We start from the raw sequence: 144,179 nt of genomic DNA, 5'->3' as shown, positions 1-144,179 counted from the left end.
CTGGCATATGGCTTTGGGGAGCACACTTGGGGTTGTGTTTGACAATTGTAGCCCTGAAGCTGGAGGCTGCAGACATAATGCTGGTGAGAAGCACCCAGACGGGCTCCCTTACAATGTTAAAATCCAACTGTATGTCACCCTTGGCAATTACAGCCTGCTTGCTATTCCCCAGTCATCACTAATTCTTACAGCTTTTGCAACTGATTTTAAAGCAGCTCTGCAGCCTGCAGGGCTGAGCATGGTTCATCTGAGAACTGGGGCATGCAGTGTTACTCTGGTTGTGTTCTTAAGCCTCTGATGACAAAAATGCCAGGAGAAGCTGAGATTTGGCACTGGCTTTAGGTAAAGCAGGCTTTGTTTGGGTTCCCCCCTCACTTCCATTTCAATTTTGTACCTTCAGTTCCAGGTAGAGTGGTGAGGATAGGTCCCAGAGGCTGGCCATGCTACTCCTAATACCCACAAATAGGAAAGTTAAATTTCCCTTCCTTCTAAACAGAGGTAGAAAAAGGGACATTAGAAGGAGCACAGTCAGTCTCAAGGTAGCTGATGTTTTCTATGGTTTTATGCTCAGTTTTGGGGTGATGATATTCAGTACTGCTCTGGCTGTTGTGAGCCATTCCCATACACAAGGCAGCACACTGCCAGTTGTTGCACAGGGAGAAGACCCAGCCAACCTCTGTGGCCAGTGGAGCCCCAAAGCTCAGCTGGAGCCACCTCAGCCAAGATGCCACAAAACAAGTTCACTTTTCACTTAGGAGACCTCTTGCATCCAAAAGGCTCTGATCCAATCTTTGAGACATGTCAAACTGTCTGTGGCTCAAGTCAGAGAGTCATTTTACATTTCTTGTCTTGTATGTCAGCAATTGCTCTTTCAAAGCAAACAAATATTGCCTTTGTTTCTGTGACAGACACCATTCTGCCCACACCTCTCAGCACTCTTGGTGTGATTTCTGTGATTATTTTTCTGCTGGAACTTCCTGCCACATCTGTTCCCAAACAGAAACCCAAAAGGAAATCAGCTTTCACCTGTCAACTGCTGTGTGCAAATGATTTCCCTTTTTCCATCACTTTCCATTAATGTCTTTCATCATTTTGAAGTCTTTTACATGTTTAGTTCTTTCTCTCTCCTCTCCTTGGGGAAGTCCCATTTTCCTTTTCAGCTTCAACCCCTTTACCATGTTTACTGTATCGACCCTACGCACAGCAGCTCCTGTTTGTCCTTGGGATGTGCATTGTCTGACAGGGCTCTGACTGCCCAGCTGCATTCCAGTGGTTGCCTTCCAATGAGGACAGTCACCTTTGGCATCTACTGCTGCTCCCCAGCTCTGCTCTGTGGCACACTGCTTTGTGCAGCAGCTGCTTGGCTTGCAGACCTTGAATTTCCTCTACCCTACTGATCCAGTGCTGCAAAACAGCCCCAACTTGCAAAAACCAGATGGATGAAGTAGAGTGGAGATGTGACTGTTTTGGTTTTGTTGTTGTTTTTTTTAATGTGACATCAAAGACTACAGCAAGAAGAATCCCAAAATGCAAATGCAGGCAGAGTATTTCAGATGGGAGAAGCTTAACCAGAAATTGTGTGTACTCATTGCATAACAGTTGTTCCACATTCCTTAGCTCAGATTTACATGCTTCCCAAAACTTCCCAGTGTAAATAAACTGTAAGTCTATACTACTTACGAACATGGAAACACATAGCACATAAAAGCAGCCAATGCATCTACCATAAATACACAAAGAATTAAGTAACCATGTCATCAGAGGCCAATTGCTAATGCGGATCAATATTACTAGAATTTATGAGTCACTCAAATTTGATCCTTCTCAAACTTACCTCAAGTTGCTATTATTATTACCAGAACTTAGTGAAGTACTAATTTAATTTAAGCAATGCATTTTTACATACCTAAAAGTACAGAAAGAAATCTTGCCCCACAGAACTTTATAAAACATTGTCCATTAGCTTCAGTATAATTAAACACTGTCTTTCCTTTTGTGATCTTCAATCTCCAGGGTTTAATAAAAGACTAAGGAGCTCAGAAAATAGCCAATTTATTTCCAGCTTCTCTGAGGGGTCAGTTCCATGGGAATTGGGAAGCTTGAGGTTCTGGGAGCAGTGTTTTCTGGGTGCTGCCCTCAGACTGCTCACAACGACAACAGCATACTTTTGCAAAGGCTTTCTGTGGAGGTTCTTGAAAGTGCATCTTGGGATTAAATGCTTTGCTAGGTACTTTCCAGTCATGGCCTGACTTGGAAAACATTTCTTAGATGCAGTATTGGTTTCCAGTGAGGTTCTGCTAGCTCATTTTGGTTTCCATGAAACACAAAGAGGCCACGCGGCAGGCTCGAGGTGACTCAGACCCTCAGCTGGTATTGGATGCTGGCAGCCTCCTGGCCCCCAAACCTTCCATCTGACCTCATAACCACATGTCCTCGGAAGTAAAAAGCTCTCAGAACTGTTCTGCTTTGCTCTTTTTTCTAATGCATGGGCCAGGTCTTTCATGTTGTGTTACATCAGTGCACATCGTCTGTGTGTTCCATGCCTGCTTCCTGTGTCATCTTTTTCCTAAGTAAAACCTGCCTCTCTTTAAATTCAACAGAATCTTTTTCTGTATGCAAAAAGCATCAAGATTTGGCTTAATGCATTTTGATTGTTTATCTATCAACTAAAGTACCTCATATAATCCTCTCTATATTCATATCCCTTATATGTCCATTTCCCACCAGCTGCATGATTTAACTGTCAACGAAGCACTAGTTTTGTGAGGACATGAAAAGGACTTTTTATTATTTTAGTCAACATTTCAGTGCTTTACATTCAACTGGCCCTTATCAACTTCCATCCAGAAATTTTACTTCTGCATAGTTAAATATATAAACACACACCCACACACTTATCTCTGTGTTCATGTACATCCACACAAACTAACACTTACAAACATTTTCAGGTGATGTCTCTGAAAAACAGGTGTATGGATAGCAAATGACAAGGAGCTCCATACGCTTCCCAGAGGAGAGTATTGACTCTTGGACATTCTGAACTGAAGAAACTGCTCCAAGGATGACAGCAACCTAGAGTAGGGATAATTTAAAGGGCAGCGTTATATTTAGCCAGGCTATGAGCAGCTGATTGAGCTGTTCATTGCAGGGGAATTGGACCAGGTGGCCTTTAAATGTCCCTTCCAACTCAAACGGTTCTATGATTCTGTGAGAAAGCTCTATTTCTTTAAATAGGAATCTGGCCTTTTTGGCAAACTTTATAAAGAGAGTGGTAATCACCATGCTTTCCGATGAGCAGATTCATGTATCAGGATATGATCTGGGAATGTTTCCCTTCTGGAGGCCTCATGGGGAGAAGGGGGAACCTCTACCTTCAGAGACCCGCTGGAGTGGACAACGCACCCAGCTACTTGGCAGGGCCAGGGCTGAGGCAATCCTGGCTCCAAAAAGGGTCCAAAACCAGGGAAAATTTTTAAAGTCAAAAAGTGACAGTGTACGTAGTTCAGAGGTCTCTGAGATGAGGCCATAAATGATGAGTGGTTTCCATGACCTCAACTTTTGACTTAACTTCTGCGACTGTTTCCATGGAGCTAGCCCTTAGAAACTTGCTTGATGTGAGGCAAGGAGTGTTTGCCCTGGATAAGAACAGGCCTTTCACGACTTCTTTTAATGCTCCTGAGGCCATGTCTGAACTTCCTCTCTTCTGTATTTAGCAGTAGACTATATCTGCCAAAGGGTATCTCAGGAAAGCCACCAGCCCTGAAGGAAAGGATATTTTCCCTTAATCTTCTGTTTTTACTAGAACTTCCAAGTATTCATTCTGAGCAGCACACACTGAAAATCTTGCTGGAACGAGCCTGGTGGAAATTCTGGGTTTGCCATATTCATAGCAGGGATTTACTGCTTCAGATACCTTCAAAACATTTGCAGTTGTCTACATTTTCTATGTTTTGGAGTTTCTACCACTGAAGTTTGCAAACTGCCAACAACTCTACTCCTGCACATAGAGTCTGAGCTTCAGCATCACTGAGAAGTGTGCTCAGCCTGCAGTCATAACATAGTATTCCCTGCCTGTAAGCTCTCTGAAGATTTGTTCAAACTTACCCTTTCTTAGAGAAAAGAAGATGCGCCCTTTTCAGGTGCAGTCAAATATAAATATAGGCCAGCTGAAAGCAGGATGTCACACTGTCATTTCAGGGAAAAATGTTAGCACTTCCCAGAGGAATGTAATGAGTCAAGTCCCTAAATAAAACAAAACCAAATAAATAATAATGGTAACAAAGACAGGACACCTACATTCCAAAGCAGCAACTCAAAATGTGTGTTTCAGCCATTTCCCATGGACTACTGATTAAAGCACTTACCTGTAATGCAAAACCCCTGGAATATCTTTTCCTTTGGTTGAGATGACTCAATACTTACCTCCCACAGACACGCTCTAACCGTAACCACTAAAATGTATGGTTTTCTGAAGTGGGGAATTTCTCATCTTAGAGGTATTTTGCTTTGCATGGAACAACTAAATAGTCTCTGGGCAAGTGAGAGTATCTGAACAGTACTCTTTAGCCTATGCTTCAGGATATTAAACTTGCTTGATGTGAGGGTTGCTTGTCCCACTTGGAATAGACTAGGAGGTTGGTTGAAGGTGTTGCCAACAGTGAAGGTGAAGAAAGGGCCTTTTTTATTTCTTAAGCAAGTACTGGAACCACAATCCCCATACTGTTCTTTTTTCAATTGATAATTAAGAAAACCCATTTAGAAAAAGCTGGGATTAAGTGAGCTGCCCCAGTCCACTTGTGAGAAGAGTTTGCTCAGGCTTAATCTGGATACAGGGCCAGCTGCTTCCCAGGCTCCATTCACATCTCTGAGTGGTTTCTACCAACCACCTGGACCATTTGGCCTCTTTGGGTTTGTGGCTGCCAGCAGTGTCTTATTTCCATCACAAGTCATGCCCTGGCCCTATCCTTGATGCTGTCAATACTCTGCTCAACTGTGACACCACCTGGCATGACAACATGCCTCACAATTGCACATCTCAGGCAGTTTTCCTAGGTCTCATTAGTATGCATTTGACAAAGCCCTACCTTGTATACACGTGAGAGTCTACAACACATTATCTGTCTCTAGGTTTCCATGGGCTACTCACTGAAGGGCCCTGCCTGTGGGGTGATGCAGATGATGACTTTTTTATGGAGTGAAAGTTGCCACGACTTCCAAATTGAGTGTGGTGCGGTCATGTGTATAACACCCAGCCTGAGTTCATCTAACTACCGAGGAACCTAGATTCATGGTTGTTTTAGTTTATGAATTTCTAATGGGTTGAAAGATGTGGATGTGCTGTTTGCTCTGAGCAGGTAGAGGGGAGTGTCTCAGGGAATCCACAGGAGCAGGACACTAAGTACCAGTTTTCTAGCAAAAATCAGTTGCCTCAGGCCTCAGAGATGCCAAGATGGATTACATGACCTTTATTTTTATTTATGTTTTTTTTTTTCAAGTGAGTATCAAGGTAGTGTTAAGAGCTGAACTAAAAATGTGAAGTTGTAATGAGAACTACTTGTCAAAGATTTTGACCAAGTCCGCTCTAGGATTTCCTGTTTTCCCAAAGGCTTCTACATTATCCTTCTCAATACACCTTGCTTATAAACCCCTGTGGTATTCTCCAGTATCACTTGTCTGAGCAGGACTGTTAGCGGAGAGAATCTAAATGCTCTTTTTGATATTTTTCTTGGCCAAGCTCATACACACAGTTGCCCACACATTTGCCAGTGCGAGCAGATGCTTTGCAAATATCTTTGAGGGGAAGGTCAGTTCTCTCCACCAAATGTTCGTCATGCTGTGCCGAAAGGCCTCTTTAACCTCAACCTTAAGCATCCCCAGCATATCATTAGGAAGATTATCAAGGCCTCTGGAACACCACTGGATTTCCTTGTGTACCGAAAGGCCTGGCAGATCAAAGGAAACATAACTTCAAATAGCTTGTTGCTTATCTGGAGCTTGCCCTAGCACCACTGACCCCTCAATCATCATAATTTTTTCCAGTAGGAATTGCTTTTAAGGACAACAGTTTTTACTTCAGATCCTTGTTTTGACCTTTCAGGCTTCCGCAGTATTCCTTACTAGAATGTGTAAATATCTCACCCCGTACTCAGCAAGTAAAATGTAGTTAAAAAAACTGAACTATTGCAAGTAAAAAAAACTGCTTGGATTTGCTAATGAAGTGACTATGAGCAGTTCTGTGTTTGTTGTTTGTAGATTTGTCTCGTACTTGGCTGAACATTTTCACAAACACTGAGGTCAGTGATATTTGACCTTGTTTGGCATTATCCAGTTGGGCTGAAACGTTAGTCCTTGTTCTGCAGTTGCATCCGTATGTGGGTGTGTGTGAACCTTTGCACCCACGCAGGGACCAAGAGGCATCAGCTAAGTTTTTTCCAGCTGCAAGGCCCACCCACATGGATGGGTGCAGGGAGCGCTTATTCACAAGCCCACTTTTTATAAAACCTTATTATTCATCAGTGTGGAGTATTAATCACTTTGCTCAATATTTAAATTTCCTTCAGGGGCTTGTTATTTATTCTATAGGTGTGTTTTAGCATGTTTTAATATTAAATGCACTTTAATCACCCCTGAAATATTTTCAGGTTCATTACTTACACGTAAAGCTGGCTGGAGATATATGTGCAATAACCAAGGAACATGTAAATAAGATATTTGACCTTTACCTCATTAAAATTATAGAGCTGCAAATTCCTGCCTGAACAACTCATTTGAAGAATTAAAATCAGGTACATAGTTGTTACTCCAACATATCTATTTCAGTTGGGCATCAGCTGCCTTTTCCATTGGAAGTCCCATTTTCATGGCTATAAAATTTGATGTGTTCAATTATACGGAGCTTAAACTCTGCTTGGTAGTCTTGACTTATCAAATAAGCATGGCAATTCAAAGCTAAACCACTGGTTCGAGAAGTGCCATTTAACAACACTAGGATAAGATTTATATTCTAAGGTTTTCAGACAGATGGTGAAAAGAAACATGATAAAATTATGTTTTAGATAGGTTCAGTTCATGTTTAATGACTGTGACATTTTAACTGCATTTTAAACTACTTATTTTGCTACATCAATTCCTTTTATTTTTTAATTAATTTCTAAACCCTGCACATTCCAGCAGCTGGAATACGTATCATCTACCAGATAGCATCAGTCTCTCATCCTTAAACTTGGTATGTAAACAGTCTAATACTAATTAGCTGCAATTAAAATCAGTATCAGGCAAAGAAAACATGCAGTTTTTATATGGTTGTCCAGAGAGAGTTAGTCAGACCCAGAGATATTAAAAAAAAAAAAAAAGTGAGCAATTTAATCCCAAATTCTGTCTCTTTTCAGTCAGTGGTATCTGTCTCCTAACGCCGACTTTAGCAGACAGAAACACAGTCCTCGTTCTCAGCTGTCATCCCTGCTAACAGGATGTCATACCCTGTATCAGTCCTGCTGCTTGCTGTCACAGCATCGCAGCATTTGGGACAGGATTCATAATACAGCACTGAAGTAGTGACAGCTGACAGAAGAGTTTAAAAATGTCCTCTGTACACAAACATATAAATATGTCTGCTGTGAAGCTCTATTTATGCTCTCATCTTACACATGTGGTGGTGTAAGTTGGTGCAAAGGCAGGCTGCAGATTTGATCCTTTTTTAAAGGATCAAATATTTGTCACAACTGGGCCAGTGGGTCTGAGAACCATGCCATCACTGGCTTAGAGCTGAGGAGCAAGTTCAAGGTCATAAATCAAAAGATGATGCACAGAAATCACTAAAAGGCAAAATATCTAGGAACAAAAGCATGAATACTAGTGTGAAATGTAACATCTCTGAGCTTAGCCCAACCTCCATCCCAAACTTTCTACTCTCCAAAATACAAAACCTTTTATCTTCACCTGTTTCTTTAGCAATGATAATTTCAGTCCCAGGAGGCCCACAGATTGGTGATCCTAAGGCAAGAAATACAGAATTTGGGGCTTTCTTTAAAGCCCATGGGGCAAAAGGGAGAAGGAGACATGATGGTGGCACAGAGCTGCTGAGCTGTCCTCCACGGTGAAGGGAAAAGAGCTATGCATTGCGGTCCAACCATCCATCATCACCACCCATAAAAATCATTTCCTGCAGGAAATAGCCACTGAGCACTGAAAGAAATCAAAATTTCACAGTAGATTGCCGTGCGAGTGGAAATAAATCCCTGTGGCTGTGCATCACATGCCTTGTGCTGCTGTGCTGCATGCAGCCCCAGGAAGGCCTCTGAAGGAGATGCTGAACTGTGTTAAATGAGCATTTTCAAAGATATACCTCGTTTTCTTTCCATATATGTAAATATATGTAAATGTGCTTCTATGAGAAGTGGTGAAGTACCCTGGGAAATCTAATTCCTGGGAATGGTAGCTATTATTACAAAGGAATAGGAGATTCTCTGCACCATGAGGATCTAGCACCATTTAAAAGCTGAGACTGCATTTTTCTTATCTCTAATGGCTTCAGACAGAAAATTAGTAAAGGTTCCCCGATACTGAGCAACTGAAAGTGTTTACTAAATTTGACCCTCAGCAACACAGAATTCTGGGTTTGATTCTATTGAAAATGACCCTAAGGTCTTCCTTATAACTTACTTCATACCTTGCCCATGCACTTATTTCTTACAGTAAGTATTCAAAAATATCTTACCATAGTAAGATATGGTCTTGCCATAGTATTTTGAGCAGATATGCTATTACCTTACTGAGAACTGCATTTTGCTGAGTCAGGTCTTTCCCTGCACTCAATTATAGTGAAGAACAGTCCCTCCCAGCAATAAGCAGCTGGCTCTTTAAAATAATAGTGAAAGCTTGACATTTTTATGTTTTTACTTTTCAGTTTTCTGTCAGATTCCGAACAAGAAGTAGCATTCCCAAATAATGTTTGTACAAAGTTTCTGTGCTCAGTGTGCTTCATAAATACACTTTGCTTGCTGAGAAACAGCACTATGCGGCAGTTTGATTAATACACTGAAAACGACAATAAAATAAAATAACAACCAATAACGTGAAGTAATTACTGGGAAGGTGGATGCATTTCAGTTGTAATAGCCAGGAATACCTTCTGCCTGCTCTGAACAAGTGATCAGTGATTGTAATTTTGTACAGAACCAAACTCAAAATACATTCACAAAATTACCTGGTCTAGAAAGATTTTGGCCAGTGTTAATGGACACAGCCTCTGGTACCACCGTGTAGTACTGTTCTAAATCAGCACTAAACCATGTGTTTGGAATGAAAGCTCTTGAGCTGCTCTGTTTTTTTCAACTCCTTGTATTTTCACATATGTACCTTGAGTTGCGATAGCGAAGAGCTGATCTCACCAAACCTGATGTGTCCCAATTCAACTTTCTGTTGAACTTGAATGGCACATCTTTGCACATACCTGTGTCTGAAAGCTGAGGTCAAGCATTGATTTCTGTATTTTTCCAGTCTGGTAATAACAAGTATAGCCCACTGCTATATGTCAAAAGACATGGTGTTCTTTTTAAAAATAATTTATTTTTAATATGCTTGATTTTTGTTTCTTAATTTAATTTTTCAGTCTATTTTTTCTGTTATGCAATGCATTTCAGTGACATTAACTGCAAACCTGGATGCTTGTTCTTTCAGCTATCCAACCTGCAAGCACAACTGGGGCGTACAGATGAATTACTGATGTGAAAACAGGATTGTGGAGTTGTGAGCTTGTGCTGTAAAAGTAGCAGGTGCATTGCATGACTCCAAAGGGGAACTGCTCTGTTTGGTAAGTCTGCCATAAACACAACGGCCTGAACACTGAGGGTTACAGTGAGATCATATTTACTTTAATATTGTTTGCCTCTCTGCTTAAACGACTCCCTGAATTATTTTGACCTCGAGAGTTCATTCCAAAAAAGGTGCTTAGCTGTAAACACCACCTGCACAGTAGAGCATATTGGGAGCCACCTCTGCCACTGTATTGCTCTCTTATCATTCATAATGTAAAAATATGACTGCCCGTGCAGCCAGCCTGCATGCTGCCCATGCTGCAGATGGCAGGCACATGTGTGCACAACATTTGCATTTTATAGCTCTAACAAGAACAGTCAATAAAATGAGGGCTTTTCCACCTCTGTTACTATCTTGGTACGAATGATCTCATGTTAGTAGTTGTTTTATCTCAGTCCCTGTAATTTCCAGATGATTTTGTTTTCAAATATTTGTACTTGATTTTGGCATTGGTAAGCATTTGGCCCACCCACTGGATTTTCCTGGAGCCAACATTTTCTTGGTGCTATCTAGAGTTTCAGTTCATTTGTTTCCCTCCTGAGCAAAGGATTAACTTTAATTGTGTCCTATCCGCAATTGTATTTGAAGTGAAAGTAACTTCTGCAATGTAATTCCTCATTGGCTTGGCTTGTGTGAGCAGCTGGTAAAGTTGGAGGTTAAATTGGCTCTTCTCTTGGCTGCAGTGCCACAGGGGTATGCAGTGACCTCACCTTGTTGAGGCACTGCACTGAGACACTGATGTGCATCTCCAAAGGTGACAATTTCATCGTCACCAGTCGTGGTAAGAGCAGGAGGAAGCCTGCACTTCATTCCTTGTTCCTCTAGGAATACTAGCTAATGATACCAACACCACAGCTTACTGCTGCAAAGGCAGACCTGCACTTCTGTTTATCTCTTTTGGCTCTTCAAAAGCAGTTCCAATGAAATTGCAGCATTACAAAACAACAGCTTTGCCTATTTGCTTTTTTGTTTGAATACCCATTCTGTTATGATATGTCAAATACAAGAACTTTTTAAATTTCCCTTTCTGTACAGAAGAGTCATACCACTCAGGAAGGCTTGAACTGGTGGCAGTTTCCACAAATTTTGTTGCAAAAAAAATGTAAGGAGAGTGGTTACACTGAAGGTCTGACTTTCCTCATGCACTCTCTTAAGACGTCTAAAGGAAAAGAGCAAGGACAGGATAAGCACAGATGATTTCTCCACTCAAACTCCCCCAGTTTCTGACCGCTCTCAGCTTCAGATGTGGTTTCAATGATTTAATAACCCTCAGTGGATTTCTCTTCCCTGAGCTCGTCCAATTTCCTCTTAAACCAGTGTAAACCTTAGCATCTACAATAGCATCATTCATGATTTTATAGACCTTGTCATAACTCCCATCGGCTGCTTTTTTTCTAGAAAAATCCTAGCAGATTTGATGGCTTCCCACATGGGAACTGAGAATGATTGCCATATGATTGCCACTTCATCATGCTTCAGATCTTTTCCATTTACTGTAAAGGAAAAATGTCTCATGGGATCGGGATTGCACATCACCTAGCAATTTTCCCATGTGGATTACTCTTTGAATTACTGTTTTGGGTTCAAACTAGAACAGGGGAGATCGTTGTTTACAATAAGGTTGGTGAGGCACCAGCACAGGCTGCCCAGAGAGGTGGTGGTGCCCATCCCTGCAGACACTCAAGGTCAGGGGGTGGGCTCTGAGCACTCGATGGGGCTGTGGGTGTCCCTGTGCATTGCAAAGGGGGGTGGAGACCAGATGGCCTTTAAAGATCCCTTCCAACTCACACAATTTACAGAATTGACAAAACATAAGTCCTGGAAAAATATTGAGTTATGGATTGGTGGAGTGGATAATCCCCTTTGGACACACACAGTTCTGTAGAGATACAGGGAAGGTAATTGCCAAAGTCCTCATTTATGTGCTGCATAACCATCTTCATAGTAGAGAGCTATGAAAAAAAACCAAAGGCTGTAAATCTGATGGCACCACAAATAGTATATCCAATATACATGTTCTGCTCAAAGTGAGTCTACACAAACTGATGTAGAAGCCATGGTTTCACCTGTCTTCTGGCCTAGTTGGTTTAAACCACATATACTCTGGAAACTATGTAGATGCACTGGGATAACTCCAGGATTTATAACAGCTCTAATGTGGCTACCCCCACTTCTGGACCAAAGCTGGTTCATGTCTACCCAGTTTATTCTCAGGCTAGAACAAACATGATGGTCTACCCGTGTTTAGATGTGCCTGCATGTTTTCACAAGGGTATGACTGGGTCAGACCCAGAATTCTAGTTCTTCATACCCAGAAGCCTTTAAGGTAAATAAAATCAAATTAGCTTTTTGCGGTCAGGCCCATTTACATTAAAAAAAGTAGAAACTGGCTAAGTCGAGATGTCTGACCACAGTTAATTCTTTGGCTCTTATTCCAGTTCTTTTTCACATTCTGTGACATTTTTGTTTTCAAAATAAACACAGTCAAGAAAGTAAAGTTAGGAGGAAGGGAATGTGTGTATTTTTTGCATTGCCATAATAAATGCAACATGATAGTTCTAACATCCACTAGAATGGCATTGGATTTGGACAGTACGATCACCCATTTTTATGGGAGAAAACCAGCTGCTTTTCCCTATGTTGAATTCCCATTCTCTTAATCTTATTTGCTGGTTGGTACCAGACTCCACAAATTGGACATTATACTTTTCAAACCATGCATGTGTGTACATTCTGATTCTACCATTAAACTTAATGGAAAAAATTGGACCCAACCACGTCAGTACATTTTTATGAGTAAAGCCCCAGAGTCTCTTATTCAAACTCTTGGTAGCTTGTGAGTTTATATGCAGCTTTGGTACAAGCATTTAAAAACGTGAATGTATTTTTAAAAAGCATTTGTCCGAATTCAACGTTATTCTATTATTATGTTTTTCCAATTCTGTTGATTTATATGTAATCTTCTAATTTCCTCCCTGTGGTCTGTAAAAATGATCCTTGCTGCTATGCTACTCATATAACAAAAACTGGCCAGCGTTACTTCAAATAAGCTATTTGACTGACTTTATTCTGAGTGTCCACATGCCAAAAATTTACTAGATAATTATTTGTCTCCTAAACTTTCTTTCCATTTTTTTCCACTCCATTGAAAACCCTTTCTTGACCTACAGATATGGGTTTTAATTTAACCCTGTTTCCTTGTAGACTGCAGTTGCTCTTGACCATGCATACCCTATTTCTTCATCTGCATGACAGGTAGATAATTTACATACAGTACACTGAGAATTATCTCTTTGACTTGCTTTTCTACAAAATAAACAACAAAGAATGCCCTGACTGAGTCCTGTAGTATAGAACTGCTCTCAGCCCTTACCTAGAGCAATTGTCTTAGTGCTTTGAGAATCTGCAGGTGACACGAGTAAAATTAGAGTGGGTACAGCTTCTTTTCTGTGAATTACCTAGGTAAACAAGGCTCTTCTGTGCACATTAAAACATGCAGATTCATTTTTAAAATAACTGGCACGCAGTATTGTTTATTATGATATGATCTTCATACATTTTCAATTTCCTTCCTTAGTTGAACACTTTCTGCTTCCTTTCCAGGAGCAGATATCTTGAGTTCCCAGAGAGCATGTGGGCCCCGTAATTAACAATAACACTTACTTAGGTCACTGCAGCCCCTGCCCCAGTGTGCTTCAAGTGTGTAACAGTACAACATTAAACAGTGACTCCTCAGTCCTACAAAGCTGTGGCTTTGCATGACCCTAAATGAATGACACTGTACGCTTAGATGACTTCCATTAACTGAGGGGCATCTTTCAAGGAGCAGAAGATTCCCTGTTCATTGAACAGTCATTTGGCAGCTAACCTATGGGCAGTGTCTTCAAATTTTCATTTAATTTCTGTCTGGGTCCATGGGAAACATAGCTTTGTTCAAACAGCTTTATTCACACTCAATCTGGTGCTACATGATGACCTCGTTCTAATTGGGTGTGTTGCTAGCTTTTTGGCTGATGACTCTAGTTATCATTTCACAGCCTTCCTGAAAAAAGGGACAAGAACATCCTAATGAACACTTTGTCTAGGCTTCCTGTCTCTCCTGTCACCAAATGACTAATTACTAATTTCCAGCTATGAATAATTTACATTACATCCTACTTTTTAACCCTGGGGATATTTCCTTTCGTTTACATGTTTTAGATTTCTGCAGATCCCTTCATGCTCCTGCAAAGGCTTCACTGAACACCTATGTGAAGAGCCGTTTTCCAAATAACTATTTCTAAACGTTTGACATCAGTCATAGAAATTAAGATCTCTTTTTTTCTACCTGTGTGCTATTATGTTCTTCTTCTTCTTTCAAAATTTCTGGTGTCCCAAATAATTAAGTAGCTGCATTTGCCCACACTTCAGTTCTTCTCCCACAGCCTCTCTTCAGAGCTTGGATTAGGAATATTGCCATAGACGTTCTGGATGATACCAACCAACCTGGTTATACCATTATATCTATTATCACAACAATTTTGAGCCATCTCAGCTGACTGTGAATGCCCAAGGGGATGTTTTTCCAAACTTGCAATTATTCTCAGTGTACCACTTCAATTGCCAGGACTAATCCCTGGCTCGTCTCTTGATTAGTTAGAATTAGAGCCTGTGGGTTGGTACTGTTGATCTCGTTTGCCTGACTGACCTAAATTCCATTGTGCACCTGCCATTATGCATTTGAATAAATCTGGAACAAATTCTGGTACTTGATGTGCTGCCAGTCTTGGTCTGAATTTGGGATGTGACTGGGTGAGGCAATGCATCTCTTCATCAACATGCAGAATTGCTATAGAAGCAAAATGCTGCTGAGTCACGGAAGGAGGACACATGAGGAAGCAACGTTGCCATTCAAGGCTGGCAACAGCCCCTGTTCTTGCCACCTACAGGTGAAGCCTTAGATTTTTTTACCTTTTTTTTTTTTTACTTCAGTAACTCAAATAGATATGATGACTTGAGGGTAGTTGCTCAGGAAGCTGACGTATGCTAAAATTAGTGAATGCTTGATCATTTTTTTTCTGAAGAATTTGATCAGAGCCATAACTTGGAGTTAGGCTGGAAAAGTCCACAGCAGTCCTCTCCAGAACAGCGTTTGATACTGGTGTACACAGTGAGATCTTTTGGGATGACCCTGTAGTTCTGTCATAGCTGACTGTGCTCCTCTGTTCCCAAGGAGGGCAGAGCTCTGCTCTTCATTTTCACAAAAAAACAGGGACAAAATGGCAGACCAATTGCCAAAGTGAAACATTGGTCTTGGACACCTAGAGGTCCATGTAAGTGCTGAGGCATCCTATTCCTGGAAATAGACGTATAAGTTCTGACACAGTATGAGCAAGGTGATGTAATAATGCAGAAGTCAAGTAGGAAAAGGCTTTCTATATTTTTAGAATGTATAAAAGTGCGAAATAGCCTTTGTTTATTTGTTTGTTGCTATTTTTGTAAGAGATAATCCAATTGTCTCCAATAATTTTATTTTAATTAAAAATCTGTAGAAATATAGGAGCAGGAATTGCTTAATTAAAATCAGGAAAGTGAGAAGAATTACCACGTGGAGAGGAATTTTCCTGTCTCACGCTGCATGGAATATATGCTGATTAATTATTGCAAAGAATATTTTCAAATAATGGCACACTAAAAAAAAACCTAACCTATTGACAGGAAAAAGAGAGAAAAGTTGTCAGGACAGATAGCAAAGTGAATTACTTCTGTCAATGTCAATGTGTCATCAGTAGTTTTCAGGTAACTGTAAGTCTAAAATGTTTCCTTGTCACATGTAGTAGGAACTACACTGAAATGTATTTATAAAGCATAGTTAACATTAGAGACTGGAATTAAATCTTTGCTGTCTACATTCGAAACTTGCATTGCTGTCAAGAAATAAAAAGACAAAGAGAGAAATACTTTACAGTTGTTTGCTATTTGGGCAGGGAGTTTGTCTTTCTACATATGCGTACAGTGCAAAGCTCATTTGGGGTGTGACTGTCCTTTTAAATCTACCATAAACTGTATTGTCAGTAAGTCATTGCCTATGTTCTTAAGCAATTCCGCCCTGAATTCTTGTTTTTGTTTCTTTACTTCAAAGGCATTACATCGATAAGACATTTTATATGGTCTCCTTCTTTAGCTTATTTCATCTGACCTCTTTGCACATAAAGAATTAGAAGTACACGGGCCCCATCTCCACTGTACTCTTTGTAGGATTTCCATGAGGATGCAGTCATGAAGGTAATGCACATCTGCAGGAATTAAATTACTGTTGTAAATAACATGGGTTCCATTCACAAATATGATGCCCATGCCACTATAGCTTCCTTCCAGACCCATAGAAATACACATTTCTGCTAACTCTAAAGAGGAGTAGGATTTCCACATTGCTCTTATCTTTCCAGTCAAGCTCCCCACTCCTCTATGGCCTTTTAGCTTTGTGGCCTTGGAAACAACTAAAATATTTACGGAATGTGTGCCAAGTGGGAAAACAAGACAAACAGTCTTCTAAGACCACAGAAAACAAAGATGGGACAGGAAAAAATAAACTAGGAGAGTGATAAGCTTATTTTGTTCCAAAGTGGGGCTTAAATAAAATAAATGGTGGCAAAATTGCTTTCCAAATGGAACACAGGAGGCAGAGAAAGAAAGAATATTTATACATAAGATGTCTAGTGTTAACACTTCCAGTTATGCTGGAAACTATGGAGTTTCCAAGGCATCTTGCAGGAGATTACTCAAATGCCTAAGAAAAAGTAAAGGTGTCTTGGATCAGGCAGCACCCAATATGTTTATGCTTTCTTGATGGGAAGGGATGTGCCAAAATTACATGTGCTAATGGCTGTTAAGGAAGGGCAAGGGTTATTATTTGTAACAGTGCAGCATTATGTGTGAAATAAAATAATAATAAATAAAACAACAACCACCAGCATAAAAACAAAGCAAAACAAAAACCACATTAGAAAAAAGGATTTTAAGAAATTTCAAGCCAGGCTTTCACAAATTGGAGAAGGAATGGGAGAGATGTAAAGCAGACTGTGGGTAGGAGAAGGCTTAAGTGTGACTCTTCATAGAAACTCTGCCGTGATTCTATGTGACCTAGCAACTTTGTAGTAGTCATGGAAAATAATATCTGTATCTTGCTGTAAGTACACGGTATCCCATTGTTAAAACTGAAAAATCTCGGATCTCATATGTTTGAAAAGTGGCAAAGCAGTACTGCTGAGTCATGCAGTGAGCCACAAGGATGCACTTTCTGGCCCAGGAGTCTGCCAGCTCCAGTCATTACAGCTGTGTCTCCTTGCAAGATTGAGTTGCATTTCATTATTGAAGTGCAACTCACATGTAAAGGGCCCATATAATCTGCCTCAAAGAATTATTTCTGCGTGTAAAGCCAATTGTTTTTCAGGCATTGCTTTGGGCTTTTAGTTTTGCAGTAAATCCAGAGATTCTTTGTCTTGCTTTATTTAAAATCCATTCACTGTCTTCATCCAGCTCTGTGGAAAGGTAATGGCGATGCAAGCAAAAGGGTTCGACTTGCTCTTAAACTGATGGAGGTGATACCATATGAAATTAAAAGGTTATTCAGCAGATGTCAGAAATATGAAGAAGAAAGGATTGTGATGCAAGCTATGTTTAGATGTTTAGCTGCAGCATGGAATGCGTTGTTTCACATGATACTTTGCACTATACCATGTGGGGGCAGAAATCTTTGTTATTTTCTTAGGCAGATGATATCTTGCTTTACTGCTCTCCAGATAGCAGTTACTCCCACTAGAAAAGCCCAAGACCCTCAGCTCTAATTCTCATGCTCTAACCACTTGATTTCACTGAACAAATGTATTTGTTTGGTGTCATAATTTAGTAAAAATAGAAACTACAAGAAAATCTTTGAAACATTTAATAGAGTGGACCCAGGAAACATTTAATAGAGTGGACCCAGGAAATCTTGGGAGACCTTTTCCCTGTAGCCTTATTGAAGTAATTTGCATCTGAACAAGATAAGAGCCAAATCTATGAAAGGATTTTGTTTTTCATGATTCAAACATAGTTTTAAGGTGCACTTAGCATGTACTAGTTTTGTACTTTGTGTATGTTTAGCAACGGTTGCCGATATTGTTTAATCTGTATCTACATTACCTCGTGTTTGCCATCTGTTCTTTGAATGGAACCTCTGTTTAACATTAATTTAATGAAGAAAAATGGTCCTGTAATTAAGTTTTCTAGTAAACTGTTGTGTCAGCTCAATCTTTAGTGTCATTTACAGCAGGTGGGAAATGGCAAGGGATTTTGTGATAGTGCCTCTGCAACCAAAGTGGGTCACAGAGCAGCCCTCGGGAAGGTCACCTTCTGAACCTGTCAGGACGATGTAGTGCACAGCTGGGGCAAGCTGGTCCTGTATCTAATGCAAGGGGAAATTTGGTAGAAAAGGCATATCGGAATTCCTGAATGATGACATGTAAATAATGCATTGCTAATAGCTCCGTGACATGGGACGTGTTTGTAATGAACACATCCCTTAATTCAGAGTAGTTTGCTTGATGAATTTGAAGTTAAACACAACTGAGTTTTATTTCCATCTATTGGATTATCCTGTAAATTGCTTCTGTTAAGTTCTTCAAATACACTCAGCTGTGGGAAGGTTCTGCAGCCAGTTGAGTTCTGCGTATACCAGTGATTCTGTTCTGTGGTTCTATGATATCTAGTTTTTTTTTTCTTCCCAGCTGTGGGCAGAAGTGGAAGATAGCCAAAAGGTGCTATCTTACCATTCAACTCAGGTATCAGTGCACCATAGTCTCTGGCTATGGTGTTGTTAATCTACGGCCCAATGTGCAGAGACACCTGATGTGATACAAAGCTAGAGCAGGGCTCTCCTGACTTATGCCTGTTTGCTCACAAATCAGGAGCCAGCTACAATTGCTAGAATCTCCTCTGTGAAGCCCTGGATGACCATCAGTCGTGCTGATGGATGATTTCATTTACCCTGGAAAAGCTGAATTGGCTGTTTCATAAATGAGGAGTCCGGTTTCAAAAAATTAAACTGGGTTGAATGTCACAGATCTTAAAGGGCTTCCAATATTTTAATATGCTATATTCTACTTGGCATGGCATGCGTTCTAAGGATTAGCTCATCTAATTTCAGTCCAAAGTCTTCACTTGTAAAAGAATTCGAGGAGAACATTTATATCCATATTCCAAGTGGAATTGCTTTACAGAACCCTGCAGTATCTTCCTGTTACAAAGGATCCAAATCCCTTCCATGCCTCTTTATAGATGAGCTGGGAGCCTCGGGAAAACTTTAATACCACATGCATATCATGTATACTGCTATGAAGTGTTGTGTTTGTATCACCATATTCAAGTAGGAATAGAACAGCCAATAAGAACTCCCTCACCAGGCGTTTTGTGGATGCTTGGGAGGGCTCCTGTAAGTTTTATAAGTTATCATCAGAAAACAGAAACACAGAACTACCATAAGACTACATCAAAATAACTGACAAATTTACTACTTGAAACTGCTTCTACTACTCAGGTTTTGGACAAATTGCAGCTGAAAAGACAAAAGTATACTCTCAAATGTTATCAAATGTTAGGACTTTTCAGTTCAAATAGTTGACTGCAGGAGGTTTCAGCAAACAAAATGCCTAGGACATGATAATCACTGTGTGATCATCTGATAATTCAACATATCTGAGTCAAATGCGACGCCTAAAACTCAGGAACTCTGCATCCATAACCATTTTTAAAGCATTGTAGCTTAGCACTAAAGTCCCAAGTGCACATAAATGAGAGTCTCTTGAATAATAGTATGTCATATTAAAAAGGAAAAGACATTGTTTTGAATTTTTTTTTCTGTTCTGTTTCTGCCTCAGACAGAACATACAAACAATAAGAAAGAAAAAATAAATGAATCTTCAAAAAGAAAAAAAAGTTACAAAGACAGAAAACAGCAAAGAATTTCCTCTGTTTAGAATAGTAAATAGAAAAACAATCTTTACAAATAAGTACTTTCAGTAATGAAATGAGTTGAGTTCACAATCTAGGTCATGAGATCCTGAACAGCTACTTCCTTTTCTGGAGGAATTACTGGCAGAAATTCCTCATAACCCGGTGAAATCTCTTGTATTTGATGATAGGGAAGTATTTAGGTCATGAGTTAAACTATAGCACAAGAACCTCAGCCAGATCTGATAGCTGGGTCACTGCCCCTTTTCTGACACATCCATCAACCTGCAGCAGCAGGAGCTTCAGCACACAGCTGTGTGTGCACAACGCTGTGGATGCCCCATCCCTGGAGGTGTTCAAGGCCAGGTTGGACAGGGTTGTGGGCAATCTGATCTAGTACTTGATCTAGTGGTTGGCAACCTTGCCTGCAGCAGGTGTGTTGGAACGTGATGATCCTTGAAGTCCTTTCCAACACAAGCTATTCAATGATTCTGTGAAGGTCAACCCCACATGGAAGCTTGCTTTTTGCCCATGGTATGTTCTTCCTCTGCTTCAGTATCCCATAGGTCACTGATGTGACCTTGGGATTCATCCAAGCACCATAATTATTAAAGAGTGTATTCTTGAATTTGTCCTAGCGGAATTAAAAAAGAAAAAAAAGAAAAAAAAATTAAAGCTGAGCTAGATAGTTCCCTACCAACTATTTATCTGTCTGTAGTTGCCAACTATAGCCAAATATAGTTGATAACTAGAGGCACAATGTATGTGAATAGGAACTTTTCAAGTATGCCCATCACTGCTGCAATGCCTGTGCCAACATTATAAGTTATATGTCATGTGAGTGCAGCACATCTATGAATTTTTATCCTGTTCTGTATTTCTAGGGTTAGCTGAAAAATAAACCAAAACATAACAAAGAAACAAACATCTCCCAAACGAAAACCAAAAACCTGAACTAACGTAAGAAGTTTGATGTTGTACCAGGGGACATGGGAAATCTTGGTGGTAGCTGAATGGATGTACTGGGTGATCTGGGAGGTCTTTTCCAACATTGCTGATTCTATGATTCTATAAGTACACAATCAGAATTTTCAGTACCTTCTGTGCAAAGGTGTCTAAACAATGATTTGTTCATTTTTCTTAAGAAGTTTAATTGAAAGTTCTTTGTTTTTCTTCATCGCAGTTCTATTCTTGAAGTTCTATTTCTTCTGCTATAGCTGCTATTCCACTGTAGCACTTGGAGTCTGACAGTAAACCCATGGAATACGTGGTAAATATCAGAACAAGGATTAAGCTGTTAAAAAATGCTTGCTTTCTTTTTTTGTTTCTTTTTTTTTAAATTATTTTTAAAGAGATTAAGGAAGATCCAAAACCAAAACAATTGGAAGTAAGATATGAAGAGCTCTTTAAACGTGGCACTTTTTAATCTTCATATGTTGTTATATGAACATTGTTGGAGCGTTCTTTCATTTGATTTTCTCTACCACGCATACTGTGAACATTTCTTCCTAATCAGAAGAGATGGGAATCATAAAATGTATTTAAAAAATTGTTTTAGAAACAGTTTCTAATAGCGTCAAATTCTGGGCTTGCTAGCCAAGAACATGGATGCTTTTTGAATACAGTGGAAAATATCTAATTTTAACAGATGAAATAAATGGAACTAAGCATGTAATAAGGGTACAATTCAGTATAAATGCAGCAGAGATGACCCAATAAAGATTACCTAATGAGTATTAGATTACCTCCTCTAGTTACAAAGTAAAAACAAACAGCTCCTAACATTATGTATTGGTAGCAACATGTCAGGAAATGCTCAAACCCAAACATTAAAACACCAATCTCCAGTGTAGAAAATGTAATATTTTATTCACTATCAATGATGCTACTAGGTATTCCTGGTACGAATATCAAGAAATCACACAGCCCAGTTTTTCACTGTCTTGTGAAAAGCCCCGAGAGTACTTCCAGATGTTAAGTCAACTTGCCACATTTCACAGATTCAGAGTTCTCTTTTTAAAGCCATTTATAGAACTTTGGAAAGAGCACAGGCTATAGTGTTATTAAAAGGTAGGGAGGAGTGTTTTATTTTTAAAGCAAATTAAAAGGCATGACAGGTTTTTGCAATCACTGTTAACTTCTGTAGTCCAAAAAGGAAACAGCTCTAGGTACCTATAGCTAAATAATTTCCTATTATTATATTAGTGGATTTTCACCTAAGAACATATCCTAAACTTGGATGTACCAAACTGTGAGACATCCAGACATTCAGCTGGGTCTGTTACTCTTGCAAAGTTCACAGAATTTATGAAGATTTAGGCTGTCCCATTCATTGGAAATGAATTTTCTGATTCCTTAGGTAGTAATTCCCACACAGCAGTGATAGAGAATGACTTGTCAGAGGTGTCACAGAGAAGGAATATCTTTGTGCAGTGGTCAGGAAACATGTTAAGATCATGCAACTGTTATGGTGCAAAGCAGGAGCAGTAGCCAATATATTCTGTTATGGAGCTTCATACAGCATTTACTGTTTGAAGAAAAATGGAAGAATGTCTGCAAATTATTAAAAAAGGAGAAAGGAAGATTAGGAATCACCACAAATTAAAATAGGAGAATTGCCATTTAAAATGTAGTTGAATTCATTCCTTTAATATAAAGTTGTATTAAGTTTGAAGGGAATTGGAAAGAATGACCAGCATATTTAACAATTAACATGGTCTGCATTTTACTTTAACTGTCTGTCAATACACCAGGTCAGTTTGGGAACAATAGCACGCCTTGTTCTGATTAATTTGTATCATCTTCTATGAAAACATTAACTCCTGGAATGCATTGTTCCTGCAAATACTAATCATGGCATTATCACAGATGAGATGAACATTAACAGATTTAACATATCACGTTCTCCTAAATATTGTAGGTGTGCAGTCAACAGCATTGTGCTGGCCAGAAGGTAAGAAAACAAGGAAAATAATAATGTACAAAACAAACTCTCAGCCTCTTAGTTACACGGCACATAGTCCTCCTGTATGACAAAGAACTTTTATGGCAACTGGCAAATGACCAGGAATTTTAATTATCATTCTGTGAGACGTCTCCACGGGATGATGGTGCTTATTCAAAGCAGGTTCTGCTTCATGAAGCTGGTGACTATATAATAAAGTCATCTGCATGCCCTAATCTATCAATTATTCTTGTGAGATGATGAAAGTAGTGGCATTTTTAGTGCACATATGAGTTCTGTCATACAGGAGGAAAAGTTACTGCAGGCTCATACAATGAGAGCAGTAAATCATACTTTTTAAGCCTCCTACGCAGTGGGTAGAAGTCACATCTAGCTGAGCTTCAGCTCTTTTCCTTTCTCCCTGTTTACCCATGACAACTTTAAAAAAGATTGCCATCTGGTATCCCATCTGCCTGCATGCCCAATCTTATGCTTTCTGCAGTTGCTTTTATTTGTCCCCAGTGCCGCCTTCATGGAAGAGACAGCAGTCCCTCCTGAAACTCTGTGTAATTTGGGACCTTTCAGAAGCTCTGAAAGAAGTCAGAATCCAAGGATGAAAATCTTCCATTCTAGTTATTAATAACACTGGGGGAAAAAAAAAAAAAAATGTGCTGAAGAAAAATGACAACACCTGTTCTTGCCTTCCAGGTGCTTGAAACAAAACTTCGTTGCTGAGCTTCAGGGATTAAGGGAAGGGATTGTATTTGCCTGCTGCAGTTAGATGCAGCGTCCTCAAGGACCCCAGAACCTGCATGGAGACATGGAGGAGAGAGGAAATAACCTTTACAGAAAGAAAATCAGTCAAATCATCTTTAGCATTCAAACAAAAGATGATATGTATAAGGCCGTCTGTGTTATTTTTTTCCCCATTAAGAATGTTATTAATGAAGGTAACTTTCCATCAAGTATTGGTCTTGTTACAGGAGATAGAAATGAGCATGATAGATAAAGCCCATGAGCCTTTCCTGTATAGCTTCTACATGTAGAATAGCACAGGTGCTGGGAAAGACACTATGGGACTCAAAGGAACCTATCACTCCTTCCCAAAAGCTGTACTAACTGTGCATTGATTTCAATGAAAGAAGTCCTGATGACATGTGAGAGCAGAATCAGGTCAATAAATATCACGTGTAAATACATCAACAGAGCCTATACTGGAATTATTTAGAGTGAAACTCTTTAGCCAAATCACAAAAATCCTTCTCGATTTGGAAAAGTTACTTTCCCACCTACTTCAGTTCAGTGCAGTGGGAATTTGGCATCATAATCCCTTAAATAACAGTAAAAAATCTCAACTTGAAGTGAACTAGTGAACTCTGACATCAATCTAACAAGCAACCAAAGAAGTCACACGATGGAGAGCCTTTAAATCACAGCATGAACAGGAGCAGAGGAAGCAGAGGGACCAATAGCATAACCAGTCAATGATATGGGTACAGATGTCCTGCAGTTATACACTGCCTAATGAAGAGACGTTATACTCCACCAATGATGCACAGAGAAGTGCTCTGTGTTTTCATTTTATAACAAGGGAAACTAACTCTGGTATTAAATAGATGGACTTAGGCTTGCAGCCACAGTAAATCTGTCTCAAATCCTTTCACCTTGCTCCAAGGATGGGAGTAGGAGGTGCAGTAGGGTTAGCCCAGACTTCAGTTTCTCCCAGGAGGACTTGGATTACTTCAGCTCCTGGGATGAATAGCGTGGTTGGAATAGCACTTATATTAAGTAATACACATGAATACAAAATATAGTTTTCTATTTTATCTGACATGGCTATGCCATCACTGTAGTGTAAAAACCCAGGCACTTTAAGTTGTTCAAGATAAGTTTGTGTGAAATTTCTGCATAGAAAGAGTATGATGGTTTCATCTGAGGACCCTGGCATTTCCTGAGGTTATACGGCACCTAGATAGGAGACAATGGAGATTTGCTGATTTACATCAGCTGTGAATTCATGCAGGCATTTAGTGGAGATACCACCTGCTTCCTGAAATGGAAAAAAATAAACTCGGTGTTGAAATTGATCTTGTGTTATCCAGGAAATCTGCATGTATATACAGTAACATGCTGTCCTGTTCTTTATGGTTTTAGGAAATGAACGAGGACTTCAAGGACAAAAAAAATACTCTTCTGCCAATTCAAGAAAAGATAATGGATGAGGTGTTACAGAACCTGTAGGTGAGTTCAAGTTTGCATTATAACCATCTTTATGTAAGTCAGGTTATTTATATCATGTTTAATATAGCTGCCATTTCAATCACTGTTACTTTAACTTATTTATTTAAAAATTAATGAATGCCTCAGGTTGCCTGCCAGCTGTATCATAGCCACACAGGCTGTCGTGCAAGAGATCAGTCATTCAAAATCAATGCGTGACAAAGCAGAAGAAAAAGAAATATCCCCACAAATGCAAACATTATGAGGGAAGTGCTTTATGTCTTGTAAGCCACATCGTCAGCTGGCCGTCTTAACTGAGACAGTCACTTTTCTCTCTGTGGTTTTAAATAGCAGTGTGATGGATGTGTTATGTTCTCTAAACTGCCCCAAGAAAATAATTTTAATTTTCCATAATTCATATATTCATTTACACGTGCTGAGAGAATGAAATGTTAGCATTTGGATTTAGAAGCCTGTGGAACCCATACTGTCCTGATGGAAACAATTATGTTGAAAGAAAAGCAGCAGCAAAGCTGACTTCCAAAACTCTGGGTGACACCAGAAGTCACTGAGCTCCACCAAACACCAAAGCACTGACTTTTACCTCGCTCACTTAACTTGCTCAGGAAAATCACTAGTGTGAAAAATGAACTCATGTTTAGTTTTGGTTTAATACTGCAGGGAGGGGAGTCATCTTTCAGTCTGAAAAAGATAGGGAGAGAAGAAGTAGACACAGTGCTACCCATCAGTGAGGAGGTGATGTCAAAGGCATGTTTCAATTAGTGCAAGAGTAGCTGTGGCCATGTTGGCCTAAGGCAAATACTCTGAATCTAACAGCAGTGGGAATTCCTTTGGGAATTCTGAATAGAGGGATATTATTTTACCATTTTGGGTCTTATCTCTCCCAGCAATGTTGCTGGTAAGTTTAATTGATATATCTTTTCTCATTTATTGTTATGTGAAGGCACAACAGTGAACAATCCTTCCAGCCAAAAAACCCTCACATGCTGCTATTATAAACAACGTCTCCTTAATCCAAACAGCTACAATAATTTTATTAGCAGTCACAGCCTAGAAGAGATGGAACAATTAGCCTGTTTTACTGGGATAGAGTTTTATAACCCCATAAAATCAACTTGTTTAGCCTGAGGCTTTTAGCCATTCAAATGAAGAAGCCCAGCTGAGAAGTGGCAAATGATAACACTTACCTACAGGTCCTCCAGCAGACCAACTGTAAGCTCAGCTGCAGTGATGCTACGTAGGTGACAGAATGGCTCCTTTGGTCTATTTCACCTTTATTAAGTGACAAAAAGCATAGCAAGTAAAACATCCATTAGGAAAACCAACAGCTTCTGGAGAGAGGATCATTTAAATCCAAAGATGAAGCTGGAAGTTTGTATGACCAGCAGAAATCAAGGTACCTTCTCAAAAAAGGGAAAGAGCTGCACACCCGAGGGTTTGTCAAGTTGGGAAAATAAGGAAGTTTTTTTAAGTGATATCTTTCATTCAGTTAATGTTGCTATGAGCAGAAGAGTTAAAATTGGTAGACGATGATTCTGTCTTGTGTGGTCAATAGATGATGCATCTTTGGCTTATGAAAACAGTCTTTTTCATCAGTTTCTGTTCGGTTGAAATGTAATTGTACAGAGAGGCTCTCATCATGTCATCTCTTTCTATGCAGTGGTATGCTTTGTATTTGTGATGTAATGCACTGAAATCTATTTCCAGATTCTGTTTTCTCCTTAAAAGTGACTTAATGTAGAGTGAACTCTTTCCTCCTTACAATTTCTCTTTATGAATGTGATCTACTGAGAGAAAAGAGTGAAATTACTCTTCTGCTTCTATTAAGAGAGGTTCTCTTTTTGTTTCAGTGAGGTCTTGATTTTAGAGTTCTAAATACTCCACAACAATTAAGAAAATTAAGTAGGGGTAGCAGTAAAGTGAAGCAAATCAGGATTAACCCTGATGTAAAGGAGGAGTTAAGCACAATGACATCAAGCAGCAGGAAACTCTGAGGAGCAATGAGTGAATATAGTCTGCTTAATTTATGAGAAGGAGCACAGAGTAAATGCTTGAAGAGAGCACACAGAATAGAGCAGGTACTTTTCACTATGGAATAATTATGCAGTGTAAGGCAAGAACATCCTCTGCATACTCTTCTTTCTGCAAAGCACTCTTCTCTAGCCATAGAAAACTTGGAAAACTAAAAATTATTGGTGTTTTAAAAATTTTTCCCCATTACATCATAATGAAAAATTCAGCCCTGCCAATAAATCACTTCAGCCTGCCCCTTTTGTACAACATCATGTTCTCTTGTTCCCCTCTTTATTATTAACTTTAACTCCATGGGGCATTACCATAGTTAACATCAAGGGCTCACTCACAACCTGTACTCCATCACCCGCAGAGCTGACAAAGTTGTGATGAAAGCTTTGCATTGCTGCTGTTGTGCCTTAGTGATTTTCCTCTGCATGGTTAAAGCTGTAACTAGTGATCGATGTGATCCAGCCTGACCTTTTTCTAACCTGTCTTAGCAACACCCCTCTTTGCTTGGCCCCTCTGACACTTCTTGATTTAAATCCATAATGTGCAGCTCAATGGTTTTCTTGTTCCTCTTCCTCAAAAAATAAAAGCTTGAATCGGGGGAGAACAGTCAATTCATGGGCATCTTGGACTTGAAGGCAGGGCACATCTGTGATGTTTCAGAGCACAGAAAATCATCAGGAATTTGAGATTATCACTATAGAGCTTGCTATATTCAGGAATTTCCCAGGAACCCACAAGAATGCTGCAAGAAGCTACCGAGCAGACATACACACATCTTAATTTTGGGGGGGAGCAAAGCAGTATCCACATTTGAGACACAAACTGTTTCCAGAAACCGCCCAAAGGATGTTGGAGATTCTGATCTGAGCTTTCTGTAGCTGCTGTTATGAAGTTCTAATGGCAGAAAGAACTGCGTCTTGACATCCCTGTGGCTGTAGTTGTCTCCAAACTGGGCTTAATATTTCATATGAGAAAATGAAAAGCATCACAGAAATTCTTTGCCTTGATCAAAAATGAAGATGATAGCTGCTTCTTTGCTTTTATTCTGGCAGTGTTGTATTAAAAACACATTTCTCTTTATTAATTACAAAGGGACATTCTTCTTTTTTTTTTTTTTTTGGATACTCCTGAGGGATTCTTTTGGGAGTTCTTCAAGGAAAGAAGGAAAATCAAATTTTCCATTTATTCATATCATCTTTCAATTCTCAGCAACACATTCAGAACACAAAGCAAAATGTTTTTCTTGACCACATCAAATTCACACACTCTGATATACCACATTCTCAAAACAGTATATGTAGAAATGTCCTTAAAAGAAGGAAAAACCACAGCAAGAGGGAAAAAAAAAAAAAAAAAGAGGAGAGGGAAGGATAAGAAAGAAATGACATACTAGCAATGAAAGATATTGCTAAGAAGAAATATATTTTTTGCTTGGCAAAAATAAGAGGCATCTTTGTCATTGCCAAAGTGAAGTCAGATTACTTTTCAGAGTTATGCAAACCTCAAAGTTTTGCCTGGAGGAGATCCTGAAAGAGAATTTGAGGAAGGTTCATTCCAATTCCTGCTATTTGATCCATAAAGGAGAAATACTGCTGGCACGAGTTCAGTACACTCTGGGATGATATTGGCCTGTCATCCTTGAAAGAAGAGAGCTATTGCTGGTAGGGAAAAAGGCAAGCACCTCCATGCATGACTTCCAGTGGTATCCAGACACTATTAGAAGTAAGAACTCCACCAAGTGGGAACAAAGCCCATTGTGAAGTTAGTTAGCTGTTTCACATTGGTGGTACTTTTATTTCAGTACTTTTGAATGTCAGCTCTAGTTATGGATCAGGATCCTTTTGTTCTTTAGATAAACATGAAAACTTCACTTTCTGTGCAAAGAAATAGAAATGATGTTTGTGTTTTATTGTTTAGTTCTCAGTGTCAGCACGACAGGCTTTTGATGGCAGTGAGCCTTGATATGGTTGCTTGGTATTTCATCACTTTGCTGGGTGACACCAATCATGATAGAAGAGATGCTTTTGGCACTTGCATACCTTCGTCGTGCTGTAACTTGCCAGTAGGGAAGGAGCAGAACCTTAGCCTGCAGGGGTATCCTGTATAACGATCCATTAATCCAAGAAGATGTATCAGTTACCTGTCAGACAAAAAGAATTTTGAAAACTTTTAAAGTATTTTCTCTACCAATAGCATAATGAACCCAAGCCTGTCATTTTCTTCAGGCCAAAGTCCATTCTGCTTAAAGCAATACAACTATTAAACTTTCAGGAATGGTGCTCCTTAAGCAAAGCAAAACTTTCATGTAACTCTTCCTTCTCCCTGACAGCAAAGATCTTTATCATGCTACAGTCTACATTTTGAGAACAATGCCTGAAATAAAGAGGGAAAGAAATTGTTTAATACTGTTATTTCCTCTAAATAAGATCACAGAATCACTGGATCATAAAAGGTTGGAAGAGACCTCTAAGATCATCCATTCAGCCATCAGCCATCACCACCATGCCCACTTTGGAGGATGCCAAAGCAGACATAGAACTGAACAGCAGTCTCAGGACACATCATGCTTTTAGAATTATTATTCTCTCCTGATGCACCTTGTTGCAATTGTAACGTTAGTCTCAGAAGTGAGAGCAAGAAGAAATCATTACAGTTGGAACATTTATTTCCTCTCTGCCATCAAAGAGACAAGCCTCTGGACAGCAAATTTAGTGGTATTTTACTGGATACAGATGCGTAGCACTGCACATCTCTTCTTTCTGTAATATAACAGCAGTGGAGAGTTTAGCTGTGAGAACAAACTTTAAGAAGATATCTCAGTCCTGTAGGACAGTGAAATAGTTGTCCAAATCACAATGTGGGACTCAGAGCCATGCCCTAGAACAAGTCTTTTCTTATTCTTACAAGGAAAGATCAAGATAGATCCATATGTGACTTTTGACAATTCAAGGAAAAAAACTTCAAATGCTTAGGTATTTGATCATTATTTTTTTTATAACCTATCAAAACCATAGGATTTGTAAGCATTCCTTCAGCCCTAGGGGGTCTCTTTCTCTTCTCTATTTTTTATATTATCCCAATAAAGGAGGAGGCCTTACTTTTGTTGAGAAAACTAATTTAATAGAATAGAAGATTTTTACAAGAAGCAAACTTGTAAAAATGGCATCCTGGGGTTCCCCATTTATTACATTACAATTGTTTCTAGATCAAACCTGTTCGGTTCAGCGTTGAAAGGATGGGTTTGCTGCTGTCCATCACTGAAAGCCCTACAAAAGTAACAGATATTTTCTGGGTCATACCCTCTAAAAATAAGTCACAATAGGAATGTTAAACTAACTTACAATGTGTGAATCAGAACTCCAGTTGCCTTGTACTTCTACAGGATTAAGAAAAACCCCTCAAGTGCAGCAATAGGTTATTTAAAGACCAAAGTAAATAGATCTGACTGCAGGCAGACACAGGAAACAGATCAGTGTCTCATGACGATGAAATCTGTGTAAGTTTTGACAAGAGCCACATGCTGGGGCTCATCCAATAGAGATCTTTCCACCAGGTATTTGATGAAGCCTATGAAGATGCAGATTACCTTCAGTTGATGCAGGGAAGTGAAGGTGCATGAATGCATAGTATTTTTGCAGGCAGATATAGCCTTATTCCAATCCGACCTCAGACTCTCAACCTTTTATCTCTTAGACTTATTCCAGTACCAGTCGTGGTTACATGACTTCCAGTTTGCTTGGATCAGGGCAGAGATGGGCTATGTGTGCTTGTCTGACACAAATACATGCTAGAGCCTGCAGCTAGAGTCCAGGAAAAGGTCTTTGACATAACAAACATACTGTGTAGTCCAAGACCTCCACAGCTCCAAGCTGTACTGCTGCCATGACTTCAAGTTCTTGCTGTGATGCTTTTTATAGGAATATGATGACATTAGCTAGCACTAATGTGATGTTTTCCTAAGAAAATGTAGTACAGGTAGATGTGTTAAGTCAAAACTTCTCATAGCACCGGGCCCACTTGGTGGTACAAGGGTCCCTCAGAGCAATGCTATTTGTACTTTGAGCTGTGTTTATGAGGACCAAGGCACACAGGAGTCCATGGAGAGGGGCTGCCCTGGTTTCCTTCTATTCTTCTTTGGTGTCACCATACTCACCATCTTTGCTGCTTCTCACAAAAACTCATCAGCTGGAAACACATCCAGAAATAAAACATAGCTCTGAAAGCAGCACTACTGCATGCAGGACTGAGTGGCAGCTCCCAGTTTCTACAAGTTTTTGGTTCTACTCATGTTAGAACCATGTTAGAACCAAGGGGCAAATTTGTAAAGAAATGTAGAGGAAATGAGAAATTAAAAGGTCAAATCTGGAAAAAAATTGTGTCTTCCACTTCTGTTACGTAGACACTGGAGAGAAGCCAAAAGGCAAATGCAGTAATAATAAGACTTCTGGAAAACATGGAATAATAATAGAAGCTAAATCAATCTGAATCTCCAAAGGTGGAGACTACCCAGACCCTAACCTAGAGCAAAAGGGATTAGGAAAAAACACACTCTGATATTTGAGAATTTTTTTTAACACATCAGACAAAACCACTGTGAGATTGAGAATGGAAACTGGAGCTACACAAAGTCAAACTGGAAGAAAGTTGACAGCCTTAATTTGATAACAGCCCATCACTGCAGGAATTTCTCATGCGTGGTTTCCCCAGCACTTAATTTTTTTGATTTTTATAATTTGATTTCTTTATAAAAGATAGACTTCTACTTACTATTTTAGTCTAGCCTGTAATATGTAGAAAGCCAGATTAAATCATCATCATATTCCCTTGTAACCTTAATCTACATATGATTAAAAACACATTATGTAGTTACCTGTTCCTATAGAGATGATCATCTCCTCCCCATTAAGTTGATATTTTCAAGCCATCAAATCAAACTAGCCAAGACAAAGTGTGCTTGATGAAATTATGCTGCCAGTGTGACATCTGCGAATTACAGCTGTGCCTTTAGAGATGTCAGTAAGTAAAAATCTTGAGGCTGAAGTCCTAAAACACAATAGATACACAGCCAGCATGGTGTCCCACAGGTGTGTGCAGGTGTGCCATGCTCTGGAGGGGACAGCCAACCCTTCAGGCCCTTCTTGTATTCCACCATCCTCCATGAATATAGGAGATGGAATTTTTTTACACATTAATAGTAGCAATCACATGAACCCAAGCTCATTTTCACAACCAAAGCATGCCCAATCAACAGTCTCATTTTTTTCCCTGCCTTATGGATATTAATGCAACAATTTTGCAGAAAAGGTACAGGTGGGTTTCACACTCCTTCTGGGCCCCATGGTAGAGACTCATACAACAAAGGCTTGCAGGTGTTTCCTATATCTTTGTGGTTATTTCTTTCAAACAGCATCTGTTGAAATGCATCTTGCCTCCTGCTTAAAATAACCCCGTTGCTTGGCAATGCAGGGTGTTTGCCTTAGCTTTAACTGCCCACCCACACTGAACATTTTATGTTATTTAGATCGACCAGGGGGCACAATGAGAGCCTTTGACCAGCAAGGCTTCCCTCCAGAGTGGGAGGCTCTGAAGGGGGAAAGGTGACCCAGGGATGTGGTAACATTTTTCACCTCCACTTCTCTTTCCAGTCGGGCAGCCCCGTCATAGTTGGCACCAACCACACTACCACCTGCTGCCTCCTCAGCGTCCCAGCAGAAATACACACAAAACCTGGCTTGTCTTTGGGTAATTGCACTTGTAAAGTAGAAGCAGCTCACTTAGGCATTGCACATGGCATCTTATTAAGCACCTCGTGATACGTAAAATTAAGACAACTGAAAGAAAATTACTGAAAATGCTTCTATACACTTTGTGACCACAGCTGACTTGTATCTGGTGAGGTTTCCTGGGTGATAAGTCCATAGTTCCCATAACCTTTTGGAAAATGTCTGATTTAACTTTATTTTGCTTCAGTAATAACTACTAATTTTGTGTTAACCAATCAAAAGAAAACAAGTGATCAAAGCAAGACCTAGAAAAACAGACCCAGGACACATCTAGCCTGAAGTAGATGTGGATTGAACATGATTTGGTTCTGAATTCTCAGCATGAGCTATAACTAATCATAACTAAAATCCCCTGGGCAAACTGATCTAGATGTGGTGTCCCTGTTCATTGCAGGGGAGTGGGACTAAATGGCCCTCAGAGGTCCCTTCCAACTCTACAGGCTCTATGATTCCATGATTATGTGATTCTAATTCAGACATGCAAAGTGGTCTGGGAGGGAACTGGAAGTCAGGTGGTAACGCTAGGCAGTACAAATTTACCTTGATCTGTGAATTTCACTGTAGGAAGAGCATTAGGTTGTTTTGGTGTATTTTTTTTCCTTTTTTTTTTTTTATTTCTTTTTAGTTGTTTGTTTGTTTCCTTTAAGATATGATTTAGAAACCACTTGGGAGTTACTTGGATGCTACCTTCCAAATGTAATGCTTTTATTTTTTAATATTGCAGTTGAAATGCTGAATCACAGCTTGAAGCAGTGATTGAGCACCTGGTGGAAGGCAGGGCCAACCCAGGGAGCTCAGGTGCATTCAATGCAGCTGAGTGACCAGAAGGGCTGGACCCAGGATCCACCCCTTCCCAGCCCTCATTTAAGGGTTGGCAGTGGAGGCAAGGATATATCCCTGGAGATTTGTGCTTACCTGAGGCTTTCTGAAGGTAAGAAGAATTTATTTTTTCTTTCTGTTTGTTTTTGTGTCTATGTCTGCTGCATTTGGGCTTGTTCTGTATTTTCTGTAGTCAAAGTCATTACCACTCTGCTATTACTGCTGTACTTTCCGTCATGTTATAGCATTACAAATGTCATCATGCATTGGATAGGCCAGCACTTGCCAAACTAGCCAGTTCCTTCAGAAGCAGTGCCCAAAATCAGGCAGGACCTCACTCGCACTTAATTGCTCTTGGAAAATAAACATTTTACCTCATATTTTCTACGCTCTGCCTAACAGCATGGTAACTTCTGCTTCTCATGCATGGAGAGAGATTAACGAGTACTTCAGTACCCACCCTGTCTTCAGACTTCCCTCTATAAATAGGTGGGAAGAATTGCTGCTTGGTGTCTACCTCTTTGCCTAGGATAGGTAGTTTGTTTGAAATAGATTTCTAACTTTTAAATAGCTAATGTTTGATGAAGCAAATTCCATCTTTACTGAGTAATTTTAAAAGTTTAATCCGTTTAAACAGCCCAGAGGAAAGAGTGCTGGTAACTATTGACATCTACCAGCATGCTCCTGACCTAGAAGAACAATACTACAAAACTTCCCTAGAAGAGTAATCCACTTTTCTATAATATTCAGAATGGTAGTGCAAATAATAGAACTTCAATAAGAGTTGGTGTAGGCAGCTACCATGCTATCAGGTGCTTATAACCTCTGTGTCCATACTCATAAAGCTAGGCTACTAATTAAGTGCAATTAATGCATCGTGCGTCAGAAGGGTAAACTTTGGTATTTTGTGTATCTTCAGATATTGTTTCTTAATAAAAACTAAAATAATTGGAATAGATGTATCATGATCAATTAATGAATAGCACTACTCTTTTCCTCATAACTACCTTGGTCTTCACGAAACACATTTTGAAGATTTCGGTTTTCTCTCTTTTTTAACGTCTTAGGCCTAAGTATTTTAATGATTGTATTTGTTGTACTTTCGTAATACAAAACACTTAGTAGCTTTTTAAAATGTGATTTCATTCACAACGTACAAGTCAACTGCATTTAAATAACTGCTAGATAAACTGCCCCCAACTTGAAATGAATACTGGATGAAAAACACAGCATGTTCTACTCCCTTAAATTTGTTCTGCGTAACTTTTAACCAAATTTTGGATGGAAGAGGTGAATTATTGCACTGCATACAACTTTGGGCCACACACTCAATGCTGCCACCCATAAACGCCTTACCTCATATTGAAGGACTGGTGACACAAGGCTGTACCCGACATCATGCAGGGCTGTGTGATGACTGATTCCAGTGGATGAAAGGTAATGTTCATAACCACAGGCTCTTGACCTGGTGGTGACCCACTCAATCTCCTTTTAAGAGGCTTCTATGAGGGGGGAAAAAAAACCCACACCAGAGCACTTGTTTGGGTAGTTTTCTGAGAGGCTGGGGAATTTCATTAGCCTTGAAAGAGATTACTGAATCTAAGTAAGGTTCCTACATTTTTTGGATTCATTATACCTTTGTAGTTAAATTAACCAGAGTGGCTTTCAGATGCCTATGTAGTCATTTAGGAACAATAGTGGCCATTCTGTCCTGAGATGCACTAAAAACATGGAACAGCTCTTTCTGTAGCATGAAAGCAAATGTAGTGGTGGAGTGGTCTGAACACAGAAACACTTGGAACAATATAACCTAGGGGTTACCTCAGTCATCTTAAACTGCAAGTGTCTCCTGGATGGCTGTAATTGGGAAAACAGCAAAGACAAAGGAACTAAAGAACTATCAGTGGGAAAGTTAACTCAGGTAAAAAATAAATCCAGTAAGAGATTATGGAACTGAATTGACTGTAAAGTCAGATGGCTTAAACTTCACAGATCTCGCTGATGGAACAACAAAGAGAAGACAACAACAGTATGGGAAATATACAAATTAACACTGCTGGAGTATGAAGTGAAAGGTACCTAAAGGTGGTAGAAGTCACTGAAAGGGCATTTTTACACACATTCCCCTCAGAGGAAATCCTATTGTTATTTCTGAGTGAGTCAGCCTGGGCTTATTCCACAGAATGAGCACATGTGTTTCAGAAAGCCTTTCCAGTGAGATGCAATGAAGATGGAGCAAAAGGGCTGATGGGCACCAGCTGGAGTCTGGGCACTGCCTTGGTTCTGCCATGCAAGGTTCCTGCCACCCAGTAGCTGCATGGGCAAGGTGTTTGTCTCTGGGATTTATGCTTTGATTGATGTGTGCTAAGAACAGAAGGTCTGTATTGGGGAGAGTGGGAGACAGAAAAGGAATTAAGTGAAAGTGTAAGGAATCAGGGGCTTACAATACAGGTTTAGAGGCGAGAAAAGAAAACACAGAAAGACAAGAAAATTCCTCAACACGTTAAAACGTACCAAAAGATCTATATGAAAAGGATACAGAGCCATTGCATGGTTCGAGTCAGCTGATTTGTTCAGACTTTGATAAGAACAGTGCTGCTTCAGTCATATAAAAAGCATGTTGTCAACTGCCATCGAAACTGGCCTACCTGAAAGTTCATGCTCAGATCTGAGAAACTGTGGCTATGTTTTTTTGAAAGCATTGTCGAGTGTAATGGTGGCAACCACCTTGTATCTTCCCTTCCGGATAGGAGGTATCAAAGATGCTCAAGAAGGAATGTACCAGTTGTCTGCAGCTCAGGAAGCATTAAGTGACCGCTTGGTGGTCCGCAGTATGATCTCAATGGTTTCAAGCTGGGCCAGGGAAGATTCAGGCTGGATATTAGGAAATACTACTTCTCTGAAAGAGTGGTCAGGCACTGGAATGGGCTGCCCAGGGAGGTGGTGGAGTCACCGACCCTGGAGGTGTTCAAGGAACGTTTGGATGTTGTGTTGAGGGATATGGTTTAGCGAGAACCATTGGTGATAGGTGGATGGTTGGACTGGATGATCTTGTAGGTCTTTTCCAACCTTGGTGATTCTGTGATCTGGGACAGAGGAGCCATGCAGAACCCTTGAACATCCCCCAGTGACAAAAAAACAAGTGAAATATTGTTACAACATTCTTCTGTATTAGTTGGGACAGAGAGAAGATGGTTTGTAAAGAGATGCAGCATGAATATAAATATATGTTTTCACAGATAGCATTACACGCTTTCCCAAATTGTTTTTAATTTGCTTTCAATTAATTATGTCTAATCTACCACCTGTCAGCTATGAAGACCAACTTACTCCATCAAAGTCCTTTAACTTTGAGAAGAACACTTTCTGAGCAAGTCCTCTCTATAACAGTGTTGCATTTATGCTGTGTGGCACCTGGAGCAATGCTTTGTGCTTTCTCCATTTTGGGGCTTTGTGAACAGAATGTTTGGACATGCAGATGTTCACCCTCCCACGAGTGCTGGCCTCCACTGCAAATTCTTGTTGCTGTCTTGTCCTCAGGAAAAGCCTTAGATATACAGGCTTATCTTAGTGATTTAAACGCAGATACCTACGGATGTGATGGATTTCTTTTATTTGCAGTCTCCCAGTTAGGACTAGATGGATATCTGAGACATGTTAAAGCTCAAACAGAGAGGGGTGCTTGATGCAGAAATTACAGGGTTGGATTCAAAGGCTGGTGTTATGTGGGAGGTCAGGCAAGGTGAGTGTGTACTTCCAACTGCTTCATCTACACTATAAATTTCAAAGCTGTCTGTAAAACTAGGAAATGCACAAGGAATTTCATGCAAAGTGTTTACCTTTCCTTTTGTCTGAGGTGTAACCCAACGTTTTGCCTTTCCACCACATTGTTGTGAAAGGAAATTAATTTCCCTGCTCACTAGTTATACTGAAATTATTTAAAGCCAATTCTCAGCTACCACGTACTTGATCATAGAAACTTTCTTAACCCCAAAGCTCTCTTGTTTCAACGCTTTTCTCCAACAAGAAATCCACCAGAAACAAAAATAATTTCTTTCTAACCTCTCAACCCAGGACTCCCTGTTCAGACCTAAATGGAATTCCAGGGAAGAAAATTTCAACCCCTTTTTCTTCCTTTAGACAGTTACCTGTTTTCATCTGGTCCTTCTTAGCCTTGATCCTGAAAGGAGCAGGGAGTGCTCAGAGTATCACCCTACATAGAAGGGTAGACCTGAGTTTGTTAAATCCTCGAAGAAGGGATGGAGCAGATACGTATATGCATATAACACAGATAGTATTGATATTATTTATACCTCTTTGGGCAGAGTCTGGACAGAAGAGAGAAGGACAGTAGAAAATGGATCCATTTCATCTGACTGGATGTGTTCAATGGTGATAACAAAGGCTGAATAAACTTGGCTGATGCTGTCCCCACCTACAGCCAAAGACTGAATTCTTCCTTGAGTAGAGCCAAGTGTACTCCATAGCCAAGACTGTCAGCCCAAAAGAAATGCATTGAGTTTTCTATTAGTGCATTAGCTTCTTATAACTTCTTTTACAGAGAGGGTAGTGAGGCACTGGAACAGGTTGCCCAGAGATGTAGTTGATGCCCTGTCCCTGCAGACTTCCAAGGCAGGACTGGATCAGGTCCTGGGTAACCCGATCTTGCTGTGTTTATCTCTGTTCATTGCAGGGGAGTTGGACTAAATGACCTTTTGAAGTCCCTTCCAACTGTAAGGATTCTGTGATTCTAAGTCCTATAGACAAATCTTCCAAATATGAGGCAAGGGAACTGTGTGCCACTGTGCAGAAAGAGTAGGCTCACAGCATGCTGGGTCTCATTGTACAGTCATATCTGAAACTTATGGAAGCTGACAAAGAGAAGGAAAAAAACTCTTTACAAAAGTCTCAAGGTTTGTAACAAAGCAAACTGAGGAAGTGCCAGGTTATTATGAAACAGAAGAGGCTGAAAAATAATCATAGATACTTGCAGTATCTAGAAAAGAGTACACTCAGAACGTGGCACTGGGTTGGGGGGAACTGGAGACTGAAGTTGTAGAACCAAACAAAAATGGAGTCATGCTGGCTACCTGCAAGAAATACAACTGTAATGCAAATCATGGGAAGTGTGAGCTGCAAGCTGAGCGAGCTCAGAGGGGGTGGAGGTGGCTGCCCAGATTTCATAGCACTGCGCCTTTATGAGCTGAGCACTTCACTGAGCGTGTTTTCTTTCATATTTATTTTCACAGAATCAGCCTGATCTCATGTTCCAAGAATGAAACCCTGGCATGGAAGTGGCATATCTGCTAGTTAATGTCAACATTTGATGTGCAGTCAGAGAGCAAACAGGATTTCATATTGTGGTAAGAAAGGGAAATACTATTTGCTTTAATTCTAGTTTCTTTTTGTCAGATGTATTAGGAGACTCATAAAATAGTAAAAGAAATTTATTCTTACTTGCAATTATAAGAAAAATATATATGTATACACAGTGTACCTACTTCTACAAGTAGAAACAGTATGTAAAATCTAGCTAGTAATGAATAGCTTGAAACATCCTTTGCAGAAAGCATTATAATAAAAGACTCCAGTGACTTTGTTTAACATGTAGCTACTAAGAAGGGGAAGAGAACACTTGACTGTGAATGAACTTCCCTATAGCAAAAGGAAAGTTCTCCCTGATTTACAAATAGGCACAGAGAGACTAAGATATCACGTAGAGTGGATACAGTTTGCTGTCCAGCTCTCACCAGCCATGTGTGTAAAGCAAATTAACCCATGTCCTTTATTGTCCTCCAGTCTTCTAGGCAGGAGATCACAGGAGATCATGTTTCAAACAGTGTTGTCCCAAGTCTGGGAAGAAGTGAGCAATGGGACTCTCACTGCTGTAGGAAGGTAGTTCTCAGAACCACAGGAGATAGTCCTGGGCTCAATAATGAATGACAACCAGCACAGGCACAGCACTTCTAGTTCGCAGGTAAGACTGCGCTGGGGAAGGGATCTATAGCAAAGAAGCCGACGAAAAAGCTCTTTTTAGGGCTGGTTTTGAAGGCAGCAAAAAGCACGTGGTCGGCGCCGGGAGCTGGCAGCTTGTGGGCGGGCTGCTGAGGCAGCAGGGGTGGAGCTGGCCCAAATCGCGGTATAATTTAAACAGCTGGCCCTTATCTCTTGTACCTGACCTTGACTGCTCATTGGGAATTTAAAAGCAGCTCTTGGGAGGGCAGGAGCTGGCTCCTGCCCACATATCGCTCCAGGTGAGAACGAGGTGTTACCCGCCTTTGACACCGGAGAGGGTGGTCAGAGTGTGAACGCAGCCCACACTGCTCATACATTACTGCAGTAGCTGGTGTGGGAGTTGTGACTTGTGGCAGGACACATCAGTGCCTTGTCCTTGTCTTTGTTCAGGTGATCAGCTCTCCTACTGACAGACCTCGAGACCGCAGGTTCAAACATGGTCTCTACCAGGCGGCGGGCTTCCCCCAAGAGGACTGTGGCGACCCAGACAGAGGGCCTGCCAAGAAATGTAGCAGTTCAGGTCTCTGGCTGTAGGGAGTGCCTGAGCCTGCTGCTGCCAGGGGAGAATGGGAAGGATGCCACTTGTGCAAGGTGCGAGCAGGTGGACGAGCTTCTCAGCCTGGTGGTGGAGCTTAGGGAGGAGGTAGGGAGATTAAGAGCCATCAGAGAGTGCGAGCGGGAGATAGACTGGTGGTGTGACTCTCTGCGTGAAAGACAGAGAGATTGCACCCCCCAAACAGCAGTGGACCCTCTCCCTTGCCACGATCGAAATGAGAGAGCTAATTTGAGGGCAGAGGAGGAATGGCATCAGGTCCCAGCTCGGCGATGCGGGCGACCCCCATCCCGACCTACCTCGGTTCCCCAGGTGCCTCTATGTAATAGGTTTGAAGCCCTGAAACTGGAGGGTGCGGTGGTTGAGGGTGAAGTGGGAGAACTGCCTCCAAGTGTTCCCAAGAGGAGGCATCCAGCTCCACGCTTAATAACTGCCTCCTCCAGAAAAGAAAGGAGGGTAATAGTCATAGGAGACTCCCTTCTAGAAGGAACAGAAGGCCCAATATGTCGGCCTGCCCCCACCCGCAGGGAAGTGTGCTGCCTCCCTGGGGCCCGAGTCAGGGATATTTCCAGGAAACTTCCTAGTTTGATTCGCAACTCCGATTATTATCCCTTATTGATAGTCCAGGCTGGCAGTGATGAGGTCACTGACGGAAGCCTGAGAACTATGAAAAATGACTTCAGGAGACTGGGGAGGTTAGTTGAAGGTACAGGCGTACAGGTAGTATTTGCCTGTATTCCTACAGTGGCAGGGAAGGACGCTGAGACGACCAGAAGAACACACCTTATAAACACATGGCTGAAAGGATGGTGCAAAAGTAAGAATTTTGGGTTCTTTGATCATGGGGCGGTCTACTCGGCTCCTGGCCTGGGGTCTGCTGATGGGTCTCACCTGTCTCGAAGGGGGAAACGGATCCTTGCCCAAGAGCTGGCAGGACTTGTAGAGAGGGCTTTAAACTAGATATGAAGGGGGTAGGGGATAAAACCAGGCCTGCTAGAGATGAGCCTGGGGGAGCGGCAATGGGATTAGGGATGAGGCGAGGGGCTCGGCTGAAGTGCATCTACACCAATGCACGCAGCATGGGCAACAAACAAGAAGAGTTGGAAGCCATGGTGCGGCAGGCAAACTATGACCTAGTCGCCATTACGGAAACATGGTGGGACTGCTCCCATGACTGGAGTGCTGCAATGGATGGCTACAAGCTCTTCAGGAAGGATAGGCAAGAAAGAAGGGGTGGTGGTGTGGCTCTGTATGTTAGGGAGTGTTTTGATGTTACTGAGCTTGTGGCTGGGGATGATAAGGTTGAATCCCTATGGGTAAAGATCAGGGGAAGGGCTGACAAGGCAGATGTATTGGTGGGTGTCTGCTATAGACCGCCGAACCAGGATGAGGAGACAGATGAGGTGTTCTATGAGCAGCTGGCAGAAGCTGCGAGGTCGCCAGCCCTTGTCCTCATGGGGGACTTCAACTTCCCTGACATATGCTGGGAATTCAACGCAGCGCAGAAGAAGCAGTCTAGGAGGTTTCTGGAGTGTATAGAGGATAACTTTCTGATGCAGCTGGTGAGAGAGCCTACGAGAGGAGCTGCCCCGCTAGACCTGCTGTTCACAAACAGAGAAGGTCTGGTGGAAGATGTGGAGGTTGGGGGCTGTCTTGGACAGAGTGACCATGAGATGGTAGAGTTCTCAATTCTTGGTGGAGCCAGGAGGAAGAACAGCAAAACTGTTACCTTGGACTTCCGGAGGGCGGACTTTGAACTGTTTAGAAGACTAGTAGGGGGAGTCCCCTGGGATTCAGTCTTAGAGGGTAAAGGGGTCCAAGACAACTGGTTGCTCTTCAAGAAGGTAGTCTTACAGGCGCAGGAGCGGGCTGTCCCCCTGAGCTGCAAAATGAGCCGGCGGGGAAGGAGACCGGCGTGGATGAATAAGCAACTATTCTTGAAGCTCCGGGAGAAAAAGAGAATCTACCTCCTGTGGAAGAAGGGACGGGCAACTCAGAAAGAATACAGAGAAGTTGTTAAGATATGCAGGGAATGTGACTACTGAGGATAAAGAAAAGGCAGAGGTCCTGAATGCCTTCTTTACGTCTGTCTTTAAAGGTCAGACCAGTTATCCTCAGGATATTCCACTTTTCGACCAGGTGGTCTCGGCTGGAGACCAGACTAAACCACCCATGATTCAGAAGGAAACGGTCAGAGACCTTCTACTCCAACTGGACTGTCACAAGTCCATGGGGCCGGATGAGATTCACCCGAGAGTGCTGAGGGAACTGGCGGAGGTGATAGCCGAGCCGCTTTCCATCATCTATCAGCGCTCCTTGTTGACTGGTGAGGTACCAGAAGACTGGAGGCTTGCCAATGTGACTCCCATCTACAAGAAGGGCTGTAAGGAGGACCCGGGGAACTACAGGCCTGTTAGCCTGACCTCGGTGCCAGGGAAGGTTATGGAGCAGATTGTCTTGAGCGAGATCACGCGGCAAGTGCGGGACAACTGGAGCATCAGGTCTAGCCAGCATGGGTTCACGAAGGGTAGGTCCTGCTTGACCAACCTGATCTCCTTCTATGATCTAGTGACCCGCCTGGTGGATGAGGGAAAGGCTGTTGATGTAGTCTACCTAGACTTCAGCAAGGCCTTTGACACTGTCTCCCACAGTATTCTCCTGCAGAAGCTGGCAGCCCGTGGCTTGGACAGGTACACTCTTGGCTGGGTAAGGAACTGGCTGGAGGGTCGAGCCCAGAGAGTGGTGGTCAATGGAGCTAAATCCAGCTGGCGACCGGTCACGAGTGGTGTTCCCCAGGGGTCGGTGCTGGGGCCTGTCCTTTTCAATATTTTTATTGATGACCTGGATGAGGGCATTGAGTGCACCCTCAGTAAGTTTGCAGATGACACCAAGTTGGCTGGAAGTGTCGATCTGCCTGGGGGTAGCGAGGCCCTACAGAGAGATCTGGACAGGCTGGAGAGCTGGGCTGAAGCCAATGGGATGAGGTTTAATAAGACCAAATGCCGGGTTCTACACTTTGGCCACAGCAACCCCAAGCAACGCTACAGGCTTGGGGTGGAATGGCTTGAAGACTGTGTAGAGGAAATGGACCTGGGGGTGTTGGTTGACGCTCGGCTAAACATGAGCCAGCAGTGTGCCCGGGTGGCCAAGAAGGCCAATGGCATTCTGGCTTGTATCAGAAGCAGTGTGACCAGCAGGAGTAGGGAAGTAATTGTTCCCCTGTACTCAGCTCTGGTGAGGCCGCACCTTGAGTATTGTGTCCAGTTCTGGGCCCCTCACTGCAAGAAAGACATTGAGGCCCTGGAGCGTGTTCAAAGAAGGGCAACAAAGCTGGTGAGGGGTCTGGAGCACAGGCCTTATGAGGAGCGGCTGAGGGAGCTGGGATTGTTCAGTCTGGAGAAGAGGAGGCTCAGGGGAGACCTTATTGCTCTCTATAACTACCTGAAGGGAGGTTGTAACGAGCTGGGGGTCGGCCTCTTCTCTCGTGTAACTGGTGATAGGACTAGAGGGAATGGTTTCAAGCTTCGCCAGGGAAGATTCAGGCTGGATATTAGGAAATACTACTTCTCTGAAAGGGTGGTCAGGCACTGGAATGGGCTGCCCAGGGAGGTGGTGGAGTCACCGACCCTGGAGGTGTTCAAAGAACATTTGGATGTTGTGTTGAGGGATATGGTTTAATGAGAACCATTGGTGACAGGTGGATGGTTGGACTGGATGATCTTATAGGTCTTTTCCAACCTTAGTGATTCTGTGATTCTGTGATTCTGTGAATCTCAGAGCAGAAACATCTGCAACATATCCCACCCTGGCAGGGAAATGGAGCTGGTGACCTAGCAATCTTTTCCACCTCTAACTTCTGTGTCTTTATGAATTGTCAGTCACACCTAGGTGTGATATCGCTATAAAACCCCAGTCACGTAAGAGAGCTGGCAGAAAGCTTTGGCTGTGCAGCTCTGTGGTTTTATGCTTAGCTGTGTCCTAAATACTGAAAGAACGAAGTAGACTTTCAAGCATCAGTGCTGACAGTTGCTTTCAGAGATGTTCAAACAAACAAAATCCAGTCACATAGACAGCAAAACCAGCTGCAGCACAAACGTGACTTTTTCTTTTAAAAAGAAAGCCATCACTATCCAAACACCACCTGGGGTGTGGAGTGACTGATGCAGCTCTTTTTCAAGAGGTTGGCAAGGGCCTCTTTATAGACTCGTAAAACCATAGAAGCATTTTGGTTGGAAAAGACCTTCAAGATCATCAGAGTCCAACTGTCAACCTCGCCTACCAAGTGCCACCATCAAACCATGTCCCTTAGCTGCAGAACAGCCCCAGAGCAAACATGAGCCCAGTGCCAACTCTATACTTGGGTCAATGGCAGTGATTGACTATGGATTATGGTGACATCTGCCTGATTGCTGTCATCTTAACACTGGGGCAGAGTTCAGTCTTCAGTACATTTTTCTATACGGTATGTTGCAATCGGAAAGTTTCTTCTTCTCTTCCTCCAAAGTCCTGCAACTGGAGAGGAAAACATAGGAAACAGTGTCTTCAAATCATACGCCTATTCTTCATCTCGCTGTATAATCATCACAAAAATTTGGTGCTGAGCTGTGATCTGTGTTTTGTCTGGAGTTTGGAAGTGGTTTTAATGATTTAAATCATGGTGAAGAACAGGGCCACTCAAAATGTAGAGCTGGAAAGCAGAACCGCTTCAGCATCTGAAGTATTTTAAAGCAGATTTTGGTCCAGGTCCTGCTCCACTGTGTCCTCATGTTGGGAAAGTATATTCAGAGCTGACATGGCTTTACATGGCTTTCCCAGGTGTTTTCTACTGGGACAAAGTGCAGAGAGTGCAGTTAATCATGAGTGCATTCAAGTGTCCTAAGGTCTTTGGGTGAAAGCTGTTAGAGACATTGAAAAAGTGTTTAATAATCACAGCCCCATGTCCTCAGCCTAGGCTTTTTGGGTTCACAAAAGTTCAAACACCTTTTAAGAAATTTAGGCCAAAATGTAAGCAGGCCAGAGCCATACGGCAGTTCTAATTGCACCGGGTTCAGCGCTTTGCTGAACCATTTTCAGGATCATGACTACTTGGTAAGATGCATGCTGAGTGTTGCTGCTTTTATAAACCACAGCAGGCTCAAAGGTACTGTGTGCAGTTTCCTATAGTTGACGTAAAAATATATACTTTCTTTTTTTTCCCCAACTGTCTCACTTTTACACAGTTTCAATTGGAAGTGCATATAACAATAATCCCCAAGATGATTCGACATTGGGTCTTTCAACCGACTGTCAACACATCCTGTTCTTCCTCTTTTGCAATATGCGTCCCTAAAAACAAACCGGACACATAAGGTACCTGTTTTTTTCAGCAAAAATATGACTCATGGATGAGAGTAAAAAAAAAAAAACCACAAGTTTTGTAACAACTATGAAAGCTGCAATCCTAGCTAAAAGAAATATAGATTTTTCCCTGCTCTCTATTTTCCTGTCTTTCCGTTGGTTCCTCAGACCATCTTTAGGGATAGTATTGTGGCACGTATACACTGAATTCCATGCAGCAGGCTGTTACTGTGCTAGTGCTCTGTATGGAGTGCTGTGGCATAGCAAGGGAGATGTGAAACTCACTAAAAAAAAAAAAAGGAATATTTTTTTTTTCCAAAAGAAAGGATTTCTATTTCTATTTCCCATAAAGAGAATCAACTGGAGAGCTGCCTTATGTTAATTTGATTCTTAGAAAAAGGATAAAATCACTACAAATGAAACAATCTCACCTCCTGTAACAATTTCCTGCTTTGTTTTGCCCTTTTCCCTAGCTTAAGTCTATATCTGTGATTATGTAAAAACCTTGCAGAGGATTTTACTGCCTCTTGTTGTACTGGCTGAGAGCTACCCAAACCATCCATAGATGGAAGAAGAAGGGTTTATCTGCAACTTTTGGAGTAGTTAGAAAGAAGATAGATAAGCAAACTTCTTAGTTCTCTAAGAAGTAGAAATTAAGAGCAAAAGGAGTAGTACCATAGGGAAACCAACACCCACATGAGGCTCAGTGTTCTCTCCTGCATTTAAATGCATAAGCGCTTGCAAGTATCATAGCTATGCACTATTTTGAACTGAATTGCACACTATTTTACACCAACTGCACATGTTTCTGGTATCTCTTTAGTGCGACAAGCTCCTTAGCACAACACTGAGCAGTACCTCAGTGCTGTTTTTTTTGCCACAAACCAATCAAGTACTGAGAAGTTAATCATTAGCCGGCCAGTTGTGCATGCAGACAGACTCCCTTCTTTGTCTTACGGTGTTATTAAATGCCTTCTCCTTTGAAATGCAGCATAAAAGTGATAGATGCCCTTTCTTTACAAGTCAGCCATCCAGGCAAGCGATGTTTTATATAAGTTCAGCCAACAAGAGCCCTCCTTGTTTAAATATAGAAGCATAGGGCAGATAAGGCTGAGCAAACCACTGCTGCCATGAGCCCGGGCTGCAGATAGGGGCTGGGGGCAGAGCTCACTGCTGCACCAGATTTCACCCAAGAAATATGGGGTGGGGACAGGATACAATGTGAAAAACAAATTAGGATGAGGCCAAATGGCCATGTATATTTGCAGTAGCACAATGGAAAGCTGTTGGCATTTCCTAAGGATGTTTCATCGTTTTGAAGGGCAGTTTGGCGTGGATGCTGCCATGAAAACACACAGTTGTACACAGCAGATGAATGAACAGGGAGATGAAGGAGCAGGACTGAGCGAGACAGCACAAAGTTCCCCCTCCCAAACCACTGAGCATTTTCTCCCAGCAGCAGTGCTTCCCTACGTTTTTGCTAACTGGCTTTTACAAGGTGAAACTGGTGCTCAGGAGAATAATGCTCACTTTGTTTGCCCCTGGTGGAAACACTAGGCTGTCAAGGCAGGGCTCAGCTAATGTATAATCTATATTTACATGTCAAAAAAACCCACCCTTATTTAGGCTTTTGATTTATAATCCCCAGTTTTCATAAAAGTCACTCATTCCCAGTGAAAGAATGCAGAGTAGATTTATAGGATCTGTATTATGCCTTAAATCTTAATGGCATTTCTAAAGCACTTTTATGAGTCATCCTAAGAAATGCTTTCCCTCTATTTCCAAGACATTGTTGTGTAAAAACAGATCCAAATCTTTACCTTAAAAACAAGATTATTTTAGCCAACCATGCTTGCATCAACTCCACTGCAATGCTGAACACTCTGTCTGCAATGTCCTTATAAGCCCCTATTTCCAAGGGTTCACAGCTTGAATGTAAAACACACTTTGTACTAAAGTTTGTCTGATCAGATCTTTAACCTACGTGAGTAGTGAATTTGTTTTCACCATTATAGCCAAAATAAAATAAATCTTTAGAGGTAGCTGTAGGAAAGAGGTGGTGAAGCACTGGAACAGGTTGCCCAAGGAGGCTGTGGATGCCCCATCCCTGGAGGCATTCAAGGCCAGGCTGGATGTGGCTCTGGGCAGCCTGGGCTGCTGGTTGGTGACCCTGCACATAGCAGGGGGTTGAAACCAGGTGATCATTGTGGTCCTTTTCAACCCAGGCCATTCTGTGATTCTATGATAAAGGGCCTGATGCTGAGCCCTGCCCCTGTCCCTCATACCAGGTTCTTTGCTTTGAGAGTTCTACTTGAAATACACAAGGCTTAGGTTCAATCAGAAGCAGCACCATCTGATTCCAAGTACATTAATCTCATGCACACATACAGAAGTGCTGGCTGGGCATTAACAGAGCAACGCCAACTCTTAAACTGCTCTCTGTAGAGCCAATATGCTTTAGATGGAAATTTAAATGTGTTTTGAAGAAGTGAAGAGTTGAGTATCATAACACGGAATGGTACAGAAGCAATTTCTTAAACATTTTTTTTTAGGAAGCCAAGCAGCAACTAGTTCATGCAAATATCTTATTGCAAACCATAAATACATATGCTCACTGATGAGATGTTTCAGCAGGACTATTCCTGATGCCAAGTGCACCATGTAGGAGATGATGTATCCGCAGAAACGAGGTCCTCAGTGAGTGATGAATTGCATAGATCTTTGTAAAGCATCTATCCCCTTGTTAACAAACGTGTTGCATCTTTTGGGAGAGGCCAAGAGAGCTGACTCCAAATGACAGAAACAACAGTGATGGGGTCCAAAGGAGTAGCACCAAAGTCTTGTGAGCACACACCTGGCTGACTCCCCTTTGCCTTTGGCTCTGTATTCATGGCTTCACATCTCATCACCCATTGCTGTTGCTGAAGCTGTCTCTGCACAGAAATCTCAAGGGCCTGGCAGCACAATCTTGGGAGAAGTGGGAGCTGAGGAGGCAAGGGAGAGCCAGTCACCCACCTCTGTGCTGATGCAGTAGCCATCAGTCCACCATGGAAAATCACAGAATCACAGAATGGCCAGGGTTGGAAGGGACCTCAAGGATCATGAATCTCCAACCTGCCACATGCAGGGCCACCAACCTCCCCATTTAATAATAGACCAGTTAATACTAGACCAGGGCTGCCCAGGGCCCCATCCAATCTGGCCTTGAACGCCTCCAGGGACGGGGCATCCACAGCCTCTCTGTGCAGCTGTTCCAGCACCTCACCACTCTCTCTGTAAGGCAACAGCAGATTCTGAATGAAGTTGTCCAAACTAGAGCAGATGCAGTGATGGTCCAGAAGGAGGCAAGAGCTCCATGGGGGTGACCAGGCACCGCACACTTGTTTCAGAACCTGGAAAATATACAAGACACAAAAACAAGATCTCCGTATCAATGTTTCTGGCATAGCTCTGTAAATTCTGCCTAAATGTCATTTTAGTTATGTAATTTTTGTCACAGGAGTCTTCCAAATAACTTTTTTTTTGGAAATAGAAATGTGAACATATCAGAATCCATGTCATAATTCAGGCTAACCTTCCGTATTTTATTTCACTTTTTTATCCTGAGATTTTAGTGCTTTCTTTATGATGAAAGAAATTGAAAAGGTTTGATTTTTGTTTTCTTTTTTGTTTGTTTTTAATGGTGTTCTGAACAAGCTCAAAATGAATGGGAAATACTTGTGTTCCACACAGCATTACTGTATGCTATGTATCAGATACCACCAATAGAGAAAGACAACCTGGGAACAGCAAACACTTCCAGTGAATTATAAATATGCTTTTGAGTAAGCTGAATCTCATTTCAAAACGCTCAGAATATTATCCCACTAAATCAAGTATTTACCGTGGATCCAGTCCTGCAGCCTCCATTCATGTGAACAGTCCCATCCATAGTAAGAGGACAGCAGAGGTAAAGGCCATTCCTGAGCACACATTTTCAGAATCCGCTGTTCTTTCCTTACATGCTTTAAAATCAAAATTTTACATTTACAATCACATTTTCTGTGGCAAAGAGTTTTTCAAACAGTCTCCATTTCCCATCTGGTTAATCTTTGCAGATAAGATCCGTCGTAAACACAGGCATTACTTTTTGGCAAACATTTGGATTTTTCTCAACAGTTTTTCTTCGAGTCAGAAAACGAAATCATTATTTTAATGTCAACGTGTAAGCAACAATAAAAGTCTTCAAACTATACCATTACATTTGATCCTTTGTATTAAAAAATACCTCTTCAAAGAATTTCTTAATCAGCAGCCATAAGGCCTAGAGACTTGTAGGTGTTAATATTCCTGCCATGTTTTGCATTCATACATACATACATGTCACTCCTAAGGCCACAGAAGAGGTCAGCATCAACAAGCAAAGAAACTTTGAATTTCTACCTCCCATATTTCCACCAATAAATAGATACTGATATTTGTATATAATCTGTTAGGATAAATTCTAAAGGAAGAAAGAAAGAGAGAAAAGGAAGGAGGGAAAACAATCCCCAGGGGTTTATCAACAGAACTCAAATTGCTTCCAGGCATCCAACGTCAATAGTATACACATACTTATACAGGTACTGACACGAGACATGATTATTCAGTATTCAGAGTTCTTGGCTTTGGTCAGCCAAACAGTTAAACAAGTGCTGAAATTGGAGTGTGTGAGGAGCCCTAGTGAAACATCAGATGACTGCCTGCCAACCACTTCAAGCTCTGCATACTGCTACTGCAGAGCGTGCTTTTGCTGCCGTTCAGCTATTTTCAATGTTTGAAGTTAAAACACACATTGAGTACAATTTCAGTTCTTTGTTACTCCACTGCAGCATGGGAGGTGAAAAAAACCTCAAAATTCTCCACTGCTATCCCCGGTGCAGATCAGACAGTGATGTCTATGGCCAAGACTGAAACTCACAGCAGGTAACCCAGGGGAAGTGCGTGTTTACAGCCTCTAAAACCCCAATTTGCAATGGCGAAGGCAACCAAAGTCCTTAGGAAAGCTCCTGGAGTTTAGACACAGACAAGACTGCAGAAGCTCCATCTTGCACTACAACTCAGCTACTCTTTTATTCCAACCTATGCATCCCAATGGATCAAACAGGCAGCAGCAAAGCACCCTCCAGGTAAAACCCCCTATGAAATACTGCAAAGCAAGAATTCCTGTCTGCTGTCTTCACCAATGGTCCAGCCAACTACTCGCTTTACCTTCCAGAAGTACTTATTATTAAATAGGTCCATCAGAAGAGGTTGGATAAATCCTCTCCCAAAACAGGGAGCCATCCAGTGACAAAGCACTGCATCCAAAGACAGATGGTGGAGGGCCACATCATCTCACAGAAACGGAGGAGTGTCAAAGGCCACTGTTCTTACATTTATCTCATCATGACAAATAACCAGAGTCAAGTGCCATAACATGCCAGTACCGAAGCTTTTCCTCATAAGGTCAGAGGAGCAGGCTGCCCCAGAGGCTGTGCTGTCTCCACCCTGAGAGTTTTCAACACCAGACCGCACAAAACCCAGCTGCAGTTTCCAAATGACCATTGTAATGAAATATTGTATTTTCAAATGCATATTTTATAGAAGCAGGAAATGTTTTTCACCTTCGTTCTTTCCACTAGCTCAGGAACATGCTTTTTCCCTCTTAGCAAAAGCTTTTAGCAGTTGAGATGTATAATCTGCGTGGAGGAGTTTATGGCTGTGCACGGCACAACGCCTGGATGTCAGCTGAGACTCAAAAAGCAATGTCTTTTCAGCTGCACTAGAAGATGTGTTTGATAAAGACAGTGAGCATATTTAATGCAGATAGAAAATTGTACTGTGGGAGGCTGTGAGAAGCCAGCCTTACTCTGTTGCCCTTGGACAAACAACCCATGCTGTTCTTAGCAAGTGTGTGTCTTTAAAAAAGCCTCGTCTGGTGTAGGTTACAAAATTTGCTCTGGCATTTTTTATTTTTTACTTTAGGGCGCCAAATGACAAAGATATTATCACACATCATGTTGGTTTGGCTCTGAGATTTGATATGTGTCTTGTTCTTAGTCTAGCCTTTTCTTCTTTGTCACACTTACGCTATCCAACTGGAGACTGTTCATCAACCTCAATAGACATGTCTACATGCTGATTCACTAAGTCACATATATTTGTAAATGTATTAGCTGGCAGCTAAGAAGTTTTTCTTGATCACAAAGAGCTGAACACTCTCCTAGCAGAGATAATTAGCATGGACAAGTAGGGGCAGGCTATCAGCTACAGACACTGAAATGCATATTACTTGTTGAAGCACGAGTTACTCTTGCTCTTGGATTACATTATCTCATACATTCCTCTCTTGAAAGCTTCCTTTTATTAAGTATATACCATGTATGCCTTAAAGCTAGCACTCCCTTTTTGGCTTGATCCAGTTTGGAGTATGGATAAACCACTTCAGAGAAAACGTCTGGAGATGATGAGAATAGTATTGGCTAATGCCTTGCGCTCCCGACCTTCACTTCATATCCCTGTGCTGGCTCAAAGTCTGTTGATCTGGTTACAGGATCACAAGCAGATGTTGCCAAAGTCTTTTCTGATTTACTGAGTCAGCAACTCAAGGTGTAATAGGGTTTAAGCCTGAGACTCCATCCCAGCTGCTGAAGGAAATGAGGGGAGAAAGAGGCCAGAAAGGGGAACTTCAGTGAGGAATGACAAGAAAACAGGACTTCTGAAGAGTCATTACATTTAGAAAACCAAATGTTATCTGGGAATTCCCACCCTTCCCCCCACAAAAAATTATGCAACTGGGAAGCAAAAACTTCAGGCCATGTACTCACATGGTGGTCAGGTGCTCACTGGAACATGGGACTGCTGGGCTGCCCATTTGGCTTTGGTGTCTTCACCTGACTGAGTTGCAATCCTAAACAAGACAGTCTCATCATAAGTTCTGCTTTTGGAATCAGATGCATTGCTATGAAAAAAAAAAAAAAATCAGCCCAAAGACCTGCATTGTCTTATCAAAATGAAATATTTTTTTCAGCTTTCACCTGCTGACCTGCCCACTCCAGCTGAGGGTTTCAGGAGAGAAGGCTTTCCCTGGACCATGAGATCCAACAAACACCTCTCAACAGAAATAAAGGCTCATGGACTGATCAGAAGTTACAAATTATTTCCAGTATATAATGTAAAAGGTATTAACTTATACTGAATCATGAACTGAGCTTACATTTCACCACTGATACCCATTAGAAAGATAACAGGTCACGTTATTCGTTATGTCTTGAAAGACCATCAGAATTGCTGCTAAGGACAGGCTGGAGTGATAACTTTCTATCAATTATTCTGCTTTGGGCAGATAACACAGCTGATCTCACACAAAACTGTTTGATGAGAGTCTTTACTGAAAGAATCACTGCTGTGGGAAGTTCAGAAATGATTTTCAGGAGCTGAAATACAATCAGAATGGAAATCTCAGCTCAACTCTGAGGCCGACAAGGGTAAAATGACACCTTCCTGAGGGCACATCTAAGTGGGGACAAACCAGCAACCCTTTGGCATAACTCAAACGCAGTGCTCCAGGGGGGAGGCTTCCACACCTCACTGTGCCTATGGAACGTGGGCAGCGAGCCAATGGGGCCTGGGGAGAAGGGTGAATGGCACAGCTCCTCCAGCCCAAAGCTGTCCAGCCCCACTCGGGTGGGACCTGGCTGATGCCCAGCATCCCTCTGTTGGATCCGACACACAGAGATGCCCTTGGCTGCTCTCTGATGAATGGCGAGGAGATGAAGCCAGGCTGATTCAAGCTGGAAACACAGCATTTTTATTTTTTTTTATTACGTATTTATTTTTTTATTTTTAGCAGAAGCTGTGATTTTAAATAAGGATCTCAATCTGCACTGGGTATCTTCCTAAAAGATGAACCTCCTGCAACTGTGGGGCAGATGCAGAAATACTGCGACCTTAAGAATTTATTTATCTCAAATATGAACTTCATTTCCATTGTATCCCACTGTCCAGAGATGTCAGAGATCAGTTTAATTGCATCGACTGTCAAGACTCCCTGGGAATTGTGTTGCTTTTTTTCTATCTCTCTCAGACAGAATCCATCTTCATATTGAATAATTACTGCCAGAGCTGAATCAGAAGCTGCCAAAGTTGCAGGAAAGAATCCAACATTTTTCTACAAAGATTCAAAGCAAATATGAATTCCCTTTCCTTTTTCCTTTCCCTTCCCTTCCACCACAACCCTTTTCACTTCAATCCCTTTGAATAACTTACCATGAATGAATTTAGTGAGGGAATGGTACACAAGAAATCTTTGGGCAAATCCTCAGCTGTTTCAATTGGCTGCAGTAAAGCTACACTCAGTTACATCCTGAAGATGCACCACAGTGGATGTGAAAAGCTCTCTTGGAGATTATTCACCTCGTATGAATGCAACTGTTCCCATCAGCTATCTCAGCTTAAAGATTTTGGTTATTGAGTCAGGGGACAGAACAATGGTATGGGATTGAGCCCAAGCAATTAACTCTTCCCTCAACTTTATTACTGAATCCTGAAGTGGAATCCCACAGAGAACCTGTAACAATCTTATTCAGATCAAAGCCCCCACTTTTTAAATAATGAGAAGTTTGGAAAACAAAATCAAAGAGCAGCCTATGATTCACACGCAGAAATTTTATAAAAACCACAAAATCAAAAGGCCCTTAATTGAGGCCTTTCAACCCGACCAAGTATTCATTCCGAGATAATTACTGCCATAAAACCCTCTGCCACAGAGACACCGACTAGAAAAGCTTTGAATTGTACACAGAACTTAAGGAAAAAGGTGGCTGGGATCTAACCCTGCTGAGACCTGAAAAGAAGGAAAAGTTCTGGGGGGAACCAAGCCTTCAGTGCAAGTCATTCCCCTGTAAAAACATGTCATCATTGAGAAGACTCTACAACAAGAAAAGACTGGGGAAGATTTGCCAGGAGCAAACCAGGTACTCTTATAAATAAGAAACAAATAGCACTGTACATCACATGGGTAAAATGCCACGAGTAGCATCAAACATTATCTTGAAGAACAGATGAGTCAACGGCCAGCAATGCAACTAATTAAAGCCAAAATTAAATTGTTTCTAATTCATGGTGCATGAAGAGCTACAATCAAAAAAAAAAAAAAAAAGGGGGGAAGGTCTGCTGTTGGGATTCCAAGCTGCACAACATCAAAACTGTCACCATTCTTTGCTCCAGTCCTGCCTGTTTGGGCACCTCACCAAAGATGAGGGCAACTCTTGGAGCAATGCAGTGCTCAGTCCCTGCTGTAGTCCTGCCTCACAAACAGTGGTTTGGTTTTGTGGTTGTTGTTGGCCAATATCTGAAATGATAGAATTTCCAGACTGGAAGGGATCCACCAGAACCATCAAATCCACTCTCAGTGTACTGATTAAGAAGCTTTAGACTGACCAAAACACTTATGAAGTTCTCCAAAGAGATTACTGATTATTATTGGTAAGGACTTTCGGATGAAATGGCTTTAACATAACTTTTACTAAAAATTCTGTATGACAGAGAGCTATACTCAACAGAAACTATTTTTGTCTATATAGATACACATCACAACGGTTGCATGGTTAGTCAAACATCTCTACAAACAAATGCAATTGTTGAAATTTTGAAATGAAACAATTATGGCCCTCATTTTCTGATCAAGTCAATGATTTATTTTGAAAGTCAGATACGTAGTTAACATACAAAGAGGCACCCCTCCAAATATTATGTTTGGTTCCTATGAAAATATCCTTGTTGTAGTAAGGCCAAAAAGACATGCAATCTTTTCTTTTTTTTTTTTTGCTTTTGCTTTTTTTTTTTTTCCTCCTTTATGATATTACAATCAGTATTCTGCATATTGTTAGGTTATATGGGTAGGTCCTGAGTGATGCAGCCCAGCCCTGTGCCCCAGCTTTGTTGCTGGCTCACAACAGAGGCTGAAAGAAGGAAGTTCATTCCTTAGACCTTTCTGTAAGATGAAAACTAAGAAAAGACTGCATCAGTGAACCCAGGACAGCTTTAGGAAAGAGCTCCCCTGACATCATTCGTTTACATCATCTTTGTTTATGCAAGCAATTTATTACTCTCCTGGGGTGCAACTTCTGTCAGTCTGAGCTGGCTTCAGACTAGATGTGCAAGTGAGAGATTCAGCAATACTCATTGCTCAGAGCATCTCACTGCCTCCTCAAGGTCGTGGGCAAACAAGTGAGCACCACCACAGACAGATGAGGTAAAACTAGGCAACCTGTTCCAGTAGTTGTGAGAGTAATTTCAACGTGGGACTCATCATGGGCTTTCTCATAGAATTCTTCAGCTACCATGGTAGAAAGCTGTCTAGCAAATGAGATGCTTTGTATTAAGTGCAAACTTCCCCATAGCCACCAATCACTGAAAGCTCCAAGGCGATACATACGTGGTCCAAAGAAACCATGTCCTTCGCTGAGCTGGAGGATCAATCTGATTCTCTCTTGATTTGAGCACACAGGGGTGGATTCCTGCTGAACTGCTCTGCATTCAGATCTGTCTCAGGTAGGGCTGGAGGTGTCACTACCTGTCTGCAGGTTGGATGAGAGGCAGCTCCGGCTGGGTTCTCTCCATGGTGTCTCCATGACACCATGTAGCCAGGAGACACACAGCAGGGTGCAAGAGTTAGGAAGCTATATAAACAACAACAACAATATTCATAATAGATTGATTAAGGATATCTGTTGTTCAAAACAGGCGGCCACTTGTGCTTCCAATGCTTTTTGCTTACATAAAAACGCTCAAATCATACTGAAACTCACAGCCAGCCATTTGCTATGCTCCAGAAATGCCCATTCCAGCAGTGCTGAGGTATGTAAATCTCAAAACTGTCAGAAAGAACTTTTCCTGTTGTAAATTTTCTGTGCTCCTTTCTTCCTCCCACGCACACAAAATCAGCTTCTGTGATCCACAGCGCCTTGCAGGAGCGCTGCCAGCATTATGCCATGGGTTATTGGCATAAGCATCCTCTGATGCTCCAGGTCAGTGCAGAAACACTGCTTTCAACACCTGAACAGAGCACACACTGTGATTTCTGTGCTCAGTATTTTCTAGGAGGCAAAATCTCCCCATTATTGTAAATAATGAATGATTAAGAAAGAGTAGTTCAAAACAGAAATAGACAAAACTAGACTGGGCTACCAGCCACCTGAATGTAGCAGATCAACCTGTCTGCATTAGAGGCAAGGCTTAAAATTGTACTTATCATGCATTTTCAAGCATTTAGTCATCAAGCCAAAGCAGATTTCAAGAGAGGGTTAGATGAGTGCTTAAGCTTAACCCAATCTCCAACTTCTTATCGCGTTATAAGAAACCCGAATGTCCTCAATATCCTCCTTCCCTCCCCGAGCAGCCTGCAGCCAGTCATAAATCACACCGAAATCAGCTTGTCCTGCCTGGCTGGTTCCTTAGGGCTGCCCCACTTCGAGGGCAGAATTAGTGGGAAAACGCAGCACACCCCTTGGAACTCCTGTCGCTGTGAGCGACTGTCCCCATTCCCTGAGCTCTGCTGCCCTCTCCTGCACGAAGTGGAAACTGATGGTTTGAGAAATTCTGGGAGGATTTCAATGAAATACCTCGTTCTTGTGGCTTCCAGATGGGATTTGGTTATGCCCTGAGGAGGGGACAGGAGTTGGAGGATGAGCTGGGAAGGGAAAGTGATGGTGGAATGGAGAGAGGGGAGAGTTAATATAATAGAAAGTAAATATAATAATATTAAAAAACATATACCCAGCCACCAGCCTGTATCTGTGAGGGAGACATCCAGTGAGACAGTATAAAAGTGGGTTAGCTTATCTACACTGCCTACTTACACCACCTCTTGTGCTGGCGGGTTGGAGGCACGCTGCCACAAAACAGTGGAATTTTGGAGAGAAACAAACATAAAACTTCACTGAAAATGAAAACGTGGTGGAATCACAAAGAGAAGAATGCCCTGTGCCCTTAATTCCGTGGTGAGGAATTTGCCTGCAAAGCAGTCAGAAAGAATAAACAGATGATTTCGGTTGGGTTCAAAGAAAGTCTCTTGGCTTTTTGATGAGATGGTTGTGGCATACAATAATAATGTAAAAGCTGTGTGTTAGCCCAGTCCTACTAGGAGTAAAAGCTGCTACCAGAAAATATCACATTCCGGACCGGGCGATCGCTGACAAATCGCCTTCCTGCTCTCCTGGTGTTGGAAGGCTGCTTTTTTCTTGCCATGCATCTCAGCTTGGTTTTAATCAAAACCAGGCATAAGTTGGGAAAGTGGAAAAAGAAAGCAGATGCTGAGGTAAACCGCAGAACAGAGCTGGAAGAAACTGTCATAAAGAAAAGTCTCTTTGGCTTGATAAGTATTCGAGAACTATTTTTCTAAAGGGAAAGGAGAAGGAAAACTTTTTACTTCTTTTTTTTTTTCCAGTTTGAAAAAATAGCTGTGCGTGCCTTCCTTTCCTAAATGTAGGGAAAAGGAAGCATTTTTCTACAGTACTTTTCTTCAGCTCCTATTGACAAGTTGTATAACATAGAAACCAGGAAAAAACCAGTGCTGGTAATTCGCTGGAAAGTCCTCAGACTGGAATTAACACATTTTTGGGGTGACAGGAATTTCAGGTTGTTTCAGCTGCACGGTCACCTGGTGGTTGTTTCTTCCCAACGCACTACAACTTCATTTGCACACACGGGCTGAGGAGACAGCAAAAATAACATTGAAAAGGTCAGAGTTCTCTATTGGAGGAGGCTGGGAGCATTCTGCTAGCTTTGAAACTGGTTCTATCAACAAAAGGAGTCTCTCTTCGTTGTTCAGCACTGCTAAATTTTGCAGGATGGAAATCAGTGTCATCCATTCGAGTTGTCAGTAGGTAGTTTTGTCAGATCTCTCCATTCACTGCCTATAATGAATGCTCGTCAGAAGCAAGGCATGTAGAAAGGGTAAATCGTGTATTTGGGTTCCCCTTTAAAGAAATACAAAGATCCCACCCATTCTGGCTAATTCTGAACTGCAGCTCTGACGCTCAAAGGAAGCAGTCACTACAAAGTACAGTTCTTTGCGGGAAGACAACAAAGCCTCATTTGCTGTTTTGCCAAAATCTGCCCAACCATTAGGAAAGATGAGCTTGAAAAGAACAGAGTTGTGCATATGGCCCAAGAAAACAACTTCGCTGTGTTCAAATCTTCCATCCTGCTTCAAAAACAAAATCAATTTCAGATCTTACCTTTCTGGAAAGTCAAGAATAATCCGCTGTAAAGGTCAATTAGATATTCTATTAAAAGGTGTGTGCCTTTAAAATGGAACAGGGTAAACACAAATACGTGTGAAAATATGACTACTCTTCACATATTATCAGAAAGTCATAAATGGATCAATGGAAGCAATACAACTGTCATGGTATTATCTGAAATCAGGTTCCCCACTAAATGATATTGCTGGGATTAACAGAGCCACAAAGCATGCTTTTAAGTTTCATAGAATCATTAAGGTTGGAAAGATCTCTCAGATCAACAAGTCCAACCATCAACCCATGTCTCTGACCACTCAGAACATGTGACAAATTGAGTAGGCTAAAATTTAAGCACAACCAAGGCAAAGTTACCTTTCTCATCTGATTTTCAGACCCAGTAGAGCAATGTTAGGTCCCTCTTCACTACTGCCTGTGCTGCAGATTCAAACAGCTGATGTACCACGTTCAGCAAACTATACTGCATTCCAGCACTTTCCATACTAAGCAGTGTTGTTACTTTATCAATCACCAGCAATTATGTCCTTAGGCATATTATAGAACACAGGTTTGGACAGGTGATCAAACCCACTCAGTTCTAAACGATCTGTGACTGTCATTGGGACCAGTAGGGAAATTGTGCCTAACACATATGAAAGATGATCACTTCCTCTTCTAAAAGCAGCCATGAGCATCGTTCCAGTCCAGAAGGCAAAATAACAATTACACAATCAGCATTCAATCCAAGTGCAACAGATGACATTTTTGCATTAAATGAAGACACACAGATTTAGAAAGTTTTTTCTTTTATTACTGTGATTGCACTTCTAGCTAAAGAAACTTTTAAATCACTTCTACGCTGTATTTTCATCATAAAAGTTTCATTAGGGAATAAGCACATGGTATTCTGCACCTTCACACTTGAAAGTATAGAGAAACATTCAGTATCAAAAGCCCTTTGCCAGAGACCCAACAACAAACCATTCTGTGTCATCTGCACAAGTCTGAGTGTGCTTACATTAAGTCTCTGGTGTCCCTGTCCCGCACTACTGCTATTGAAGTCAAGCAAAGGAACTCAGGAGTGCTGTTGTAGTCAATGCCAGCCTGAATTCAGCTCACTGATAATGACATTTAACTTTGCTTAATTTTGTTGCTCACCAGCTAATACTTAAGGCAAATTTCATTGTATATTTGTTTTCCCAAGCAAGTATGTAAGTATCATTTGTAAGATGCTGAACATCCTTAGTGATGTACATAAGATATGGGACAATGTACGTAAGATACATTATCTTATCTATATAAAACATTCACTTTTAGAGCAACAAAACATTTTCAACTTGTACAAAAACCATCAGTATTGAAAATTCGAACCTTCAGTGTGTTCTCAGAAATGCTATGCTAGATTTTAATTAAAAGGTTTCATTACCTCTCTTCAACTCTGGAAGCTAGTGCTCCTATAAGAAGGAATATGGAATACGCATTTACAAATCTTCAAGCACAAGAAGAATCAAAGACACAATTACTTTAAGTAGAAAAGTCATGAATTACATTCAGATGGGAAACTTCTTACATGATATGATTCTTCTCACTACTGCATACTGAACTTCAGCAGCTCCAACAACTTCCTTTAAATAATTAACCTTTTCAGCCAAGACTTATTTTCACATGCCACAATCTTCCATTTGCAAATGCAGTCTAACATTAGCATCCACTCTTCAGCTGCAAAATCTCTCAGTCAAACAGTAATAAATAGAAAAAACATTTCTAACATGAGGAACAGTAATGAAAACAAATACATCAACACTAAAATACTGTGGGAAGCTGTTTTGATCCTGCTGAAATACTGGCACAAAAATGAAGAGATGCTTTCAGTAGCATCCCTAAGTATATGGACCACAAGATGTGATATCATATAAAGTAATGAAAAAAAAAACCCAACATCTTTTGCTTTATCCAATGTTCTTTCCACCTCTTAATTCAGGACACACTGAAATACCTTACAAAATAATAACTGTGGAGAGAGCATCCTTCTGAACATTCTGAGGAGCCCACCTTACTGCTTTTTGAGGTAGGATAATTTTCCCATCCTTTGATCCCATTGAACAGTCAAGACAAGGCAGAATTTAAGGTGTGCAGGCAGTGCTCAATTACGAATGACACCAAATATAACAATATCTTCATTGAAAAAGAAGACATGTCATAGGTTTCTGAAATGTCAGGAATCTTTCGTAAATAAATCTGTTAAAGATTCCATTCCAGCCTGGTATGAAAAGGACAACAAATGGAACTCATGTAAAATAACAGTAATTTTAAAGAGAAAAATTGGATTTGAGAAAACAACTTTCCAGGAATGATCTGTGTGTGTTTTGTGATCCGTATTTATTCTTTACATAAATTCATATTTTTATAGTACAGACTGAATCATTTATACATATAAATACAACAGTAGTGAAGAACTATAAAGATTTGATTTTTGGAAGTAAATGGAGTAGGCTCTTATACAGGTACAGAACGCTTTCAGCATTTTGTTAAGTTTGATTTCTGTTTTAGTTGAAAAAGCTGAAAATATTTGTGTATAATTTTATCATAGCCTTTTTTCCTTCTCTCTTGAAAACGAAGACAATTTAAGACTAAACAAAACAGTTCTTAAATTTGCCTCCTCACACATTTAACATTATTTGCTCAAATCACACATGAGCTATTACAGTGATTCAAGAGAAAGTGCATTTTCACACAGTGGAATGTCAATCTGATGGACAATCCAGTTTGACAGAAAAACTCCTCTTAGCAGTAAATATAGAATTGTTACTCTTCTGTCACTTCCATCGCTTCCCCTTTAGGCTGTTTGAGCTCAACCAATAAATCTTTACCAGCTTCTCCTGCTTTTGAGGCAAAGAAAATAGCTCCTTGCCTAAAGCCCAGGAGCTTCAAGCCCCTGGCATAATCTGCATAGACAGCATGGATCAGTTTATGTAAAGGAAGCGTTAAGGAAGACAACATGAAAAGCAAAATGAAAATATAAGAAGCCATTTTCTAAATTCATTCCTTAGCTCTCCCAAGCTGAAAATGCTGAACGTTGCTGCTATATGTTCTAAACCAAAAAACAGAAAAAAATGCTGCTTTAAATTCTACTACTGAATGCATATTACCATTTACCAGGCAATACATGAAGTGCCATATAATAAAACAGACAAATTCCATATAAGCAGAAGCATACACAACAATATCACATTTAAATTTGTGAAACGAAACTGGTAGATCATGTGGTCACCAGTTTGATGTGTCTGACATTACCTCCCATAATGGGACAGTGGCTTTTTTAATTTATAAGGAGTCATCAGTGATGACAGTCAAGTATTATTTACATGTGTATTATAATTTACTGCATATACCTAAATAAGAGTGTTAGAGCAAATGTTCTGCAGTACAGTCTGCCCTTCTGGTCTGATCTTCTTGAACTCTGAACACTTCAGATACATTTTCAGATCACCCTGAATCCTGACCTTTAACTTCACTTGTTTTCACCTTCCCAAAACTGAAACCTTCACACAGCATTTCAGTCACTAGCAGTATGGTTGTCAATAAAGGGTTGTCAAACCACTGACCTTACCATGTAGTCTGAAATAACAACTTCTGAGTTCTGTGAAGAACATTTTATCACCTGTACTTCTATTTTTAACTTTTTATTTGTTTCCCAGCGCCACTGACCTCACAGACTATCAGGAGAAGGAGGTTTTATGTATCTATGCAAATGATTCCTTTATAGTTCTTTCCTCACACCTCCTTCAAGCGCACATCCTGGAAAACAAAAGCAGAATCTTCTATTCCTGTGCAGGCTGGTTAACCTAACGCTGACTCACACAAAACTGTAAATAAGTTGCAAAGACAGGATTTCAGAAAAAGGATATTTGTATCATCATTGACTTCAAATGCCCCATACTTCAGACAAGCTTCAACAAATAAAGCCGCTCTATCAAAGTATCTCATACTGCAAAATGGGGGGAAAAAAAGGAATTATTTGTTAGGACAGGAAAACAGAAAAATATTCAATATTGCATCAAAACAGTGGCAAACAGAATTTCTAAAAGTTTGCATGTAGCTCTGGAGTGGCAGATCTCTTCTGCACTGACAGCTGTGCTGGGCTTCTGAACATCACCAGGGTTAAAACCACAGTGCCACCACTGAGCTGCCACCATGGCATATGTTCACACTCCCACATCACACACACACCCCACAAAACACATGCTGATATAGAAACAAATGTCTAAAATCAAATTGTAGGCCCTCTCCTTCCCCCTTGACTTCTCAGCTGCTGTGTTCATAAAACACAGGTGATGCTGTTTCAGTTTTACCTGTGCAACATTTCTGCAACTTTTGTAAAGCATCCAAGTGACAGGAGGACAAGAATGGCTTTGGACTTCTGGTTGATTTGTGGAGAGCAAAGGTGATCCACCCAACGCTTTAACACATCAGCACACTCCTCTGAGTTCAAGCGAACCTTCAGGAGATGGAAAAATGATTATGAATTCTAACTAAACAGAGCTTTCTTTCACTTCTTCCAGTCCTTGGGAAGAAGGAAAAGCATCTCAAATTACCAATTTTATTTCAAAAAGTCCTTTGAGCAAATACAATTAAAAAAAAAAAAAATAGAATTACACAGATATATCAGAAGTCCACTCAGGTCACTCAATATTTAAATGTGCTTCTTTTCTTTTCTTTTCTTTCTTTTCTTTCTTTTCTTTCTTTTCTTTCTTTTCTTTCTTTTCTTTCTTTTCTTTCTTTTCTTTCTTTTCTTTCTTTTCTTTCTTTTCTTTCTTTTCTTTCTTTTCTTTCTTTTCTTTCTTTTCTTTCTTTTCTTTCTTTTCTTTTCTTTTCTTCTTTAAATAAGACTTTACTAAAACCTCAGGTACTAAGACATTGGGAATGTTTATTCTTTACTGAAGACTGAAGGACAATGCATCATTATTTTTTCTTAAGAAAGAGAATGATCCATTTAGAAAATCTGAGAAAGTCTTTTTCCATACTTTCTGCAGGAGAAACAGACTCACTCAAATATAATCCTCAGTGACTCTTGTTTCCTACACAATTTAATATAGAGTATTAATGCTAAATCTAGTACTTTTACAGGTACATGATTTTATAATGTGTACATACTGAAACCAAAGTTGGTGCTAATGTGGTTGGTGCTAATGTTAAAATCAGCACAAATGCTACATGGAGCTCTGCACTAAATCACTGTCTAGTTATTTATCCACTTCCAGGAATGGGTTTCTGCACTTCACAATGAATTCTCTGCTGTTGTGACTATATATAATTTCATAAATTGAAGTTAGAAAACTCAGTATTCCAACCATTTTTGGGGCCCAATCTTGTCATTTGGATGACTAGGGCAGACCTCAGTAGTCAAAAGGCTGAAAGACCTGTGAGTGCTAGCTAAACACATTGGCTTCTTGTAGCTTAAAACATGGAAAGAACAAATATTATTTTCAGATTGATCCTTCAGTTTTTTTTAACTTTGGAGATCTTAATACTATCACTGTCCTTCATACCTATGTAGGTCATTCACAGCAATTCACAGGTTAGGACAGCAAAAGCAGAGAAACTGCATACCTTTGCAAGCCATGCTGCACGATTCCATTCTCCATAAGTTTGCAAGTAGCGACAAGCATCAGCAGCCTTATCTATCAGACACAGCAACTGAACACCCTCTGGAAAATAAGAAATTAGAATATATAATAGGGGAAAAAAGTGTTACTATACAAAACTGTGAGCAGATCATTCACCACCAGAAAAAAATCTCTATTAAGTATACCTCTTTCCTAGCATTCCTTCATTTTACATATGCTACAGAAAAGGACTCATTCCACTCCCTCTGGCATTAAAAGCATTAATAACAAACAAATTGCTAATTTATAAGCCAACAGAAAATTCAAGTCCCATTTTACCTGAGAGCTTTCCGTTAGCTATCATGTTGGTTGCTACCAGCTTGATGGTGCTTTGAGATGGACCTGATGATGTGACAGTTGTTACCAAGCAAGCTTTGAGTGAATCACAGTAGTAATGTGCATTCTCTGAACTTGTTTCTAACAGCAGCTGTACTGCTCTGTCAGTCTGACAAGAGAAAAACATACAGCTTTGACTTCAAGCCATTCACTCTCAAACAGAAGTCTTTATATCTATCTATCTGTCTATATATTTTTACTCTTTTTAAGATGTGGAACAAGCAACAATGAAAGTTACTCAAAAGCAGACTACAGAGATATGTAGCAGGGTAGTAATGGTTATAGCTTTATTTCAGTACAGCAACCTTAGGACAGCAGTCATCATGCATATAATATTTAACCACAGCCTAAGAGTTCTACTAGGGGCAAAAGAAAAGTTTAATTGAGAATATTTCTTTCCTTGAATCTTAGCAAAGTTATAAAAGGAAGAGAAACACTTAAAATAAGCAGAAGACAAATATAATCGTAGAGATATAAAAAGCAGGATCTGAAGGGTTGATTTAATAACTGGCATTTTGAAACAAAGGAAGAATTCAACCGTTTCAATGTTAGGCACCTCAAGTAAGTAGACAGCCATTGACTCTAGAGTAGCTGCTCAAGAGCTGAACCATGGAGGCTCATACACCAACTACACACACTTGCTTCTGAATGGAATGAACCACCACAGATGGACCACCACTGCCACTTCACTGTAATGAGGTAATGTTTCTGCCATTTTTACATATATTTGCTGCCGTGCTCAAACACAAAGTGGTACAGAAGTCATTTAGATTCAAATTATTCATATCAGGGGCTCAGTAAGCAGCTCTCTACAGTGTTTTACTGCTCAGTACGGACCCATCAGATCAGAGACACTGCAGTGAAAGCTTAGACATACCTATTATTACCTATAATGAGAGTACTGTGTGCAGACTGAGTTAGACCAAAGATACTGTGTTTTTTAGACTTTTGGATAATTCAAAATGTAAATTTTCTTTTCTAGTCCCAGGAATACAAGGAAAGGTTTTTATAAGGATCCCATGAAAATGATACATGCATTATAATACACCATGCAGTCATATGGAGGCTACAGCATAATAACACATTAAGACAGCAGAAAGTATGTAATGGGATGAAACAACATGAGATAAAACAGACATCATCTGAATACGGTAAAAATGTAAAACAGACAGAGAAGAAGGACACAAAATTCAAATATTACCCACAAACCTGGCCCAAGAGAAGAAGCTGGTCAGCACATTTCCTGGTATGATCATATGTTGATCTCTTCATCTCCTGGAGATTTACCCTTTCGAGCTGGAATTTCTGCATGAAGAATTATTAAGAATGTAAGACTACGAAAAGAGAGAAAGGCAAGCAATTAAAAAAAGAAACAAGGAAATACTTGGAGAATTCTAAATAATTCCCATTTAAATAACAGGGAATGACTTAATTCAGAGTTGTGTGCTTACAATAGAAGTTAAATATACATCTTAGGACTTTTCCCTGCATAATTTGTAATTCCTTGGAATACCTGAAAGTAATGATTTTCACATAGTATGTCATAGCATATATCCAATGGATTAACCAGCTGTTCTTGAAGGATAACTGCATCTGTTGGTTTTGCAGGTTTTTCCTGGGATAGACTGTGCAAATAGTGGGCAGCAATGGTCCAGAAATGCAGTTCAGACTCATCTCCATACAGTCTGAGAAAACAGAATTCAGCATGAGAAACAAGACAGAAATATTATACATTTAACATGTCCTTTTACAAGGAAGCTGCTTTATTGTGGGCATAATTTTGCATTATCAATGGGACAGACTACAAGAAAAGATTCAAATAGATAGATAAGAGGTTGGCCAAAAGACTTTCACAACAGCAAATAAACTCACTGAATTTTTAGCTTCTAAGTGGTGGATTTTTTTAAACTATTGTTTTACACTTAAACAGCAACACTGCCTACAAACTAAAAGAAAGTTGCTAAGAATTGTTTGAAAACACATCTCTGGATACAGATTGATACAGAGCAACACCACAAAAAAAAAAAAAAGAAATAAAATGAAAATAGGCCCTCCTCTGCTTATACAATCTATTCTATGTTGTAAAGTTCTCAATTATGGCCTTGGAGTGCTGTACAAGTGTTATGTTCAATACATTAGAGCAGAAATACATTTATGAAAGCATCACAAAGACCAAAGCAGGATCTGTATATGCAGTAAGCAAACAAAACTCTCTCAGCTATGTAACATTTTCACTTTCAGTCCTGAAAACACTCTAACAGATGCACAGCAAAGTACTTCAGCAGCTTCAATGTGCCAACACAGAATTATCTGGCACCTGAAATGTTAACATATTCATATGCATTAAATGGATAAGGATTTTATCCTGACATATTTCATACAGTTCTCCGAATATCTGCTACCTGGCAATTAGGAGACATCTCTGCAAAAGAGTAAACTCTGGATCAAGCAGAAGTTTCTTGATGTCACTGCAAAAGGAGAAATCCATAAGAAATCCATAAAATGCTGTGCAAGATTTTTGTTAGCATATATTATCTAACAAGTTTAAAAAAATCAAAACCTAAAATATAAAATTTCTTTTCTGAGGTGAAAAAAATCTACCAAAGTAATTGCAACAACCATTTAATGACATGTAATAATCACAATGAGCAACTTACTCTACCTGTTAAATACCAACATTGAGTCTGTCAGGAACACCTTATTCTTGCAATAAAGGAAGCAACCACAAGGGTGTATACAATGCTGTAATTCAGTCTGCACTGATTCTACAAACTACAAAATTAATTTAATTACAAATAATTACATAATTACACAGTGTATGAAGTGATATCTTTTATATATTTTTCAAAGTGGCTAAAAATACTCTAAGTTTTTTTTTTGCCCTTCTATTAAATGAAAAAAAAGGGAAAATGGAAAAGCTTTCCAATCTAATTGTCATAGTTCAAGCAGAATGCCAAAAACCTGTTTTCTTTGTAAGCAGAGCAGAGATCATGAATGTTACATGCTGGAAGTCTATCTCCAGTAGAGTATTTTTTACAAGAGTTTTTCTTTTCCTTCTGAGAGCTTAAATATCTCAACAAACCTTGGAAAAGCAGTATAGATTAACAAACTACAGCATGTCATGAGCCAATTACAAATTACACGCTAATCCTAATCAGTACCTTTCAATCTTTTGCTGGCAGTCATTACTACAATGTTAAACATTCAGTACTGACTTCCATCAGACTTTATGTGGTCAGAACAACATATTTTGATTGTTGGGTCAATATTTAACCAACTGCTTTCAGACAAGTTGCCTATATAAAAAGAATTGTTTCGTATTATGGCTTATTCCTTAATGAGAGGATATTTTTTTTCCCCCTTTCTCTGAACTCACTACCTTAATAAAACATTTAAAAGGGAAAACTCTTACTTTGACAGTGAATTCAGCTGCTCTTGAATCAGATTTTTGATGTTTTCATCTTCTGGATAATCACTGCATTTAAAAAAAAAGAGTCCATTACGAAGATGGCACATTATCTGTAAAGAAAGTGTACTACTCTTAATAAAAAAAAAAAACACCAAGAGTATATACGTATATATGAAACCAATCCACTATACTTCTAAAGAAAGCCTTCCTGCAAGGTTTTTGTCTAGTCACTAATTTCATGACGGTCATCAAAGACTGTTTGCCCTCACTCAACCTCAGAGTCAGAACAACTGATCTTTCTTTTCCCTCTCTGCTTTTTAACACTTGAAACTAATGAAAATGCCAACACCAAGCCCAGAGAGGCTGTGGGTGCCTCATCCCTGAAAGCATTCAAGAGCAGGTTGGATGAAGCCCTGGGCAGCCTGGTCTAGTATCAGATCTGCAGGTTGGTGGCCCTGCCTGTGACAGGGGGTTGGAACTTGATCATCCTTGGGTACCCTCCAATCCAAGCCATTCTATGATTTCAACACTGAAAGCTTAGTAGTTACATTCTTGTAATGCAATTCTTTCTTACATGCTAAACTTTTTGTTCCTGTTTTTTCTTCCCTGTTTGCAGTCTTATCTTCAATCCTTACCCCTGTGCCTTACTCATTCTATAAAATAGATGTTGCCTAAGCATCTGCAACTGCTATGTCCCTCTAGTAGTAATCTCATCCTCTTTGCAACATCTGAATTATGAATCTCCGTGTATCTTTTTAATGAAAAATTTCTAAGACTTTGATTCCTCTTTCTTCTTTTATTTTTTTTTAATCCCAAGACCTACTGCTCCTTGTCAAGAAGTTCCTTGCTGTATGTGCTTCATATTTATTCATATCAAATCAGAGAATTATATAAGCTTATGTGTTTATTACCTTTGAACACAATTCTTATATACTCCTAATTGTATTGCAGTATCTTTTGAGCATGTACTTATATTGCATTTACAATTTTGTTTTATGGGTCAGTAAACAAATGCAATAAAGGATAAAGAAAGGTGCTCCCCCTATGGTATGAAACATAGCTCACTAAAAGTAACTACACATCTTTTAGACATCACTTAGCACACCTTCACTTACACTTTAGGGACCAACTCTGATTGTTCTTAAGTTAACTTCTTGCAAAAACAGAACCCGCTGATGATTTCTGAAGTAATACAACCTGAAAATAACAAATCATTGCCAGTACCTTAAAGCAGAAATCCTTTTTCAGTAGTTAAGGGCTACTGAAAGTCAAGAAAACAATATTTCACCTTAAAGCCTTTCCTATTTATTACTTTCCAAGTGACGCTATTATCTTTCTAAAAGTCCCAAAGAGTGAGGAAAGCTTGCTAAAAGTTATTCACACAAGAATACTGATAAAAGATATACAAGTAGAATTCAAAAAGACACCTCCTTACATGCTCATAATATCCAGAGAATATTTTTCATTCCATGGCTGATGCAACAAGAATGCTTTTAAAGCTAAAGAAGCCCTTGGAACAAGTAGATAGGGACACCATGCAGGTTCTGAAACAAACAGAAAAGATTCATTGTTGAATGGCAAAGTGCAATAACACTCTGTTAGGTAAACCATTAAATGTACCACCCTGTTTGTAAGCACCAGAAGAGAATCATAAGTCATACAGTCATATACATACAACACAGCACGCGTTACTGGAGATAAAAGCTTATTGTTACATTTAAGCAACAGCATTTTGTAGAAAGCACGGGGCTATCAACCATGCTCAAATGAGAATTTCAGGATATCCCATATCAAATTTAGTTATAGACTTCTGGAACACGACACACTAACATCGAGCAGAGCCATATATAATAATAACTGCTGCCACAAGAGCATGCTTGAAAGTAAGTACAGTTATACCAAATGCACTGTAATGTGCATTTTACTTTCAAATTGCAATCAGAGCTTTTGCAACATACCATGTAGGTTAATACCCATTACTCCAAAGGGATGCTGTGAAGTTAAATACCTGCTTATATTTGCAAAGAAAAACGATGAAAATTATAGCACTACCTCCATTACACAAATATAGAGGTCAGAGACTCTGTGTTCAGGATAAGGTTTGGATGATATGCAGTAACTGATACCAGTGACTTATGGGTAAAACAGGTATCAACCAGTTACATTATCAAATAAATATTCAGAAATTCCAGTACTCTGCATGTACTGAATGGTGTAGGAATCCTGTAAATGTGTTTTTATAATTAAAAGATTATAACAGCATAGAGGAAGGCAACCTTAGTCTTGGCATATCCTAATGTTGGTATGCTTGGTTTTGAACATTAATTTTTATAGTTCAATATTACAGAACATTTATTTGATTAAAAAAAAATGGCTATGATAAATGATGTTTTTCCCTAAACACTCCACACCATAATTTCCCACATCGCTATTTTTTTTTATGAGCATCATAATCAGAATCTATTGGCTTTAAGGAGATTAATGAGTCAAGGCAGGACTGACAAAAAGAAAAATCACAACAAAAGCAGTTATTTATAACAGCAGAAAAAAAGGAAAGAACTCCTCACATTCCTCAGAAGTTCAATAATGAGGCATTTTAATTATTTCCTGATTTGAAAGCTCTAGGGAACCTGTGCAGATGGGCCTGGGCTACAAGTGAAACAGTAAAAATAGAGAAGGTGAAGGTGGTTAATGAAAGCCTTCACAATCAATCCTGTCTTTCTCTAAAGAGTGAGAGCTTCTTAAGATGTCCAAGACATTATGAAAAGCCTCCTCCTAACCCCCCCAGCCTTTTGTTCTGGGCTCAAGATCACAGACACAGACCCAGACCATACTCACTCTTATTTTTAAAGGGCACTCTGAGCATCAGGAAATACAATCTTTCTGCATAGCTGCCTTGGAAAGAGTGAGATTCAGGTAACAATACCAAAGATTTATTTATCCACGAATAGTTTTATGTTCATCAGTTTGCTATTAGTAATGTTTCTTGGTAAAACTGACTCTTGTGATTCAATTTTCTTTTCCTTTGAGAATGCTTCTATGCAAGTACAGCTTTGTGACAACCCTGCAGAGCAGACTGACCTCACCTTGAAAAAAGTCCTCAGGAGGTCAAATGCATACTATTCTCCTGTGATAAGTGACCAAAACTTACCATTCAACTGTACTTTAAGCCATACTTTACACCGGGAGTCAACCTTCTCTGATAAATCATATTTCAAAGATCAGAAGAATTTCTTTGAAATTTTTTTTTTCCTAATTAGAAAACATTTTTTGATATGATATTGAAGAACATCTACCTGCATTAAGCACATGCCAGCAGGCAGTCCGTTTTAAGTCTTGCAATATATGAACTTCTGTGGATTTTGTTTTTCTAGTAATAAGAAAAGAAGGCTAAATGCCTAGCTGCAGCAAGATTAAAGAGAATTCATTTTTGATGTCCAAGAAACAACGTGCCATTAGACCAAATTGCTTGTTTGACAGCTGAAATACAAAGAGTTTATTTTAATCAAAGTAACCTAAATGGTTGCCAGCTTACAAAACAACACTGATACTTTTAATCCTCCAGGTGAAGAAACTTAATATGAAGCAAAAGAAAGTAGTATGTATTATTCACATGAAGATTCAGTGCAAATGTACTCAAGCATGAATACAACTCTGTGTTACAACTGCCAGTGTGGTCTGTCATAAGAAAAGCAAAGGATGTCAGCTGACAGCACTGTCAGTCCAGCAAGGTTCCTTAGTTAGTGGGTTGTAAGCAGATTATCAGGAAGGAACTGTAATGTATTGAATCATGACAAGGACTTGGTTTTATTTTTCATTAGGAATTTCTCAGATCAATAACAGAATCATGCACATGGAGGAATCTTTTAGATTGTATCACTCACGTACATTTACAAACAAAATGTGTGATTGAACTGATTATTTACCAGATTCAATTTGCTTTTTTAGATGAAAATTGACACAGATTCAAGTAAAAATATTTATCAAGTACAGCAGCAATCTACACAAAGCATTACTCATTTTGGATAGCAAATCACTGCAGTCAACTGATTCCTAATTTAAAAACAGTATTCTCTAACTCAGAATTTTCTGTGTTTACCATTTATTTGCATAGTTTGCTTCATTTTAGTTGCAACTGTGAAAAACAGTACAGGGATACCTAATCATCCACATATGACAACTTTATTTTCTACTGAAGTTGTTGAACATTTTTAGCGTTCTCTTTCAAAATGAAATATCTAGCAGTGAATAGCAAAACAGAAATCAACATACCTAATAAGTCTTGTTCATCCATTCTAAAACACGATGGTTTCATAGACATCTCCAGAACTCTAATGCACCCATCATCTGATGCCAGGATCACTTTGTCTGAAGTGCACCAATCTACATCCAGGATTCGGTAATTCACATTTCTTCCACTTCTTAAACTGCTCACCATCTGTACCTTGAAAAGTTGAGATATTTTTCACTTTTAGTAGGATCTCCATCATACAGTGTAAGACTCTGTCACACCCTCTGAGGCATGCCACAAGATTTGCAATAAAATGTGAAGTTAGCTGTAAATCACTTCAATCTCAGTCTCCTCTGGAGAGCTGGAAATGCTCAAACCTTTAAATAAGGCACTTAGTTGCCCTAAACCAATATTTTTTCCCCAATCAATAGCTATGAAAAAATTCTTTTTTGAACACAACTGTATAACTCTCCTTTTGTTATCTTTCCTATGGCAAACTGGGGAAATCCTTTGTCAACTCCAATCCTTTGCTTCTGTTTTGATGCCTTTATGCTAGATTAACTCATGTTCTTTCATGAACTTCCTCGATAAATACTGAACTTGCATATAGATACATTTAAACATAATATTAACATAGTATTATGGGAATGTGATGTGATGATTAACTACTCTCAAAAAATAAAAAACAAGCTGAGATATGTTTTAACAACTGAACTATGCTTTTATGTCAGAAATGTCAACCCTCCTGTAATACCAACTGGTACATATGTAATACCTCCTGTAACTGTCAGCAAGATATCATGAATAGGAAAATCTTTGACTTTTCCTGATTTTCAGAAGCAATACATGTATTTTGCAAAGAAACATGTAACAAAACACAACCAATGTTTACCTCTTTTGAATCCCAAACTTCTGCTCCATCATTGTACATAGCAATAAGTTTTTGATTTCCTTTCCCTGGGGCAAAACGTATCTTTTTCACCCAGCTTCGGTGTGTAGGAATCCCCCTAAGAACAGCATAGCACAAGAATTGTTATCAATCATGCTACAGCTAACATTGTGGGTAGTTAAATCCCCTCTGTGAATATTACACATCATGATATGGCACAGACTGAGAAGGAACTGAGAAGGACAACAATCCGTATAAACAAAATAGGTACATCTGGCTATCCAAAATATCATGAAAGTAAAAAGGCAGTTGTTTGCTTCAGGCATTACTTAAAATTTTGAGAAGCCACTGCAGATTTAACAGGAGAATGATATCTAGCTAAACTGAAATATTTCATAAAATGTTAATCCATGTGAAAACATAAAAAATAAAATGTAGAGAATTGTACTGCATTTTCTGAAATTGTATTTCAAAATACTTCTGTTTTTCCCCTCAAACACTTCCACAGTGAAAAGCAAACATGAGGGACTACAACAATTCTATTGTAACACTCATTATCACAAGCTTACCAGACATCATTTGCATTCATACCTGGATACTCTGGCTTTCAAATCCCAGAAGTTTAAGTTTCCATCAACATCTCCAAGAACCAGGGTATCCCCTTTCCAGGCAATACATGTAATGCTGCCCATACTTCCCTGCAAATATTTCAGAAGCAGGATAAAATCTTACAGTAAGTAGAGCCAAACAGGAATAAACATGAAAACTTTAATATTTTAAAAATTGTATGAAATTAATAAAACAAATGCTTCTCAGTTAAAAATTGAAAGAATTCTATTCAATGTCAGTGATCCCCGTGGGAAATTTTGGATTTAAAGCAATAGAAATCAGCCTCTCTATCTCTTGTCACAACGAAATGCCAATGTGACAGTCCTCAATTGTTAAACAATAATGCTAAAACAAAAAACAAAAATTAGAAGAAGGAATATAAAGGAAGTTTCTCCAACTTGATAGCTCTCAGTTTCATTTTATGTAGATCAGAAGTAATAAATCTGTAAATATATTCATAAACTTTTCCATAGTTTTGGGATCGTATCTAAACACTACACAAGAGATTGAAACTTACATCGGGAGGAATTCTTGCACTATCTTTCACTGAGTTTCCTTCTACTGTGAGGTGATAGACCTGCCCATCAGCATCTGTAAACACAAAGTGCTCCCTGGCAGAAATGTTCTGGCTCAGCTCAGATTTACTTTCAGCTTCCTGTAACAAGCTTGAAAAAGAACACAGTGAAGCAGAAGTCTTCGTTTCTTGAAATCAGAATTGCAACACTTAACTCATTTATACACTCCTGGAAAAGTTCATGGGGCAAAAGAACAATGATTTAAAAATGATGCAACTAATGGACTGCAACACACACTAGTTCCACTTGGTACAGTTTTTCTCATTCTGCAGTAAATCAGAGATCAATGCCTGAAAGTTCGAGAGTGGCACAGAAAGTTGTTTTGCCTGGTATGTACTCAACAATCAGCTTGAAATTATGCTGTTTTTTAGAACAACAGGATACGGGGAAATGAACAACTGATAAAACAGACTAAATTTGAATCAGAAATACCTGATAACAGAAGATTCCACGCTGCTAACTTCAGTATCCGATGCAACTGTCTGCCGGGCCATGGCCTCACGGGCTGCAAGCTGCTTCTTTCTCAGGCTTTTCAGGTTATGAGAAGGTGACCACTCCTGCAAAAATTTGTGTAAGAAAAATGGAAAATCCAAATCATAGAATTATAGAACTGTTTGAGTTGGAAAGGACCTTTAAGGATCACTTGGTCCAACTCCTCTGCAATGAACATGACATCTCACAATGCCATCCAGCCCAACCTTGGACATCTCCAAGGATGGGTCATCCATCACCTCCCTGGGCAGCCTGTTTCAGTGCTTCACTATCCCTACTGCAAAAAAAAGCTTTTTTATGTTTGCTCCCAGAACTCACAGAGGAACTGTCTGTTCATTATAATGGTTTCAGTGAAGATTGCCTTCTCTGACACATTCCTTCACTGCCCAAAAGACAGACCAAGTATCTAGCAGTATCTCCTTTCTCCTTCCTCTATTTGGTAACAGATAGGAAAAAAAAAAGGGGGGGAAGGGGAGGGGAAGAAAGCACATATCTACTACAGATATAATAATATTTTGATGCAGAAATGTTCATAAGTTTTCATACTTCCTCAACAAATTACACTTAACAAATAGTAAGGAAGATTCTATTCCTTACCAGAGCAGTCACTGCAGGGAAGTTTTTAGACATTTCTCTGAGCAGAGTGCAAGTTCTGACATCCCAGATTTCCAGTGGTTTGTCTTTAAATACTACAGCTAGATACTGCCTGAAACACACAACAGTTTACTATATCAAAAGAAATCTTTCCACTTTAAATTTAGTATTTTACTTCGTACATTTTCCACATCCATATTCCAGACAGCAGTGATTTGAAAAGAAAAAAAAAAAAACCACCCCACAACTAAAACTCAAAAACTAAGACAGAGAAGAGTAAGTTAATTTGGCTCAAATCCCAATCCAAAGCTTGTGATTTTCTTGTGTTACTCAGATGCTTAAGACTCAGTTTGAAATGAAGGCCTACTTCAAGGCTAAAAGAATGAGATATTTCTGTCAGGTTGGTGGCACTGTTCAGTTACTGTACAGGATACAAAGGAATGAATCCAGAGAAAGCAGCAGCCCCTCTAATTTAGCCACATTAAACCCAAGTCAATGACTGCACAATCTATCAGAAAGATGCACCAAGTCTGCAGTCTGGTACATTTATTTCTCTGCTCCAGACACATGGCATTTTCCTAATCCATTGATAAATGACCATAAAAACCTCTTACACTAAACCACTTGTCAGTCATGTCTTCAGATCTTTCATCTGTGCAGCTAATTTAGGAAAACACCTTCGATCTTCCACTTTTCACATGTTGCATGAAAATACAGACAGGTTCTGTAGCTTTATGTACTCCTCTCAACTTCATTAATCTCTACTCAAATAAACTACACTTTTTTGTTCTTGCTCAGCTCTTTGTAGTGTCTTCATTTAAGCCCAGCGCTGTTCTTAAATATTAAAATATCAGCAAGACCATTATATGGCTGAACACTTGACCACAAACATTTTCCAAAATATTACTATGCATGCTAGAGAAGACTACTTTTTTTTCCCTCAGTTTTAAAGAAAAAACTCTTAAATTCAACACTATTTTAATTCCATTTATACAGGAAAGCAAAGCAATCTTTTATGACTGAATTCTGAAGTGTGTGAGAAAATCTACCACAAAAACATTTCCAACTTTTGCTCTAATACTTTAAATTATGCTTTCATTAATGCTGTTACATATTCACTTATCCTTTCTGGACTGGTGGTTCTTTTTTTTCCTGATATTCTTGTTATTTCTATTGAGCAATGAGGATCTTCACACAATACAGTAAAGTTTATTAACTTCAGAAAGGTCATAATTGCTTACTTCAAATGAGACACCTTTATCATTTCAATAGCTGGCTCATCATTGCCTCTCTCCCCACGAAATGGAATGCTCCTGCCTGGAACACAATAATGATACAAACACAAAAATTTCCATGGTGGATGGAAAGGAAAAACACTTAACCACACTCACCTAGAACATCCCCAAGTGACCTGCATAACTGACATTACTCCAGTCATTGCTATACAGTATCTCAAAATCTGAATGTAAACTCTACTGTGTATCACAATCCCTGACTTGCTTCTGGAGCACAACAACTGAAACTGATGCACCTCTTCTGTTTTGATTTAAACAAACAAAAGTCATTATGAAGAAAAAAATACGCAATATTGCCAGTTAAAAGGATAGCTTCTTTTAGCAGCAGCCTGGAAATGAAAAATTGAGTCTTTTACATAAATTAAAAAAAAAAAAAAATCACTTTATGCTACATAAAGCAATTGAGAATTAGCCATGCATTGCAAGATTCAGGCTCTTCAATTAGAAATTAAATGACTCTAGGGTTTCCCACTCAAAAATAATTTAAAATTATCATTAAAGTGCTCTCTAAATTTCAGATTTAACCTCCTGGTATTCTGCAAATAATAATCACAAATGTTCTTGGTATTCACGGAATGGTTTGAAAAACATAATGTTAGGCTTGCTAACAACTATATCTTTTAAAAAGGATACTTATTTTTAACCCTTCCAATCCTTTATAGAATAATCCTATTATTTAATTACTGCAATACCAGTTTCACATTCATACACATCAGTGTTATACCAATGCAAAAATACAAAGACAGAAACAACAGACTACTAAACTCAGAAGAACAACCAGTAACAATGGGTTTAGACTCTGAACAAACACATTTGGAAATACATGCCTTTTGTCAACAAGCTATAGCACTAACAGTCATGTTGTGTGAACGCTCCTAAGATACTGCTGACACACATGCTTTCAGCCCAAGCCACAGGAATATCTACAAAAGTATTGTTTCAAGTCTGGCTGTAGAGCACCAGTTGGAACACACCATGTGGCTTTCACAAGGAAGAACAGAATCAGTTACATTCCTCTTTATTTTTTTTTCCTTCTGTTGTCATGACAAAATAAAGTATTAACAATTTTTATTTGAGGCTCCTCAGCAAATCTGACAGCCTCTTGGACAGATGTCTCAGGAAACACCAACCTGTTGGCAGGTCCACCAGCTGCAGCTCGTTCCTCACCAGCCCTAAGTTGTTAGGTGTTGATGTGGCAAAGGAAATAAAACCAGACAAGCTGACCCATTCTATTCCCCTACAATCAGAAGAAACAACACAGAGCATGTTAACTGCAATACTCAAATGGATAGAAAAGACAGTATTTATTCTCATGCATGTTCTTCAAGTTCGAAAATACCACAGAGTTGATTTTCTACATTTTATGAAAATACTGTATTTGAGCAGAGAAAGAAGTCAAGCATTTACAACTACGATATAAATTCACAAAGTTACTAGTTTAAGTTAAAACCAATGCCTTTCTTTAGGACAACGCTGGTAATAAAGTTCTTGTTGGGTTAAACAAAAATTCCAGTCAGCAGCACAGCTAATTTTTATGGAAAAATACCCCATGTACTCAGCACTGGAGTAGATTACCAAATCATAGACACATAGAATGGCCTGGGTTGAAAAGAACCACAATGATCATCTATTTCCAACCCCCCTGCTATGTGCAGGGTTGCCAACCACCATACCAGGCTGCCCTGAGCTACATCCAGCCTGGCCTTGAATGCCTGCAGGGATGGGGCATCCACAATCTTGCTGGTTCTTCCCACTGGAACAGGTTGCCCATTAAGTAACTCAGATTTTTAAGTACAGAAAAAGGGAGAAATAATCATGGACAGCAGGGTGAGAAGACAGGTATCTTGCTGTCTAGAGAGTGGAGAAACAGAAGTGATAGAACAAGGGAGACCCTGAACACATTTCACAAGCCATCAGAAACAAACTGAGAGTCCAAATTATTTTTCCTTTGATCATGCAAAAACAGCCACAAACCAAAATGCCTTCAAACGTTGCAAGGATGTAAAGTTACAATGCTTGTATCAAATGTAAGCACCTTTGGGTCCCATCCTTCCCCACTGTCTACATACACTGACAGTAGGAATATCTGAGTGCTCTATCTGTGAATTAAATCAAGTATTAATCTGAAAGAAAACTGAGACTGTTCTAAAATACCTGTCCCTAATTTCAACAGGGATTAAAGGGTTTAAGTTTTCCTCAAATCCTTCAAACACTGATTACTTAAAAACTATCTCCAGGAGAGCTCAGTCTTCCATTACATCATTTCTAACATCCAGGTCTGTCATAGGGAATACATGTGAAATATGAAACAGATATTTATAATTTATTATCAATAAATCCAATCTACATTGTACTGAGTAGAAGTTTCCTAAACACGATTTAGAGCAGGAAAAGCAAAAATCATTCCCATAACATTTTATACATATAAGCTATAGCCATATTTATCTTTCTTTTCTTCCTAATTCAAACTATTTAAAAAAAAAAAAAAAAGCATTGCTTCCAAGTCCTCAAAAAAAGCTCAAAAATTCAGAATCCAGTCTCTTTTCCACCAGTACTAACAAAAGTTTAACCAGGAACTTCAATCATCATTAGAGAAACACAGTTATTAAACAAAACACTAGAAAGACTGAATAGAAATCTATGATTGCAATAATGTTTCTCCTTTCAAGCCTCCAAACAGTCCTAATGCAGAGGATATTCTGAAATGGAAGAAACATTAATTCTGACACCTTGGCAATCTTTTAACTTTTATTCCACTGTGCTTTTTTGGAAAAGTCACAGAATACTCAGAATGCACTGTTATTGACAACAGTTATTCACCATTCTCACTCAAAGACCTGAGGCATTTTCTTTCCCTCACTCATCTGCACAAATTTAACACCAGAAGTCCTTTCGTTTGCTGCCAGCTGGCCATGTGTCAGTGCCAATAAAGATAACAGAATCCCAGGACACCTATCATCAAACACAAACCTCAGCCCAGCTAACAGCTTGCACCTGAAACAATACAAATTTTTGTTACTGTCCTACATGTAAATTGAGAAATTTGAAGGAACTACTTATTCACCAAATTAATGAAGACAGTGGTTTACTTTTTAATAAAGGAAACAACTAATGTCTTCCCTACTGCAGTAATTCCATTTGCAAGATTTCTCCATAAGAGACAACTTTATCTCCTAGAACTACAGGTTACGTTCAGCTGCAATCTGTTTCTCAGATAGCATCTACTCTTTCAAAATGTAAAATTCAGAGATTCTAGACGTGCAACTTATTTCAGTTACTTCAGGTGTAAAACCCAGTTGTTCTGATGAATGGTTTCATCGCAGACAAATTACAGAGTAGACTAAAATGTGTAAAGAAACAAATGACATTTCTAGCTGGGAAAGTATTGCTATGACCTTACGACAAGGCAGCTGTTAGTTCAATTAACTATAAAAAAAAGAAGGAAAGAGGTAAAAATGGAAACAAAACTAGATGTACAAACTTTTTACAGCCCACTTGTTTCTTGAACCCATTTATACGTTTTGCTTTTTGCAACCTCCCAAAATGATGACTTTGGAATTCAGCTCTGGATCGGCAGATTTCATTGCTATGCCACTTAACACCCATCAGGCAATACAAAACACACAGAAATAAATCTAGCACACCAACATCTATATGGCAGAAATGGAAAACACTTTATTTATTTTACTCTGTGCTGGATTTTTTTTTTCCTAGAAGGTGATGAATGTTTGCAAAACAGTCTCCCAAAGGAGAATGAGCGTAAACTCAACTGTCAAAACTTGGATGTAACTCAGCAACCCTCAAGTTTTGCCTGCAGGCCATTCTATTTATAGCTAGTGAGGCATTTTTATGTACACACTGAATATATTCTCCTCTACACTGAAAATGTACTATCATCACCTATCTTACCTTAGTCTGGATATAAGGAAAAAGTTTTTTTTTTTTTTACAGTAAGGGTGGTGAGGCACTGGAACAGGTTGTCCAGAGATGCCCCATCCCTGAAGTCACCCAAGGTCAGGCTGGATAGGGCTCTGAGCACCTCATAGAGCTGTAGGTGTTCCTTTTCATTGCTGGGGAGTTGGATCAGACTGCCTTTAAGGGTCACTTCCAATTTAAATGATTCTGTGATTTTACTTCAATAATGTACAAAAATAATTTAGATTGCTCAACTTAGGAAAAAAAAAGCAGTTGTAAGAATTAGTTATTGCATTTGTCTTCACATTCCTTTTATCTGTAAAAGATATTACACTTCTCTGTATGCTAATGGAAGACTAACCTCCTGTTCACAGCTTCTTTTTCTACACATGCTATGATCTCTGCTGTTTTTTGCCCACTAATGCTCCTAGTTTAGCCTGATTGACTTTTCATCTCTGTGGACTCTGAAGCATTTCTGCTTCCTCCTGCCTTGTACTCCTAATAGAAAAACAAATTAAACTCAAAGGAAAACTAATAGCCCACACAATCCCAGTGAAACAGCAAAGTAACAGCCATGAACAGAAATAAATACATTAAAAAAAAATAATCCACGTGTGACCAAATAATCTAGCTTGGAAGAAAAGAGCACTAATCTCCAGAAGGTGTAATAATTGCTAGCATCTAGAAAACTTACTGGCTGTTATTTTAGCACAGCTGACATGTAAAGGATGGCTGCCAATATAAAGATCCTTAGTTCCATTACATTGTCTTCATACACTACAAGGCACTGAGTTACAATTACAGGGCATTATCAACTCACATTAAAATGGTGTTTCCTGAAGGTGTGTTTTCAGTTAAAACTGACACAGAGGCATTATGCAAATTATCTGCATTTCAGAAGTAAAGTAAGAATTCCCACTGAAAGAAAAACTGTTACGCTCCAGGAATATTAATTTAACATAACCACAGTGCCTTCTTCTACACTGCTTAAAGCGCTCCCAGGAACTTCTGAAAATTATGTAGAAAGTCACTCTTGCCATTAAGGGTTGAGAAACTAAAATAAATATTTAAAGGATTTAATGACTGAGCTTTGAACAAAATTCACAATCACTGTGTGTTCTAAAAATACCACCTGAGTGAGGACCACCTGCTAAGAAAGGCAAAGCATTCTGAAAGTTTGTCAAACATCGCAGAAATTTTGCAACGTGAAAAGCACCAACAGCACTTCCAGAAACACCTGAAACTGACATGAACCAGAATAGAAATATGTTCTCAAAGCTGCCTCTCCAATTTTTATTATTATTTTTTATTAATCTGTGAAGCATTAGTAGTGGTTTTAATTTTAAATTCTAGAAACTATAGTGAAAAAAAAAAATCAGCACCTCTCCAGGCTGCATAACAGAACATAAAATTAAATTTATATTCTAAGTATTCTTCAAACAAACAAACTCACAAAAAACACTCAAATGGATTAAAACAGAAAGAGGAATTCTATTTTTGAAGTGTCTGCTAATCACACCACAAATGCAGATTTGCTTATGTGATTTTTGTGGTAGATTCAAAGCAGTTTTACATAATGAGCTCTCTTAGATGAAGCTATTCTCAGACAGCTCTGTTCTTCTCTTTTTGTAGAATGGACAGTAAAATGAAGACCATAACCTCAAGAAAGCTTCAAGCCACAATTCTGACATAAATTTAATTAATATTCCTACTAAAATATTTTATTTCCCTTCGTTAATCCTGTCTGAAAATACACATCTGGTCAGCACCTTGAATATTTTTGTCATTAGTTACATGAATAGTTATTCCATTGTGTACACAAACACCACGTGTTACAGGTTCCAAACTGACTCCATTCCTTAGTTAGGACTGCTAAATCCCGAGTCCTGTATGTAGTCTTCAAAGTTTTTGAATGATTTTTAAAGATAAAATTATTTGGACTTCAGTTAGGTCTAGAACTATGTTAACAGCAGTTTCACAAGTGAGCAAAGGAAATAAATAAATTCTGATGTACAAAACAGAATTATTTCAAAGTACACAGTGTGCTACTCAGGACTATAAATAAGACACTGAAATAGTTTCTTGTGCTAAAAAGACATCTTTGTACCAGAATGTGCTAAAGAAATGGGAAGTAGCTGACACACACACACTAGATCAGACAGAACAGAAAAAAATTCAAATATTTATAGTTCAATGGATTTTTCACTCTAATCTCAACACTGTGTTACTGTTCATATGAAGAAAAGATACCATCCAGTCAGACTGCTCAACAGACAAATACTTGGGTGTCATTAACAACAAAATAAGGCACCACACACTGCTTTGAACGCATTAGATGTTTTAATTTTTGGCTCCCTGAAGGATTATGCTAGGAATTAAACTCTTACCTGACTTCGCAAGAATGGATGCTCAATTCTTTGTGTAATAGTCCACTTGTAAGATGAAACACCAGGACAGAGCCATTACTTGTACCTATAAAAAATGATTTAATAAAATAAATCATAGAATATTCAAGACTTGTTTCATCTTTCTATTCCATATTTCAGTGAAAATGCAGGATTTACAGCTATTTCTCCTTTCTGCCATTCTAACTACTGTACTTTACCAATTCTAGAAGAGATATTTTGATTTCTAGATCTCAAACCTTCATACCTTCCAGATTTCATACCTTTCAAGATTCTCTCTGCAGCCAGTAAAATCAGTTTGAATAAAGACATTTTCCTGAACCTATCTGTAGAGCCTATGGAAAGCCTTCTTGTATTATCACAAGGTACCCAGATGCAGGAAAACAGGAAGGTTTTTTTGTTTGTTTGTTTTGATGACTCAAGATGAGTAAATGTCTTAAGGAAAAGTATTAACTATTAATCACCAATAATCCTAGGGGACAATCCATGCATAGATTTTACCAAATCATTAAAATAAGTCTCCTTTCTCATCCCTGAAATAATGACCTTCTGGTAACACATAACTGTATTTGTATTTAATCTAGACTGCATAATTTGCAGAGTAATCAATAAACCAGTCAAGATACTTACCAACAGCAAGGAGTGGCTCGTACTGCTTAATGTTTTTTGTTGTAAGAGGTGGGCACATGCGGATAGCAAATGGAGGCAAAGGAAGGCCTGAAAGAAGTCCAGTCAGCAGGAATTTGAGATGAACTTCTTGCAGAAAAGAACTTTTCAATTGTTCTTCCCCAGCAACTGTACCTTGCCCTGCTAAAAATTAAAGATCTTGTCAGCATTCAATTTTAATCTGGGATTACAGAAAGTCATCACAGAAGTTAATAAAAGAAAAACTGCAAATAACCTTACGAACTGCCAAAACTTATTTGAAGAAGCATTTCTTCTTGTTGAACTTGGTACGATAAAACTTTTTGGAGCAACTTCACCAATATTACAATCCTAACTTTCTTCCCTAACACTGGAAAAAAAAAAAAAAAAAAAAACAGGACATAAAGGAAGATGGGCTCAAGAACAGCTGGGGCCTCTGAAGATGGGTACAAAAACCCATTTGCTGCCCACCTGCTGCAATCAACTGTGTAAGCCCAAGTGCCATCAAGTGCAAATTAACAATAGCTATGAGACCAACAACTAAAGGAAATGAAGATCAAAGAATCATGCACTAAATATCTTCTTTCCAAAAGCAAATCCAAATCTGTACCATGATACTTGTGAGGAGCACTAGTCACTTTTCCACTAAAAAATTAGTTTTAAAAATGTAACCATTTTTGGAAGTTCTTTGTGAAACACTTCTCAGTACTGATGTTGCCATCTAGATTTTACAAAGATGCATTGCATCAAGCAAAACTGTCTTCATACACTTAAGATTACATCTAAAAACAGAAGGGGTTTTGGCTAAATTCCATTTTAAATTACATTTTTTTCTTAGAGTAAGTGAACTTTGAATGTTGGTCTTCAACAGAATAACCTCAAAAATATTAGTGTTTTCTAATGGATGGGTATTATATTTCTTTTCTTTTAGAATTAGTACTTAATTTACACACAAAATAATTCTAACATGTGTAATCTTAAACCAAAATGCACAATGATTCAAAAATCCTAGAGATCAGTATCAGTAATATTAATGGAAAATACTCTTACCTATCATGTTGTCTAATGAGAGGTCAGGAAGTTTATTTTGGAATGCTCCTACAGGAATTCCACAGAATGAGACCGGGGAATACAAAGGTGATGCACTTGAACTGCTGTGAAAGAAATGAAAACAAACTCCTGATGCAAAGTGGATGACTTGTTGGCTCAGGTTCTTAGTTTTGCTTTCTCCACAGGCTGCTCTCTCACTTATTGCTTGCAGAGTATGTTGACAAAATTATACCCAACTCTTACCAGCAGATGATGCAAACAGAAATATACACATCTCAAATTCATGCATCCTTTGCTCTCAAGTGTACCTAATCATTCAATAGAGGCTTTTCAACATATTAGAGTTATGCTAAGGAATACAGCTAAGAAACATTGCTAAGCATGTTTGATATTAAAAAACAGATTCCCAAACTTTCAATTAGAAAACCTTCTTTCATCAATTCCAGATAATGCCTTTCATGTAAACGAAAGAAACACAACTGCCTACGTATACTCAAAGCTCCAACAAACCCATGAGCTAATGGGAAGACTTCTTAAGTAGCCATTAAAGACTCTGTACCAACTAGAAATATGCACTACTGTTCATTACAGTCACTGAGCCAGATTCCTTTAGGCTCAGTGCTGCTTATTATATAACATTCTGCTCGGTTATATAGGCACAACAAAAATCAATGCTTTAGAAATGAGCCTAGGAAGCCAACAAATACATCCCAGCAACACATAGATCCTATACAGCTATACTGGTTATGCAACACAGTGAATCCATCTAACAGTGGTTTTGGGAATGAGAAGATAAAAATGTTGCAACACTGATGTGCAACAAAAGAAAATGTTAAAAATGTTAAGAAAAGTATTGCTGAAATTTAAAAGTATACTAAGTATTTTTTCCTAATGACAATAAGTTATCCATTTTATCCAATAATATATTAAAGGTTTAGTGCAACAGAATAACCTTGATAAACTGAATGTATGAGAGGCTGCTTAAAATCTGAAACTGTAAAGGCTTCATATGTAAAACCATTAATTGTTCACACAGGCATATTCAAGCCACCTACTGTGCACTCACACTGCTTTGTGTCAAACTGACAAATTGCAAATGATTGAAACTAAGGGCTCCAATCCTGAAGAAAATGATACAATCTACAGAAAGCCAGATTACAAGAAAACATTCCCCTGAAATAATGTGAATATTCATTCCTATCTTTTATTTCCTTATTCCAAATATCTCCCTCACCCTTGCATTCATACTCATGTATAGCACATGTCACACACAGAAGCACAGCACCATTACTTTCAGAATATAATTAAATATCATTTGCAAATGTATCAAATGGAAACTTTGATCAGAAAAACAAAGTCATTACCTGTTACGCAGATTTCTGCTGGCAATACTGGATTTTAACTCCCAGATCATTACCCTGCCATCACTGACAATGAGAGCTGCAGAATTCTCATTCACTGGGCAGCACACCATACTGAATGGCCGAACTGTTTTTGTTACCCTAATTGCATCACATTGACTTCTTAAATCATAAACCAGCTCCTGAACTGGGTCTGGATCTGTAACATCAACAAGCAATTGGATCAGAAAACATATAAATATCCACAAAGTAAAAAAATTAAAAGAAAAAAAAAAAATTGGTAGAACACAGCACAAATTTACTGAAGACAAAAAACACTAGTAGAGCTGTAATTCACCACTGTGCACAAGGCATGATGGTTGACACTGGTGCTAAAATACTAAATAAAATGCCTCAAAGTTGATTTCTTGCCATTTTTGACACATAACTTACCTGGCTCTTCATTTGGAATTCCAGCTGCAGAGCAGTTAGATCTGCGAACTCTCAAAGTTATACAACCATTTTCATGTAGGCAAAATAAGCCATCACGCTGAAAACAAGGAATTACCTACATAAAGAAAACATATTATATAGGGTTAAAAAAAAATTTACCTTTGCAAAAAACTCTTGTAACTAAACATAAAACTCAGAATGAATATGTAAGTCACCAAAAAAATTACCTTTAAGTCATCATTTCAATGAATTTCTATAGCTACACTACTTGTAATGAAGGAAAACTCAACAATCAGTGCTAGGAAAAAGTTAGAAAAAGAAAGAAAAAAAAAAAAAGGAAAGAGCACAATAGTATTTAAGATTGATAAGATTTTAAGTTTGATTTCTTAAAACTATCATTACTTAAGAGAAATTTTTAAATCAAATAGTAAAACTACACTATGGCATATTCATGTACCAATAGATGGCTTTGAGAACTTCAGTGAGCTTCTGTTTTAATTGTACTGAATTCAAACAGAATTGAATCTGAATTGAATTGCATTCCTTCTTTAAACTCATATGTAGTCTTCAGTTATCACTTTGTTTTAAAACATTATGTTTTGGTAATAGAAGTGTTCATGATTAAAGATGATCATGAAAATCACTGAAGATGTTCATGAGAATAAAGGTGCTTCAATAAGATCTCAGACTAGATGCAGATATCCAGTTAAGCAAAGACAAACACTCAAGGAACTAGTATTAAGTTCTATATGAGCAGCTTAACCAGAAGAGAATGAAATGCCCATTCTTCACAGCATTGTTTCCATGCTGGTAACTTCTGCAGCAACAAAAGGAATCAGATTTGCTACAGACATCAGAACACTAAGTTAAACAGTGCTTGGTACAGAGGATACTTCTGATGAATATATTACTTTTCATTCCCTAGCATTAATCAAAATAGAAGAATCAGTAGGTCATGAACTTATAATTCATCTCAATAATCCATTACAATGATAAAAACCAATCCAATTTTTATTACCTGTAGGAAAGGCACACCTGTTCTTTCAATTGCAATCACACCCACAGTCTGATTCACTTCCAAGTCAAGAATCAGAATTTCTCTGGGATACAGTAACAACATGTAGTTTCTTTTAGAAGGCAAGTAGGATAACTGAAGGCAGTCATTGAGTGTCACAGATTCAGCACTGAAAAACATGAAAAATAAACTTTAAGTGGCCCAGAAAAGGAAAGCAACTTTCTTCCAGTTAGATGTATAAAATTCAATGAATTGCATGTATGTAAGTCATGCTGAAGAAAATTATTCTTACGCTGTGTTCAGTTTGGACATGTTCTTAACTGATTTAATGCCTTTTTTAAGGGTTTTTTATTTGTTTGTTTTAATCACATCTGCCATACACTAAATCCCCATTATCAGCTTCCGTCTCCAGGACTATAAGCCACCTTGTGTTTGCAGTCACTTTCCCAGTCCTCTTCTCCTAATCTGATATAAAATCAATGATAGTCAGAATTTTCATTCAGAGCTCAGGGATGTCAAGGGAGAACAACATCCAGCTTTCCTTAAAGGCTGTATTTGCTTTACATGGCAATAAGTGATTTTTGCAAACAAAAGGATATTTGTTTATATTATAAATAGATGTGACAAAAAAAAGAAAGCTGTAACTAAAATGAAGGACCAGTTTTTGAAAGGGGGCATCAACTGAATCTCAATTAAAAAAACAAAGCTGAATAAGCATGAATTAAAAGAAGCCAGGGACCTTCCTCACAGATGCATCTTACTTTCAGTGACATGAAGACAAACAATAGAAAAAAACAATACATGTTTTTTTTTTTTAATATTTAATTTGATTTAGTTAATTAAATTATATTCAATCTAACAGTAATCTAATACTACTTACAGAACACACAGGCATTAAAAAACGTATCCACAAAGAAACCTACCTTGGTTTTTCATTACTAATTAAGATTTTTACTTTATCAAGGGCCTTCTTGGCCCCTGTAGTAGCAGCCAGCCTATGAGAAGGACTGGAATGGGGACTGGAGATGTAAACCTTCTTCCCTGAGCTGGCAGGAGCTTTGGAAGGAGAGAAGTCAGAGATGAACACTATCCCTTCACTGGTAAGCACTGTACGGGGAAAAACAATTATTACAAAATGCAATCTGCAATTTTGTTTTGGCATTTTACTTCAATAAAATTTTGGTGGAGATAAATGATAATAGCCTAATTAATGCATTAACACAGAAAACGTGTAATTATAGACAACAGGCACCTTCTACTGAAAGAGCAAAAGACAGCTCACTACCATTAATGAAAATGCATAAAAAGCAATTAATTTCAGAATTAAGTCAGTATTAAAAAACACAACACTGCGTGGATTAATGGTAGAAATTTCTTGTTTATCACTCCATATTTGTTCAGTACAGTTATTCTCTGTCATCAGCTATTGTTTGTTAAGTTTCTACAGAAAGTAGAGTTGCCCACACTGGCTGCATAACCATTTGATCTTCTCATGCAGTACATTGCTCAAAGAACCATTAAGACACACTATTTGTGTGGAGGGATAAAGATTCAGCTAACCTGTAAAGATGTAGCTAAGATTTTACTACGTTTTATACCTCAAAGCTCTTTTCCTATGTTGAATGGTACAACAGATATAAAGTAGGAAATCACAGCTACAAATCCTGGAAACTGCAGTTTGTCTCTTAACACACCAGGATTGATCAAGATAGGCTAGAAATAGTGACTCTTATTTATCTTAGTTTCTCTACACAAAAACCTGAATTAGCACATGCTACATCCCCCCTTATCATTTGAATTGTTTCTGAAACTGATACTCACATTCCTCCTCCAACAAAAACTTCTGTTGAAGATACCATTTAGTTCAGGTCTGCTCTTATCTCACTGAATCCTCTCTCAGCATCCTATTATTTTATAGCCTTTTATATCAGTTCAACAGAGTTCTCTATGCCTGGCTTCCTCAGCTCTCTATGCACCTCTCTCTCCCAGGTGCATTCCTTCTTTATGAAATCACAAAGGTTTCTTTTCAGATCTCTAATTTGTATTTTCTGTTCATGAGCACTTTTGCCCTCCCCTCTCCCAATTACGATTTATTTTAGACAATCTCATAGAGGCCAAAGATTCCCCTGTCTTTGTTTAGAGACTTCTTCCTGGCATTAATAACATAACCCCATCTATTCCATTACTTTAATCTCAATATCTCTACTTCGACATCTTGGTCTCACATTTTTCCTGGTCACACCTGCCAACTTCCTTTCTATGTTACTTACAACATATCTTTTTTTCCCCTCCCTTATAGCACCCCTCCAATTTGAACTAATGATACTATATACTATAACACGGGTATCTGCAATTCTTGACACAATCACACAGATATTTTGTTTTTCTGCTACCTTCAATTAACTAACATTACATCTGTCTTTTCTTGTTATTTTATACATACAAACTTACATGCTAAGTGGGATGGATCAAACGGGTCAAATGAAAAAGACAGAATATTTTCTGCATAACTTTTCTTCCAAAGTTTGGTGCCTGTGTCTGCATTCCACAGCACAATATAGTTAGGTGGGTGAACTGCAAGCAGTAAATCTCTAGAAGCATCTTGATTCCACAACCACTGCATGTCTGTCAAAAGAAAGAAGGACCAGTGAACACCAAAACTAGTTTTCAGAAAAACTCTGTTCTATTTTAAAACAATTCTTTTTCTGTAATACACTGTGAATGGCAACTTGTCAGTAACAAGATATACAGAAGTCTTCTGAAAGCATACTTCTCTGTGGGTTTATTGGTCATACCCTTCTATTTTTGTTAAGTGCATTAAGACTATTAACAGCATAGAGAAGTTACGTAAGTCCTAAGGTAAAGCAGTACTTATGGAGCTGGGGAACCTGACTCATCTCCAAATCAAAAAGGCCTTAACTGTTCCAGTACACTTTTCTCAGTATAGCCACCTCTGATTCTAGCTGAGGTTGCTAACCTAGAAATCAGGGTTTTTTGGCCCATTTATCTTGAGTGTTTAAATGATGCTGAGTTGTGATGATAGGCAATCATGCATCTTCATTATAGCATTTAGAAGCTGTATTTGTATATCTGATTGTGCATTACATTTAGTTTCTTTTGAGACCTGAACTCAAGAATCTTGCTAAAGATTATCTGAAGAAAACATCTGTTTCCAGGTCCAATACTAACACCACTGTCAATCTGAGATGGTGCATGGTTCTTTTCATCACAACTGATGCGGTTCTGTACAACATAAATACAGAGTGATGTTTCAGATTGAAATTCACTGGCTGAACTGAGCCTAGAATATGGACTTGTCCATGCTACTCTGTAAAGCAACTTTCAATCAAGCATCATGCATTACCATTACCTTGTATTGGTTTTGCATGTTCTTGTATTTCACAACGAGCTGTTCCTGTTGACACATCCCATACAATTATTTTACCAGTAACATCAGCAGAAGCTAAACGTAAAGAATATGGAGAGCCAACATTGTGATGGTAATTTTCTTTAGCCCATTTAACCTGAAGATAAAGATGAAAGGTGGTCAAATGAGAAAAACACATACAACAGAGAAATCCAACTTAATATTTTTCAGACTGACAAACAAACAATAATTAACTCACCAAAATGTATAGCAATACTTGATAACATCCATTACTGCATCTGCTATCTCTGTGCCATTGAGCATGCCACCACTACTGTTTTTCATACACCACTTTCTGGTTTGGGATTGCAAGCTACACTGGCTTGCAGGAAGATGGCAATACACACATAAATTAGGTATCTTGACATATTCTGTCATACATTCTGTTTACAAGTCTGCAGAGATAACACAACGAGATAACACTGACTCCTTCCCTAATTATTCAATCCAGAATTGTTTTGCTACTTCCTGCTGACAGAGAACAAAGATGCTAAAGGAGTAAGTAAACCTTAATGCTATGCAAATACAAATTCATCTGTTACAAAACTGATCTTGCAGCTACCTTGTTGTATTTTGTCCCCATAGCCAATGGAGAAAGGGTTAGGCCAAACACAACTGTTTCTGCAGGTATTGAAAAGATGATAAGGTAATACAGTTGCCACTGGGCATCACTAATTGCAACAAGAGTTAGATTTATAACTGCACCCAGGGCCCTGTGCTACCCCTGTCAGAGATCTGACCAGGATGTTTTATCAGTCCTGTTCATTAACATGGAGAAAGAAACACCAAGGGAGATTTCAATCCTCTCTTTTTGTAATGGATCAAAAAAATCCTTCCTGTAATTACACTTTCTTTTGTAAAAGCACTCCTTCAAGCACTCTTTGCAAAGCTGAAAAAAAAAAAAAAGATATAATCCACTCTGTACAAATTTATCAGTCTCCCACAAACACAGAATTACCACCCTGAGAAATGACATGGGATATTTTTCAATGCAATCATTACCTATTCCAGACACAGCTGTAACATAGGCAGACTTAAAAGATCAGTAGCTAAACAGACTGCAGGAAGTTTATGAAACAACCGCTTCTTTCTTTTTTAAGTACAGTGGTGTGTTTTGAAATTTTTCAAAACTGAAGCATGGCGATTTGAGGAAGAAAACTGTTTGCTGGTGTGAACCTCTGCTACAAAGATTTGAACAGTCAGACAACAGTCTTATATAACTCCTCCAGTCTATATAAGCTTTTAGCAGTAAAACTCTTAAAAAAAAATAAATAGAAACAGGAATTGAAGAATATTTCTTAGGCATACAGAGGTATCTACCAATGATCACAGCTCTCAAATAATCTCTAATTAAAGTGGAAAAGAATTTCTCTTCAATCTTTCTCTTCACAAATAAGTCAATTTCTTACAGTCTATTTCTGATAATGAGTCACCAAAGAATGGACGTGAAAAATGCATCTTGTAAGTAACATAGAAACTACTTGGACTACTTAATTTGGTATCCTATTGAAATAGTTAGTTCTCAAATCTGAACATAACTGAAGTACACTAAAATGCTATCATTACCTGGGTCAAAAAATATTTTGCTACAATTTATCCAAGCTCAGTGGAAATGTTAAAACACAGACATCATTAAAGCTGCCATCTCCATACCACTTGCATTTTCTGTATTTTTTACACAATCAGAATTGTAGAATCATTAAGGTTGGAAAAAGACCTCTAAGACCATAAAGTCCAACCATTAACCACATCAACAAATCACGTCCCTCACTGTCACATCTCCACAGTTGTTGGACATTGCCAGGGATGGGGTCTCTCCAACCTCCCTAAGCAACCTATGCCAGTGCCTCATCACTCTGAGAAGAAATTACTCCTATTTCACAACCTGAACCTCCCCTGACATAACTTGAGGCCTTCCCCTCTCATCCTGTTGCTGTTACCTGGGAGCAGAGGCCAACTCCACCTCATCACAACCTCCTTACAGGGAGATGTAGAGAGCAATAAGTTCCCCCCGAGCTTCCTCTTTTCTCCAGACTAAACCATCCCAGTTCCCTCAGCTGCTCCTTCAGATCCTTTACAGCTTCAATGCCATTCTCTGGACACACTCCAGAGCCTCAATGCTTTTCTTGCAGTGAGAAGCCCAAAATTATCTATGTTACAGTAGATGTCTTATTCATTTTCAAGGCTAGCCTGGAAACAACTGAGGCTAAGGGGATGCTTGCCCAAACCAGCTGCTAAAAAGCACGATAGGCTCTGGTTAACTGAGTGTTGTATGTTATGTGATTGCTACCAACAGCATCTTTTATCTGCAATAAATGAGTAATAACCTCTCTTTACTAAAAGTCAAATATGATTTTAAAGATCTAAAAGTCTACCGTCAGCCACAGCCCCAATTTGAGTATGCGTGGTTTGACAATGACAATTTCAACTGCTTCTAATACTTGATGTAAACATATATGCAAATAATTTCAATTATTTGAAGTGATTAAACATACGTGTCTGCATAGGTATGTACACCATATGTACACCAGAGACAAGTGATACACCTTAAACCACGTGTGTCTCACCTTGACAACATTTGCTTTGTGCCTTTCCAGAACTTGCAAAGTCTGGGCAGTATTGGCATCCACCACCAGCACGAGGGAATGGCATCCATACGCAATCAGACCCTGCCAGCCCCTAGGAAAGCACATCTCATCACTAAACCAGCAACAAACAGAGCAAGCAGCACTTCACATCATAGAATCATAGAACTGTAGAATGACCTGCGTTGAAAAAGACCACAGTGCTCATCTAATTCCAATCCCCTGCTATGTGCAGGGTCACCAACCACTGGACCAGGCTGCCCAGAGCCACATCCAGCCTGGTCTTGAATGCCTCCAGGGATGGGGCATCCACAGCCTCCTTGGGCAACCTGTTCCAGTGTGTCAACACCCTCTGTGCGAAAAACGTCCTCCTAATATCCAACCTAAACCTTCCCTGTCTCGGTTTAAGACCATTCCTCCTTGTCCTATCTCTATCCACCCTCGTAAACAGCCTTTTCCCCTAACATCAACACAGAGGCAGGTGTTTTGTAATGCCAGGAGGGACGAGCACTCCATCAGTGACCACTCTCCAGAGTGGGGCTGGGAAGGGACAAAGAAGCCGCCTCCCCCGTAACCCCACACCCGGCCCCGGCCCGGCCCCTCTCACCAATCCGCCGCCCCCCGGTTGGGCGCACTGAGAGCGCCCGTCAGCGTGCGCGCCGACAGCTTGATGTTCACTGTGAAGGGCTGCATGGCGATGCGGGCAGCACCGATCCCAGCCCCGCGGCCGACAGCCTACCGACCGCGGCACAACCCGCCGCCGCGGCGCAGGAAGCGCAGCACCGCCCCACCCGTCGGTCCGTCCCGCCGGGCTCCGCCGCGCCCCGCGCCTCGAGAACGGCAGTTCCGGATCGCCCCGCCTTATGCGGAGCGTTTTCCGGCCCTCAGGCACAGGGCGGGGTGCTGCCACCCGGCTGCCGGCCAGCAGTTTCACCGTTTCCGTATAAACCTGTTCTCTTTCCTTAGGCTGGAGCGGCAGCCTTGCGGTTGTGCCCTTGCGGTTGTCACCCCGGCCCTGCTCTGAGCCATCACTTGTGCTTGTTGACAGCGTCCATGCTGACCTACCCCTGGGCAGGAGCATGGAATCATAGAATCATAGAATGGCCTGGGTTAAAAAGGACCACAATGACCATTTAGTTTCAGCCCCCCCTGCTATGTGCAGGGTCACCAACCAGCAGACCAGGCTGCCCAGAGCTACATCCATCCTGGCTTTGAGTGCCTCCAGGCATGGGGCATCCACAACCTCCTTGGGCAGTGCCTGTTTGCGAGGCACCAAGGTGCAGAGCACCCAAACGTTACAAGCAGTGCAGTTGATACAACAGAAGGAAGGGATGCCATCCAGGGGGTCCTGGACAGGCTTGAAAACTGGGACCATGTGAACAAATGAGGTTGAACAAAGCCAAAGGCAAGATGTTGCTCTTGGGTCGGGGCAATCCCAGATACATGACAGACTGGGAGAACTCACTGAGAGCTGCTCTGCCAAGAAGGAAATGGGGTTTCTGGTGGATGAAAAGCTGGACGTGAGCCAGCAGTGTGCACTTAACAGCATGGAAGACCAACTGCATCCTGGGCTGCACCAACAGGGTGTCAGCGGGGTGAAGGAGGGATTGTCCCCCTCTGGTCTGCCCTCATGAGGCCCCATTTGCAGTTCAGATCTTTAAGGTCCCTTCCAACCCAAGTCATTCCCTGATTTTTATGATTCTACATATATTTTCTATGCCACAGCATCAATAAGAAGGCAATAATCCTGTAGCTCCAAGCAGGTTTCTTGAGTTGTGCTTGATGTACATTGTGGTTTTGGGGGGGCTGTCTCTCTTCAAAATAGAGATTGCTAATAATTGTTTATTTGTTGTTTTTCATAATGAAAAAGATGCCACTAGATGGCCAAAGTTGGCATGATCGTAATGCCGGCTACATATTTTTGCAGTGTTGGAGCATCGCTTTGCCACTGAAAGTGCTGTTCCTCTTTTCTTCTTTTTCTTTTTTCTCCTTTCTCTTTTTAATCACAGTTCAATATGTGCAAGCTGGAACTCAAGGAGCAATCTGCAGCTGGTGCCTTTTCCAACTCACTTGTAGATAAACGGAACAGTAGAATCACAGTACATTGCTGACCACCATTTTCAGATGAACTTTAACTTTTTATTTCTCAAAATCTTCTCATCCGAAAATGTCTCTGTCAGTGTTAAAGCTGATGAATTACTGTTTGGAGATGTAGAGGGTTTCTTTGTTCCTTTATCAGAGTTTGAAGACAATATGATCTATAGATCCACTCTGCAGAATTCTTAGCAGTCATAAACCTCACTAATTTTAGTTATTTTTTCTGAGTTCTGTACTCATGAAGTAGATATGGGGAATGAGTATGTGAGTGATCATAAGAAATAATAAGGCCAGATAAAGTGAATAACAAGCCCTATGAGCTTTGGGCTCATGTCTCTAAATAATTATGCTGTGAGCTTGAGTAGAAAAAGCAGGATTAAGATAAAGATATATTCACCGTCTCTCTCTTTTGCATTTCTCTTTTATGTAATAGTAATTACTGAAGGAATAATCCTGTGAAATCTTCTGGGGCTTCTTTAATTTCCATGGCCTTAAGTTAGAGCTTCAGGAGTTCCTGGGATCCACCAGTGAACCACCATAATTCTAGACTATGTGCTGTTGTATTTCATTATTCAAAACCCTATCTGAAATCAGGATATGTAACTAATTCATATATGCTATTGGGCACAGCTATATTTGCCTTACAAATTATGTTATTATTACCTTAGCATTATCATTTCTACTTCGTGTATTTAAGCTTCTTATGTTCTCCCTTAGTTAAGTGTCCCTTGTTGAGCTGGGGCTGTCAGTGAAAAATACAGAGTACCATGCTGTTCTCAGCTTTGTCAGGGCTCATGCACAGACAGGGGGCTTGCACAGCTATGTATATACCTCATGCATCCACAGCATTGTGCCATACCCTCTGTTACCATTAAAGCAAGAGTTTGTTCACCACATCCAGTGCAACTCCAGTCTTTGTGGGAGATACTTGGCTGGTGTGAAGGACTGCTGCTATCCCAGGCTGTGGTTCCAGTTCCTGGAAGGTATTAGTAGCTTTAGATTATTGTTTCTGCTAAGGCATTACATATTAAATGTCAGTAGAATCAGCTTCTAAAGTTGGTCCCTTGATGGTGACAGTAGAAGGCAGCTCTACAGAAGCATCATGTATATGAAGTGGGAAGAAATGAAAGTTGATAGTAATAAGAGTACAGGAGCCATGGAAAAAAAGAACATATGGTTAACAGGTGAAGGCAGTCACAAGTGTTTCTTCAATAAGGCTTCCTCCTTCAGTGGCTGATTTTCATGCTTCAGACTGCTTTCTCACATGGCATTAAGTTATGGAGAATCAAGTGACCATTGGTACTTCTTTTACAGCAGTGCATTACTGTTCAGATGTTGAATTTTAAAGAGTTTAGTTTATGTCAATGCTTCTCATAAGTACAGTATATTTTTTATCTTTGAAATAGTGCTGAAAAAGAAATATTTATGGTCACTGATCAAGGCAACATAGAAGCAAAAATCCTCACAAGACATATAAAATGTCCTATTCGTCTGTCTGTGTGGAAAGTGACTTGGCTGAAATACTGTATTAACAGGTAAATGCCATGCATGCATATATATGAGGATCATCCTCTGAATGGTCCATTTAAAAAAAAAAAAAAAAGATGTTGGAATAGACATCTGACCCCTCCCCAACTAGCAGTGGATTAAAATGTATTCCTTCCCCATGCTGTCTGAGCTGTATATGTTGTTTTATGCTCTGTGGCATCAGCAGTATGTGTCTGTTTTTCCCTGCAGTAAAAGTAGTGGATAGAAAGCTGGATCTTTGATTTACTGATCATTTTCTAAAATGTTCACATCCTCTATCTTAAAGAAGACTCTCTAAAAGGTAATCCTGTTTTCTCTACATGCAGTCACACACACACACACACAAAAACCAAACAGCTGTTATTTGAGTACATTCCCATGCATGCAAGAGACTATTTGGCTTCAGCCATGCGATAAGAAGACTTTTAAATGTACCCACTATGAAAATATTCCCATACTTGATTTTATTTGCCTTTCCATTTCTGACTTTACTCCGTTAAGGACAGAAGACAAACAAAGGGAGGTTTAAAACAAACAAAAAGGAAACCAATCGGGCCTCCAGAGGTTGGCGTGATGATCTTTCTAGGAGTGCTATCAGCTGGAGAGCTCTCAAGCCTCAGAAGTACGATCTCTGTTCAAGTGGGAATTGCTATAAAATGCAGGACTTAAATCTCTGAAATGTAGGACTTCTACAGGGACACGTGGTGTTCTTCCACTCATCATTAAGGTCAACTGAAGTCACCCAATTAACATTGAAGAAATCTCAGAAAAGATGAACTACTTGAGAAACCCTTTTTTTTTTCCCCTATGATATCAGGAAGGATGAAATATATTCAGTTTAAAGCCAGTTCTCTCAGGCAATATTAGTGTAATAGATTTAATTAATGGTTGGCATTCATGCTGGGAGAGAAATCATAGGAATGAAAAACTTTTACTTCCAACTATTGTTATATGTAACCACTGAGTTTCAAGGCTTACATGTGTACTAAAAGCACAGTATCTGTTGTCACCAAAATTCTCATCTTCAAAAGCTTAATGCGCAGCAGATGTAAGCCTCGGGTGGAGAGAAGGAATAGCTCTGGACAGAATCACATTTTTCTGCATGCTAACTGTGCAAGGCTTAGTACAATGAAGTGTTTCTCACACACTTTTAAGAATCAGAAACTAATTCCATTATATCTCTTTGATATTAAGTACAGAAGTGGGAAAGAAAGGAAGCTTGATGGATTTGAGAGGCGCCAGTCTGCAGATTGTGCAAATGAAAAGACACTCATATTTTTTCACAAATTATTACCTATTACAAATTATCCAAACAGTGTTTGGTTTATTAAAATCAATGGCATACATCTCAGAATGCCAGTGCCTCCTACATTCAGTGGGAAGATGATCACTTTTCTCCAGTCCTAGGATGGTTATTCCTCACGTCAGCTCTCCTGGGGTTTGTAGGGTGTCTTAATTTTTCAAAGCCAATCAGAGCCTCAGTCAGAGCTCCTAAGAAGTAACTGATGCATTAGGTGAGAGGCAGTGGGAAAGTTCAAAAGATGAAGGACCCTGAGAATACAATTAAGCAGCACTGATTAACATGACTAATTAAGATCTCAGCTATTACCAACCCAGAGTAAGCATAAGTCTATCATAAATGTTATTTTCACGGATTAAGTCTTCAACTCTTCTTGAAAGATTTCCTTCACTTTATTTCCTATTCTGCAAACTGTTTCTTTTGACAATTATGGAATTTCTCCCATGAGAAGGTCTGATGCTCAGTTTTAATACAAGTTCAACAGATCTAAGACTGTGAGACTAAAAAAAAATGTTGCTTGCTTATCATTTCTGTTCCGTCTTCATCCTTGTATTTTCATATTCATTCTTTCTTTCCCTTGGCTACTTTTTGACATAGTGGAGTTTTTCAAATAATGTATTCTTGGAGATGAATTTTCAAGGATAAAACAGTTCTCTAGCTCCCTACTCTTCACAGAAGTTTCAATAAAATATCCATGATTTGAAGAGGGAATCATCTGTCTGAATCACATCACAGACATGCATGCTTCAGAGCAAAAGACATACAAAAATGAAATATTTAGCAAGAGTTATACAGTATTAAAGCCAAAGGGGATTTGAAATCAGAGTGGTGATATTTACAAAGCATTCTTAATTTTCATAATGAAAAAATGTCTGATCTATAAACAAATAATTTGTCTAAATTTTTACTTAATGCATTTCTGAGATTTTAATGCCCTAAGCTTCAGACTTGCATTTGAACAGGCAAAAAGCACATTGCAAGTATTTGGTGGTTTTCTTTTTTTTTTTTACTTTTCTGTTTTTTTTTTACTTTACTTTTTTTTTTTTTTACTCTGCTGTTATCATCGGTGTCCATTATCCTCCAAAAAAAATGTTCATACATAGCAAATATCCCATCTGGAGCTCTTCTTCCTAATATCCACAACAGTTGCTTTCTAGGTGGGTCAGCACTGAAATTCTTTATGTTTATCAAAGAATAAACATTGATTCTTTCATTTACAAACTTAAGATTGCTCTTAGTTCCTTTTAAAGGATTTCTCAGTCGTTTATCTGGGTTAGGAAAACTTCTGTATTACTGCCAAAAATAAGAACTTTTCACAGATATGGTGAGTACATGCGGTTGTACCCAGTATACCCAGATGTATATCCATTTCCTATTCACCAAAACTGTTGAAATAGGAAGTCTTAAATTCCAGAAGATTATGAGTCTTCTGATTTTCCAGGATGCAGAACAGCTTGCTGGCACACAAAATCCAACAAATAGGATACATGCAAATAATTTGCATGGCCAACAGCCACGATTTCTTTCACAATTTTAAGCCAGTTCTGAAATATCATTTTCTGTTTTGTAATCCTTTCTAAATTAATTTGAACACAAGTAATCTCAAGGGCTTAATTTTTACATGGTATTGACAAGCATTGTGCTACAATTTACTGCGAGATAATTGCTCATTTACAGAAAAAAAACAAAAACAACACAAAACAAAACACAGCAAACATTAAAAAAAAAACCCTTAGAGGTTCCTTCCCCTGCCACGATACCACATTTCTTCACTTTTTTTCTTTATTTTTCATGTTTTCAGAGCTTAGAAGGATTCATTATGTGACTCACAAGGAAGTTTTTTTTTCAATGGATGAGACTAATTATGGTGGCACTGTAAATATTTACGTTGTTCTAGCCTTCTTCCTATCCTTACTTACGCATTAAATGTCGGAGAGCAGTTTAGCAATTATTGTAGCAAGATTAGAAATTACATGAGGATGGTGAGATAAAGAGAGAACCAAATAGAAACCTGATTATGTCAGATATTACCACTGGGATCACATAATTAAGCACATTCCTCATTGAATTAGGAAGCTCAATGAAAAGTATGTTATTGCCAGTCAGCAACAATTTTGCCAATTTTCATGTTGATTTCATCAGTCCTCAGAAGAGCTACTGGGCAAAATGAGTTCTTACATCTTTGATTAGGTGGAAAACAATCTGATTTATAATTTTTTCAATATCTGTTCAGTGAGTCAGTGGCTCAGGATCCTCAGTGTACAAAAGGATTCAGCAATACCTACCCTAAGGAACCTGCTTTAGCATGATGTTTGGATGAGATGATCTCCAAAAGTCCCTTCTAACCCTTACAGCTCTGTGATGACGTGATTCAGTAATAGGCAATTGAGCAATGTAATAGTGTAATATGCAGTAATTCAGTAATATGCAACTGAATAAGTTGTATATAGATCACCAAGTACCAATAGGTATGTGAGTGGGAAAGGGTAGTTTCTTTGTGAGGAACTGTGAATGCTACCCACTGGCTATGTTTTCAAATTACAAAAGCAAGTCCTCACTATCAAAAGCCGGTGGTACCTTGGACAACAAAAATTTTGCCTTAATTGTTGGTTAATTGTGTTTGCTCACTTGCTATGTTGTAGTCACCACAGTGGCGATTGGTCCTGCTTAATTGAGAAGAGGAAAATAAGAAGCTGTAGAAGGGATCAGCTGGTTACTGTTTGCAGAAATAGTTAATCTTCTTATAATTTCAATGAAAAAGAATACTTCTATGCTGTACTGCATCTTAGCATTCCTCACCACACACACTTTCTAGGTGCTGATTGTGCTATAGGAAAAAGTTTGCAGGATCATGGATTTTTAGGAAGGTGTCCAGTAGAACAAGGGGGAATAGTTTTAAAATGAGATGGGGAGGTTTAGGTTGGATATTAGGAGGAAGTTTTTCACACAGAGGGTGGTGAGGCACTGGAACAGGTTGCCCAAGGAGGCTGTGGATGCCCCATCCCTGCAGGCATTCAAGGCCAGGCTGGATGTGGCTCTGGGCAGCCTGGTCTGCTGGTTGGCGACCCTGCACATAGCAGGGGGTTGGAACCAGATGATCATTGTGGTCCTTTTCAGCACAGGCCATTCTATGATCCTGTGATTCTACGATTCTATGATTCTACGATCACAGGAAGATGACAGGGTCATCTAGAGCAGCCAACAAAGTGGTGACACAAGGAAGAAAGCGTGAGGCTCTCACATCCCAGTCTGCTGCCCTAAAACATGTTCCCTCACATGAAAGGGTTCACAACCAGCAGGAAGCTGCTCTACAAAAACTCCTCATTAACTCACGCATTGTGGCTATCTTATCAACTCTTCCTTGAAAATTACTGTTTAGCTGTGAGTAACCCAGTTATCTCCCATAAAAGTCCTTGTAACACAGAAACCACTTGCAGCTACTGGAATACAAAGCACATCTGTCAAAAGAAAATCCTCATTAATAAAGTATGAGAATTCTGGCTCTTTCACAAAGCCTTAATGTGACACAAACCCCTTCTCACCACTTGTGATAATTTTGCCTTTGAAAAGAATGAAGTTTTCTAATGCGAACGCACATCAGTGGATTTATTGCAAGGATGAATTCAATCCCTTCTTTTCTCATAGCAGCAATGAAGAAAGCAAGTGCAATAAAAGAAAGGGTTGTTTGAGACAATAAGAAGTCAGCTGGCTCTTCTAACTCTCTTGTTTTCTTCACTTCCCATGGCAGTGGAGGCAAGGCACAGACTGGGCTTTGAGCAGCCCTGTGTGCACATTTGGCCAATCTCTCCCAGCACAAAGGGGTGATGCCTGGAAATAGTGTTTGATTCATCCGCTGTTGGTGTACTGAAACACCAGCCTACCTGTAAGCATTTATCACATTAAGTAACCTCCACAGCATTGCTGCAGAAGAAGCGTGACAGCAAAGAAATTAATTGTTTCAGTGGAAACTTTTTGCCTTGTCAACAGTGTTCCCAAATTTCCACAACAGCAACTGCTATGAAACCTGAGGCATTTACATTTTTAATTTTCCCTTGCCACAACTGTTTTAATGAACCAATATTACAGTGGCAGTGATGGGCACAGATAGATGATGGAACTAATTACTAAGATGGCATGAGTTAAGATTTAAAATGTGGATTTAATTTTGGAAAACAAGCACAATATAAAAAAATCTACCCTGCAGCTTTTGTAGATATAACTGACTGCACCCAGAAGATGACTTTACTTTTCCCCTCACTTGCAAGAAAGTGCATTTTGCCAGCATATTTGCATGCAGTCCTCTGTCATACTGTAGCCTTCCCCAAAGGCCATTGTTCATGCGTTTGCAATTCCCATCCATCTCTTTGATGAAACAATTGAACCCTCTTGTAGCTTTTCTCTTTCTATATATTTACATACTTTGATCCATTTGCCACTGTAGGAATATATTTTCAAAGCTCTGTGCAAAAAGTTTGCAAAATTTGATTGTACCACCTGGAGTCCTCAAAGGCAGTAACATCTGCTAATTAACAAATAACTCAGTATATTAAAAATCTATCCCCGTAAGCTTTTGGTTGAGAAAAGAAACACTTTAGTAACTAGATTTGCTTTTCAGTATGATTGCTCTCATGCTTTTACATGGTAGGTGTTTTCTAATAGTCAAAGAATAAGGGAAAAAAGGACCAGAAATAGGAAAGAAAGCAGAAATTGAAAAAGAACAGATAAAGGACTGAAGATTAGGATCCCAGTCACGTCCAGTAGGAACAAATCAAAGGTTTCTAGAAAGCTAGAGCAAAAGTTTCTGTCGTCCTCTCCCTACTCTGTTTTACTCATACAATCAGCCACAGCTGACTGTTTTTCTGTATAATCAACATAAATCATTTGGGGAAAAGTCCTGTTTTGTGAACTGGCCATCTGTTACTGTTACTCCATACCTTACAGTTAAAAAATTTGGACATCAGTCTTTTCTTTGTCAACTTTAAGTATATGTTCTGCTTATATATTTTCTAACACATACTGCAAAATATTCCTTTGTTATTCATGATTCTTAGTTTATATTTTCTAACACATACTGCAAAATATTCCTTTGTTATTCATGATTCTTAGTTTATATTTTCTAACACATACTGCAAAATATTCCTTTGTTATTCATGATTCTTAGTTTATTGACCATATGTAACTTTTTAGTTAAAGTTCCTTTTAACTCAGTATTTAAAATAGTTGCTTTTTAAGGAGTAGGTAAAAATTCCCACATTTCTCCTGTTCTTAGCTAAGGTTTGAGGTTGGAGCAGATCTACTTTGTCTCATTTTCAAGCCATAGGCCTTCTTTACAAACTGAACGTTCATCTTTGTCAAACCTCAGAAGAGAGTATTCCTAAAGATGGTTGAAATGTATCCAGCAAAACCTTCAGGGCATGAACTGTTTTAGAAAGTCTCATTCTAACGTTGCCCAGAGCACTAGTGGAAAAAGTTCACTTCTGGATTAGTTTCTCTTTGATTAATTTTAACCAATTTCTCCTTTAATCACTGGACTGCAAAATACAAGATTTAGATTGACACCTTTCATTATCCCAATCAGTTTCCCAAAAGTCAGAAATTATACCAATCATTTCTAATTTCTGACAATTAAGTTTCTATCTGATATATTTGCAGAAACACTGTATTTAGCAGAAAATTACAGGCTAGCTGTTCAAGAAGGATGCAATCAAGGTGAAGCATGACTTTTGGCTTAGCGTGATTTCATGCATTGAGTTGCATAAAAGATGATAAAGCATTTGAGCAGCTCATTTCTAATGCAATGCAATCAGGACCTCATGGTAGGTGTAAGGCAGCCGTCGGGTTTCTCTCTATGAATTTTAGGGAGGGAGGAGATCCAGCTCCTAGTCCATATTGCAGCAAATGTGCATTTCTTTCTTGATGCTTTCATATATACACTGCTATTGCACAAAACTAAGATGGTATTTCTGTAATCATCAGGCTGCTTGTGAGAAGGAATTAATCAGGGAAATGACACATACATCTATAATAAAACTGTGATTAAGGGTTCACAGATGAATTTTTCAGATCACAGACAAGAAGTATAGTAATGCACTGCACATTCCAGGGCTTTCTGAGTAGTTTGGTTCTCTCACTATTATGAAAAATAGGCCAAAATATGTATAAAAATGATCAAGGTTTCAAGTTTTAGACAAAAATATAAAAACAAAGCTTTAAGTGCTTTTGGATTCAAAGAAATTGTGTGTTACGTGTGAAAAACAGATACTGTCTTCTCCAAGCTAAGCAATATTTTTATAAAAAGCAGCTTTATTTTGGCCATACTGAAAAAGAAATATTGAGATGAATAGAATGTAACTTCAGCTTTTGTTCATATTTCAATTTAAAGCAATGTCACTGCCAGGTACCTGTGTTGGGCATGACAATCCTTCATGCTCAAACTGAACAGGCAGTGAGGGAATGTATTTAAGTGAAGTTCCCGATCTGTGAACTGTGTTTCATGAAGCTGTGTTGGATGTCACGTTTCACTGCCTTCAGGATGCTCACAAGACCTTCTGTAAAGCAATCACCATCACTTTGCACTTAAAAAAGAAAAGAGGGTTTTGGTCTCACAGAGACAGCTCTACTTATCAGAACTTATAACAGAAGCAAGATAAATAACATGAAAATAGATCATTAATAGTTACTTTGTAATCAATGGTTATTGGGTGCTATTGTCACTAATACTGTTACATAACGCCACTTTTGTTTCATTCATTTCATTTTGGACAGCAGATGTAATTGAAAACAATGCATTTTAGGCAGTGCTGTACCATGCACAATAATTACAAAATGAGTCCTGAATAAAAATATGGGTTGAAAGTGCTATCGCATTCTACAGGGATTTTCACAATGAAAGCAAAATTTAGTTAGAGGATGTTACTCCAAATGGATGGATAGAAACTGAATTTAAGGTAAAACTTAAATTCTAAAGGCACTCCAACTTGAGATCTGTGATTGATTAAAAATGTAATTTGCCCCTGAAAGCATAAACTCCAGCAGCTACATCTTGAACACAGAACAGGAGCACAGAGAGGTTGTTGCTGTCACTGGCTATGGCTATAACACTACATATCAACAAGATGTATATGCACAAGATGTCTCCATTAAACCCTTGTTCTAGCATTATCAACTTGTTCTGTCCACAAGAGATGAGGAAGTTTGATTCCTATTGCAACAATATCGTCAGTTCTGCTGAATTCCAAAAATAAAGAGAAAATAACACAAATATTTAATTCTACACTTGAGCTATCCTTAAAGAGAATCATTTACTTCATTTAGGCAACGTGTCAAAAAAAGGAAGCAAAATCCCCTACATCACATAGCTCTCAGAAAACAAAACCTATTTTCCCAAGATGTCTATAAGGATGACTAATCTGGTCTATCATTTTCTATTAACACAAAATGACTTCTGTGGTACCACTTAGGCTGAATTGGATTTCATGCAAATCATTGGCACTAACAGATCTTATCCTGTTTTTCCTTAAAATATGTGCAAGTTGTCATCCAGCTGCCTGGGATGCTTGCAGTATTCCTCCTGCCTTTACTCCGTAACATCTGGACACTTCATTTGCCTACTAATAAAGCATCCTACTCCTTTGACAGAAAGCAAACCAGAACCCTTTTGTCCCTCCAATCCACGATGCATGGCAAGCTGTAGTCTGTTTTTTTATGGCCTGTTCTGATGAGTTAGAATCATAGAATGGTTTGGGCTAGAAGGACCTTTAAATTCCAACCCCCTGCTATAGGCAGGGACACTTCTCTCTAGACCAGGTTGCTGTAACTGTAGCTGTAATCTGCTCATCAGACAGCCCTAGTACATCAATGACACTTCTCATGCATGCTCCACTTACCTGGGGTCTGCTTAGGATCAGAACTGAGGTAACTGGTTTAGCTACAGTCGCTTTGATGACTGCATGACAGTCATTGAAGAATAAGGTTAGGATACGATCACACACCTCCACCTTATTGACTATAACTGCCTTACAGACTTGTTGCTGATGCTTCAGGTAAAGTCAAAAGCTGAATTCAGATGTCCCCAAACCTCAAATCAGAGTTACCAGAGTGATTTTTTTTCCTCTAGGCTTGCAGGACTGGGAGGGATGATGCAAAGAATTTTGTATGACTTGGATGGGATGACAAAGATCATTTCCAGTCTGACATTTATTCTGTGCTAGAAATCAGTCTTCTGCTCCAGATTAATATCTATAAGCGTGCTGGAGCCAGTGAAAGATAAAGGGCAAACCTATTTCCTTTAACAGGATTCAAGCAGCCAACTGAAACTTTATCAAACCGAGTCTACAGCTCTTAAATCAGCAGTGGAAATGGAAGTGTTGCACTCTTCTTCTCCAGACCGATGGCGGAGCGCACCAGCTCTGTTTCATCCTTATTTTCACTCACACTGCCCTTTGTCTGAATTTCAGCCTCATATATCTGTGGAGGATTTCTGTAGAGCATTTGTTATGCGAAATTTATTCCCTGGAAAGCTGTACTGTTCCTACAAAGAGTTGTCCTCTGGAACACAATACTTATTGATCCCAAGCAGGATTTCTGAATTCCACCTCTTCTCTGCTATTGAGAACTTTATTAATTGCTGAATTGATAAGCATGATAACATAAAAAAGGATATATAAAATCATGATGTAAAGGCGAGTGCCTTAACTCTACAGACCCTGAAGGGAGAAAGAAACAAATATGTAAGAAGAAAAGACTGTCATGTCACTGAAACGGTCAGACAGAGAAAACAACTTGCAGCTCACTGTAATTGCACCCTGCACTTTGCTTGTTGGTACAACTTTTGTGATAATAATATCTGTAATAGATCATCTCTGGCAGAGAAAATTTGATGAACGTGGTATAAAATGATGCTCTTCTACTGGAATGGAAGCAGCTATGCTGAGTCACGTTTGAGGTTCAAATTTAGCTGACTCTGCAAGGGTAAGAAAAGTCTGAAACGATGATGTTTTAGGCAGATGGAAAGAAATGCTCAGATTTGAGAGGTGCTAAATTTCCTGAGTGTATGAAAAGTGACAAGCAATTTTTACTAACCACAGCTTCTCACATACATGGATAATGTCTCACACGAGTAAAGAACTTACTAAGTCGCCACGTGTATTAAGTTATTCTCTCAGATTGGAAAGGAAAGGCTGCTGTCCCAGTCTCACCCCCGGTATTAATTACACCATTTTCCCCCAGAACTGTCCCATTACACTGTCACTTCAGAAAGTGGTTGCAAGTGCTTCGTTCTGACAGGCAAATGGCACTTCTGAAGTTGGGGCTGTCCTTAAGTAGGAATGTTCATAGCATTCATGGATAGGGATCACTAGATCTAGGCAGTATTATCATGAATAGAAACTTAGGAAACTCAGGACGCCTTTTAAAAAGCAAATTCCTTCAAAGTCATTTGCTCAGGAAGACATCTCCTCATTCTTCCTCTCCTCCTCTGTAGCAGAATTCTCTGTGCTAATGAGGACCTCAGCCATCCCTCTGACCCCTGTTAGGTAGACACCTGAATATCCCACTGCTGTGAGACACGGCTACAACTTTTACAATTGCCTGGAATTGAATGGAAAATTTCCTTTTTTTTCCAACTGTTCTTAATCTGCCTTATTTGCTTAAACAAATCACGTTTGCATTTGTCATTTCTTTGCACCTGTAATGAGACATAAACTGGATTAATTTTCAGATAAACCTTGTTTAACCCCTTAACTTCACTCTAAGTTACAGATTAGTTCATTAAAATTTCCTTCCTAAATGTGTCTCTGAACATGTAGAAATATGCTCCCATTGCAAGCAATGCCACTGTCATTATTAATGCAGCACAGAGTATTTCAACTTCCATCACAGAGCTGAAAACCATTTGTTTGGCAAATTCAGTTGAAACGTCCCCTTCTGCATCCAGGAACTCAGTTCTCTCCTCTGTCTGCCATGGCTGTATTACACCGAGGAATAAATTAGAAAAAGCACTAAGAACTGCCAGCAGCCAGCACCAACACCTTCCAGCCCCTGCTCTTGCAGATGAAGATCTTTAAAGCCTCCAGAACAATAAATAGAAAGATTCCAACTGCAGATTGTTGCCACCTCAGAAAACTGACTCACTGGAAGATTCATGGAGATCTTTTGTGCTGCATTTGCATTTATTACTATTCTGGATGAGTATCTGTTCCTCCACTTGCAGTCCACCCATAAAAATCCACTCTGTGATGTTACTGCTAAAATACAGAATTTTTTTCAAGTAACTAAGCTGATCTAAATCAAAATATATAGCGTATTAAAAACAGACTAGATACACTATAGCAAACAAAAATTCAGCTATTGTGCAGTGCTTTTTTGGTGTGATTTTTACACAGTCAGATATAAATTTCTAACAGCATGCCAGCTCCTAGTCCAGGTAATTTGCTGAATTTAAGGTTTTTGAGGAAGAAAGTTTATTTGGAAGTGCTTCTTGTCCTTTCAGCCAGTCTCTTCTTTCAGAGCTTCATAACTCCATATAGCTTGAGACTTCCACATACATGGAAAGAGAGGATTATGGAGGTGAGGAGCACTGCGAAGGAAAGCCTCACTTTTGCTTAGAGCTGCCCATTTTAAGGACGGTCGATCTAAATTCTCCAAATTTCTCTAAGGTGCCACGAAAGCTGAAACGTGTGGTTATACTCTTAACACTCAACCTTACAGTAGAACAGGTAGAATGGAAGAAGTTTTTACTCTCTCAGCCTAGCCTTGCAAATATTTTTGAGTGTCTGTAGCAGGGAGGGTGTCAGGAGAAATTCAAGACAGTGTCTTAACAGGATATAAGAAAGAAGAAAGCAGTACTGAATAATATATTTGTTTGAATTGGAAGGACCCCTTAAAGGCCATCTGGTCCAACCCCCTGCAATGCACAGGGACACACGCAGCTCCATTGTGTGCTCAGAGCCCATCCCCTGACCTTGGATATCTGCAGAGATGGGCACCACTATCTTTCTGGACAGCCTGTGCAGTGCTTCACTACCTACCCTGGAGGTCTCTCAGGCTGCTGTCACAACAGAAACGTCTCCCTGGTTAATGGGAAAGGGATTGTATAAACTCTAGTACAGTAAAACAAAGAGTTTTGTCAACTCAACCCTTCGAAAACAGCATTTTGTTTTATGAGTCATCAGCAACAATGTGCAAATAAATCTAAGTGCCCTCGAAATGCTTCATAACCTTTCAGCAAAACAACAGCTGTACATCCCCAAGCAGCACAGAGCGTTTTATTAAGTCTCTAGGTTGAGGTTTTGAGGAATAAATAAATAAATAAATAAATAAATAAATAAATAAATAAATAAATCTATTCCTTCTGACAAATGCTATTTTGACAATTTGGCTTGTGACCTTGTGAGCTTCCCTGCTCTGTCCCATCCCTGCTTTGTGCTAGGAGTGCTGGCAGACCTGAAAAAGCAGCTTTGTGTTATTTGCTGAACAGCCATTGAGGGTTCTGTGTTAAGATAGTGACAGAATAATGCAAGAATGTGAAGTTAAAATCTTTAATTACATTCTTGGATGTCCACCATGTTGTAAATGTTCTTCTGGAAATATTTGCAAATGATTTAAAAGTCAGAATGACCCATTTATAGTATACCATCCTTTCACTAGTGCAAAATATTTCTTTTGCAGAAAGGACAGCACCAGGAAAGAGAACAACAGGTGAAAGTAACATTCAAAGTGTTGTTTAAAACCCATACAGATGACATACAGATGTCATGAATTTATACCCACTGTCAATGCAGACTGCTTTGAATATTCAAAAGAAATCCATAATGAAAAGCAAACAGTAGATTTAGAGTTCTAAAACAACTCAGATTCAAACCGAATTGGCAACTCTCTTGTGCATAAGGATCTTTTTATTCTAAAACGCTAGGCAGGAATTTACTACAGCTATCATTTGTTATATATGGAAAGCTAGCAGACAACAAGTGTAGCTACTATATAAGATTTTCCAGGTACACTGTGCCAGAACTGCAATGTACAACTAACAAGTGAAGTAAATGTTAACCAGTTCATTGGGATTTATCCTTTCTTTAAACAATGAAATGAACTCTTATATTTGCTGACTCAGTCCCAAAGAGCACATACCAACTGCTCTGCTTAATTAATTAATATTTTTTCCACAGTGAGTCTTAAACTCCCTATAATAAAATGTGGTGAGATTAAACAATGCCTTAATTATTTGTTAAATTGTACAGTATTGATAAAAAATGCTAAATCACTGTTTTGCAGAGGTGGGTTGTATTTTCTGAAATCTGATACAGCCACTGCTGAAAGAAATTTCAGTCTCAAGAAGTCAAAGTGAAAAGCAAATGCAGCATGATAATTTTGCTGTAGGGGTATCATCATTTAGGTGCCTACTCTCTTTCAAACCATTTCATTTCCTCCTTTTAGTGGCATATGCTAAATATACATCTTTAGTATTACTGAAATCTGCCTTATGCAAAGAGGTGAGGTGGGGATGAGATTGCAAGCATAATAAATCATTTATGATAGAAGTTTTCCTAGCTTGATTCTAAGGGCAAAATTAGGGTTAGTAGGAAACAAACGCTCATGTTGGTAAAATTAAAACTGTCTTCCACCATCAAGAAAACATGCTGTTGGATTACTGGTAGATACTGATAACACTTTATTGCAAAGCTGATATCTTTGGCAGCTTTTTAATTGCATCCATTGTCTATGAGTGTATCTAACAAATCATATATGATAGCTGCATGAATGTTTCTTGAAAGTCATCATTAACTGATGACATTAAGCTAATGATAAAATAATGGCCTGTGAAGGACTAATGTTGTTGTTATAATTTAATAACTCGAGCAGGGTATATTTAGGATCACTCCATTCTTTCCTTTAAATAATTTCTAAAACTGCTTGATACTGTTTTTTTCCAGGCAATTCTGCCAAAATGCCCAGTGAAAACAGTGAAAACAAACCATTCCACTGTGCAATGAACTGTGCTTTGATAAATAACTGGCTGTGGTGACACTTATGGTAGTAAATCCTATCCATTTTTCACAAGTCTGAGGCTTGAAGGGACCTTCCTGCACCAGTTACACGTGGATTTTACAACCTGTGGTAGAAATGGACACCACCATCATTTCCTCATTCCACCCACTTACCCACTTAACAGAACAGTCTTGCCCAGCCCAAATCTTCTGGTGTATCCAAACTTGTTGCAGGCTCAGCTGGTTCCTAGGCAGAGTTTTCTACAAAATGCTCTGTTTTTTGTCCTAGGTAAGGCTCCCTGCCTTAGATGTCCTGGCTGTGTGCTGCTAAAACAAGATAAAAGAGCTAATTATTAGAGCTCGAGAGAATAAAAGAAGTAAAAATATTTTCCATGATGCAAGGCATTTGTTCATATAGTCTTCAAAAGGATCATCAGATAATGAACACAGTAAATAACAGCCCTTAAAAATAGTAGCCACTTTTTTTTGCTTTTAACTAGGCAGAGCACTTTGATTGCAAACACTGTTTAAAAACTGTCCTTAATGACACAGACTAATTTATATTTTAAAAAGTAACCAAATAATCCAATTTTTAAGATTCTGGGATGGCTCAAAGAGAGAACAATTAAATGGTTTAAGGCAGTGAAAGTCACACATGCAATACAAGCCAACGTTAGGTCTTACACAGCTTCTATTGACTCCACGTGGTCAGTGAGACAAAAGATGCTCTCAGCTGCCGCATGGAAAAGTTGGTTGACCACATTTCCAGCAGAGCAGAACAGGTTACCACCACCAGTGCCACCAATTAAATGTCAGAGAGAAAGGCAATAATTATCTAGAATTTGGTAGCAGATAGTTATTTCTCTTCCATAACCTGAACAAAAGCTAACTAAATTCAGCAGAAAGAATTTCCATTAAATAATAAGCTTCATCTTAGGACTTCAGTATGCTTATTATCTAAATGCACTGTTGGGAAAGATGATTTAGTGTAGGTCAGCATTTTCTTAACCTTATCTATTTGTGGTGCGATTTCAATTGCTTCCCATACTTAAGTGAAAGGTGATGATGCAACTATCAAGTTTCCTACAGAAACAGTAAGTTTTCTTAGCACAGCCTGTAAACACTGGAAAAGAAAAGGCATTCCCTGTGCTCCAAATCACATGGAACATGGACTATTTTACATTTCATCTGAAGCATTATAAATAATAAACATTCTAACATAAGGTCACGTTTTCTGGTTTTGCCTCTAGAACAATGGATAAAAAAAGAAATCTTTTTCTTCTCTTCTCTCACACACCACACACATCAAAAATTCAGTGTTTGCCTAAATAATCCATATAGTTCTCTTTATATTTCCCCTACAGATTTTTCTCCACGCTTTGGTGGTGACTGAGTGCATTTTTGGTGTCTTCTTCCTCAATACTCCTTGATAATCCCTGAAGGCTTTCTCTAGTTTTCTTTCATCTGTTACCTCCTCTTTGATCTTGGGGATTCTTTTCTTTACCAGTCTTGAAGCTTGTGAGCCATATTTTCAGAGTTAAAGCTGAAATTATGAAGAACATCATGGAATATAGATTTGCATACTAAATGAAATATAACAACTCAACCTAAGAAAGCAATCAGAAAATGAATTAAGTAGCTGAAATATACTAATCTAAACATTAGATTCTAGCTGTTGTTGCCTGGAGAGGTTTTCCACTATTTGTGTCCAGGAACTTTGGCCTTAGGTCTTTCTCAACAAAAATATCTCATAAGGATGAATTTCTGTTTGGCAAATCAAAGGTGTTAAGGACTTTGCTTGATGATATTTTAAAGTTTGCTGCATCTCGGCACAAGATTCATAGTCTGGCTCAGAAGTTGTGGTCTTGAAGGCAGGAGATGTGACTGCTGCTGGAGCTGTGGTTCTGTTAATAGAAAGACTCAAAGCAACTACCGTGCTCTTGGTGAACCGTCCTTCTGTTGCCTGAGATTGGTCAACATGGACCTGGAGGATGAGAAGGGAGAAAACAACTGGAAGGAAGCCTAGAAGCTGGGAAGAACACACTCATGGAACAGCAGAGGTGGGGAAGGCTGACGTCAGGGCTTGTGCTCCCCTCAAGGGACTTCTGGGCAAAGGCATGGCTCCAAACCAGCAAAAAATGGGCTAATTGCTCTCAGTTTGACCAGCTGGACTCTGAGAGCTGATGGTCTGAAGTTGCACCAGGGGAGGCTGAGATTGGATATCAGGAAATTTTCTTCTCCAAAAGAGCAGTGAGGTGCTGGAACGGGCTGCCCAGAGGTGGTGGAGTCACCGTCCCTGGAGGTATTCAAAAATGGTAGAGATGTGGCACTGATGGACATGCTGAGTTTCACCTTGTGATTGTTGTGGTTTTTCCAGCCTTTATGATTCTGTGATCTTGGGCTATTATGGGCAGGAAAAGATGTCTGGAGATGTAGAGAGGAGCTAGAAGTATTGCTGCAGTGCAATGCAAAAAATACGATGAATAGCATGAGGAAAACTTGATCCAGCTTTTGGAATGATGAAGCTGTTAAGCTTTGTTACTATTTTATGCAACAATACACAGGTATATTTATATGCTATGACTGCCCTCTCACCTTTTTCAGAAACTCGAACCTGCATGTCCTTCCTCCCTCTGTCCAGAGAGCCCAACCACAGGCCAGCACAGCAAAGCTGACCCCATCACTGCATTGCCTCCTGATGTGTGCCCTTCACTCCCCATTTTCTCAGTATTTCAAAACTCTGCCATTTTATACAGTCTGAAAATCTATAGAAACTCACAGAGAAGTCAGTTGCTCCTTAGATTCTGTCACAAATTGCCTTGGTTAATAACTTTCTCACAAGAATTATAGCCCTTTTTAAACCTTTTTTATAGTTATAAAAGTACAATTTGCACTCTGATTTCATTGTGAAGCATGAAGATCTGAAAAGATGTAATAATTGATAAGAATTCGTGGCCTGTGACAAACAAGATCTTTATCTTCATCCACTTTTTATACTTAGAATGTTAAAAGACAATAACTGTGTTCCTCAGACTTCTGTATATTTCTGAATACGCATGAACTGCAAAACAGCAATATAACAACATTATAAGGAATGATAAACTAGACAGTGAAAAATATACTTCTAAGTTATATGGTTCTGTTAAGTGTAGGGTTGCATTTCATAATATTATGAACAGTACAAGTGAGTTGTTATAGCAAAAACAATGCTCACATTCAGTATGCAAGTGTTTACTAAGGAGAAGTAGAACCTGTGAAGATCCTAACCAGTTCTTAGCAATACTCACACAACTATAATAAATTACATACAGTCATTCATGCAGGAAATTATTCAGAGATTGTTACAGATCTCAATTCTCAAGAATGTCTCTTGTATTAACAAGTAATTGAAAGTTAGAAGTGTTTAGAATATACAAAAACATTTTCATATTTCAAACTGACAGGGACATTTTATGTCATCTAGAAACATACCACATGCTCCTGGACTCAGAAATTTGTTTTACTTGCTGTCATTTTTACAGAGCTAGTACCAGCACAGCTGTCTGTATATCAACACTGATCTTTCTGTTCCTCTCTTAGGCCAGTTCCTCAAATCATTATCTGCTAGTACTTAATGACATTTCTTGTTATCAACTACATTGGATGTCAATATCTGTTGTCAGGAAGTTCAACATTCAATGCATTTTGCAATAAAGTTCATGCCAATACTACCCTGGTGGAATTCTGCCTACCTATATATTGAAAATATATTAACTGCACAGCTGAACATTGACCAACACGTTCATTTTCCTTCAATATTGGAATCAGTTCAGAGTCTTCCAGCGTAATCAAACCTTCAAGACATCTACATAAAGAGAACTTTGCCTTTACGATTGCTGCAGAAGGAGGACTGAACTAAAAGACATCTGAGAAGCAGCAGAAATTTCACATTGAATTATGTAGCAGAATGGGAGAAACATATGCATTTTCCCCCTCCTCAGTCTATCAGGGTATTATCTGTTACCCTGATGCTTAACTGCAATAATTGACTATGCCTTTGCATCTATACCTTTTCACAAAAGTACTTCCATATTTGTTGGGCTATCTGTGCCAATAATACTATATTGATGAGTGGTTTAAAAATGCTCATAAAACACAGGCTGCTCTTCAGTTCATCCACTTAGCTTCAGAACAGGTTTTTACAGTTTCAGCAGCACAAGTAGGCTGACACAGGTATATATACTTGTGCCTGCTAGCTATTAGTGTATTAAAATAGCAATACACGAGCAGTTGGGAGCCTATACAATAATCTGTGCCTAGAGTCAAGCTTTCTGGCTGTGCAGACAGCAAATCCCAGCTTTGTGGCTGACCTCCTACACAAAATAAACATACACTGATGGACTTCTGAGTCACACCTGAGAGTTTAGCATGTGGTGTTTTAAACAAGGATGGGGCAAGATAGCCCCACTGAGAATCAAATGCACAAAATAATTAGACTTTCATCCCCAAAAGATACAAGATGATAACCTATATCAAGTCTCATCTTGTGTATAATAAATATTTATAAATAATACAAATAAGTAAATAAATGATAATAATTCCATTGATTCCAGAGGGCTTTAGATCAGTTTGTTGCTCATCTACACAAGAAACACAAGAAAGCAAAGAAATTTTTATTTAATAAATAGGAATAAGTAGATATCTGCATCTAGAAACCGAACTCCATACCATGGAAGGTTAGGAACATACTTCCTTTTTTTGGTCTCAAGCCAGATCCAAATATTGTGATTGTCATAATCTTTTAACATGCTACAGTTCTTCCATACAATGTTTTTCATTAACACAATTTATTCATAGACCATATTTTTGTCAATTCTTGCGAGTGCAGCTTGCTCAAAACACTGTATGCTTTCAACCTTAAAACTCTGTCTTGCTCTATAAACTGATGAGTTACCTTGTAATTTCAGCTCCACATGATCCTTGCTACTATAGTTTGCTTTAATCCCTATTACTGTTATTATTTATGCAGTTCCCAGTGGTATACAAGACATTCATTAAATATTCTGTGCTTTGAAGTAAGCTGAATGTAAAACAGGTCACCCATAGGAATTTATTACTTAAGCATCTTATTTCATCATATCTTTAGGAGAGCCAGTACTTTTATAATGTGATTCCCTGAATTACAGATTCATGAGGGATTGATTATAGGGCTGTAAAACATTTCCAGATGAAAGGAGCTTATTCAGATACTAACTCTTAAAACTCCAGAACTATTGCGTGAATACTCAAAGGTACCAAATCACCCCGGAGATCAGTGCTCCATGAAGACAGATTTAGGTTAGATATTAGGAATAAATGTTTCACTCTAGAGGCTGACAAGTTGGTGGAACAGGCTGCCCAGAGAGACTGTGGATGCCTCATCTCTGGAGACATTCAAGGCCAGGTTAGAGGGGATCCTGGGCAGCCTGATCTGGTGGCTGGCAGCCCTGCCCATAGCAGGGGGTTGGAATTTGACCACTCTAAAGCTCCCCTTCAACCTAGGCTATTCTATGATTATAATTTTGACAAGGACCACAAAGCTCTGGCCAGTTTCTGGGGCCAGTTGGCCTCTCTGGCAATGGAGTCTGGGAATAGAAATCTGTTGAAACTTGCTGTGGAAAGGTAAGCAGATGGCACCACCAGTCCTTGCCTAAATTCCTGTAGGTATGTCAGATTCACTCCCCAAAGACAAATTTATAGAAGCATTACAATCATACTTGCAGGCTCCTGCATTTTTCTTGCCTTTGAATCAACACATTTCTTATGTTCTAACTTTGGTTAATAGTTTCACTGGACAGTGTTTAAACAGAAAAATGTCTGCAGTCATTTAAAAATGAGGTTCAACAAATCCAAATGCAAGATACTGCACCTGGGTCAAGGCAGCCCTTACTACCAAAACAAGCTGGGGGATGAAAGGATGGAGTGCAGATCTGCCAAAAAGACCTGGAGGCAGCAGTGGATGGGAAGCTGGATGTGAGCCAGCAGTGTGCCCTTATAGCCCAGAAAGCCAACCACATCCTGGGCTTCATCAAAAGAAGTGTGGGCAGCAGGGTGAGGGAGGTGATCCTGCTCCTCTGCTCTGTGCTGGTGAGACCTCACAGAATCACAGAATCGTAGGGGTTGGAAGGGACCTCCAGAGATCATCGAGTCCAACCCCCCTGCCAAAGCAGGATCCCTACACCAGGTCGCACAGGTAGGCGTCCAGGCGGGTCTTGAATATCTCCAGAGAAGGAGACTCCACAACCTCCCTGGGCAGCCTGTTCCAGTGCTCCGTCACCCTCACTGTAAAGAAGTTCTTGCGCACATTGGTGCGGAACTTCCTATGCTCCAGCTTCTGGCCATTTCCCCTTGTCCTGTCTCCGCACACTGCTGAAAAGAGTCTGGCCTCGCCACTTTGCCCCCCACACCTTAGATATTTATAGACCTGGATCAGGTCCCCTCTCAGTCTTCTCTTCTCAAGGCTAAACAGACCCAGCTCACTTAGCCTTTCCTCATAGGGGAGATGCTCCAGGCCCTTCACCATCTTTGTGGCTCTCCGCTGGACTCTTTCCAAGAGATCCCTGTCTTTTTTGTACTGGGGAGCCCAGAACTGGACACAGTACTCCAGATGAGGCCTTACCAGGGCAGAGTAGAGGGGGAGGATCACCTCCCTCGACCTGCTGGCCACGCTCCTTTTAATGCACCCCAGAATGCCATTGGCCTTTTTGGCCACAAGGGCACACTGCTGGCTCATGGCCAACCTGTCGTCCACCAGGACACCCAGGTCCCTTTCTGCAGAGCTCCTCTCCAGCAGGTCATCCCCCAACCTGTACCGGTGCATGGAATTATTCCTCCCTAGGTGCAAGACTCTACACTTGCTTTTGTTAAACTTCATCTGGTTCCTTACTGCCCAGCTCTCCAGCCTGTCCAGGTCTCGCTGAATGGCAGCACAGCCTTCGGGCGTGTCAGCCAATCCTCCCAACTTCGTATCATCAGCAAACTTGCTGAGGGTGGCCACTACCCCCTCATCAAGGTCATTGATGAAGATGTTGAACAGGACCGGTCCCAGCACCGACCCCTGGGGAACACCGCTGGTTACAGGTCTCCAACCAGACTCTGCACCGCCAATGACAACCCTCTGTGCTCTGCCAGTCAGCCAGTTCTCAACCCACCTCACTGTCCACTCATCTATCCCGCACTTCCTCAGCTTCGTTATAAGGATGTCGTGGGAGACAGTGTCAAATGCCTTGCTGAAATCAAGGTAGACTACATCCACTGCTCTCCCCCCATCCACCCAGCCAGTGACAACATCATAGAAGGCTACCAGGTTGGTCAAGCACGACCTCCCCCTGGTGAACCCGTGCTGACTACTCCTGATAACCTCCTTTTCTTCCAGTTGTCTGGAGATGGCATCCAGCACAATCTGTTCCATCACCTTTCCAGGGACAGAGGTGAGGCTGACTGGCCTGTAATTACCTGGATCTTCCTTCTTGCCCTTTTTGAAGACCGGAGTGACATTGGCTATCCTCCAGTCTTCAGGCACCTCCCCCATTCTCCAAGACCTCTCAAAGATGATAGAGAGCGGTTCAGCAATCACCTCTGCCAGCTCCCTCAGCACCCGTGGATGCACCCCATCGGGTCCCATGGATTTATGAACATTGGTGTTGCCTAGGCGCTCTCGGACCGCCTCTTCCCTGACTAAAGGGAAGTCTTCCATTCCCCAGACCTCACTAACCACCAGGGCCTGGGATTCCCGAGGGGGAGCTTTTTCACTGAAGACAGAAGCAAAGAAGGCGTTCAGTATCTCCGCCTTCTCAGCATCCCCCGTTACCAGAACACCCCCCTCACTTAGTAGGGGACCTACATTCTCCCTAGTCTTCCTTTTACTGTTAACATACTTAAAAAAACCTTTTTTATTATCCTTTACCACCTTTGCTAGATTCAATTCCAGGTGGGCTTTAGCCTTCCTCGTCGCATCCCTGCAGGCCCTGACAACATTTCTATATTCTTCCCGAGTGGTCAGACCCTTTTTCCACATTTCATGGACCTTCTTTTTCCCTTTGAGTTTGTGCATGAGCTCCTTGCTCATCCACACAGGTCTCCTGCCACCCTTTCCTGATTTCTTGCTCACAGGGACGCACCGATCCTGGGCTTGGAAGAAGAGCTGTTTAAATGCCAACCAGCTCTCACAGGCCCCCTTACCTTCTAACACCCTAGCCCACGGGATAGCTCCAAGTAGGTCCCGGAAGAGATCAAAGTTGGCTCTCCTAAAGTCCAGGGTAGCAATCCTACTTTTTGCTTTGCTCCTTCCACTCAAGATCTTGAACTCCACCATCTCGTGGTCACTACAACCCAAGCTACCCCCAACTTTTACTTCCTTAACAAACCCGTCCTTATTTGTGAGAATAAGGTCCAGTAACACCCCTCCCCTCGTTGGTTCCTCCACCATCTGCATCAGAAAGTTGTCTTCGACACATTGCAGGAACCGTCTGGACTGCGCATGCCTGGCCACGTTGCTTTTCCAGCAAATATCTGGATAATTGAAGTCCCCCATAAGCACCAGCGCCTGGGATTGCGACGCTACTTTCAGTTGCTTGTGGAAGGCCTCGTCAACCTCCTCCTCCTGATCAGGGGGCCTGTAGTACACACCCACAACGGTGTCACCCATACCAGCCTGCCCCTTGATTCTCACCCACAAGCTCTCCACTGCTACATCACCCTCCCCCAGGTGGAGTTCAATACATTCTAGCTGCTCTCTCACATAAAGAGCAACTCCACCACCCCGCCTCGCCAGCCGATCTTTCCTAAAAAGCACATAGCCCTCCATGACAACATTCCAGTCATGCGAGCTGTCCCACCACGTCTCCGTGATCGCAATGAGATCATGGCCTTGCGACCGCACACAGATCTCCAACTCTTCCTGTTTATTTCCCATGCTGCGCGCATTAGTGTATAGACACTTTAGGGAAGCAGCACCCCCCTGCCTCTCTCCATCCCTTTGAACTCCACCCTTTTCACCCATCGAACTCCATTTTGAGCCACGAACTACCCGCTCAACCCCAGTGGCCCTCATTCTGTCCCCTTCCCCCTTCATACCTAGTTTAAACACCTTTCAATGAGCCCTGCCAGTTCCTGGGCTAGGATCCTCTTACCCCTTGGAGACAGGCTACTTCCATCCGCAGCCATCATGCCAGGCGCAGAGTAAATTGCCCCGTGGTCAAAAAAACCGAAGTTCCTGTGCTTGCACCAACTTCTTAGCCATTTATTTATGAGGCGGGTTTTTTGGATGCTCTCGGTATCCTTCCCTGCCACTGAAGGTAGGGAAGAAAAAACCACCTGCACACCCGTTCCTTCAACTACCCGCCCCAGTCCCCTGAAGTCTTCCTTGATAGACCTCAGGCTTCTCTCAGCGACTTCATCGCTGCCAGCCTGAACTATCAATAATGGGTAATAATCAGAAGGGCCAATCAGACCAGGAAGTTTCCTAGCAATATCCCTGACCCTTGCCCCAGGGAGGCAGCACACCTCCCTACGGGTAGGGTCAGGCCGACATATAGGGCCTTCCGTTCCTCTCAGCAGGGAGTCACCTATGACAACCACCCTTCTGTCCTTCCGGGCGGAGGCAGTCTTGAGGCGTGGGGTCGACCGCTTCGCCCGAGGCAACCTTACAGGTGGACCTCCCTCCACCCCCTCACTCACCTCTCCCTCGAGATTCAGGGCCTCAAACCTATTTTGCAGAGGCACCTGGGGAGCCGAGGATGGTCGGGATGGAGGACGCCCACTTCGCCGAGCTGGTATCCTTTTCCACTCCTCCTCCTCCCTTAGATTGCCTTGCTCTGCTCTCAAATTGCCTTGCACTGCAGCAGGAACACAGTCTACCTGCCGGTTCCCCTCTACTACCTGTTTGCAAGGCGGCAGGGAGTGACACGCTCCACGCAGAGCCTCAGCTGTGTGCCAAGATCTCTGGGCTGATAGGGACTGGCACCACCAATCAATCTCCCTCTCACATTCCTTTATGGTCCTTAGCCTCTCCACCTCCTCCTTCAGGTTGACCACAAGGCAAAGTAAGTCCTTTAGCTGGTCACATCTTACACAAGTGCTGCCTCCATCGCCTGGCACTGCAAGGGCCAGGCTCTGGCACTCATCACAGCCAGTGACCTGCACACTAGCATGTTGTTTTGGGACCTCAGTCTGCACCTCTGCATTCTTCTTGGCAGTCTTTCTTTTACATGTGCAGGGGGCCTCTGTCTGGGTCCCCACATTATTTTTAGAGACAGTAGCCTTCCGCCGGGGTGGAGCCATGGAGAACCTGAAGACTAATTAGCACAACTAGAATAGCCTTAACAGGGCGTGACCGATAAGCCCCACCCTGCTGCTGATAGTGCTGGCTCTGCCCTCGCCCCCTTACCAGGTCGTTAATGGGTGACCCCGCACCTGCCACTTACCTCACAGTGATAACGCCTCTCCTCTCCGCCCTGGTGGGCAGCGACGCGTCGCTGCCCTCCCGGAGGTTTTTTCAAGGCGTTGCCCTGGCAACGCCCCCGCTGCGTCAGCCGCTCTCGCGAGATCTGCCGGGCTTCTCTGTTGTCTCGGGGACCCCCGGAAGAGGGAACCGATCGAGATCCACGTGTTCTTCGCGATCAGCCGCTGCGACTCTGGCTGAAACAGCTCCGAAGCGGCGATCCTCGGCGATCAAGTGGATCATCTGGTGTATTGCATCCTGATGTGGAATCCTCAGTACAGGAGAGACACAGACCTGTTGGAATGCATCCAGAGGAGGGCCAGAAAAATGATCCAAGAGATGGAACACCTCACCTCCAAAGACAGGCTGAGCTGGGGCTGTTCAGTCTGGAGAAGAGAAGGCTGGGAGGTGACCTGACAGTGGCCTCTCAATATCTAAAGGGGAGCTAGAGGAAAGAAGTGACAGACATTTTGCAGGGTCTGTGGTGATAGAATGAGGGGAAATGGCTTCAAGCTTAAAGAGGGTAGATTTAGGTTGGATATTAGGAAAAAGTCTTTTTACAGTGAGGGTAGTGAGGCACTGGAACAGGTTCCCCAGAGATGTGGTTAATGCTCCATCCCTGGAGACTTCCAAGGCCAGGCTGGATCAGGCTCTGAGCAACCTGATCTAGCTCTGCATGTCTCTGTTGCAGGAGAGTTGGACTAGATGGCCTTTAAAAGTCCCCTCCAACTCTAAGGATCCTATGATTCTGATGCCCATTGTAATGTGTTATATTTTTTTGGTTTGTCTTTAATCTTGTAAGTACTTCTTCCCCTGCATAGGCTCTTTTTTTCACACTTTCCCTGACCTTGGAGAAATCAGACTGATTGTATCTCTATTTTCTCCCTTTAAGAAAATGGTGATAATTCTTGACTAAGTACAGCCTTAGCTGTCTGCTAAAAGCCTTGACAAGCAGATATCCTACAGATATGAATATTAAAGAAGAATCTCAAGGTAATATAAAAACCGCATCTCTACCATCAACACAGAAGAGTGCTAAAATACTGAAATGCTTACTGCATAGCAAAGAATACTCAAATAAGAAACTACTGTTCAGCAGAGCTTCACAGAGCTGATTAGAATGGAAGACTCTCAGATCAAAGTACACAGAGAGTTCATTGACAGAACCAGACAATTTTAAAGTTCCCATAAGATAAATCCCCAAACGTTGTGCTTGAAAGTATTTTCACTTACTTCAGTAGCAGAAAAAAAAAAAAAAAAAAAAACATGAAAAAAAATTAAATGCACAATAAAACAGTTTCATGTTTACCTGATTCTAAATGGAGTTTTATGCCAAAAATAGTCATTCCTCATTCCAACCTCATTACATTCAATATAACAGCAACTCTCGTAGTAGGTATTTTTTACCATGAGAAATCACCAAAGAAAATGCCACCTGACATGCTTTTGGTAGTGCAATTTGTTTTGAACTTCCAGTGTGAAAGCTGCCAAGACACTTGAAGACAAAAATTGTGGTGCAGACAGCCATAAGCTTAGGGGCTCATTAGCCTCCTTAGGTTTAAGATCACACATGGGCTGAGCAGAGAATATCAACTGAACAACAAAGTAAACATGTAATAAATCCTTGATCAGCCCAAAACTGCTTCTTTGATTTGGTAGTGCTGAGTCTGCATCTGGAACCTGAGGCTCTCTTACACATGAAATCCCTCTTGTTCATCAGCCCTATTGCACAGCCGCCACTGGAAGCCTTAATTTGGCTCTACAAGCAACTCTGAAAGTTCCTTTTACTATTAGAGCTAACAAAGTGAATGCAATAGATTTCCTACCCTGCACCTGCAACGTTATGCTTCAGGTTATTGGCTGACACTGGCTTACAGGAAACATGAATATTGTTGTTTGCCTACGATTTTCAGTTTGTCTTTCCTGTGTTTTCCTCTCCTCCTTTTGGAATAATTCACTGTCAAAAGGTAGAATCTCATAAGTGGCCCCAAACTGGGTGTTGAAACAAGCCATTCTTTGCTTTCATGTTGAAAGGAGCGAAGCATGCTTGAAATTATAACGATAACAAGGTATCCTTTAGATAGAAAATAGTTATCCATCAAAATCATCTTTAGGTTACTGAATGAAATTTCCACCTAAGATGACCATAAAAAAACATGTAGAGAAAACAAAATTAATTACACAGACAAAATCATACTTAGTAGAGTGCAGAGAGGAAAAGGGAGGAGATCTAGAGTGGGAAACTGAAAATGACCATTAAAAAATCTCATTAAAGAAGGAAGGGAAGATACTTGAAAGGAAATATAGATGTTAGAGAGAGATGAAAGTCACAAGAGAAAAGAGGGAATGAAATAACAGAATATACATAGGACCAGAAATAGCCCAAAGGGAAAATTAGACTGAAAAAGATGGAAGCAAAAGAAGGGGAAGTATTCAGGCAGAAGAAGAAAAAGGAGAAAACCAAAGCAGTGGGCAGAGGCAGAAAAGTGTACTACTCTGTATTTCATTACTACTGTCAGGGTTTACTACTTCAATAACCTGCAAACACTTAAACCAAACTGGATGTAAGCAACTTTTGTACTGAGGCTGCAGCACCCTGCAGATGCTCCCAGCGCCTGATCTCACGCCTGTCTCATGAGGATGTCATTCCTCATGTTTGTTTTTCTTTTCTTCAGATGTAGTTCCTGCCCATTAGTTAAACTCAGCTCACTGAATCCCAAAGCAGTTGACTTCCTAACACCAGCTTCACAACTGCTCCTCTTCACAGCATCTGTCTTTTATGGCAGCAACAAAGACATAATATGACCCAAGTAGCTTTATGTGCAAGACATCCATTTCTCATCTCTCAGCAGCACTTACTCAGATCTCCCTTTGTTGCCCTCAGTTACGTTTCCGCCCTTTAAGCAATAAGCGTATGTATAATTTTATTTTCTTAATTAGCATGGAATCATTCTAATTAAGCAATATAATCATAAATAACAAGTTTTGGCCCCCGTTGGTGCTAATGTAAATCAGGTGTTATTTCAATGCCAGATAGTAACTGAAAGCAAAAATTGTATGCAACTCTTCTTGGCTGCTACGCGACGCCAAGCACATACGAAAATACTTTGCCTTCAGGTTTATAAAGGCACTTCCTTTTGTTTTAAAGGAACGTTTTAATTAATACCTTCACTTATTTCAAGTATACCTTTTCCACTCTTCTTCTGCTTAAAAAAGTAAAGCAGCAGTCTGTTCCTTCTCTGAGCAACAGTGGGCAGAGATATTAAACCTGAGCTGATCAAAGAGGGTCACAGAAGTACCAAGACAAGGAGAAAGCTGTGTTTCAATTAGCAATAATTGTTCATTAACAGTTTGACAATGGTATCTCCTGACATAAAATAGATTTGCATCATATCTTGAACTGCATCACAAGCTAGAATCCGATGGAAGCCAAAGCTGTTACAAGCAAGTATTGAAGTCCTCTACTAAAGGATTTTATAATCTGGTGTACATGACAGATTGAGAACCATAAATATATCATCATTTAATAACTCATTTACTTGTTAAAATTGATAGCAAAAGAATGCATGAGTTGGTTTTTGTATGGCTGCAACAATGGATTTACTCAGTGATATAAATCAGACTTGATGGTCATAATTGTATAACATCCTGTCTTTAACAAGCAATTTGCCTCTCCACAGTCATCAGACATACTCACACCTCTGCAAGAAAATATTTTGGAGCACCAGATAAAAAAAAAAAAAACCACACACTACAAATCTTCATAAGCTCGTTATGAGCAGAGTTTCTGCTTTTCTGTTGTTATTGATTTGAACTGAGTAAAAGAAGAAACAAAGCCAATTAATTGAGGGCAATTGTTCATAGGAAATAGAATTTATCATTAGTGTAGGGGAGGATGGGGAGAGAGAAAACAAGAGTGGTCATAGTAGGGTTCAATGGCAGAGTTAAAGCTTTTAGTCTCTCTTGAATCTCCCACAGGCATCTATTGTTTTAAAACTGTCTTTTATGATATACAGTCAGGGCTCTTGTTTACTTGCCTATGTACCACAATTTTCCTGCACTGGCTCATTTACTCTAAGAGGACTCTCCTGGACTTTCCAACTCTTCTCCACCCATCATCCAGAGGTCAGTGGTGAAGCAACTACAGTAGCGCGTGGTTCTGTAATCTAAACTACTTCAACAATTTAAAATTGCTCAGAAGCAGTATTTCCTCTCTGGGATAACTTCAGTTTTTCAGAGAGACAGAACAGCTTGGTAAACACCCACTCCCTGTTTCTGGAAATACCAGGTGGAGGAGAGCAAATGCTGCCTCTGGCCCTTCATTCCTTTGTTTCGAGGTATCCCCATGAAAAGGAGGCTGTTGCAGGCAATTTTCAGCGTTCCTATACAAATAGCTTCTATTTAGCTACAAGTATGTTACTTGCTTGCACTCCTCTTTGTCCTTCCCAGCTCCAAACAGCTCCCCATTTCCCTCATTAGAAGCAACGCAGGAAGATTCAATCACACCCCACCCCTGCTGCCCCGTAGTTACTTTGCTCAGGAAAGCAATAAACTCTTTAAAGTAACTGATATTTTTATTGCATTTGGAAGATTTCCCTTCCAATGTACTCTACGGCAGTAAAGCCATTCCAATGGCTAATTAATGCTCATACTTGCCCCTTGTCATCATGCAATAAAATATGCTCTTCAGAAGAAGGCACGTGCCTGTATAGCTGAGAATCAGTGACAAAGACGTTTTCCCACTCAAAGCAGCAAACTTCAATGCTACATTCACAGCATTCATAACCACCTTAGAGATTTTCCGAATATTGTTTGATTGCTCCTCATCAGCCTTTGTGTTTCTATGCTTCATTTTCTCCGAGATGCAGCTTTTGTTTAAAGTGAAAGCCCATCATTGCTAACAAAGTAAGAGTTTCAATTCGTGGGTACCAGCAACATCCATTTTAGTCTGCCTGTCACAGACAGCGGGTGCTGAGGCTGTATAGACAGAGTCCAAAAGCACACACCTATCTGCCACAGACAGAAAAACGCCTCATCTCACTGTATCAGTCTGTTTGAATAACCATTCTCATATCCCTGCCCGAGGCTCTTGTTCTATCATTTTGTAATCCCCTGACAAAGACCATTTGGGTTTTAAATTCCTTTCTTCCCTATGGAAACTAATTAAGCAAGATGAAAACCTTTGTACTGCAAAGGTTTGGTGTTTTCTTTTCCTACTAATTATTTTGATTGAAGAGCAAACCTCCGTTGCAGCTATTGGTACAGTCAGGTATTTTATAGCTTTTTTTTTCCATAGCTGCTCTGAACATTTCATATTTGCTGGATTAACTCACACACAGACCACAATGGCCACCGTCCCTCAGGGGAAGCATTTCAGCAATGCAGAAAAGCTTTCCTGACATTCCCTTGCTTTCATATAGCTCATAGCTATCTTACAAAACGTTATTGGACAAGTTATTGTAAGGAACCTTTTAGCAAGTCGGAGAGGTCAAGAAACAAAACAGAAAACAATCTTGCTGTTTATTTTTTTCATAGCACTTATCCATTCACCCGATTTTTCCTAATCTATTGATACCCAAGCGTGACATTTTCTAATCAGAGCCTTTCTGTACAGGGAACAGGCAGTTGTTTCTACCCAGCAGCCATAGAATCACTTGTTTAGCCTGACAAAACAGAAAGAAAATGCTCTCCAGAAGGTACTGAAAGGAAACAATTAATAGATGATCTTCCATGACTGCTCTTGACAACAGTACACATTCCATTGTTGTCATCTCCTGTCTCCAGTTCACAAACAGACAAAGACTCTCCCAGGAGTACATCTATGTCAAAATGTGGCTCTGTACTGGCAGGTTCAAATTAGCAGTTGACGTAAATTACCATAAAAACTTGGCATCTTTCCTCTTCGTTGCTGAAAATGAATTTTGAGGAAAGCAACATCAGGTGGAGTTAAAGCTTATCCTTTCAGAGCTCTCGAGGTAAATAATGAGGATTTAGAAAATCAACACCGAGTATAGGGAAAAACTGATGTAGAAGAAGGAAAGGTTGGAATAGCAGCTGAACAATTGGGATAATAGAAGAGAATAGGAAAAAAAAAAAAAAAAAATAGAAAGACCAAATAGAGCAGCACTGAAGTTTGAGATGAGTATGAGACACAGGAGACAAAGTACTTGGCTGAAAGATCAAGATTTCTGGCATGGTGAAAAACAGAGGAAGAAAGTTTCAACATTAAAATGGAGAAAAGCTATACCAAAATTTGGCTGGAAAGAGAAAGGGGGATGTGAACAATTGGGATAAAAATCATTTTCAGTCCAAGATGGAAAGGATTCTCTATCCCAAAAGCAGGAAGTACAGTGCTTGAAATTCTCTGTTGTAATCCTTCCATGCCATGAGTTTTTTATTTGCCCTTGAGCCAGTCACTTAAGTCAACATTTTCAAATGCAATTGTTCTGATTAGACCATGACTTTTAGGTCCGTGGAGCCGCTGCAATATCTACAACAAAAGAGAGACAGATGTAGGAGGAAAAGAAAACTTACTAAATCTTGAAAGCCACTGAAGAAATCTACTTTTGGAGCTGTTAATTAAGAAGATTAGGTGTAGAACTGTAAACAAACTCTGCATCACTTTCTTTTTTTTTTTGTGAACTGTTACAGTTCGTGTGGATGTTAAAACCCTGAAATTTTCCTGAATTTCTGCAAGTGAATTCTGAACAACAAGACTTCAAAGGAGGTTCCAATAGGATCACCCAGGCTAAATCTCATTCTTTGATACTCCTTTCTTTTTGATACATATAGAACACTGCCTGTTGATGATGACTGTGCAGACAGTACACAAACCCTTGGTCTACAAACAAATGAAATAAAATGTCACAGCATTTGGCACATTTAAGAGGCTAAAATAGTTCGGTGTCCATTTTCAGACCCTAAAACTTGGTCTGTTTAAGGTGGTTAGAAAACACATATATAATTTCCCCTTTGCTTTCAGAGTAGCTTTCTATAACCGACACTGCACAAAAGGTATAAAATCAATTGTGAAGAGCAGTTTATTTCCCCTAACTTGTTCAATTTTCACATGCTATCAAGCAACCTTAAAGCTCTCCATTCAGTTACTGAGACCAGCTAGTATTTTAATCTTCCTTTTTTAATTCATTCAATCTGATCAGATCTTATTTTAATTGCATTCAGCCAGCACCCTCACTCCAACAGGGATGCAAAAGCAGAGCACCCTGAGCTCCTTCCACATGAGGTCCTCTGTTCCAGCCTCAGAGATGACTGATGAGAAGAGGTAGCTGCCAGTGGTGGCCAGTTGACAGAACTGGTTCACATTTGAGACACTACTCAATGAGATCAGGTGGTCTCAGACTGGCATTGCTCCCCTCTTAATTAGTCTGACAGATTGCTGGGTTATATAGGCAGCATTTAGAGGAGACAGAAACCTTCCAGCGAGAAACAAAATGGCAGAATCTGATAGGACAAAACTGAAAATCAGCACAAAAGAAATGGCAACAGCATCTACACAATTAATAGACAGGCTCAAGAATAGACTAATGGAAACAGATCTAATAGGGCATGGAGCCTTTGGTTTCTGTATTTCATGCCAGTATTTTACCTAAGCTGGTCTACTTATCATTACAAATATTTCAGACACTTCTGTTGATAAAATAGAATCATAGAATTTCTCAGGTTGGAAAAGACCTTACAGATCATCAAGTCTAACTGCAGCCTAACCATGCTACCCTAACTCTAACAGCTCACGGCTGAATCATGGCCCTGAACACATTTTGATGATTTATAATTCTAAGAATTTAGTGTAAGAATGAGTTTATCTGTTAGGAAGGGTATCTAAAACCAGGGAATTATTTCATGAAGTATTTCAATGCATTCCACATTAAATTTTTTTGTCTATGTGAAATAAATATGAATAAAATATGAAGTTTGAAATCTTCACTAAACAACCATTTTTTCCTTTCTTTCTGTTTTCAAATTGATGATAACTTTCCTCTGGTTACCTTTGAGGACTCAGGGAATAACATGAATGTCTCTAGTGAAATTTTAAAATTCACAGGAGTTACGTCAGAACATTATATCACTTGATAGAAAAAATTTATGTGGAAGAATATCTTTTTCTGAGACAAAACTTGTATAAAATAGCTCTGTAAGTCACTGTCAAAATGCTGACTGCCGCACTGAGCTTATTTTTACCTTTGTAAAGTACCTTCTAAAAATAAAAAGGTGGAACATTTTGAAGTTGGACTGAAAACGTTAATGTGAGAATGTGAAAACAGAATGGATCCTCTTGAGAGCTCAGATGTATAATTTCCCTTCAAATAATGGTAAATCCATACATCGTTTGCTGCCTTATGAGTGCAGAGGTCCCCACCTCCCCTGTGCCAGTGATTCTGGCCAGATCATTAACTGCAGAGTTGATCATATACTCCTCTAACTGGTATTTGACCCTTATCAAAGAAATCCAGCTGCCCAGTCATGAGTAGCACATGTAATATTAAACAGATTTCATTTTACTTCTTTTCTTTCCAATAAAATAAGTTATCCATTAAGACCAACGATGGAAGCCAGCCCTGCATTGTCCCAGCCTACCGCCTCTTATTTTGTTTTCTGTTTTGCCTGTTATCTATGCCAGTACTTGATAACTACCAAAGCACTTACATGCTTATGATTGCATTTTCTGCTGTAGTTACAGCTGACTGTCACAGCCAGTACACAGGACTTCCCTGTCCAAGAACTGAGCTGTACTTCAACACACATCATCTGTACCAGCCTCTGAGCCTAGAGTTTTATAAAAACCAGGAGGCATCGAATGCAGTAATGAGTAGCAAGACCTGGCTTATTTGCTTTTTAAATCAAATAAGCATTGCCTACATTCAGATGAATTGCTTGCATTTCAGTAAAATGGTTACATTTGACATTAATATTTCCCCTATTGAACATAATTTTACAAATCGAGTTTTCTGTTGTTGGTTCCATATATTTTCTTTGGATGGGAATTATCTCAGTGACCTCTGATGTCTGTGTTCTCTCAGTGACGCTCATTTGGAGGGTACGCAGCCACTTGCACTTGTTAATATTTAGGAATCTGGAGTTAATTACAGTAATTTCTATTCAAACAGACATATCAAGAAAAAAAGAGGCTGGATTTCTTAATGCGGAGATGTTTTTTAATTAAAGACATAAGGAACTGATGTTTTATATTCCTCTTCAGACTTGCTCAGAATATTAAAGCAAGGCACAGTTGGTAGGAAAACGTGGTAACTTTCATTACACCAACTGGTACATCCAAGAGAAGCATCCAAACAGGCACACAGCTCTGAGCACAGCAGCTGAAGGCCAGGTATTTACCCAAGGCCAAGCAGCCTCTGCCAAGGACACCACAGATACCCTTTAAGAGACAGCAGTACTGTGACCACCTAAGGAAAAGAGAGATTTGGGAAAGACTTCAGCTGTACGCTTATGCTGTTTGCATGCAAATATCCCTTTGCATCTTTTGCCTCCAGCTTTATGTAAGCAGCTCTGTCACGCACCAGACATTTCTGGTAATTCTTCTTATGCAGCAGAGTCCTCCCACAAGGACAAGTGTCAGTCACTCTCTACCTGCTTGTAAGAAGAACGATAAAGCTGTATTCACACCACACACAGCTCTAGGCATGTCCATCAGGAGTCCTGTGGTGGTGGTTTTTTTCTTCCTGAACAATTCTTTAAGCCACAGAAAGCCCAGGGTGTGTGATGAATGAGTTAGTTATGTTGTTTCCTATGTTGTTTCCTTGCAGTGACAACAAAATTTCTGAATGCATTCATTCAGAAGTGAAAGAAGAGCAATATAGATAATACAAGGAAATGAAAAAACACCTACGGAATAGAAATTGGAATCCAATCCCCAGTAGCCCCACCGAGACACGAGGAAGACATCTAGGACCAACAAACAGTATTCTACTATTCAAAATAACAGTCAGAAATCTGCTGTATTCCATTGCTACCTCCTATTGTACACCAACCTGGATTGCTCAGCTTCCTGACCTTCTGTTTAACATGCAGCAGACCTCAGCTGCCTTCAGTTATCTCAATAGCCATCACCAGCAAATGCTGTTTAAACAAAAACGATTTAATCACAAAAAGGTTTAATCACAAAAAGCAACAATCATCACAGGCAAACACAAACAATAGATGTATGAGCAATAATACATTCCTCGACGTGGCAACTTTTCAGGAAGTATCTTTTCATGTATGAAATCACAGGATAATTAAGGTTGGAAAAGATGACTAGGACCATCTAGTTCAATCTACCTCCACCATGCCCACTGACCATACTCATCAGTGCCACATGTCCACAGCTTGCAGATACCTCTAGGGACAGTAACCTCCTCCCTGTGCAGCCCGTGCCAATGCCTCACTGCTCTTTCTGAGAAGAAACTGTACCTAATAACCAACCTGAACCTCCCCCGGCACAAGATAAGGACCTATTCCCTGGAGGTGTTCAAGGCCAGGTTGGATGGGGCCCTGGGCAGCCTGAATGTGGAGGTTGGTGGCCCTGCATGTGGCAGAGGGGTTGGAGATTCATGATCCTTGAGGTCCCTTCCAACTCTGGCCATTCTATGATTCTGTGATCCTATCACTGCTACCTAGGAGAAGATACTAGACCTCACCTTGCTACAATCTTCTTGGTAACAAAATGACCAGCATAGACTCAGGACTGCCAAAGGGTGCTTCTTCTAATAATTTCTTCCATTTTACATGCGCCACAACTTGTTTCCAGAAAGATCAGATGCATTTTAAGAGATGCCTCGTCTATATTTCTGAAAGTTATTCTCCAACCAAATCATACACTTCTATTTCTACAAGGGATTACCAAACTCACTCTTAGAAAGAATTACAAATCACCACAGCACTCCTTGGTCATATCTAACCTTAGACAAATCTGTCACCAGCTTGAGCCAACAAATTTCCCATATTCTCATCACACTCTGAGTGGAAATGTGGATTTCAAGTACACATTAGATAGCAATAGAATTACAAAGATATTTAATCTTGAGAATTTTAAGCATCCTCTTGCACTCAGAATAAATAAGATTAAATTTACTCAAACCTTTGAAACCCTGGAAATGTAAAGCATTTGCTGCCAAATATTAACTTTACTCCAAGGTAAAAGAAGAAAAAAACCATCAATAATACACTTAACTAGGGATAGCTTTCCAAGTAGAAAATTAAGTTTTCCACTGTTTTCTATTCCTGAAACCCTCAGAAAAGCTTCATTCATCATGAAGCAAGTTCCCTGATTTGCTCCACAGCTTCTGATCTTATCAGCTGCAAGCACTGCAGACTTAAATCACATTGAGTATGTGCTGACACCAATACACATCATAAGAAACCCAATTATACAGCATAAAGCAGAATATCTTGATTCAAAGAAAATTCAGTGGATGTGGGGAGGAGAGTAAAACAGTGAATACTCATTTATTCCCACATATAGAGAATTTATATGAAGTAAAAAAAAAACCAAAACACTTCTCCTTACCTAAATCAAGGATATAACTTCTAAAAGTAAATTAACTTATAACATTTCATTCCCTTTGCTCCTGCAGAAGTTTTCTTCCCCCAGTGTGTTCCCATGGGCTAAGGGCATGCATCTGCTTAAGCAAATGCACAAAACCTCACACACACTTCACCTGAGCCCTCCTCTGATTTTAACAGCTGCTTTCACTAATATTCCCTATTGCAGGAGTGTTTCTCTCATTTAGTTTGTTAGGTTCAGCTCTTCAGAAGTATGTAACTGTTATAATTAAACTCAGGTGTGAATTATTTCCTTTGCACTGCATGCCTGCTGCAACTTTGCATGCAGTACTGACCCTACTGAAGCCAACAACAGAATTTCCTTTGAATGCAGTAATATTTCCATCTTCATAAAAAAATCACTAGGCAGTTGTCACATGTATAGCTCACATGATTACCGCATGTATAGCTGCTCCTTTGGGGCACAATCAGAGCCTGGAAGACCTTTGTATTTAACAAATACCTCCTCTCAGCTGCTGCTATTTGATTTCATTTTCCTCTGACTATCTGCCTCTGGAACTTTTTAATTTTGCAGCGTGTGGTTTGTGTCTTTCAGCAGGCTACCCCCCATCTCCAGGAGCTGCAATCCATACCTCTGCATGCAATCAACCTTTAGGGCTAAAGAGAAGAGGCACGCAGCACTCCATGACATTTCATTTCACCAGCTTTGCCAGGTCTTTAGATACTTTGCTAATGCTCATAGAGCCATCCCAGGGATCTGTGATTTCTCCATAAATCAGAAAGATTATACATGCTGAGAGCTCTGCTTTCCTCATTTCCCTGTCAGCTCAGAAGAGTTTGTATCAGCTTTCTTGGCTCTCCATGCAATTCCCCTGCTCTCTTCAAGTCAAATATTCTTCAAAGCTGTGGCTCTAGGCTAGAAGCAGGCTGCCCAGGGCTACATCCAGGTGGGACAGTTGTGCCCATTGCCTTTTACTGCTGGCAAATATCTGTTTTTTTTCTGAAATAAATATAGATAAGGAAAGATATGCTCAAGACTACTACGTTTGGCTTCCAGTAATGATTAACTGGGAGTCATAGTGCCACAAGGAGGTGTGTAAATCAAAACTGTCTGGTATGGGTCATGGATGTGTGACACGGAGAGGAAGGTTTACAAATACATGCACGTCTTTTAAACTTGTTCCACTGTTTCTTCTTGTGCTCTCACACATGAACACTTTCATTTGTATGTTTGTCCAGATCTACTATAGCATCTCTGCAGCACCGTGGTTTCCTGCCTTACTCACGAGGAAGTCACATCTTCCTGTACCCGATTGAGAGAATTGAGAAACTCTACTTTTTTTCTGATTGTAATCAAAGCTCAAGTGTTCTGAGGCCCCAGACCACTGCCAGGATAAATGAATCTTGACTGTTTATTTGGGGTGAAGACCTTGCATCTCTACAGTATGTGGAATGGAGAAACCTAAATGTACTGAAGTATGAATTCCACTTTTTGAGGCACTGCCTCATCTTTAAGAAAAAGAAGATCTCTTCCTGTGGTGTGGTTGTATTCATTATTTCTGAGTTCTCAAAACATATATAGTATTGTTGCATTTTTCTATCTAATTAACGACATAGATGTGTAAGGAGATCTCATGATGATCTTTCTGAGGTTATGCCTGACTGCATCAGGGGAAATACACAATTCTGCACCCTTGCCACTCACCAATCACAGATATTCTGTGATTTTAAGTAGTAGTGCTTCTTTACACAGTAACATCACACTGACATTTTGCATCAGATTTGGAAGTAGGTGTGTAGTGAATGATGGGAATATAGTATTCAGCAACCCACATCTGTTTCAGGTGGCTCAGAAGTAGCTCTACACTGAGGTAGACAAAAAGGAGCTGTACATCAAAAATTGGAAGAACTCAATTTCTACGCAGATGCTGAAGTTAAACTTTTGTCTCTTATTCTGTTGACTTTATTGTACTCAACATGGTTCCAGCAGAGCCATACTTTAGAGGTTTTCTGAACTAGAGCCACATATACATGTTGAACTCAGAAGTAAAAGAGATCACCAGAAACAGTTTGTTTACCAACAAGCTATATTATACAAATGTTTTGAAGCAAAGACCTCCTTCGTATCCAAAATTTGGATACTATAATTTTAATATGACAGATAGGAAGAGGTCTTCAGAGAAAAAGAAAAAAACAAAACAAAACAAAAACCCCACAAAACTTCAGAAATTTCCCACCTGGCATAAACTATGTATTATTTTTTGCATTTTTGTCATTGGTGTAGATATGAAATTAAAAAATCTGTCCTAAAAAATACAGAGGGATTTACACTGTCATTGGCAATGTGGGAAAAACAGTATTGTCATGATTAGACTTGAAACGGGAAAGGATGGAGCAGCTCACTGAATTTTAACCCAAATTTATTTCATCGGTTATTATTTTAAACTGAGGAAATAATTTTTCTTTGGGTGACTGGGGAAGCATCCCAGCTAATCAACAAACCAGGCAGGTTGTTCAGAGAGAACAGCTGAGCTCCTCGTATTAAACAAGACCAGGCATTTCTGAGGCCCCAGAAGAGCACAGGCAGCACGATAGGAAAGGAGGGTTTTCTATCTGGAATTGACTTGTCAGTGATGATGAATATGTTATTGTGAAAGAAAATCAATGTGGAGAGATGGCAGCAGAGCTGAGCAGCAAACTGTTGGTAAAGGAACACCTGCCTCCTTTGTGGTCTGATCCACAAACCTCCTTGATATTTTCTTCTAGGAAATCATACTGTGTTTTTTCTTAATTTAAGACAAGATTTCCACAAGTGCCTACAGGTAGCAAAAGCGTCCACTTACCTTTGAATAAGGAAACTCAAACTGAATGTAAAACTACCAGCAGTGCACATTATAGACAGTCTGTTCTTCACTAGGTTAATAGCAAAGTTATGCTCCTGAATTCCTATCATAAGGTGAGCAAAATTATGGCAGTGTTACCTCTTGTGTTCAACAGAAGCTATTAAAATAAACATGGTCTTTTTTAAAGTCCCACAAATTATGCATCAACCACAAAAGCCACTTCCAAACTTCAGCAGGGAGAGCTGGTTCACACCACCCAAAGCCAAGCCTGCATCCACATTCCAAGCTAGAAACCTCCCTTGGCTTGTGCTATCAGTGCTGCCCTGCCACCAGTAAGTACCAGTGCTGCTTGTTCTCTGCTCAAACATCATCATCACAGACTCCTGTGTGCCCTCAATTCCTGACATGTCCAGCACTGCTCTGGGAGCTTGTACTTAAGCTGCGTCACAACACAAATTACTCAAGATCCTTGTTCACAGTGGCCTTTCACGAGACAGCTCAAAGGTAGGAGTGCATACATGTGACAGATTCAGTTAGCTAATGATTGCTTTGTATTATTTTTCCTTTGGGGGAGGAGTGGTTATTTAATGGGCTTTCTTCCTCCCTGTTGGTAAAAACCGACAGTGAGGCAAAGCACAGAACATCTCATTAGCTGGAAACATGCAAGACTGCAAGGTTTCCAGAAGATTCACCTTGTTCCTTTTCTTAAATCTTCCCTTTTCAATGAATGCAGTACCTTGTTATGTCAATACATGGAATTGGAGTCACAGCAGCTTAGACAAAGCAATGGGTGCTGCATTTCTGTCTTGCAGCTGTGAAACAAAGCTATGGAAGTGTTAAATAAAATTCCTCTAAAACAATGCATCCACTGGGGAACAAGATCTTCCTTGGATGAAAATGTGTGATTTTTATCACATGCATCTCTTTAAGACACATGACTTCTCTGCAGAGCAATGTAATTACTTTTAATAGATATTAATGTCAGAAGTTGAAATTGATAGAAGAGACAGGTCAGACTGCAGGGTGTTAACAATGTTTGCACTGTCCTTTGAAAAACTGATTTTTTATGAACACAGTCACTCTATATACAAAGTGCAAAACAAATTCATCTGCAATAGGAAATCCCATCACTGCCATGGTTGAATACCAGAGAAGAAAGAAATCAGGAATGTGGTACAGCTGACTGTATTTGTCCTGAGATACTACAGAGTATTTGAAAGATTAAAAGATTTGGCAGCAGTTGACAGCAAGAGGAATTCATTTGTGACCTGAGCTTGCTAAGCCTTGTTATACCAACAAGAAAAAAAAAAAGTTACTTGCTTAAAAAAAAACCAAAACAACTCTTTTCTCATGGTGGGGAGGAGGGAGGGGTGGAAAGGCTGCATATTCCCAATTGAGGATGCCACCATGAGGGAGAATGAGGAGCTCAGTGCCTGTGGGATTCAGCCCCAGCTGCCTGGACAAGAGAGCTTACTTACATCCAGCAGAGGGCATGAAGGCATAAAGATGAAATAGGATTTTTGAAAAAGAATACTTAAAAGATTTGCCTAAAACTTTTGAAGAACTTGTTTGGCTTCAGTTTAGCTTCCATTCATTGAAATATTAGTACAGGATTAAGGACTTACTCTGTGCAGACTGTACTGGCTTAAAATCAAATGGCTTCAATTGAAAACTAAAGGGCTAGATTCTGCTTCTTGGCTCTGACTCTCAAGAATTAGAGGTAGAAGTAACAGAGACTCAATGAATGTTTTGTGCTTTTAAGCCCCACACAATGTCAAGTATTAGATGTAAAGTTAAGAACTGAGGTTTGGGCTCCAGTTATCTTAAATCATGGGGTAATTTAGAGAAAAATAAGACATCTTGTTTTATAGAAAGTGATTTGAAGGAATTAGACATAGGTGTATACGTAGCATAGGTAAAGCTCTTGAAATAAAGTTTATGAAAGCAAGTTGCATTTTTGGTCATCTTAAATACTAAAAGAGGGAGCCACGGCTGTGCATTGGAAGCAGCTTTGAAACTTTGCCTTTTATATGTTGAAACAAGGATTTCAAAGTCTACATGATGTTTGAAATAATTGATGGGCAATTTTGGTTTGCATTTTAAAGAAGAACCACATACAGCTAAACCTCTAATTCCACAGATCCCAAGACCTTTTTTTATAAACATACTGCCCTGTGATGAATAATAACCTCACTGTACTCCAATATTTAAATGACTGCATTTATTAGGAGAGATAAAAGTATAGTCCTCAAAGGAATTTGTTAAAGGTGCAAAGTTACTATCACATCCTAAACTTTAATGGATCTTTGAGGAAAGAAAGAACCTGATGTTTGGCACTGCTGTGTATATTTTCATCTTTCCCAATAACTTGTTTTTTTAATTGTTACAAAGGGAAAAATGATGATCCTTTCTTGTTTTCCTTCTGTAGTCATCAGGATTTTAACTACACATATTTAAATTTTCATTATCAGACAGATTAATGTTAGTGGTAGAACTATGTGCTTAGGAGATCATAGGATTGCTGACAAAGACCTGATGCTGGCTGGGAATTGAGTGCAGTGATATCTTCTGTCTATCTTTAGAAGAGTAATTCACCCCTCCCAAGCCCCATTAGACTATCTTGACGTGGCTCCATGAAAACCCTTCAAAATAGAGTGAAGAATGGGTTCATTCCTCTACAAGTTCCAATCTTTTAGCACATAAAGTTGGTTCTAAAAGTAATGGTGGCTCCTGTAATGGAAACAGGCAGTAAGGTAACTTCCAAACAGGTTTGAAGGTACCCTGATTATGGGCTACCTAGGGCTTGAGAGGACATTACATTGGACTGCTAGTCAACAACCATCTGGAGACATAATCTGTACCCATTGACTGAAGTAGACAAGGTTGAAGAGCTAGTCTCTGAGCGTGGCTGAGCTAAACTGCAACTGGAACACTGCAACACAGTGTATTCTAGCTGAATCTTAACTTAAAAGTGTTAATTGTCAGATATAATCATTTTGCCATTCCATACACAGAAAATCAGGCAGTCCCATTCAGGCTTGCACAGACAATTTAGTTTGCGTTATTCACCCTGACCATTAGAATATAGGAAAATATTCCCAAAATAACCACCGTGCCTTCTTTTCTATTATCGATCATAACTTCTGACAGTAAAGTACATTAAGTCAATGATATTTTGCTCTTGCTCGGTTTCCTTTTTAACATAAGAATGAGGAAGATGAAAAAACATGGAAAATAGTCTGAGAGTGAGTTCAAAAGAACTCTCATTAGAGAAGGCAGCATGAAATCTACCCAGAGAGTAAAAGGAAAATGGAAATATTTCAGAACTAGAATATTCTCTTGATCACCTCACCAATAAAGAGTTAGTACAGTTCAGCTGTACTGAATTGGTTGTGCCAACACATTATGACACCTTTAAATAAAGAGGACAAACACAGATTTCCCATTTAATAACCCAAATTAAAGTTTGCAATAAAATTTTGGTATTCAATCGAAACCATTTGAATACATGCTCGAGCTGGCAGTGAAAGCAGAAGAGTTCTGCTCTGAAATTGCATTCTGATAAAGACCATTCAATCCTCATCACTGCTAAAAAGGAAAGCTGACAGTGTACACAGACAGAAGAGCCTTTAGCCTATGGAAGTAATAAAAAAGGATAACTTGACATTTTTTTCATGGATCTTTTGCTGCTACAAGACACTGAGAAATAAAATACAAAACAAATTCAAGCTACTCAGAGTGGCTGGTTGTTAGTGAAATCTAGATACACTTGCTGAATGGTTGTTTTCTCCTTTATTTTTGTGTGTCTTTAGAAAAGAGACACATTAAAATAAGTTCCTGTTACACAAAAGATTTAAAAAAAGAGAGACCCAAAAAAGAGCATTACCATATTCAATTTCCCAGAAATGTCTATTATTGCAGTAAAAACAGATGGCACCAGAAACAAATGATCATCCACTATTCTTGACGTGTAGCATGTCTAATTAGAACAGGTTGTTTTCGATGACAATAATGACTTTTGAAGCTTCATCAGTTTTTACACAATAAAAAGAAGTTGCAGAAAGCATTTTCTATAGCCTGTAATACCTGAATCCAAGCAGAGAGTTCATTTAATTGGCCTGCAAAGAAGTCAGTGCACTTTCTTATTTCTCTCTGAACTTACTGAGAGATAAAGGCTTTTCAAACTTTTCCAGCAGCCTATTGACAACCCATAAACTCAATGTAACAGTGCTCAACTTGATCAGAGCCTTGGATGTAACACTGCAGTGCCAAATGCTTCTTTTGACCCATTTACATGGCATTTATGAGTGATCATTCAGGAAGACACAGTGCTACGTTGAGTTACCTTCTGCCTTGGAACTACTTTATTTATTCTGAAAATGTAACACGGAATTGTAGGTGTTATGGCTGTGCATGCAAAAACAAACTTTGAATTTAATTTGTTTCTAAGGCAGCATGAAATTTAAGTACAAGTGTATTTAATTGCACCTAAATTATTGAAATGTAAATACAAGCCTTAAAATACAATCCAAAAGCTTAAGAAGATTTCGGTATGAATTTGTCTTCATACCTCAAAGAAGTGTGTAAACACTTCTTCTGGTTTGAATATTTAGATAGAATCCAGAATTAGAGCACCTGTAATCTGAGATTTTGGGTTGAAACCATTAAAGATGCATTTTCCAAAAATTCTGCACGATTTCATAAATATAAAATAAATAATAACAAATCTGACAAAGGAAAAGTGAAATGAAAGACAATTTATCAAAACACAAGACTGTTCAACCAGCGTGGAGCTTCCCTGCAATATTCAGATAATCTTTGAGCTACCATAATTGTAGCTAAAAGTCTATAAAACATGTTTTATTACATTACATATAATGTAGTACTATATGCATACTTTTAAAAACTGATATTTAAGGGTCCTTTGTTAAACTTTGTCCTAACAACAATAAAAAAAAAAAAAAAACTAAAAAATGAATCTAAATCTCTTGTGCCTAAGAAAGCCCTTCAACACAGAACCTGTAAAATTGTCCAAAGTCATGAACTCAACCTTGATGTTCAGGAGTAAGATTTTATTAGTATGAATAGAAAAAGAAGAGAAAGAAGCCTGAAAACATGAAACTTCTCAGTGCTACCATGTAAGGTTAATATATATGGATGTGTCAGCGAATTTAGTCTAGCTGAAGCAAGCATATTTCCATATCACTTACTGGAGATGATTACTTAATATTTTAGTTAATATCCAATGTTCATTAAACAGGCAGACGGACGACACGGATGTGACTCAACATCTTCTGCCTCTTCCTTCCCTTCTATTAAGGAAACATTTAGCTCAGGCCAGTAAGGATTTTGCTACTTAACATCAGCATCATTAAGTATACTAAGTGTCATCTCATTAAAAAGACTGTGAATTTCAACTTTCAAATGGTTTTCTATGAAGCTTTGTCAGTACTGCTCCTCCTAAATACTGCAAGTTAACTCATTACATTCAGTACAACTTTTCTGGGCAGAAGAACATCCATCAGGTTCACATCCAAGACACTGAAAAGATTCAGACAGAATCTGTTCTTTTTGTTTTGTTTTGTTTTGCTTTTGCAAAGATTTACATAAGCCAGAAAATACTTTGCTGGTTCCCCAGGCTTACAGGAGCCTGGTTCTTTTGTAATTTCTAACAGCTGCAACGTTGGCAACACTGCTGAATTTAATTAACCTGACAAAATGTCTGCTGGCCCTCTCCCTACTGAAAAACATATTTTGTTCTCTGAAGACTCAAATATTAGGACAGATCTGTGAATTGTGAAGGCTGAGACTGACTTGCCTGAACCCACAATGAGGCACTCAGTATGCATCTCTAACCTCCCAGCATGAGAACAAGACCTAAAGACATTTAAGCTCATGCACAGCATGGTTTCTGTAAGTAAATATGGCAGCAAACCAGAAGTCATCCAGTCTAGCTAGAAAGCTCTCTGCTGAGCTGGGTTGTGACATGCTTCTCTGTAGCCTAGCAGGGATCACTGAAATATCTCTATGTAACACAGATAGTTGAGATTTTTTGCTTTAGGGAACTCGAATAGCCCACAACGCCTCCACAAATGTGTGCAGCTAGGCAGCCTCTCTCATGTAAACCACAGGTCCTGCTGCTCCATTCCTACATCCTCTGGGTATGCACAAGTTCTTGTCATCAAAGCAATGGGAAAGCTACCTAGGTTTTACCAAAATTTGTTATTGAAAACACACTCATGTATTGAAAATGTGCCTACGTACAGACACAACTTTGTCACACGGGAACGGCCTGTAGGAATAGCATAGAGATGAGGTCTTGCTAAATGTTTTCTTCTCTGGTCCCTATAACAGTTGCTTTCATCTCTGAAGACAATGGGAACACTAGAAGAAAAAGGTTGACAGAGTAAATTGTATATGACAGCATCTTTCACAACAGGATTCCTTCGCTTATGACCTCTCCCATTCCTTTTTCTTGGCTCCTGTTTAAAAACAGTCTGCAGCTGGGAGGTTTGGCATCTTTATCACCAGCTCCTACCTCAGGTGGCTGTGCCAGCACCTGCACAAGTCATGGTCCCATTTAGAAATATCAGCAGCCTTCAGTCCTTTGGCCTCAGGCAAGGTGTCTGTTTCCTCATGCTCTGTGGTGTTGATGTGCTTCTCCTGTGCTTGCTGCACTAGTTTGTTCCTATTTAGACCTGCTTAGTGTGAGGAGTTGTTTTCCGTCACAAAACTAATTTTGTTATGCCCAAAAGTAAAAGCTCTTGTAGGATTTCCCCATAAATCAAGATCCTAATTCCTGTTCCTGTTACCAATCACATCTATCTCCATTTCCCTGCCTGTGTGCCTGGCTCTGCACGCCAAGAGCCTGCCTTAAGACATCAGGATCTACTTATATTACGGGGCGTGTGCAAGTTTCTTCATTGCTTGAACAGTAAAAAGCCATCCTGAGGTGTCCTTGGTAACCTAATAATTACAAATTCAAGATGCTGAGAGCACAAACAAGTGCAGACAAGGAGAAGGAGGATTCATACAGCCTGGTATCTTTGCTTCAGCAGTCACATAGCATGGCCATTAACTCTCTGTGAACCAGGCTGGTCGAAAGACAGATTTAAGTCCTCTCCCAGTTTCCCCAGCTGCTATCAGGCCATATGAAACTTGGTCTCAGGTAGCTCAGCTAAGCAGGAGAGCAAAGTGCCTCTGGACAGTGGGGTCACCTACTGAAGCTTAAAGCCTGATGGAAATGTCATCAGGCCTCCAAGGAAGTCCTTGCAACAGGATAACCTTGGAGGCCAGAAAGTGGTGTAAAGTTGAAGAGCAGGATGTTTGCAAGGAATAAAATTAATGCCCACCACTTAATGTTCTGCTGTAACATCCTGTGACCAAAACTTTTCCTTCCTATTCTTGTAACAGCTTTTTGCATGGATCTCACAAGCAGGGCTGAATAAGCACGAACTTTGCAGGACAAGGGGAAATGGTTTTAAGTTAAGGGAGGGGAGATTAAGTTGGATGTCAGGGGGAAATTCTTTACAGAGAGAGTGGTGAGGTGCTGGAACAGGCTGCCCAGGGAGGTTGTGGATGCCCCGTCCCTGGAGGTGTTCAAGGCCAGATTGGATGGGGCCCTGGGCAGCCTGGTCTAGCATTAACTGATCTAGTATTAAATGGGGAGGTTGGTTGGAGATTCATGATCCTTGAGGTCCCTTCCAACCCTGGCCATTCTGTGATTCTGTGAACTTCATAAGCTGATGCTACATAAGGCAAGCCTGAAAATCA

General features: G+C 39.8%; 2 protein-coding genes and 3 long non-coding RNA genes across 9 annotated transcripts; 2 read left to right on the top strand and 3 right to left on the bottom strand.

The window, feature by feature from the left end:
* Nucleotides 1-28,887: 28,887 nt before the first annotated feature.
* Nucleotides 28,888-56,353, bottom strand: LOC116231480 (uncharacterized). 2 transcript variants are annotated; one of them, XR_016468876.1, is made up of 5 exons: nucleotides 55,941-56,353; nucleotides 52,330-52,463; nucleotides 49,386-49,506; nucleotides 48,768-48,894; nucleotides 28,888-29,135 (listed from the first exon to the last, which is right to left on the bottom strand). It is a non-coding gene; the product is annotated as an uncharacterized LOC116231480 (long non-coding RNA). The 2 variants fall into 2 exon arrangements; XR_004167477.2 differs by lacking the exon at nucleotides 48,768-48,894 and having other exon boundaries at nucleotides 55,941-56,347.
* Nucleotides 39,856-41,125, top strand: LOC149917116 (uncharacterized). Its single transcript, XM_090145585.1, has one exon. It carries the CDS (start codon nucleotides 40,049-40,051, stop codon nucleotides 41,123-41,125), a length of 1,077 nt encoding a protein of 358 aa, XP_090001711.1. The 5' UTR covers nucleotides 39,856-40,048.
* LOC149917115 (uncharacterized) lies at nucleotides 56,278-65,951 on the top strand. Its single transcript, XR_016468877.1, has 3 exons — nucleotides 56,278-56,362; nucleotides 60,728-60,814; nucleotides 65,731-65,951. It is a non-coding gene; the product is annotated as an uncharacterized LOC149917115 (long non-coding RNA).
* WDR11 (WD repeat domain 11) lies at nucleotides 59,533-94,509 on the bottom strand. Of its 4 annotated transcripts, none has more exons than XM_090145583.1 (29): nucleotides 94,285-94,509; nucleotides 93,660-93,771; nucleotides 91,036-91,189; nucleotides 90,117-90,290; nucleotides 88,589-88,772; nucleotides 87,669-87,834; nucleotides 86,651-86,765; nucleotides 86,222-86,417; nucleotides 84,858-84,961; nucleotides 83,793-83,969; nucleotides 83,145-83,229; nucleotides 77,973-78,079; nucleotides 76,789-76,864; nucleotides 75,551-75,659; nucleotides 74,894-75,018; nucleotides 74,404-74,551; nucleotides 73,869-73,975; nucleotides 73,281-73,395; nucleotides 72,430-72,601; nucleotides 69,593-69,701; nucleotides 68,161-68,223; nucleotides 67,151-67,216; nucleotides 66,262-66,433; nucleotides 65,958-66,053; nucleotides 64,692-64,857; nucleotides 64,357-64,454; nucleotides 63,099-63,244; nucleotides 62,655-62,734; nucleotides 59,533-61,718 (listed from the first exon to the last, which is right to left on the bottom strand). In XM_090145583.1, exons 1-29 carry the CDS (start codon nucleotides 94,368-94,370, stop codon nucleotides 61,552-61,554), a joined length of 3,675 nt encoding a protein of 1,224 aa, XP_090001709.1. In that variant the 5' UTR covers nucleotides 94,371-94,509; the 3' UTR covers nucleotides 59,533-61,551. The 4 variants fall into 4 exon arrangements, with proteins under 4 accessions (XP_090001709.1, XP_031453242.1, XP_090001710.1 ...); XM_031597382.2 differs by having other exon boundaries at nucleotides 83,793-83,972; nucleotides 84,858-84,958; XM_090145584.1 differs by having other exon boundaries at nucleotides 84,858-84,958.
* Nucleotides 94,510-98,365: 3,856 nt separating this feature from the next.
* Nucleotides 98,366-122,347, bottom strand: LOC149917114 (uncharacterized). Its single transcript, XR_016468875.1, has 3 exons — nucleotides 122,027-122,347; nucleotides 111,759-111,911; nucleotides 98,366-98,852 (listed from the first exon to the last, which is right to left on the bottom strand). It is a non-coding gene; the product is annotated as an uncharacterized LOC149917114 (long non-coding RNA).
* Nucleotides 122,348-144,179: the final 21,832 nt, after the last annotated feature.

This window comes from Phasianus colchicus, chromosome 8 (assembly GCF_987193195.1).
Source record: "Phasianus colchicus chromosome 8, bPhaCol1.hap1.1, whole genome shotgun sequence".
NCBI lineage: Eukaryota > Metazoa > Chordata > Aves > Galliformes > Phasianidae > Phasianus > Phasianus colchicus.
The sequence above is the reverse complement of the archived record's forward strand: the minus strand, read 5'-3'. Positions and strand labels throughout refer to the sequence as shown.

Coding starts and splice junctions, on each gene's coding strand:
- LOC149917116 (XM_090145585.1), top strand. CDS start 40,049: ATGGTCTCTACCAGGCGGCGGGCTTCCCCCAAGAGGACTGTGGCGACC.
- WDR11 (XM_031597380.2), bottom strand. CDS start 94,370: ATGCAGCCCTTCACAGTGAACATCAAGCTGTCGGCGCGCACGCTGACG. Junction 91,190..93,659: donor ACAAAGCAAATGTTGTCAAG/GTGAGACACACG, acceptor CTTTATCTTCAG/GTTAAATGGGCTAAAGAAAA. Junction 66,054..66,261: donor GTGAAAATCATTACTTTCAG/GTATTCCAAGGA, acceptor TTCTTCATGCAG/AAATTCCAGCTCGAAAGGGT.